At 33.0% G+C, this 142,165-nt stretch overlaps 14 protein-coding genes, 1 long non-coding RNA gene and 2 pseudogenes across 27 annotated transcripts; 10 read left to right on the forward strand and 7 right to left on the reverse strand.

Moving 5' to 3' along the window:
• Nucleotides 1–94: 94 nt before the first annotated feature.
• LOC107946623 (uncharacterized protein At4g14100) lies at nt 95–1,008 on the reverse strand. Its single transcript, XM_016881028.2, has 2 exons — nt 464–1,008; nt 95–358 (listed from the first exon to the last, which is right to left on the reverse strand). The coding sequence occupies exons 1-2, from the start codon at nt 927–929 to the stop codon at nt 165–167; spliced, it is 660 nt and encodes a 219-aa protein (XP_016736517.1). The 5' UTR covers nt 930–1,008; the 3' UTR covers nt 95–164.
• A 16,156-nt stretch (nt 1,009–17,164) lies between these two features.
• On the forward strand, nt 17,165–20,568 carry LOC107946626 (uncharacterized). The gene is made up of 5 exons (XM_016881035.2): nt 17,165–17,395; nt 18,129–18,969; nt 19,247–19,405; nt 19,731–19,985; nt 20,129–20,568. The coding sequence occupies exons 2-5, from the start codon at nt 18,133–18,135 to the stop codon at nt 20,264–20,266; spliced, it is 1,389 nt and encodes a 462-aa protein (XP_016736524.2). The 5' UTR covers nt 17,165–17,395; nt 18,129–18,132; the 3' UTR covers nt 20,267–20,568.
• A 6,369-nt stretch (nt 20,569–26,937) lies between these two features.
• On the forward strand, nt 26,938–28,167 carry LOC121224281 (uncharacterized). The gene is made up of 2 exons (XM_041107229.1): nt 26,938–27,620; nt 27,905–28,167. The coding sequence occupies exons 1-2, from the start codon at nt 27,363–27,365 to the stop codon at nt 28,118–28,120; spliced, it is 474 nt and encodes a 157-aa protein (XP_040963163.1). The 5' UTR covers nt 26,938–27,362; the 3' UTR covers nt 28,121–28,167.
• Nucleotides 28,168–29,240: 1,073 nt separating this feature from the next.
• LOC121203303 (tRNA 2'-phosphotransferase 1) lies at nt 29,241–30,702 on the reverse strand. The gene is made up of 4 exons (XM_041107230.1): nt 30,627–30,702; nt 30,430–30,484; nt 30,221–30,343; nt 29,241–29,904 (listed from the first exon to the last, which is right to left on the reverse strand). The coding sequence occupies exons 1-4, from the start codon at nt 30,627–30,629 to the stop codon at nt 29,813–29,815; spliced, it is 273 nt and encodes a 90-aa protein (XP_040963164.1). The 5' UTR covers nt 30,630–30,702; the 3' UTR covers nt 29,241–29,812.
• Nucleotides 30,703–30,716: 14 nt separating this feature from the next.
• LOC121224282 (uncharacterized) lies at nt 30,717–32,158 on the reverse strand. The gene is made up of 4 exons (XR_005921884.1): nt 31,928–32,158; nt 31,632–31,708; nt 31,074–31,150; nt 30,717–30,967 (listed from the first exon to the last, which is right to left on the reverse strand). It is a non-coding gene; the product is annotated as an uncharacterized lncRNA (long non-coding RNA).
• A 1,896-nt stretch (nt 32,159–34,054) lies between these two features.
• LOC107946625 (uncharacterized) lies at nt 34,055–36,882 on the forward strand. 7 transcript variants are annotated; one of them, XM_016881031.2, is made up of 5 exons: nt 34,055–34,283; nt 34,913–35,768; nt 35,865–36,023; nt 36,124–36,405; nt 36,533–36,882. In XM_016881031.2, the coding sequence occupies exons 2-5, from the start codon at nt 34,917–34,919 to the stop codon at nt 36,668–36,670; spliced, it is 1,431 nt and encodes a 476-aa protein (XP_016736520.1). In that variant the 5' UTR covers nt 34,055–34,283; nt 34,913–34,916; the 3' UTR covers nt 36,671–36,882. The 7 variants fall into 7 exon arrangements, with proteins under 7 accessions (XP_016736520.1, XP_016736522.1, XP_016736521.1 ...); XM_016881033.2 differs by having other exon boundaries at nt 34,055–34,264; XM_016881032.2 differs by having other exon boundaries at nt 34,055–34,254.
• An 8,629-nt stretch (nt 36,883–45,511) lies between these two features.
• LOC107946627 (calcium-dependent mitochondrial ATP-magnesium/phosphate carrier protein 2) lies at nt 45,512–49,425 on the forward strand. Of its 2 annotated transcripts, XM_016881037.2 has the most exons (5): nt 45,542–45,879; nt 46,010–46,581; nt 47,672–48,457; nt 48,611–48,701; nt 48,791–49,425. In XM_016881037.2, the coding sequence occupies exons 2-5, from the start codon at nt 46,134–46,136 to the stop codon at nt 48,981–48,983; spliced, it is 1,518 nt and encodes a 505-aa protein (XP_016736526.1). In that variant the 5' UTR covers nt 45,542–45,879; nt 46,010–46,133; the 3' UTR covers nt 48,984–49,425. The 2 variants fall into 2 exon arrangements, with proteins under 2 accessions (XP_016736525.1, XP_016736526.1); XM_016881036.2 differs by having other exon boundaries at nt 45,512–46,581.
• A 6,424-nt stretch (nt 49,426–55,849) lies between these two features.
• On the forward strand, nt 55,850–59,098 carry LOC107946628 (calnexin homolog). Its single transcript, XM_016881038.2, has 6 exons — nt 55,850–56,151; nt 56,238–56,307; nt 56,714–57,840; nt 57,935–58,006; nt 58,292–58,405; nt 58,616–59,098. The coding sequence occupies exons 1-6, from the start codon at nt 56,056–56,058 to the stop codon at nt 58,754–58,756; spliced, it is 1,620 nt and encodes a 539-aa protein (XP_016736527.1). The 5' UTR covers nt 55,850–56,055; the 3' UTR covers nt 58,757–59,098.
• Nucleotides 59,099–59,563: 465 nt separating this feature from the next.
• On the reverse strand, nt 59,564–66,316 carry LOC107946630 (ribonuclease TUDOR 1). Its single transcript, XM_016881039.2, has 17 exons — nt 65,892–66,316; nt 65,348–65,522; nt 65,011–65,085; nt 64,806–64,919; nt 64,604–64,708; nt 64,295–64,501; nt 63,988–64,203; nt 63,802–63,909; nt 62,865–63,035; nt 62,556–62,753; nt 62,109–62,474; nt 61,782–62,009; nt 61,516–61,704; nt 61,339–61,419; nt 61,056–61,250; nt 60,285–60,662; nt 59,564–60,076 (listed from the first exon to the last, which is right to left on the reverse strand). Exons 2-17 carry the CDS (start codon nt 65,504–65,506, stop codon nt 59,882–59,884), a joined length of 2,985 nt encoding a protein of 994 aa, XP_016736528.2. The 5' UTR covers nt 65,507–65,522; nt 65,892–66,316; the 3' UTR covers nt 59,564–59,881.
• Nucleotides 66,317–87,423: 21,107 nt separating this feature from the next.
• On the reverse strand, nt 87,424–91,985 carry LOC107946631 (glutamyl-tRNA(Gln) amidotransferase subunit A-like; annotated as a pseudogene).
• Nucleotides 91,986–94,445: 2,460 nt separating this feature from the next.
• LOC107946632 (inositol polyphosphate multikinase alpha) lies at nt 94,446–96,557 on the forward strand. Of its 3 annotated transcripts, none has more exons than XM_016881043.2 (2): nt 94,446–94,578; nt 95,445–96,557. In XM_016881043.2, exon 2 carries the CDS (start codon nt 95,473–95,475, stop codon nt 96,382–96,384), a length of 912 nt encoding a protein of 303 aa, XP_016736532.2. In that variant the 5' UTR covers nt 94,446–94,578; nt 95,445–95,472; the 3' UTR covers nt 96,385–96,557. The 3 variants fall into 3 exon arrangements, with proteins under 3 accessions (XP_016736532.2, XP_016736531.2, XP_016736529.2); XM_016881042.2 differs by lacking the exon at nt 94,446–94,578 and adding an exon at nt 94,579–95,236; XM_016881040.2 differs by lacking the exon at nt 94,446–94,578 and adding an exon at nt 94,586–94,895.
• A 1,152-nt stretch (nt 96,558–97,709) lies between these two features.
• LOC107946635 (germin-like protein subfamily 3 member 4) lies at nt 97,710–98,738 on the forward strand. The gene has a single exon (XM_016881046.2). The coding sequence runs from the start codon at nt 97,837–97,839 to the stop codon at nt 98,491–98,493; it is 657 nt and encodes a 218-aa protein (XP_016736535.1). The 5' UTR covers nt 97,710–97,836; the 3' UTR covers nt 98,494–98,738.
• An 88-nt stretch (nt 98,739–98,826) lies between these two features.
• LOC107946634 (uncharacterized) lies at nt 98,827–103,958 on the forward strand. 2 transcript variants are annotated; one of them, XM_016881045.2, is made up of 12 exons: nt 98,828–99,179; nt 99,262–99,384; nt 99,469–99,592; nt 99,834–99,967; nt 100,049–100,193; nt 100,669–100,847; nt 100,918–101,158; nt 101,365–101,463; nt 101,693–101,838; nt 102,014–102,121; nt 102,445–102,533; nt 103,448–103,958. In XM_016881045.2, exons 1-12 carry the CDS (start codon nt 99,111–99,113, stop codon nt 103,956–103,958), a joined length of 1,968 nt encoding a protein of 655 aa, XP_016736534.2. In that variant the 5' UTR covers nt 98,828–99,110. The 2 variants fall into 2 exon arrangements, with proteins under 2 accessions (XP_040963165.1, XP_016736534.2); XM_041107231.1 differs by lacking the exon at nt 102,445–102,533 and having other exon boundaries at nt 98,827–99,179; nt 102,024–102,121.
• Nucleotides 103,959–104,144: 186 nt separating this feature from the next.
• On the reverse strand, nt 104,145–110,120 carry LOC107946633 (respiratory burst oxidase homolog protein C). The gene is made up of 12 exons (XM_016881044.2): nt 109,347–110,120; nt 109,100–109,256; nt 108,964–109,012; nt 108,748–108,861; nt 108,242–108,667; nt 107,785–108,168; nt 107,597–107,692; nt 107,367–107,482; nt 107,158–107,260; nt 106,999–107,072; nt 105,266–105,822; nt 104,145–104,458 (listed from the first exon to the last, which is right to left on the reverse strand). Exons 1-12 carry the CDS (start codon nt 109,915–109,917, stop codon nt 104,349–104,351), a joined length of 2,757 nt encoding a protein of 918 aa, XP_016736533.2. The 5' UTR covers nt 109,918–110,120; the 3' UTR covers nt 104,145–104,348.
• A 12,049-nt stretch (nt 110,121–122,169) lies between these two features.
• On the forward strand, nt 122,170–124,951 carry LOC107946637 (cell division cycle 20.5, cofactor of APC complex). Of its 2 annotated transcripts, XM_016881049.2 has the most exons (8): nt 122,170–122,399; nt 122,542–122,643; nt 122,798–122,989; nt 123,320–123,589; nt 123,692–123,794; nt 123,874–124,190; nt 124,388–124,549; nt 124,654–124,951. In XM_016881049.2, the coding sequence occupies exons 1-8, from the start codon at nt 122,310–122,312 to the stop codon at nt 124,801–124,803; spliced, it is 1,386 nt and encodes a 461-aa protein (XP_016736538.2). In that variant the 5' UTR covers nt 122,170–122,309; the 3' UTR covers nt 124,804–124,951. The 2 variants fall into 2 exon arrangements, with proteins under 2 accessions (XP_016736538.2, XP_040963166.1); XM_041107232.1 differs by lacking the exon at nt 122,542–122,643 and having other exon boundaries at nt 122,171–122,399.
• A 198-nt stretch (nt 124,952–125,149) lies between these two features.
• Nucleotides 125,150–127,146, reverse strand: LOC107946636 (metacaspase-1). 2 transcript variants are annotated; one of them, XM_016881048.2, is made up of 5 exons: nt 126,734–127,146; nt 125,951–126,281; nt 125,739–125,859; nt 125,454–125,651; nt 125,150–125,342 (listed from the first exon to the last, which is right to left on the reverse strand). In XM_016881048.2, exons 1-5 carry the CDS (start codon nt 127,086–127,088, stop codon nt 125,283–125,285), a joined length of 1,065 nt encoding a protein of 354 aa, XP_016736537.1. In that variant the 5' UTR covers nt 127,089–127,146; the 3' UTR covers nt 125,150–125,282. The 2 variants fall into 2 exon arrangements, with proteins under 2 accessions (XP_016736537.1, XP_016736536.1); XM_016881047.2 differs by having other exon boundaries at nt 125,150–125,651.
• A 2,929-nt stretch (nt 127,147–130,075) lies between these two features.
• LOC107946641 (pectinesterase 1-like) overlaps nt 130,076–142,165 on the forward strand; it is a 63,824-nt pseudogene continuing 51,734 nt past the window's right edge.

The following is a 142,165-nucleotide window of genomic DNA, read 5'->3' on the forward strand; positions in this document are numbered from 1 at the left end:
GACCATGCCAGATATTATGATCCTGCAATCCATTTCTTCTTTGTATAATTAATAGTTTTTTTGAGCAAAAGTGTCAAAAACCCAGAAAAAAATGTAAAAAAGAAAAACCCCACAAACTTTATTCAAATCATCAAAGAAAAAACACACTGTTTTATTAACAATAATCATATAGTCATAGAGGCACCGGAAGAAATCTGTCTCATCAGCTTCCCATGGAGATGATCACTCGATCCCAAAGATTCAATCAAAGCTTGATTCCTCTTCCCATCAGCTTCCTTGAAACAATAAACAGGCGCCTGCCATTTAGAATCCTCAAGAACAGCTCCCACTTCAAATGTCATTACATGAGCAGTGTACCCTACAAACACACCCAAAAATCAACATCGAGAAATCAATGAACCCTTCCCTTCAAAATAACAATGCTGGGGAAAAAAGCAAAATAAAGAAAAATGGGAACTGATACCAGTGTAGAAAGCCCAGAAAACAGGTCTCTTAGTGACGACATCTTCATAGTACCAAATGAAGTCGACTTTCTCCCAAACATTGCAAAGGAACCCATCTTTTTGTTGTTGTCCCAAGTAATTAGCTCCATCAAGCCAATTAGGACGGAGAATACCGACATCAAAGTGCAAGATTCTGCATTCTTTGTTGGAATCCAGAGTGTAGATAAACGAAGTGCCATTGTCCCATTCAAGGTCGTAAAGGAGCTTACCGAGCTGGTTCTGAATAATGTTGAAATTGCGGCCATTAGGCCAGTCGTACCAGAGATCAACTTTCTGGAGAGTGCCACTGTTGTTCATGAAGAGAACGGAGTGGAATTGAAGAGGCCATGTTGATGGTGTTGGGTCATTGGGTTTCGATGCTAACGGTGAGAAATGGAATGAAATGAATACAAGGAGGATGAAAATGGGTTTAACTGTAGAAGCCATTCAAAAGCTAAACTGGTGAAGGAAAAAAGAACACAAACAGATAATCGAGGAAAAAAAAGAGGATTGGAAATTTGAGGTTGCCTTAACCTCAAAAATTGACGTGGCAATTGTAAAAAGTGATAGAATAACTTTTTCAACCCTCAATTTTTTCAGTTTTATCAATTTGACCCTTACAGTATAAAAATACATAAGAATTTAAAAAAAATATATTTTTTTGTAATTTCAATAAAAATCTTACCAATACATTAATACTATAAATTAAGCTTAATGTATTTCTTCGAAAGAATATATTTAGGGTTGGATTCAAGGTAATCAGTACCGTACCGGTAGAAGTATCATTTTTCTATTAGTATCAGTGAAATATATTTATCGCTATTTTTGCAAAACATTTCATATATGTATATAAAAAGTATTTATAAATATAAGATAATGAGATTTATTAAACCTCAAATATAAAATACTCATAAAAAATAAAACTTTAGTTAAAGCGGTAAAGAAAAGATTTTTAAAAAAATGTTAGTGGTGTGGACTCAAATATCACCTCATGTAAATTTTAAGATATCCAAAAAAAAAAAACAAACACCCTCATCAATTACATAAAATAGTCTTTAATAAGCTTCACAAATACAAATTCATCATTAAACAACCTCAAAATAAACAAGTAACAAAAATAAATAAGATTATCGCATTCTATACATATAACAATTCGTAATTTAACAAATCCAAAATAAATAATAAAATTTAAATTTAAATTTAAATTTAAAATACATTTTAAAATAATTGATGTTAGCTATTGAAATCATTGAAGGTGCTAATGATTTAGACTAATTAATAATATTATAATAATAGAGAGATCAAATTAGATTAAATAAAAATATACAAATTAAATAATAAACTTAAGCATAGCAGGATGATCGATATCATAATATTACCTATCTAACACCTCTAACCCACATTTGTCGCCGGAATAAGGTTTCAGAGCATTACTGAAGTTTACCAATCAAACAAACTTGAATTACAAACATTTCATATCATATAATATTCAAGTCATAAACCAATCAAACTTATATATATTGTCCATTATTCGAGCCCTTGAGGCCCAAAATACGTGTTAGAAATAAGTCAGGACCAATTCAGAAACTCAAAGAAATTTTTCGAAAAATATTAAAAATTTTCAAAGCTGCAGGGTTCACGTGGCCGTGTGGTCAGGCTGTGTGACACACACAGCCAGGAGACACGCCCGTGTTTTAGACCGTGTGGGCATTTGAAATAGGGACACTCGGCCGTGTCCCAGCCCGTGTCTGTACCAGTGTAACTCTTTGACTTGGGTCACACGGTCAAGCCACACACCCATGTGCCAAACCGTGTACCCTTTCGAAATGGCTTAGCACGCCCGTGTGCTAGTCATGTGTCTCACATGACCTAGTCACACTCCCGTGTGCTAGCTGTGTGTCTCACACGGCCTAGTCACACACCCATGTGTCTGGCCATGTGGACTCAGAATGTACCTTAAACAACAAGTTTACCATTTTTTGCAAGCTTGGACACAAAGTAATTCAAAAACCATTCGTTTAACCAGTTCAAAACACAATCAAACACATTCAAATCATGCCAAAACAATCATCCTAGGTGCCTAACCAATGTACCATCATTGGTACCACATTTATATTATCAAAACATATTATCAAAGCATTATTCAAGTTCAAATTATAAACATACCTAATTTAATCCATTTTGCCTAGTTTATGAATATTTAGACATCAAATTAACATGCTATAATATAACTTCAAACACAAACACATATTCATATGTATATACCAACCAATATTAAACTTATAACCTCATTTACAATCAAACCACAAAATAACTATCATTTAAACACCCTAGGTACATGCCGACATAAAAGAGTAATCATCACCACGTTTGAGTTCGGGAGTGTTGTTGGATGCAGAATTGGCGATCGAAATTGAAGTATCTAATCTGCGCACGGAAAACAAAAACTGTATGCTGAGTAAAACTCAGTGGTATTTCTATAATCCGAATATTTAAAGATACGAGATTACAAATGTATATTTGAAATATAAACACATATTAATATTATTTAAAAGTCACAACTACCATGTGCCAACTCTTTGAATTCTTACATAATAACATATCATATTTCATTTGTTTCACAAATATCCCAATTCTCATACTTGCTATATAAATAGTTTTTCACAATTTGTTTCACATTTCATTTAAACAATGGCATTATTCATTCCATATTCAATTCATGAGTATATAACTCATATATTCCATGTATTTACAACATATTTCACATTCTATTTTTAATTCACTATATCACTTCCATTTCTCATACCATACTATTTCAATATCAATTATAGAACTTTATTATTTATTTACCCCTATTAATACAACTCAGACTCGGACGGATATACAGATCCAACTAAATACACCAGTTTGACACCCAGTGCCTCATCAGATAATTCGAAGTAATAAATTGACACCCAGTGTCTCATCAGTTAAACCGAAGTAAATTGGCATCCAGTACCTCATCGAACAAATCCGAAGTGATAAATTGGCACCCAGTCATCAACTCAAAGTCAAAGAAGTCCCTGAACTCATCCAATCCTATGGCATGCCATCTATATCCGACTCAACCTGATACAGTTAATAGGGTTTAATTTCACTTTCCTAATACAACCAAAATTCAATTATCATATTTGCACACATAGATATATTCATTTCAATTCAATAACCAATATATTCATAATATATATATCAATTCAATCCATTCAATCAACTTTAATTCAATTCAATGTCAAAGTGCTAAATACTCACCTCAACACTTATCATATGTATTAATTAAAAATACAACAATTAATAACTAATTTCTGATTATAGAAATACAAACCAGAAATTCCGAGCTATTCGGCGTCAACTTTATCTTTCCCCTTTTTGGTCGAGAATTCCGGTACGACGTTAGCTACGGAATTAAAACAATTAAAATTCATCAATATAACACAATTCAATTTCATATTGAATATTTCAATTTTGACTCAATATTTGCCTAAATTTTAATTTAGCCCCTAAATCGACACTAATTTTATTTCTTCATAATTAATCCTATATTTTCATGCAAATTCCACTTTAAACTAAATTTAACTCCTTATTTTCACTTAAATCCTTAAATTTCAAAATTTTCACAATTTAATCCCTATTACTAAAAATTTACAATTTGTTCTACAATTTAATCTTTTTTTATTTCTAACTTTTAAATCTATCAATTTAATCTCTAATACTAAAATTATTCAACATTGACAACACTTGAAAACTCAATAATTGCTAAACTTTCGACATGAGTTGGGTAGTACTTAACACCGGGATTCTAAAAATATAAAAATTACAAGAAAAATGGACTAAATTGACTAACCAATTGAACTTGGAAACTTTAAAACCCTAAATCCCTTCGTCTCATTTTTTCTCCTTTTTCTTTTCTTTCTGTTTCGTTTAGCCTTCTTGGCTTTTTTTTATTTACTTATTATTATTGTTAGAATTAAGTGACTCGAATCCCTATTTAAATAAAATACAGTGGTAAAATAAAATAAAAAGTAAAATCCATATAGAACTACATTTATTTTATTTTATTTTATTTTAGAATAAGGTTTTTTAAACCTTATTAAACTCCATCTATTTGATATTGATTAAAATAAGGTATTTCAATCTTACTACACTCCTATTAGAATATGGTTTTACAAGCCTATAAGTAGACATAGTCTACTCCTCTTGTAATCATTCGAATTCGACATAATGAATTTTTCTTCTCCTCTACTCGTGATTTTTTTCGAAAGGGTTTCCACGTAAAAATCTGTGTGTTCTTTATTTTTATTTCTCTTTTCTTTGAGATATATTGTCATTACCGACATTTTATTATTTTACAAATTGGTATCAGAGCTTTCAGGTTGTTCATCTTAATTACGGTAATGGCATATTTGAAGTGTGAAATTCCGCTGTTGGATCGCAACACTAGATTTGCGTTGTGGCAGATAAAGATACAGACAGTTCTTGCACCCTGCTAGGGGTAGCTAAGATGTCTTCGACATTGACGGAGGAAGAGAAAAAATACAAAGATCGAAAGGCGTTAACACATTTACATCTATATTTTTCTAACAAAATTTTGTAGGATGTGATGAAGAAGAAGACCGCCGCTAGATTATGGAAGAGGCTAGAACAAATATGTATGTCAAAAACTCTAACTAGCAAGCTGCATATGAAACAATATCTTTATGCTCATCGTTTGGAGGAAGGTGCGCCTGTGCACAAACACTTAACAGTGTTTAAATAAATTCTCTCAAACTTGGAGGCCATGGAGGTTTAGTATGATAAGGAAGATCTAGGATTGATTCTACTTTGTTTGTTGCCTCCGTCTTATTCAACCTTTAGAGGCACGATTTTATATAGCCGTGAGTCTCTCATAGTTGGTGAGGTTTATGATTCTTTGACCTCGTATGATAAGATGAAACATCTTGTGGTTAAAATTGACTTTCAAGGAGAGGGTCTCATTATTCGTGGGAGACAAGATTGAAATGTTAATGATGATCGTGGAAGGACACAAGAACGAAATTCTCGCGGTAAATCTAAATAAGGGTAGATCGAAGTCTTCAAATGGAGATAAAACTTGTAACTTTTGCAAGAAGAATGACACATTAAATCTAAGTGCTATAAGCTACAGAATAAGATCAAAAGGGAGGTTGCAAATCAAAAGGGAAAACAACCAGAAAATTTCGGTGAAGCTGATGTTGTAGAAGACTATAGTGATAGTGAACTTTTAGTCGCTTCTATCAATAATTCTAAAGTGGTCGAGGAGTGGATCCTTAATTCGGGCTGCACCTTCCATATGAGTCTCAATCGAGATTAATTTACAACTTACGAAACAGTGTCTGAATGTGTTGTTTTGATGGGAAATAATGCTTCGTGTAAAATCGCAGGTGTTGGAATAATTAAAGTTAAGATGTTTGACGGAGTTGTCAAAACACTTAGTGACGTATGTCATGTTCAAGAATTGAAGAGAAATTTAATTTTGTTGAGTACTCTTGATTCAAAAGGGTACAAATACACAACTGAAAGTGGGGTTTTAAAGATTTCCAAAGGTTCCCTCGTTGTGATGAAAGAGCAGAGAAAGACTGCCAAGTTATATGTTCTACATGGTTTTATTGTTACTAGTGATGCAGTTGTCGCTTCCTCTTCCTTGTTAGATGATGATATTACTAAACTTTGGCATATGTGCCTAGGGCATATGAGTGAGAATGGCATGGCATAATTAAGCAAAAGAGGACTTCCTGATGGGCAAGGAATTTGCAAACTGAAGTTCTGTAAGCACTACGTTTTTGGGAAGCAAAAGAGAGTTTGATTCACCAAAGGAATCCATAACACGAAGGGAACGTTGGAATATATTCATTCTAACATGTGGGGGTCATCTAGAGTGCTTTCAAGTGGTGGGACTAATTATATGCTAACTTTTATTGATGATTTTTTTTTAAAAAGTTTGGGCGTTCTTCTTGAAGCAGAAAAAATATATGTTTTCCGCATTTAAATATTGGAAAACTATGATTGAAAAATAGACGGGAACAAAATAAAATACCTTCGTACAGATAATGGTTTAGAGTTCTATTCTGATGAATTTAATAAACTGTGCAAGTTAGAAGGGATCGTGAGACACTTGACAGTTTGTCATACTCCACAGCAAAACGGCGTTGCAGAATGAATGAACAGAACAATCATGAAGAAGGTTCGATGTATGTTGTCAAATGCAAACTTACCAAAGTCATTTTGGGCCGAAGTAACCTCTACTGTATGTATTTTGATCAATCGATCTCCATTCGTTGCCATTGAGAAAAATACTCCACAAGAGGTATGGTCTGGTAATCCTGCTGACTATTCTGATTTAAAGATATTTGGGTGTCCTACGTATGCTTATGTTAATAATGGAAAATTGTAACCGAGATCCATTAAATGTGTTTTTCTTGGTTATAAAGCTAGTGTAAAAAGGTATAAGTTATGGTGTCGTGAAAATATAAAAGCTATGATTAGCAGAGATGTTGTTTTTGATGAAACTGCTATGCTACTTAACTTATCTCTTAATGACTCTTCCAATAAAGAAAATCAAAAGCAGGTGAAGTATTAGATTAATCCAGAATCTACAACAGAGTCGACTCTTCAAGTTAGTACAAAAATTCAGAATAGAATTGCTTCTTCACCACAATACTCTATCGCCAAAAACAGAACTAGAAGATAAATTAAACCTTCAAAGAAGTATGCTGAGGCTGATCTAGTTGCTTGTGCTTTAAATGTGGCCGAAGATATATATGCAAACCAAGAATCATCTAATTATTCTGAGGCGGTTAGCTGTGAAGACTAAAAAAAGTGGATGTTTCCTATGCAAGAGGAGATGGAATCACTCCACAAAAATAGAACATGGGATCTTGTGAAACTTCCTAAAGGTAAAAAGGTTGTTCGTTGTAAATGGGTGTTTAAAAAGAAATAAGGGACTCCAGGAGTTGAAGAACCCAAATATAAAGTAAGGCTTGTTGCAAAAGGTTACAGTCAAATTCTAATAGTGGACTTCACAGATGTGTTCTCCCCAATTGTGAAGCATAGTTCGATTCAAGCTTTGCTTGGTATTGTGGTCATGCATGATTTGGAGCTTGAGCAGTTAGATGTAAAAACTGTATTTTTGCATGGAAAACTTGATGAGGATATTTACATGGAACAACTAGAGGGTTTTACAATCTCAGAAAAAAATGACTTGTTTGCTTGTTGAAAAGTCCCTTTATAGTTTGAAACAGTCACCAAGATAGTGGTACAAAAGGTTTGATTCCTTTATGACTTCTCATGATCTCAAAAGAAGTGGCTTTGACAGTTGTGTTTACTTTAAGAAAAACAATGATGGTTCTTTTATGTATCTACTCATTTATGTTGATGACATGTTGATAGCAGCGAAAGATAAATGAGAGATAAGAAAGGTTAAAGCCCAACTAAGTGATAAATTTGAGATGAAAGATTTAGGACCAGCAAAGAAGATACTTGGTATGGAGATTATCAGAGATAGAAAAGCAAGTAAATTGTACCTATGTCAGAAGGGGTACATTGGGAAAGTTTTTTACATGTTTAATATGCAGAGTGCTAAGCCTATTAGTACTCATTTAGCAGCCAATTTCAGACTTTCATCTGCTTTGTCTCTATAATTAGATGATGAGATTGAGTACATGTCACATGATCCATACTCTGGTGCAGTGGGATCTCTCATGTATGCTATAATTTGTTCACGTCCAGATTTATCATATACAGTCAGTGCAGTTAGCAGATACATGGCGAATCTCGGTAAAAAATATTGGAAAGCAGTTCAGTGGATTTTAAGATACTTACGAGGTACTACTGATGTTTGCTTATAGTTTGGAAGAACTAGAGATGGAGTTTTTGGGTATGTTGATGCTGATTTTGTTGGAGACCTTGATAGAAGAAGATCTCTTACAGGTTATGTCTTCACAATCGGAGGTTGTGCAATCAGTTGGAAAGCCACTTTGCAAACTACAGTCGCTTTGTCTACCACTGAAGCTGAGTACATGGCGATTACTGAGGCTTGTAAAGAAGCTATTTGGTTGAAGGGACTCTTTAGTGAACTCAATAAAGACCTTCAAATCAGTATAGTATTTTGTGACAGTCAGAGTGCCATCTTCTTTACAAAAGATCAAATGTTTCATGAGAGAACAAAACACATTAATGTTCGATATCATTTTGTTCGTGATATTATTGCTCGTGGTGATATTGTTGTGAGCAAAATTAGTACTCATGAAAATCCTGCAGATATGATGACTAAGTCACTTCCTATAACCAAGTTTGAGCATTGCTTAGACTTGATTGGTGTTCATTGTTGAAGTTAAACCCTTAAAGGGTTTTATGGAATAAGTGGAGAACTTGTTCGTTGAGAGTTCGCGATGAAGAACTTGTTCGTTGAGAATTCGTGTCAAGATGGAGATTGTTAGAATTAAGTGATCCGAATCCTTATTTAAATAAAATACAGTGGTAAAATAAAATAAAAATAAAATTCATATAGAACTACACTTCTTTTATTTTATTTTAGAATAAGGTTTTTTAAACCTTATTAAACTCCATCTATTTGATATTGATTAGAATAAGGTGTTTCAATCTTACTACACTATTAGAATATGGTTTTTCAAGCCTATAAATAGACATAGTCTACTCCTCTTGTAATCATTCGAATTCGACATAGTGAATTTTCTTCTCCTTTGCTCGTGGTTTTTTCCCGAAAAGTTTTCCACGTAAAAATCTGTGTGCTATTTATTTTTATTTCTCTTTTCTTTGCGATATATTGTCATTACTGACATTCTATTATTTTACAATTATTATAATAATGTAATATATATACTTAAATATTAAATAAACATATTTTATTAATATATACATATGTATATTAAATTTACACATGTAATCACTAATACCATCCACTTGTTAAAATAATGTTTAATTGCTTCTTTAGTCCTTTTAATATTTTTTTAATCTATAATTCAACTTTCACCTTATATGCAATTTAGTCCTTATACCTAACTACTCTTAATTCATGCAAATTCACTTAACCAAAACCTAATTAACTACACAACTAACTTCGTAAAAATATTTACGAGTCCGATTTACGGGAACGGAGTCTCAAGAATGCACTTTTCGACACCCCTGACTATCGGTTCGTTACAACCTAAGACAATCTTGTATAATAAAAATAATTAACTATTCAATTTATTTTGTACGGATTTATATATTACATATTTGAATATAAAATTTATTATACAATATTAATTTATAATGCATGGGAATATATACGAAGAGTACATAAATTTTTATCATATTGTAACTTTTAAAATTTTATTTTATATTCCAGCCAAAAAAGAATTAATCCAATGCGAGATGAGGGTTGAAAATCATATTAATACTAATTAAAAGAGAGTCGATCATAGTTGAAGTTTGATAAAGATAAATTTATATTAGGGTTAATTTGACTAAATATTTCTAAATTAGTTTTTAAATTTTAAAATGTTTTAATCATGTAACACTTCATACTCGGTTCAGTCATCGAACTTGAGTTACAGGATGCTACTACAATAAACTGGAACATTCACATGCAATTTAATCAAAAACATTCAATAACTTAATATATACAAGTTAATTTCATGTTAAACATGCATTACAAATAAAATCGAGTCTCAATCGGGCTTACAAAAACCCTTAAACTGACTTAGAACCAAATTAGGACCATTTTGAAACATTTACAAAAAGATAGGTAAAAAGGTAAAATATGGGTTACACGACCCTGTGACAGGGTTGAGGCCGTGTGGTGCCATCGCACAGTTGTGTCCCTAAACCGTGCAACAATCACATACCGTGTAGTCGAGTGTCATACGACCGTGTCATCCAACAGTATGTGACACACGGCCCTATGATAGCTCGTGTGCAACAAAAATGACCTATTTAAGCAAGTTTTCATACCATACCTTTAAGTGACCTATAACGCCATTTTATGTTACTCTTACTAACACCAAAACGTACATATTTCAAAGTCAAAACACCAATTCTTCTAACCATTTAAACATACAACAAATATGCCCGCAATGACACCAGCAGTTCAATAAGCTCAATTCAAACACAATACATATTAAAACCTTAAACCATTTAATGCCAATCTCAATTCACATGCTTAAGACATTTCAATTCTTTACCATTATCATAAACTTCCTAATTGTCAAATTGATACCGACCAAGTTGCTTATGAGCTTGAATACAAAACTAATATGTCAAAACATGATCACAATCTTGCAAAGATTAACCATCTTATATACATGCCATAAATAAACAAGTCGAAACATCAAAGTATACCGTGTCGAGAGACGATAGGTGTGTGCTTCTAGTTGATCCAATTGACACGTTTCAGACGTCTAAATCTACAAAAAAAAAGTGATAACACGGGTAAGTATTTAAAATACTTAGTAAGCTCGTACAATATAAATAGTTACATACCTCAATTACTTATCACACATTCAATTCATTATGCAATATAAGTGTCTCTATCAAAACACAACGAAACAACATCAAATACATAAGGCTTTGAGCTCAAACCATACATATAACCTTAACTATTTATACTTCCATTACAATCCGATTTGCATCAAATATCCAACAATCATTTTGCTAACATTAACTTCATATCATCATATTTCTATTTTACTATTCTACCTGATGAAACATCGTAAAAGAACTCAGTATACAGGTGAAAATATCAATAGTGTCTGGTTACCCTTTCAAGTTAACTTGCACAACAGAGAGCTTGATCAAGGCTTAATATACTTATATGCTCGAGTCCGGAACAAATGTTGGAACTCAGAACTTGGAAAATAACCCATAATCTCGTGTACAAGACTTTTACTAAGTTCATCATGATTTAATCTCAATTTATTTCTATTTCATATCAATCCATTTTATTTATAGTAAAACCTCAATTTATAATTCACAAATAAACATTAATTCATAATGTAATACAATACAACAGTAATATAAGTTTGGTTATACTGTATGAACTTACCTGACAAATCAATAGCGATTTAGATAACAGAGACTATTCAACAATTTTCTCTTTTCCACGTAAATCTTCTAGTTATTGTAATTATTGATCTATGATATAGATTTATTTTAATTTAATCATCCAAATATCATATAACAACTTATTACACATATATGTAAGCTCAATCTCATCTTCCAATTATTTTCTCAAGTTTTACATTTTATTCAATTTGTCCCTAAAATCAAACTTATCATAACTTCCAAATTTAGACTCCAAATTTTAAAATAAATTCAAATACATCCAATTAATGCCTCCTATTATAAAAAATTACAGAAATTACTTGTCAATTTCAATATATTAACAATTTAGTCATTATGTTCAAAATTATTAAAAATCGCTTTATAAAATAGTCATATTTTCCATCAAAACTTCAAGCTCTACAATAAACATTCAAAAACTTCAATTAACATCAATGACAACTTTAGAAATCTTTAACAGTTTAGATAACGGAGATATGAATTAACTGGATATAGTTGCAACGATCTCAAAAGTATAAAAATTAAAAAAATTAACTTAAATTACCAATTCGGAGGGCTGAATGTGTTAAAACTTAGAACCCTATTCTTTCTTTCTTTTTTCAGTGAAGAAGACGAGTGGAAGGAAGAAAATAACTTTGTTTCCTTTTAATTTTACTTTTATACTTAAATTAACTTAAGTAATTAACATTAACCTAATTAACTTTTAATTAATCATTATTTAATTAAACACAAACTTAATTAACAAAGTGGATAGCTTACAACTAGCCTCCACCACCGTTTGACATTTAAAAATTGGTCCAATTACTCAATTGGTCCTTCAATTAATTAATTAAGCTTTATTTCAATTAAACCTTAATTAATTAGGCCTAATAACAATTAACCCAAAAGTTAATGGGACTTATGACACCCACCACCGCTTGGACTTTTGAAAATGGTCTAATCACCATTTTGATCCCATATCTATTTAAAATCTATTGAGATTAACTTTTATCATTTTTACACATTAGTCTTTTTTCCACTTATATAATAGCTCCCTAAATATTCAACAATATTAATATTTATGAGCTCAGTTTATGAAAACGAGATCTCAATACATCACTTTTCAAAATCACTGACTTTGTGTACGTATCATTCGTACTTTGATTAACTGACCAATTAACAAAAATTATTAGATTAAAATTCAATAAAACACTATAATAAAATCGTAAATATTATTGAATAATATTTACAGATTCACTCGTCGGAATTGAGGCCCTGAAACCACTAAAAAACGGGTTGTTACAAATCAAGTCTTTTAAAGTATCATTATTGTATTAAGGTAGACATTTCATATTCTAGCCATTAGTTTTCCATGTAAATATCAATTCAGATTTGACATGGTACATCTTTAAAACAAATGGATGAAATTGTGAATACGTATAAACTTATTGTATGCATAGCATATATTTGACGTGCTAAAAAAGATAATAAGTGTCATTAATATTTAGAAGGGCTATTTTTTTTTTCATGTTAAATTTGGTAGATACACCTGAATTTGTAATCTGACCAACTTATTTTAAATTTTGTTTACGCCAATTTTGAATTGACATATTAAATTAAAATTACTTGACGGATTTCGAAATGATGAGGTTTTTTTTTTTAATAGTGGAGGTGAAGGGTGAGTTTTATTTTTAAATGATAGTATAGAATAATTCTAATATTTATTTGCCTCGTCCTACCTTGATATTTCAAAAATACCATTTTAAAATTTACCCTATATATTTATATTTTAAAATGATAAAAATGTAATAACACATTATGCAATACCTCTAAAATATTTACATTAAGATATTTATAGATTATTTTCCTACATTCATATGTCAAGAAATTACTACAAATAATTAAGAAGTATTAAATGGAGTTAGACAAGACAAGGCATTATACATGTAGAAGTAACAATGGTATTCAAAATTTAACGTCTATGGTGTTAGAATAATAAGGTAAATCAAGGTAAGATTTTGAGGTGTGAATAGTTTTCTTTTAAGATTTTGATTATATTTTTAGGGTATAGCAAATTCATAAACAATCCAAACTAAAGTAGTGGAAATGACAAATGGAACTGTTTTATAGGCAGAGAATAGCTACATATTAAAGTATTTGTCATTTGATACATGAGAAAGTATTTTATAAAATAGTGATGTCACATCATCTGTATATATTTTTTAATAGTTTAATGTCATATTAATATTTTTATCTTAAACTTTAATAGTTTCATCCTGCAAAAAAATTTAAATCCAAATAAAAATCTTGAAATTCTAGATAAAATTACTAATGTGACATTAAATTATTGAAAAAGGATAATATATCTGTTTCATATAATTTTTTTTCAAGATACATATCTTTTTGATGAAATTTGATGGCATGTAGAAAAGATGATCTAACTGTGGGAGGAGATAAAGTACAAGTTGCAATTCAAGTAAGTAGAGATATCATTTAAGGTGCAATTTTATTGCAGGACCCACTACTTTAATGGTTATCCATCTCCATTTAAATGGAACCTTCTTTGAAGAAGAGAACCGATGCCAATGAGCCGAAGACCCTTTTTGGTTCTTTTATTTTCCATAAAATACATGAAATGGGTTGAGAAAGAAAGAGAATGAAGAGAGAATATAAATGCCGATGACCCTTTTTGAATAACTAAAATTTTCTATGTCCATGCCCTAGAAAACTTTGGAGATTAGTTTTTTTTTTTTTTTAAAGCAACAACAACAAAGGGAAACACCAAACCCAAGTTGAAGCACCTACGCAGGAAGAGAAGGAGGCATGGTTTTGGTCCCTTCAACATCTCAATTCTAGTAAATATGTTAATGTATTCTTATAAAATTCCAAAATTAAGGGCGTGAATTGTAATTATCAAAGTATTAATTATACCTCATAATCATAAATTTTTTTAATTCTTTAGACCTGTTATATTGTAATTACCTTGGATATTCATGTCATGTAGGGGTTGGATATATATAAATTTAAATAGTATTTAATCATTTTTTATTTTTTATTTTTTATAATGATGTTTTAAATAGATATTAGTTAATTTTTTTAAATAATTAAAATGTTTGATTCTTTTTTATCTAATTTGGGCATAAATGGAGAACTGAGTAGTCAAACTCTCTAATTATAGTGTTTAATGAATAGAGGTTTGTAAGAGCTTGTTGAACTAAAACCTCCAAAGCAAAAAACGCTAGAATGGACGTCGTCTTTTTTCACAACCATTTGTGAACGAGATATGTAGAATGACATATCTGACTATACTTGCTCAAAAATTACCCCATTTGTCACATGTTCTCAAACCTAATTATCACTAATTTACATACTAAGAACATTACATATATAATTATCACTAAGAATATAGTTTACAATTATATTGATACACTATTAGTATTCCTCAATTTTCACAAGGTTAATATTTGCAAATAAGGAACTTAAGAAATTTAATTATTTAAATTTTCAAAAATATTTACTAATTAATTTTCATAATAAATGTTTTTTTACAGAATAATGGATGTTTTAATTCCTTCGTAATTGTTTTATTTCAATAATTTTACCAAATAAAACTAAATTATTATAAAAAATAAATATTTAACTATAAAATGTGTCATGCCCTTATTTGTCATTTTACACATATCAACTTTCAGCTATTAGTTAAGTTTTACCAAACACTTTTAAATAAACGGTTAATAGAATCAGTTTGTCAAACCATCCACTGCAATCAATAATTAGCTATCAGTTACCAACCAATTGCCAAACATGGTCTATATAAATAATATATAAATGGCTTAAATCTTATTCCAAATAAAATTATTTGTATAATATTTTAAATGCATTTTATATAGATTTTTAAAATTAAATTAGCCTTTTTGAAAAAAAAAACTAATTTATTGAAAGTAGATTTATAAATATAAATAGCTTTAAATAATTTTTTTACACAGTCATTGAAACATAATTACAAAATGATGTGTTTTTTTAAAAAAAAAAATTAAGGGTGGAGAGTGTGAGAGAGGCGACACTAGTATTTTCTGGGGTAGAAATACAGTTTAATTAGTGGAGGGTGAGAGAGAGGCAACACCAATATTTATTTTTGTATTTATTTATTTATTTTATAAATTATTGTGTTGATTTAGTTGAGTTTTTGATTTTGTAGAAAGGGTGTGTTTGAAAGAAAGACATATCTCTTTATGTTTTTATTTAATATTTATTTTTTTGTTTTTTAATTTAAATGCAAATAACAAAAAGGGTATTCGTTTAATTTTTGTTGAGTTTATTTTGTAGAGAGGGTGTTTTGAAGAAAGGAAACAAGTATATTTCTATTTTTTTTAACATTAATTTTTTGTTGTTTATGTACTTAATACATGGTTTTATTGTGTTTAAATTTTTGAGAGTTTTTTTTTGCTATTTACTTAACTACTATAAAGACGATTATTATGTCCAAAAATGTTATTTTTTTCAAAATTTTATTTGTAATTATTATGAATTTATTTGTTGGCTTTGCTACCCAAAAATACAAAAAAAAATTTAACAACTCAAATGGTAAAATAAATAAATACAAAAATAAATACTAGTGACACCTCTCTTTCTCCCTCCTTGCCTCTCTCACACACTCCACCCTTAAAAGATACTTAAAAAAAATCATGTTGTAATGATGTTTTAATAATTGTGTCACCTTCTCTATGCCCTCTGCCCCTTGATATACATACCATTTTGGTAAATAATGGTATTGGCATTCTAGTTGGACATTTATTTTTTATTTTTATATTATGTAGGTAAAAAAGTAAAAAAAATAAATAAATAGCACAATCTATGTGTGAAAAACATTATAAATAATAAGAAAAACAAATACTTTGAAGTGTTTACGAAAGATTCCATTTATTTTCATATATATATTTCTACTTTTATATTTCAAAATTGTTTAATATTAATTATAAATTAGACTAGTAAAATTGTTTAATAATTTGCGAAACTTTTAGCCACAATTTAAAAAATTTAAGAATTAAATAATATAAAATTTTATTATAACTTTATAAAATATACATAAAATAATCTTAGTCATAACTATCTAATAAGATCATAAGTAAAAGTGAAAAAAGCAATTAAAATGCTCAAATTATACCCAATTGAATATTAGAAAGAAGTAACTTTTCAAACGTAGCTAAGTGGAGGAGATGAAAAGTCAAATGTTTTGGATCATGGGAAAGGAAATCGTTTTCAAATAAAACTTCACTTAATATAGGTGTCGGTAAATGGAATAGACATTCCAAAACTATTCAGTGCATAGAAAACGAATTGCCTGTAACGACACTAAAGCAAATCTCCAACGAGTTGAATCCAATAGAGATAATGACACTTTTGTACACTTACAATTATTGGGGGAAGCCGACACATTTCTCCATAACTTTTTATTCATTTATGGACTTGTCCGTCCGTGGATTACTTTATTCCGTCTTTCTCCATGGGAACATTGAATCAAACCATTGACGTCATGGCTTATGTTTGCATCTTCTTTATTAGCGACGGAAATTCCTTTCCAATCCCATGCGATTCCGTATCCATATGCATTGTTCTCATCGATCCAAAACACGTGGCAACATCCTATGTGCTCTATGTCCTTGTCACCAATATAGATCATGTATTTCCAACTCCCCTTTCTTTTTATATAGGTGTGCAAGTTAGCTTTATGCCCATTCAGGAGGCAAGAGTTGAGCGTTTCAGGCGAGTGGCGCGAGCAATTGGACTTCAAGGCCGACAACAAATAATCTCAGAACCTTTAGGTACGTTTTCGATTTTTTTCTTGTTTTCTTTTCTGAAGATTAGAAAGCTTTAAACTTTGTTTTAATTTGGACAGTGCGTTTCGCACTTACTCTTTATTTGCTAAAATATCTCAGTTGAAAAATTCCAGTCTGGGTTTGTTTTCTCAAATCAAGATTGATTAGTTATTCATATCTGCACCAAGGAGTTTAGTTTTTAAGAACATTTTCTTTTTAGCCGAAAGAGTCTAAAACACAGAATCGAAACATTAATTAAAATTTTCAACTATTGAGCATATCGCATGGTTAAATATGTTTGGTATGAACACTGCCACTGGACAACGTCTCACTTGTCAATGATAATCTATGTCAATCTCATTGCTTCCATCGGTGCTTATCTAGAAGGTTATTATGCTCTTTTAAGAAACTAATCATGACATCACATGTTATATCAACATTTTCTTCTCCTCTCATTATTACAATTTACAAGGAAATCACGTTTTACTAGCGAAGTTTTGATGTTTTCAAAGTTGTGCTTCCCAGTTGCACCATAATAGAAGCTACTCATACTGGTTACTATATATTCAATCATCTTTGAATTGTCCATATATAATCTTATTATTTTGTTGATAATTTAGTCCCACCCCCATAAAACGAGCTGTTTTATTATTCTATATTCTTTGAAGTTCTCATCCATGAAATATACAGTTAGCTTTGAAGAGATTATATGGTTTGACTCCAGTTGTCGAAATGACAGGGAAATGAATCAAGGATGTTTAATCTTGGTTGGGATTTTGGTGACACTGAGTTTACCATATTCACATGCCTTTTGGAGAAATGAAAATAAGATACAAACTGCTGTTTTTCTATCACCTAAGTTCGTGCTCGGACCAGGATCTGTGGAAAATAGGTTCTATTACAACGTCGACTTTCCGAAAGGTCATATTGCGGTGAAAAGTTTTGATGCAGAAGTAATTGACGAGGCCGGGAATCCTATTCCACTGCACGAGACGTATTTGCATCATTGGGTTGTTGTTAGATACTATGTACGTAAAGGTGTGGAAATATCAGAGTTTGATGACCCTAGAAAGTTTAACGAGTCGGACTATATTTCTGCGAGAAACAGTGGGATATGTCAGAATCTTGGTCAGTTCTTTGGCCTTGGGTCTGAGACACGGAAAACTTCAACTCATGTTCCCAATCCATATGGAATAGAAGCCGGTAATCCTGCTGAGATTCCTTCAGGATTTGAGGAGCAATGGATGCTTAATGTTCATGCAATTGATACAAGGGGTGCTGAAGACAAGTTAGGATGTACGGAATGTCGTTGTGATCTGTATAATATTACAGTCGATGAATATGGAAGACCTTTGAGACCTGACTATAAAGGAGGCTTGTTATGTTGTTACGATCATACACAATGCAAGGTAAAACATGGGTTCGAGGCTGTTAGAAGAGCCCTTTACCTTAGATACACTGTGACGTGGGTTGATATGGATAGGTCCGTCTTGCCTGTTAAAATTTATATATTTGATATTACCGATAGTTGGAAGAGGAGCCGCAGTTCAACTGGGATTATAGCAGAGCACGAGTGCAAGGTATATGAACTATTTATGTGCTGTAAGAGGCAAAGTCAATAATTTTATTTTGGAAGAATGACATAAAATTATAAAAATTTGAAGGATTAAAAATGAAAAAATTTCATTTATTCAAAAGCTAAAAAGTTGAATGATTGTGTTTTGAAAGGGGGTAAAGGGAAAATTTTTCATTTAACTGCCTTCTCTTCTTCCGGCTTCGCCATTGTGCTGAAACACTATCGTTTTTTGTCAAATAGAATATTTTGTGAAATGTCATAATTTAATATCTTGGATGCAGGTTGAATATGATATTGAATCTTGCGATGCCACCGGAATGGGCGATGATGGATGCATCGACACCAGAAGGATAAGCCTTGGCATGCCATTTGGTGGTTATCTCATATATGGTGTTGCACACCAACATTCAGGTGGCACTGGTTCCGCTCTCTATAGAGAGGTATTGAAATGCCGTACGTCTACTTTACACTTTTATAGATCGTTTTAAGGGTATTTATGTTTTTTAAATATTTTGAGATTTAAACTCAAAATATTTTAATCTTTATTATCTCAATTTTATCATTTCAATCAATGACATATTTATTTTTTATGTCACTTTTTATGTTAATTTTTATAAATTTGTTATGTAAATTTTTTCATCCATATCTGGATGTATTATAATTTAGTATATATACACACGCATATTCATGCATGCTTTAGTATATATACACACGCATATTCATGCATGCTATCTGATGACGATTATGAGCTGTGTTAAACTTCAGGATGGCCAACTTATGTGTTCTTCATTACCGACTTATGGGGAAGGAGAAGAACCTGGAAACGAAGCTGGTTACATTGTAGGAATGACCACCTGCTATCCTAAACCCGGAACTGTGGAGATATCTAAAGGGGAGACTTTGATTTTGGAGTCCAATTACAGTAGAATCAGGCATCATACTGGTGTCATGGGGCTGTTCTACATTTTGGTTGCAGACGAGTTGCCCAAGCCAATGCACGCCTTGCACACTGTTGTTCAAGTAAGTTTCCGACTCTCAAATAGTAAAATTGATGAAGAAAATTCATTAACCCAACCAGATGGTAACTCATTATTCACAAATATATTCTTTTACTAATGTTAACTTCGATTAAACCAATGATGTTTTAATATCATCTGATGCAGACACAGGACAGTATTATGGTGGTAACAATCCTCTGGGCTGCGGTAGCTTTGATCGGTGTGGTAGCTGTTATCGCTGTTGCAGTTCATTATCGACTTAAACGCGAGGGTGAAGATGGCTATGAAGCAATTGGGATGTGAATGTGCTGTTATGAGCTCTACTCTGTATTGCATCTTAGAGTTCCAGCAATTTTGTTGTCAAAATAGTGATATGTATAACACATATATATTAGTAACTTTTGAACGTTACGTTCATATGGAAGACGCCATTTTTGTAGATACTTTTGAAAAGATATAGATCATGGTTAAGGTGTTTCAGTGGTCCAAAATACGATCTGGCAATGGCTCATCTCTTTCTTTGGTGTGGAATGAGCCCTTTGCTGCCTTATTATCAGCCATGGATTTCTCTTGGAATATTATATGAATAAGATGGTTGAAAGAAAGTCTAAATTAGTTATTTAAAATGATACTAATTTTAATTTCATTAAATAAATTTTCAGTCTTTGATTTAGTGTGTACAAAAAATGAAAGGGTTATTTCAAAGAAAGAATTGATTTATGTTCAAGGATTTATTTACATACAACTTAAAATTTTCATTTTAATGGTGATTGCGGTTTTGGTTCAGTGTTTTTAGTTTTCTTAAATTATTCCTTTGATTTTCGATTTTCACATGTTTTATTTTGATAAATTTTGTTTTACTTTATTGCTTAGGCTAAAGTTTTAAATTTTTTTTATAAATATTTTAAAAAATAAATTTTCAAGTGAATAAAATATAATGAATAACTCTTATATATTATAGAATTTTAAGTTTCCTTTATTATGTTAAATATTTATTTTTAAATCATAAAAAATTAAAATTAATTATAAATAAAAATAGAATTTATCCAAGTTGATAAATGTGGTTTTTTAACTTGTTTTGATTTTAACTTCTAAAATGGCGCGGGGGAAGGCTATGTTTTATAGTATCTTTTAGGGTAAACTACATTAACAGTCACTCAATTTTGGTGTAGCTGACAAAACAATCGCTCAGGTTTCAATTCAATCACTCAATTTTCGAAAAATAACAAATCAGTCATCACTAACCATTTTTCGTTACAGACGTAACAGAGTTACCATTTTCCGTTACGGACTTTCATTTTCCATCCTCCTCTCCCATCCCTCTCCCTCTTCCCCACCATCCCTGTAATGACCCAAAATTTACAAGCATCGGAAAAGTATATTATCGGGCCTCCGTTTTAATAAACTGAGTCATAAAAAAATTAAAATTATTTATTTATTTATTTGAAGTAATTATGAGTTTAGTTGAGTGCTTAATTAGGTATTAATTGGGTGAATTTAGTTTAATTAAGAGAAATTAGGAAAAAGGACTAAATTAAATTAGGGATAAAAGTTTAATTATAGATTAATAGAAAATAAAAAGGATTAGAATGGCAATTAAGTCATTAATAAGAAACGAGGCAACATAAGTGATAAAAATCTTAGATTTTTATGTTTTATAAATATTATTTTATTATATAATATATTTTATTATATTAATTATATTATTATATATTAAATAAACTAAATAGATGACAAATGTATGGTAAAAATTAAAGACAAGTGTAATAGTAATAATTATATAGGTACACTTGTAATAAAAATAAATATATGCTTAAATAATAAGTAAAAGATTTTTTTATAATAATATATTATTAATATTATTAGTTAAAATAAAAGAAATAAAGTAAGTAAGTAAAACAAAAGAAGAACAGAAAAGAAACAGAGAAAGAGACGAAAACAGGGAAGAAAAGAAAGGGGAAAATTTGAGATTTTAAAGCTTCAAGTTTAATTGGTAAGCTAAATTTAGCCCCTTTCTCTTAATTTTGATGTTTTAGAAGCTTTAAAATAAAGTTTTGTTGAAATTAAGGAGAGGTTATGGAAGTTCATAGGTTTTTGAACATTTTTCATTTTGAACAAGTTGTTAAATTAGGGGTTTAGTTGATAGAATTTCTAGTTAGAATAGATAAAAGGATTAAATTGTAAACTAAGTTATAAGTTTTACATAGTTGGGATTAAGTTATAAAAAGCCTTAAATTAGGGTTTAGTTATGAATATAGAATAGTTGAGTTAAATATGGCAAGAAATTAAGTAGAAAAGAAGTATGAATTAAGTTAGAAAATTAAGTAAGCTTAGTTAGAATTAAATTGGGAATAAGTAGGAATTGAATAAAATTTAATTATTATTTTTTTATGTTGTAATTAATAGTAAAAATAATTATTATTTTCGTAGCTAACAAGGAAAACGAGGCATCGGCATCCAAAGGAAAAGAAAAGATCGTTGAGGAGTAAACACGTATTCCGGGTTTGTATTACTATAACTTAAACTATTTACTAAATGCTATATTGAAATTGTAATCATGGGACATTTAAAGTAAGGTAAGTAATAACATTTGAAATTAAGCAAGAATATGTGTGAATATTGAATTATATGTGAATTGAAATAATAGATGTTTTGAATTGTTTGAATATTTGAAATTGTTGTGGAAATGAATTCGAAATTGGAAAAGTAAAATAATACCCTATTAACTTATAGGACTAGATTGGATACAAATGGCATGCCATAGGATTTGTGATGTGACAAGGAGATTTGTAGTTCGGCCGAGAAGATGATTCTGTTATTATATGCTTCGGTTTATCCGAAGAGGCATCTAATGCCTTATTGGTGTGTTTGGAGGTTATGATATACTGGTGTGTTATGGAGGATTTATATTATTCCGAGTGTGATTGGGTTGGATATTCTGGTGTGTTTGGGTGGAATCTGAGTATCTGTCAGAGTCCGAGCCTTGTTAATAGGGTAAATAATTGAAATGAAAATTTGAAAATAAGATTGGTTGATTTGACACTATTGAAAAATACGAGAAAGAATGTATGAGTTAAATTATGAATTGAATTAGTATGTAATATATATATATATATATATGAATTTAAGATTTGTGAAGTGATATATAAATATGTATATTTAGTTTAAGTGATTTATAAGCTTATGGTCGATGTTTGAAATTTTATTATTATTAAATAGTTTAATTTATAGTAATACCACTGAGTATGAAATACTCAGCGTACGGTTGTTTCCGTGCTCAGGTTGTAGAAGTCAAGTACTGAACCAGCATCCAAAACCAGACCCAACTTCAACAAATTTTGGTGATGTATATTTTCTTTTGGTAATGTGGCATGTACATAGGATGTGTATAAATGTTATTATGTTTTGAATATAAATAGTTAAAAATGTTAGTAGTATAAGTCTAAGAATTTTAATGAAAGAAGTTTATCCATTTCAATTTAATTAGTACATTGATAAATTTAAATTGATATTAAGTTGATTGAGTTTGATTAGAAGGTATTTAGAATAGAAAATGAGAATGTGAAATGAATTGGTTGAATTGGTTATATTTGGAAGTAATATGGTTTTATTTGCAGGGGGTTTTATGTAAAAATAAGCAGAAATGCTGTCGAAATTTAAAAAAATGGAATATTCGAACAAGTTCTGTTTTATATATATATATGTTTTGGGCTTTGAGAGTCTATTATATGGATTTTGTTATTAAATTATATTACCAATGTTAATTTATGTATGAATTATTCATAAGTTGTTTGATATGTTCGGTAATGCCTCGTAACCTTGTTCCGGTAACGGTTTGGGGTTAGAGGGTGTTACAATCCCTCCTCCTACTCTTATGCTTTCCCTCCCATCCCCCCCCACACCGTCTCTTTGCTAACCCTCTTCCCCTACTTGATGAAGGTATCGATACTTGAGGCCTAGGTATCGATACCTAGCCTTCAATATCGATACCAACATAAAAAACGTTACCAAAATTACATTTTGTTTTGGAAATTTTAAGTTTCAAAGCCTAGATATAGGTATGTTTTGATACATTAGGTAAATTTTGATAAAAATCAGCTGAAAATTTTGCTAAAAATCCTTGCAAAACTTTGGATTCTTTATAACACTTAAAACCATTTCAAAGTGCCTTCAAGCTATCTAAAACAACTCCGAATTAGCCAAATTATCACAGAATCAACCACATACGCAAGCATGCCTATGGCTATCAACAATTCATTTTATGTAGAATCAAAATACTTCAGTTTAAAATACCAAAATAGATAAAGTTTAAAGAGTTTACATTTTAGTCCCTAACACTTTGGAACACATTTGAACTACCTATGTACATGTCATTTTAACTCAAAATATAGTACCTACATTCGTTGCCTTTGAATATGTGATGAGATGAAATGACTTCTAACTCTAATCTAGCTCTACAAGTCTAACTGTATCTATCCGTTGAAATAAACGCGTTAAGCCAGTGAAGACTTAGTATGCACTACAGAATAAAAAGGTAAATGAATCATAACATAATGTTTAATCTTATTCGATTAATATACATACTTACACACATACAAATTTCTACAACTATACTTTACTTTAACAAAATTCAACCTACCTTTGAAATGTATTAAACTTACCTCAACACTCTGATGATTCACTTTTGTTCACATTTCATATCCTTAGCCCATAGTAGACTTTTATAGAACATACCAGATATACAGAACAAATAAAGAGGTGCATTATTATGCACTAATGAACAGAGAGCTATACAAATAGCATAAATGTGCTAAACGGAGAGCATTAATGTGCTAAACTGAGAGCACTAATGTGCTAATAATCGGAGAGCACGCTAAGGTCCCTTAATGGCATGCCATTAATATCCTAGTAGTTTTTCATTCTGTCTACTTGGGCATTAAAACCGGATTTAGTACAATTTCTCATAATAAATATATGTCTTGAAAAATATTCCATATTTTTCCTATTTCACAATTTAGTCTTTAATAAATAAGTCACATGTATAACATCTTTTTCATACATATATTTCTTTCACAACATTATTACTTAGTATTCAAAAAAATATACTGTTTCTTATTCTTCCTCTATAATTCTATTTATAAATCTCATGATTTCATAATTTAACCCTTTATTTAATATCTATTTATAAATATATATAATTAACATTTCTATCCTAAGAAATTTCATATTAGCATTTAAATAAAATAAATTAAAATTTTATAGTACTTACAAAAAAATGATTGAGATGATGTATTTTATTTTCTTCTCACTCATTGGCCTTCTCTTTCCCTTTTTCTTCAACTTGATCATTTCCTTCTTTTCTTTCTCTTCAATTTCATATAAAACATATATCATTTATAAGTTAAAACTAAAATCATATAACTTTTCTATGTTAGTTAATGAAAATAAACATGTATGACATGATAATTTCATCATCATCTCTTACCTTAATTAACTCTTTGAAAACCCAAAACCCTAATGTTGACACCATTTTTTTTGATAAAAACAGGGTCGACTTCGATTTTAAAAATGAAAACGAAAATGGGAGTCGCCACCAATCCTTTTTGATGAGGTGTGATCGGATCACCTTAAAAAGTGGTTATTTTTAATAAACGATTTGATTTTATTTAAAACAACGATTTTGGTCTACGAAATTCAGAAAAATAGGTTCGGGAGTCGGCTACGTACGAGGAAGGATTAGCACCCTCGTAACGCCCAAAAATTGGTACCTAGTTGATTAATTAGTGTCTTAGTGTCGAAGATTGAAAACTTTGAAGGATTTTAAAAATGCGATCCTTTATTGAAATGTTGAAAATTTTCGAGAAAATGGCATATTTCACGTTAATCGAGGAAAATAATTATAGCCAGTAAGTTAGGACACAATATCTTGAATTTTCGATGCGCGAATGGATGCCAAAAATTACTTATTCAAAAGATATTTAGCTATCTCAGATATAAAAAAGAGATCATACCCAGTAAATTAGGACACGATCTTTTCTTACTTCCCGAGATCTTTTAAAACTTGAGAAAAAGAGATCATGCCCAGTAAGTTAGGACACAATCTCTTCTTAATTCTCGAGATCGTTTAAAACTTGAGTTTGAAAAGATTAGTGTATTTAGATTTATTGTGAAAATCGAAACCCAGTAAGTTAGGGTATGACCTTCTCAAATCTAAATACAAGATTTTGCTTGTTTTAAAAAATTTCTTTTTATACATTGCGTAGAAAGGTCAAATATGTTTAAACATAGTGTATGATACAATGATAATGAAATAGTGTGAAATGGCTATGTGGGTAGAGTAATACATAAAGGAATATTATAATATTTACAATGTAACTATAATAATAATGCACCAAATAATAATAGCGATAATCATATTAATTACTATAGCATGAAAATACGAATAAATGAAATAATACACATAATGACAATACTTACACCACACACCAAATACAAATATTAATAACCAAAGAAGACGAAATATAATAGAACATAAAACAATTTAAAGAAAATAATAATTCGAAATAAATTATATATAAGGACAATTCAAAATAAATAAAAGAGGGTTCCAAATAAGCATAATATATATAAAAAAAACTAAAAAAAAGCAATAAAACACTTTAAAATAAATAATATATAAAAAATAACACATGAAACAGTTTTTTTAAAGAAAATATATATATACATAAAAATTTGAAAGATATATATACACAAATTTACAATAAATAATATATAAAAGAAATTTAAATAAATTATACATAAAACAGTTCAAGTAAATAATAAATATAACAACTTAAAACAAATGATGATAAAAGAGCACTTTTTAATAAATAGATAAATTAAATGGACTGATGATGAAATTGAAATGGAATTTAAAATTCGGGGTATAAATTAAAAATCATAAAAATAGTAAAAACAAAGATAAAGGGCTAAAATAAATGAGAAAATGAAGTAAGGGGACCAAAAAAGAAATTATCCCAAACCACCTAAACGCGTAGTTTCGCGCGGGATTAAAATGAAACAGAAATAAAATTATGTGGACAAATTAAAATAAAAGAAAAGAAAGCAAAAGGGACCAAATTGCAATAGTCTGAAAATTCAAAAAGACCGAATGCGCAAATAACCCATGTGCTAGAAAACAGGCGGATCCTAGCCTCGTGGGTCGGGTTATCGGGTCAGATTCTGGTTATTGTTGAAACGACGCCGTTTTGGTGACTGGAAATAAAACCCAAAACGACGCCGTTTTGGTATGCTATAAAGGCAGAATTTTTTTTAAAAGGCCATTTGCTTCTCTTTTAAAAAAATAAAAAATAAAAGCTTTCTATTCATTTTCTCTCTGGGCATTGCCCAAGATCCGGCCATGGGGCCACCATCCGTCCGTCATGGCCGTCGGCTGACGACGGCGGTGACCGCCGTATATGGCTATCGGAGTCCCAAAAAAAGAACCCATTTTGATCCAATCGACCTCCCCATGCCCGTTTTGAAGCCGCAATCTTCAAAAGACAAACGAAAGTACCCGAACGAGCCAGTGACCCCCCAAATTCCGGCCTCGCTGTTAACGGCCGATTTCGACGACAGAGGGAGGACCCCCCAACGACATGGCCGTGGCACGTTTCAGGTACGCTTCTCTCTTTTCGTTTTTTATTTTAGTACAAAAACAAAAATAAAAGAGATAAAAAATAAAAAGAGATAAAAACAATAAAATGAAAACAAAAACCGAAAAAAAGCTTTTCCTTTCAAAATTTTCTCTGCTTTTCTTTTTTTAGATGTTCGTAAACGGAAGAAGAACTACAATCGTCTGATTTTTGGCTTTTATAGCCGATTTACAGCCTTTTAGTTTCTTTTTTTTTTGTCACTTTGCTATTTGGCTTTTCTGCTGCTGCGTGTGGCTTCGTTTTGTAGGTGACAGAGCAGTGTCAGACGCGTGAAGGAGGTGGCGTGTGGCATGCGACGCTGGGCAGAAGCAGGAGCGGCGGCCAGCAGCAGCTAGGGTTCTCTACTGCTGAAATTTTAATTTCCTGGGCTAGGGTTTTTTTATTTTTGGGCCTGTTGGGTGTTCGTTTTGGATATTGGGTTTTTGTGTGTTGGGCCCGGGCAGATTTTGGGCTTTACACCTAACTTTTGTTTTTTTTCTTTTAACACATTTATGGAAGTTTTCTCATGAGACTAAGGGCTAGTTTGGATGGGCGGTGTGTTTACCTCCGGTAAGGTTAAAAACAACGGTGGCGGTGAGATTAGGTACTGTAGCGGTGAGATTGGATACTGTAGCAATGAGATTAGAAACAACGGTGGAGTGTGTGTTTGGATTCAAACGCAGCTGTAGCGGTGAGGTGAAAATAGAAAATGACTTTTAAGGACATTAGATTAAAAATGATATATAATAGAAGTTTTTAAAATTATTTAACAATTACAAAATTAACAAATGATTAAAAATTATTATTAAATATAATTTAATAAAAATATATAATTTAATAAAATATATGAATTTACTAAAATTATAATATATAATATTATAAAATATAATTTAAAATAATTATTATCAAATATAATTTAACAAAAATATATAATTTAATAAAATTCTTAGTATTAAATATTCTTATATGAATTTACTAAAATCATAATATATAATACTATAAAATATAATTTTAAATAATTATTATTAAATATAATTTAACAAAAATATATAATTTAATAAAATTCTTAGTATTAAATATTCTTATGATTGTATCAACAAACTTCATCAATTTCTTCTATCAAATATTAAAATATTTGAACTTGACTTTGAATATTGATTTTATGATTGTTACTTTACCATCAGCAACCCAAGTTCAATTTACTAACAACATAATGAATTAGGGTTTTTCTTCATATTCCCAATTATGTATTCCATTTCCGACCGTAAAGCACCTTTCAACTCATCTCATCAGTGATTTTCTGTCCATTGACAAATTAGGATTCTATTGTTTGTGCATCAACAATTTCGAATTCTAAAATTTAGAACGTAAATTTTATTTTCTCAATTTCAATTTTGTTTCTAGATTTGAATTGCAGCAATTTTGGTCTTCAATGTTGTTTTCTTCTTTCATTTTAACTTCTTCTTTTTTGTTATATTTTCTGATGCATTTTTTATGATTAAACTTTTAGACATGTTTATTTTCAATTTTTTCCATGAGCATTTAGATAAAAAAATATTAAAACTATTCAAAAGTTACTTGTTTGCTTCAAAACGAAGCATATAAGGACTAAATTGCTCATTTTTATATTAGAGGACCCAATTTGCTCTTGAATTTCTAATAGTTTAACCAACAAAAATCTTACATGACCTAACAAAAAACCTCTCCAACTAAATTGCACGCATAACTTGTTTAGCAAGGTTCATTTTGTCTAAAGATTGAACAGACTTGGATTAACAATTTATATAGATAAAATGTACTCTTATTGTAATCGACTTGGACAAATATGAATGGTGGTCATCTTTTATAAATACAAATTTGTCATCATACAGGTTTAAAAGAAAGTAAAAAAAAAAGCTGATCATTTCATCATTCAATTTTAAACATTTAAGAAAGGTATAGGTTTTCTGTCTGGCCATGATTCTATTTTCTCAAAGCACTTGACAGGTACCACCCCATCAAAACCTTAAGTCAATATCACTTTATTGTCTGATATGTAAAGTTTCATGCCTTCTGCAGTCATCAAGAAAACAAGCGAAGACAACTTAAGAACCGTAGTTTGGCAAGAACAAATCAATATATGTTCGGCCACGACTCTAAAGAAAAGTGAGAAAGATGACTTGCTTCTTTCATGATTCTATGAACCGAAGCAATAACTGCAAGCATGCTTACATTCCAAAGCTTTTCTAACATCAAGATAGATCAAAACGTTAACATCTCGTCTCATACCTGAAGAGGGTAAAAGATACAAATCATCATAAGCCCTCTACAGCATTTAGATTCACTAAAACTCAATTTATGTCGATTAGTGCTTCTCATTTCCCATTATCGCTTAAAATTCACGTTTTATATCGGCACCTTAGTAATCCCCTTTCATAATCTTTAGCATGAATCCTATGGTGAAATACAGATAACAAGCATAACAACACCCCTAAGCAGTTTGTCACGTATACAGTGCTGGCATATTAAAAATAGAGAGTAAAATGAAGGAGTTCGTATGTCAAAGTTCAGAGGAACAGTAAAGAGAAATTTCATGATATCTCACCACTTATCACTTCACCGTCAGTCGGCAAGCCACTTGAGAAGTGAACATGCAATCTTTTCATGCGCTTCAAACCCGACTCCAAAATTGATTCCAAATTCCTCTTATAGGTTCCATGTACGCAAACTATCATCTCAGGGAAAATCAAGAGGATTATGCAAAATAAAAGGCATAAAGAAAGTCCATAAATCTAAGAGACATGATGTTCTTACATTGCACTTCATCAGCTGAAAGTATTTGTTTTAATAATCTTTCGGACTCAACTGTCTGCCAACGTGACATACAATATCTTCCTTAGAAGTGCATAGACATAAATAAAGATGCTCAAAACAACAGCTAAAAATAATCTAAGGTGACAATTCAGATAAAGCATGAAGAAATTAATAAATTTTTAAGAAAGATTCATCACCATGACGGTATGGCCTTGGTTTGCACGTATCAGAAGCTCCCCATTTTCCTCAAGAAGGCTAAACCGTTGTTTATTATCTTTTTTGACAGCCTACAATCAATAAACATAAAAACCATGAAATTTCTTTTGGCTGCAAAACGAACATTTTCCTTCTCATGATTGTTTATACACCAACATTTTGGAGACTAAGAATCTAAATCACTTATAAGTAAACAACAAATAGTATTTAGCTCAAAGAAGGAAAATGTTTATACATCAATAGCTCAAAGAACATTTCTGAGGCAGTACATGAACTGTCCTCTTTCTCCTCCCGCGTTCAGCACAACTCATCTGCTTCTTCCCTGCATTAGTAAACTGATCACTTAATTTGCTTATATAAAATTCAACATGCAAATACATGGATTTAGCAGCACTAAAAGGAATAGAATTATGGAAGAAGAAAACAACAATTTTTTTGTCGGCATCATCCAGCTTTTGGTTTTGAGCACCGTCAGCTGCTGACTGCTCACTAGGCGATGGATACACTGGAAAATCATTACCGAACATAATATTAAGTTGCTACCAACTATGAATTCAGTCAATTGATACAACAGTAAGTCCACATCTTCATCAACAAAACAACTGCACAATATATTTGCTACTTGAAGAGATTTATGTGCTTCACCTCATTTCTTTCCCATTATTTACATTTTAGAAAAGATTTCCATTCATTTCCTCGGCAGGGGTTTCATTAACATTGTCTTTTACAAAAACTAGAAGTTTTTCATAAGAATTTCACGACACTACTTATTAATGTATTAGATGCTCAAAGAAAGAAATTGCATCAGTTGCTAGTTTCAACTGCCTAAAACCTCATTAGCACATTCATCATAAGAAGCCTTTTTTTCTGGAAAGATTACTGAATGCAAAACAATGATATGAATTTATCTGTAGGACTATTTTTGAAATTTAACCAAATAACAGAAGGGTCATTAAAATAAAATAAAAATCTTAGCAAAAACAGACCCTTTGGTTGCGTCCTCTAAGGTATACAGCAGTTTCATGGCATCGGTGTATCTCAATTCACCAGCAATAGTTGAAATCTGCAAAAGGAGAAATGCATGTTAACCTGTAAACAGTCACCACCATCACCTTGACCAAACTGATTTGCAAACCAAGGGGAAGGGGAAAGGGAAGGGGAAGGGGAAAGGGGAGAAGAAGGGTAACCAAATATCAGAAGAAACAAAAGGGGAAAAGAAACAAAAGAAATAATATGGGTAAAAGAGGAAAAGAAAAAGCAACTGGAGTTGCTAAATTTTTACCGGACCAACAATCTCCAGTTGATTTGGGGCTGACCAACGTGGTGGAGGCTGCTTCTCACCGCACTGGCATGCTGAACCAAAGGGCTGACCAGTGAGGTTGCTGCCATTTCCCCCCACCCCAACCGCACCTTACTGGTATGCAATGACAAACCAAAGGAGCCCTAAGATGCTCACTACCCTTCTTTACAGTGGTAGAGCCAAGGAGGGATTGGCAAGGGCCTTGGCCCCCTAAGATGGAAAATTGTTCATTTAAGCTATTTATAATTTATAAAATTTTAAATTAGTAATGGTAAAAACGCACATTGGCCCCCCCAAAATGATAAAATTTTGATTTAATTCTTTAAAAATTATAAAGATATAAACTATTAAAATAGTGAAATTACATTTTCACTATCATAAAAATATACAATTTAATTCCGAACCCTCCCCTAAATTTTCTAACCCCGCCGCTGCTTCTTTATAGTTTTTACTAAAGAAATTTCAAAAAAAAGAAAGAAAGGTTTTGAGCTTAATTGGTTCAAGAATGGAGGAAGGATACAAAGGGAAATAAAAGAAAAGTTTGATGGAAACTTAGGGGGTGAGTAACGGTGAGTTTGGCGAAAAGATGACAACTTTTCATTTTTTCTCGCACTTTTTACACCATTTCATAAAAATATCTCATTTTTTGTATTAAAAAAGGTCAAATTGCTAATAGGTCCTTAAGTCATCCATCTTTTCACTTTAGCCCTAATCATTGTCTAAAAATATCTACTTGGCTAATTATCATCTTATCATTTTTTACCTTTTATAATTCTTAGGATGACTCATATTTCACCCTGGTTAAATTTATTCTTAATCCTTCCTTCCTTTTCACCACTACTATGTATCTCCTAACTTTTTATTTTCCCTTATTTGGTCACAACAAATTCTCTATTCTTTCAATTAAATCAATACTTCTATTTAAAATTTTCCTATCTAAGGAGCATTTTCTAATCTCCTACCGGGTCTAAATACTTCCTAATTAGATACTCAAAATTCCTATTTGTTCTATTTCAAAAATTTTGCACTAATTCCTGATTCGATCCATCACTGTATCTAACTCTGAGTTAAAATGTGAATGTTCCGTAGGCCCTTTAAAATTTTTAAAAATTTAAATTAGTAAAAGTAGAATTGCACTTTGTCCTCCCTAAAAACATAAAAATTTGATTTAATCCTTTAAAAATTATAAAGATATAAACTATTAAAATAGTGAAATTATATTTTTACCATCATAAAAATTACAATTTAATTTCGGCCCCTAATTTTTTTTTGATTTCGCCCCTATCGGTCGGTAAATAAATATTTGTCTCATAACCACTATTCTATAATTTATGTATAATCTTGCTAGGGGTGTGCATAATTCGGGTAAAACCGAAAAAATTCGGTTAATCTGTCGATTAACCAAATTTTTTCGGTCAGGGGTCAGTTAATTTTTTTTATGATTTTTCGGTTAATGGTTAATTCAGTCCGAAACCGGTCGGTTAACCGAATTTTTTCGGTTAACCGAAAAAATTAATAAATAAAATTATTCAACCCAACCCAATTACCCAACCCAATAAAACTAAAACTAAAGTCTACCCAATTATCAACTCAATAAAAATAAAACTAAAGTTTAACTCTTAAGTATCTACCCAATTACACATGTTTTTTTTTTTTTAGGTTTAATGCAAATGAAGATTTTTTGGAGAGAAGAAATGTATATAAATGCAGAATATTAAAGACTTACATTTCAACTATGTGCTAATTTCAAGAATTATATAATGTTTTTAATTATGTAATGGTTCAAATACTTATGTAATATTTTTAATTATATAGTGATTCAATTCGGGTAATTCGGTTAATTCAGTTAATTTTTAACCAAAAATAAAAACTATATAATTTTTGGTTAATTCGGTTAACCGACCTAATTAACTGAAAAAATTTCAGTTCGATTAACGGTTAAAAATTTTAAAAGGTCGGTTAATTCGATTATAGCTATTTCAGATCGGTTAACCGAATGCACACCCTAAATCTTGCTACTACCGTTTGGAGTTGGTTAATAGGATTATAAACTAATTTAGGTATCTTGGTTATAAATGGAAACTAATGGTTTTGATAACAGTCCAATTATCTTGGAGATTTTATCCCAAATCGTCATGGCTAAATCATCCGAAAAACTTTAATTAAATCTTAAAAAAGAAAATCAAATTATTGGCGTCATCGCTTATGTTTGCATTTTGTTAGGTTCAATTTCCCATTCCCATCCCATATCGATGTGTAACTTAAATATGTGAAGAGAAACGAGTGGCTCGTGGAGTAGTGGCTGAAGGGTGAGTAGCGGTAAACTCAGAACGCTTTGGTACGCTTTGTTTTGTTTTGTTTTGTTTGTTTGTTTGATCGTCCCTATTTATTTCCTGGTTTTCTGAAGATTTGCAGCTTTAAATTTTGTTTTCCTTCTTTGGGTTTTCTTTTTCATTTGGATTGCTTTCATGTATGGATTTGGTAGTTGCCCTTATCTGTATTTCCTCCCCCAAATTGCACTTACTCGTAATTTGCTGAAATCCCCGGTGGAATTTTCCAGTTTGGGTGGTTGATTTCGTTTTCATTAGTAGTATACACACAGGCATACTGATTCAAAAATATTGCTTTCAAAATTGTTCCTCAGAACTATCAAAATAAACTGGGTGAAGATGAATAGTTATCAACTGACTATTTTAAAAATCTTTTATTGCAATGTACTGTTGCCAAAAACTATGTTGCTTCTGTACTTAGATATTAAGGTCGGATACATGTATATATCTGGTACGAATGATTACATCACGGGTACTGGTGACTACAGCATAATCTTATTAACTTGCTGATAATTCATCCCCTCTCCCATAGAACTAACTCTTGTCTTATTACATTTACTTTTTAGTTCAAATACGTGAAATATATAGTTAGCTTTGAAGAGATTGTATGGTTTGACTCTAGTTGTTGAAATGACAGGGAAATGGCAAGTAATAATCCGGGATGGTTAGTTTTGGTTGGGATTTTGGTGACGTTAAGTTTACCATATTCACATGCCTTTTGGGGAAATGAAAATAAGATACATACTGCTGTTTTCTTGTCACCCAAGTTCGTGCTCGGACCAGGATCCGTGGAAAATAAGTTCTATTTCAATGTCGACTTTCCGAAAGGTCATATTGCCTTGAAAAGTTTCGATGCAGAAGTAATTGATGAGGCCGGGAATCCTGTTCCACTGCACGAGACGTACCTGCATCATTGGGTTGTTGTTAGATACTATGTACGTAAAGGCGTGGAAATATCGAAGTTGGATGACCTTAAAAAGGTTAACAGGTCGGACTATATTTCTGGGGGAAACAGTGGGATTTGTCAGAATGGAATTCTTAGTCAGTTCTTTGGCCTCGGGTCTGAGACACGGAAAACTTCAACTCATATTCCCGATCCATATGGAATAGAAGTCGGTAATCCTGCTGAAGTTCCTTCAGGGTTTGAGGAGCAATGGATGCTTAATGTTCATGCAATTGATACAAGGGGTGCGGAAGACAAGTTGGGATGTACAGAATGTCGTTGTGATCTGTATAATGTTACGGTCGATGAATATGGAAGACCTTTGAGGCCATACTATAAAGGAGGATTGTTATGTTGTTACGATCGTACCCAATGCAAGGTGAAACATGGGTTTGAGGCTGTTAGAAGAACCCTTTACCTTAGATACACTGTGAAGTGGATTGATATGGATAGGTTCGTCTTGCCTGTTAAAATTTATATATTTGATATCACTGATAGTTGGAAAAGGATCCCTAGTTCAACTGAGATTAATGCAGAGCACAAGTGCAAGGTAGATGAACTATCTCGTTTATGTGCTGCAACACCATTTCTGTTTTGTCAAATAAAATTTCTTGTGAAATATCATCATTGAATACATTTGATGCAGATTGAATATAATATTGAATCTTGTGATGCCACTGGATTGGGCAATGATGGATGCATCGACACCAAAAGGATAAGCCTTGACATGCTGTTTGGTGGTTATCTCATATACGGTGTTGCACACCAACATTCAGGTGGCACTGGTTCTGCTCTCTATAGAGAGGTATTGAAATGTCTTATTTCTGCGCATCACTTTTATACCATTATATAATGTATATGTATATGTATGTATGCATACATGCGATCTGATGATGACGAAAAAGTGTCTGTTTGATTTTGGTGAATTTGAGGATGGCCAACTTATGTGTTCTTCATTACCGACTTATGGGAAAGGAGAAGAACCGGGAAATGAAGCTGGTTACATTGTAGGAATGACCACCTGCTATCCTAAACCCGGAACTGTGGAGATATCTGAAGGGGAGACTTTGATTTTGGAGTTCAATTACAGTAGAATCAGACATCATACTGGTGTCATGGGGCTGTTCTACGTTTTGGTTGCGGATGACTTGCCCAAGCCAATGCATACCTTGCGCACTGTTGTTCAAGTAAGTTTCCAACTCCCAAATGGTGAAACATTGACGAAGAAAATGCATTAGTCCAACTATTTCAAATATACAAATGTTAACTTCGATGAAACCTATAATGTTTTAATGAAACAATCATCTGATGCAGACACAGGACAGTATTATGGTGGTAACAGTCCTTTGGGCTGCGGTAGCTTTGATTGGTGTGGTAGCTGTTATCGCTCTTGCCGTTCATTATCAATTTAAACGCGAGGGAGAAGATGGCTATGAAGCAATTAGGATGTGATGAGCTCCGCTCTGTATTGCATCCAAGAGTTCCAGTAATTTTGTTGTCAAAATAGTGATATATATATGTATCATATATATTTTAGTTGTCAAAATGGTTAAGAGTACAGCTGCAAGTCAGTTAGGCAGTTCAACTTGTTAGTAGGTTGTTACTATTTGGCATGTAATCAACAATAATCAAATCATGAATAATACACTAAAAGATTCAAAATACAAGTATTCAGTTTTTACCAGTTTAGCTTTAATAGTTTCTTTCAAAACCAGTGATATGTATAATATGTATATATTAGCAACTTTTGAACGTTACGTTCAGATGAACTGTGCAAATCATGCAGGAAAAAATTTCTGGAAAATCATGCGCAAAATAAGGAGAGCAAAACAACGTTTTATAATTAATGAATTAAAATAGTAGTAAGTAGTGTAGTCAATCCCAATGGAGCTCCTGTATCAGGCTTTTAAGCTCAAGTTGACCTTTAAAATTATAATTTCTTTTTTTGAAACTTTTAGAACATTTTGTAATTTCATAAAAAAAAAAGCATTTAATGTATTTTTTAATAATCTTAGCATTATTGTAACTTCAGAAAAAAAATATTTTTTAACTTGCAAGAAATATTGATTTTTTATAATTTATGAATTCTTTTAAAAAATATTGTTGGATTACTGAGACATAAGCTTTTTAATAAAAAAAATTGATCGGAATAACATTACAGACAAAATGGAAGTTTATAGTGAGTGAAAAACATTAAATTAGTTCTCTTACTCGTTTTAATATAAACTAAAATATTTTTAAATAGTTAAATATTGTAACTTATAATTGTTAATTGATAAGTTTATTCCAATAAGTAACTTTTAAAATGATCCATTTTTTAAAATTTTATTTGGAAAGAGTAATCATGTTTAACTAATTAATAGTCACGCCATTATTGACCAATGAAAAAAAATTGCAAATATTTTAATAGATAAAAGTTATAATAAAATTATTTTATATTATGTAGAAATTATGATTTTAGTGGATAATAATAATTTAATATATAATTATAATTTTTTAACCTAAAATATTAAGGTAAATAAATGTGCATGAAGATTAAATAAACATACGCATGGGTTAAAAAAATGATTTAGTGTTAAAATTTGAACATAAATCTAATAACAATTGATTTTTATTGTTATTAAAATCTTTAATTATTTTAAGATTGATAAATGAAACAACAAATTATTTCTTTTCAAATATTTTAATTCAAATGTTAAAAATAAATAATAATAATTTTAGCCCAACACCGGCTTCAACGGTTACAAATCATTAATGGTAAACACCTCAGTTTGCTCTCTCTGTCTAGCTTGATGTTGAAATAGATGTTTAGGCAAGTGTTTAATTATTCAAACAAATGTTTGAACGCAAATAAGAAAATAAAGAAATAAACATGGGAGATTTATTCACCTGGATTGAAAACAATGAATGATTTAAGCCCATTTACTGCTCAACAGCCACTCAGCTCACCTCAACAACTTTATTTACATCAAATACTAAATAAAAAATCTAACGCAAAATTCTAAGTAAAAGATCACTTCAAGTAAATTGAAAATTATTTTACTAAATAAAATGGACATATTGTGGACCTTTTATGACTTTATGAGAATAAAATTTTAAGGGATTTGGAGCTACTTCGTTACAAGAATACGTTTACAAATTTTTTAAATTAGATTACTCAGTCATTCGTTTGTATTATTGAATTAAACAAATCATTAAAAGAAATTTAATCAATTTTCTAGCCTGAGGTTTAGGGTTCGTGGATTAACCGGTCAGATGTCTTTTTTCCGATTAATACCTCGGTCAATTTTGGGTTTGATTGACTTGTTTGGTTCAAAGAATCATGACTCTAAATTTCTACACTTTGTATATTTGAAACGCAGTCCTTTTACTTTTATTTTCAAGAATTTAATCTTCTAATTCTTTCATTTAAAAAATCACTTTCAAGTTATATATAATCACACAATATTTTAATTACAATACATGAAAAAATCAAGTAATATATTTCTAAAATATTTAAGCACTGAGCAGCTGGGGTGGTAGTCCAAGCCTCAACGAACTGAGGTTGTGTTCCTGGAAGGCAAAGCCCATATATTTTAATTTTGGGCAAAATACAAGAAAAAACCCTTTTTTTAAAAAAATTATTGAAATGGGCCCGGTATTTTATTATTTACCGGAATGACCCATTTTCCCCGAAAGCGTGTCCACATCAGCGCGATGTCAGGGGACGTGGCAGAAAAATGTGTCCCTAAGGGCGCGCTTTGCTTACGTGGACATAAATCGCTCCCTCAAGGGCGCATTTTGTTGCCACGTAAGCGCTCCTCTGGAGACGCGTTTTACCCGCGTGTGAACAGTAGCAACGGCTACTTTTTTGACAGTTGGTGACCCCCCAACGGTAAAAAAAAACTATAAAACCCCCCCAACCTTCATTCTTTTTCACAACTAAATCATTTCTCTCAATTTCTCTCTAATATTCTCTCAAATTCCTCTCAAATTCCTATTTAAAAGAGCTTCAAATTTTTAATTATTTTTAAAATAGTTTTAAATTTTATTTTTTTGAATTCTTTTTTTAAATCGTAAAATTTTTGACCAATTTAGCAATGGCCAGGGAATTGATTCGTCTTGATGACAAAATATATCCGTGGAACAAATGAAAATGGTAAGTGTTAAATTTAATTTTTAAATATTATTTAGGATTTTTTATTTATGTAATTTTAAATAATTATTATTTTATTATTTGTTATAAAAGTCTGTAGATCGGATATTGCAATGTTATATTCGCAATATGCATGGTCCTCCATCACCGTTGGTAGAGAATTACCTGCGGGAGGCGGGTTTTTGGCATGTGGCGACAGTAGGCCGGCGATGCAAGTTGGACCTGAAACTCATCAGTGCGTTGATTGAGAGGTGGAGACCCGAGACGCACACATTCCATCTTCCATGTGGAGAGTGCACTATCACTTTGGAAAATGTCAATATGCAATTGGGGTTACCAATGGAGGGGTACGCAGTCACCGGGTCTATTCAATCTGGTGATTGGGGAGCGGTATGCTACGAGCTATTGAGCGCTATTCCAAAGAATATTAACGGAGGTCGAATCAAGATGTGCTGGTTATGAGACACATTCCCGGATCCGAATGATGATTCAACCGAAATAGAAAGAATCATATATGCTCGGGCATACATTCTTCAGATAATTAGAGGTTATCTGATGCCGGACTTGTCACGGAACCTCGTGCATCTAAGATGGATGCTGAAACTCGTTGATTTTCGAGCAGCTGGTGAATTTAGCTGGGGGTCTGCCGTGTTGGCAATATTGTGCCGGGAGATGTGCGGGGCGCCCGGCACAACCGAATAAAGCGAAAATCAGAGGTTGCTTGTCACTACTGCAGTCATGGACACGGTTTCGCTTTCCATTTTTACGTCCTCAAGTGGACCACCCGTATACATTCTGACTTATAACGAGGTAAATTTTATATTATATTTTATAATTATTACATAGATTTAAAATATAATCGAATGCTAAAAATTTATTTAATTAGGTGGAACCATCCGGCAAGTTATGCTCGATTACCTACCTTTCTTGAAGATATACGGCTTCTATTGGACCAACGGTCGGAAGTACAAGTAAGTCGATTGGTATTTAGTATTTAGTACATAACTAATATTTCCATCATGGTCATATAGTTTGAAAGGACATCATACGAGAATCCGGCGATTCGGGCAGTAATTCCGAATGAGTACTTGCAAAATCCAAACGATTGGCATGTGAAAGTCCCATTGGTCAACTTTGTGACTGTGGAGATGCACCAGTCGGACAGGGTATTACGGCAATTTGGATTCCAAAAATTAATTCCCGCGTCAGCTTAGGTGTTGGATGATCATCACAAAATTGACCTACGGTAATTGCATACGGATTGGCCAAGATTCTGGTCACACTACATCCAGATGTGGGAAGATCGATATGACTATATACCTACTCGGGAACCGATCATCGTTCCAGAGTTAGCATGCATGCCGGAATACATGCCATGGTTTAGGATCCATGGCAAGCTGTATTTACTCTCGCCATAGGAGAGGCAGCAACAATTGTGTATCCAAAGGGAACAACGTGACCCTTTAAATCCAAGAAGAATAGATGACGGTGCAGACCCATCAATGAGGCCCAAAAATTCATCCGGTCCATCATCAGCGCCCATAACTTCATCAGGCACAGCTACAGCACTGACACAGTAACCTGACCCAACAGTTCAACCAACGATACCCACGGCACAGCCTTTTTAGATGATGCCAGGTGCGTATCCTAACCCTTTTATGTATCCTAACTCTTATATGTTTCCTTTTCCTAGTTTTATGGCAGGTTAGAGTCAATGGCCCGGTTCATCTCCATTTTCGAATACGCCGAGTGGACCGCCGATGTATAGGCCATCGTTGTATGAGAGATCACAAGAGGGGGCATCGAGGAGCTCTTCTTTTTACCAAACTCTATCACTGTATGAGTTTCAAACACCTTCGCCGTTGGTGATGCAAACACCTCCATATTCACTACTCTACCAAGGTGGCTCATCGTCCCAGCACCGACAACCAGATCCCCTACTGGATGAACCAGAATTCCCGCCGGAGTAACCACAACTCCCGCTGGAAGTTGGGCAAAGAAGGAATCCAGCGCGTAACCGTCGACGACCGCCATGTGGCATTGAATCCGATAGGCACGGAGATTGATTTTTATTTTTATTTATTTGTACAAAATAGTTTATATTAATGTAATAAAATACAAAATAGTTTATTTTGAATATTTTGATATTATTTGAAGTAATAAAATACAAAATAGTTTATTTTGAATATTTTAATATTATTTCATTTAATAAAATACAAAATAGTTAATATTCTTAATAATAAAAATTATTTTAAATAATTCAATATGTTGAACACTTGGCATTATTTCTTTTCACAAAATAGGAAAATATTCTTAATAATACAAAGTTGTTTACAAAGACGTTTAACTATTGCGATTTGGGCATGATCGACTTGTATGGCCTGGATTCCTACACCATCTGTACAACTTGCCTTGACTGACTGTTTCTCGGATATCCATATTGTTTTGTATTCTAGTTGAGGAAGGTCGGCCCTTCAATTTGCAACGCAATTCTCTATCTGGTAATAGCTTAAAAGGAGCAAGCGATACGGGCGGCCACTTACGTTCATCTGGGACTAGTAGGAAAACATGTCTCTAGACGTTGTACATGTTTTCTAATTTGTACACTTCATCGACATAGCTCATCAGATCCAGACTGAGATTCTGACAAGCTGCAATTACATGAGCGCATAGATAACGAAGTGCATCAAACATTCCATAGTCGCAAGTCCTATTTCGCAAGTGTACACGATATTGCCCGCCAATAATACCTTGGTGCAATCTGTCAAACTCTGTCACGCGAAACCATAAGTTGTCTCAATTGTGACACACTATGTGCATGGTGTTCACCCGAGCCTTGGCCTTGTTAATTTATTGCACTACCTTACTGCACCATACATAGCCTCCCTGCATCTGACCTGCATAACTCGCTGCTCGCTTTGGAAATAGCGCCGCCAAACGAAAATATGTCTCTAGCACAACCAATGTTATTGGTAGATGGCGCGTTTCTTTTATAATAGAATTTATGCATTCAGCTAGGGTTGAGGTCATATGACCATATCGTAGACCGTCGTCATATGCTTGTGCCCACTATTCGAAACATATTTTGCAAAGATAGTCCGTGCCTTCGCTGTTAATTGAATGCAGAACTGCCAACATCTCATGAAAACGGTCTTTATTTATTTCATACCCTGCCAATATAAGTTCATAGCGAATATTACATACCACTTTTTCATTTACAATAAATTCAAAATGACAAACGAAATAATATTAATAGAGACTAAATACCCATGTTGGTTACTTGTTATCATTCTCTCTTAGATGAATATTACCTGTAGTAGTTGGAAGCAACGTGCCTTAGGCAATATCGATGGTGTGTGCGCTGTCATAAGCTTCCCTGTCGATCAAATGCAGCTAGTATACCTGTACCTCAATCTGAAATAACACAGCTATTAGGTTGGGGGCACACATGCCTCCTTAACCTAGATAGAAAAAAATCTCAGTCATCAGATGACTCCCTCGGTGTTATTGCAAACGCGATTGGAAGAATTCTCCCACCGTCATCCTGTGCCACTACAAGCAATAGCCAATGTGTATACCTACCAAACATAAAGGTACCGTCAATTTGTACCAATGGCTTGCAGTATGGAAATGCGTCTCGGCATTACTTAAAGGTCCAAAATAGGCGTTTGAACACTTGGCATCCACGTAACAATCGGTCGTTGTAGTACCCATTTTCGATTTCAAGGTCTGTGATGCAACCTAAGACGTATCTCTCTAGCACTTGGCACCACTACCATATTTCATTATATGAATCTTCCCACCTACTATGCATATTCTCCAACGCCTTCTGCTTAGCTATCCAAGCCTTACAGTAAGAGGGCGTGTACTCATTTGGCTACGAATATTGGCAATTAAGACCGGCACTAAAGTCTTGGGATCTGCCTTCACCGTAGGTAGTATCAAGCTAGCTAACATAGCTGAATCCATCTTGGGATGATCTTATGAAACACCTATAAAATGGAGTACATTAAATAATACAACATTACATAATAACAGTATTATTCAAAAACCGTCAATACTGTACCTGTAGCACATGTATGTGGACCTTTGTACTTTTTTATCTCCCACAACATTGTCCTTTTCCTCAACGAGGCGTAGATTTTTCATGAACATGTGTCGTCTTGCACGGCACACTTTACCTTAAACTTATCAGATTTAGATTTAACCACGTAGTAGTTAACGCCGTTGGTGATGTTATGTTGTTTCAAAGCACCAATAAAACTATCATTGTTGGAAAATTGATTACCAACTTCAAATTCACCTGAATCTAGCCCCGAACTTGTACGATCACGCAACCGGTGTGGTAGCTCTAGAAACTCCAACGCATCATCTGCAGGCAGATCGACATTATGCATGTGGGCTGGAGGTGAGTATGCTCTGAATCGTGGATTTTCTTCTTCTTTTGAATTCCTTTCAGCATCTTCAGGTTCTGTTGGAATAGGCTCCGGTTCAGAAAATAAGCCAACTTCTGCACCATCGGGCCCGGGCTCTCGAGGTGGATCCACATCGGAGTCATGTTCTAACCCAGCATCATCTGCAATGTACGAGGTCCCCTCACCGGTGGACGTCGTAGGGGGTACATCATCCCTTCTTCTAGGCATTTCATAACGTCCCCAATTAAATGTAGATTGCCAACCACTAGAACTTGATGTCGTTCCCCAATACGTATTTCCAGCATCACACATCGAGCCACCGACGTACATGTCCCATTCACCGATAGAGTATCTTGCAGGGGATGTGCATTCCACACCGCTACCAAACATGGGCTGTTCCGTGTTTTGTAACCCACTAACCGAGTGTCGGCTAGGGGTCGTGTATACCTCTCAAACACCAATCACAAGTACATAATTTGGCGATGTAAATTGTACATATAACTCAATATAAGGTATTCCACTAGCAAGATAGGTTTGCACCATTGCCTCCAAGCTACGAGCACCTTTTATGTCGAACAAGTCATATGTCACCGGATCAACAGAAGAATAAAATCGATACGTAATAAACAAAACTTTCATTGGTGTCGTTCTGAAAATTTTACGCCTAATTCTTTTACGAAGTTCTGTCAAATCTATGTTCTGGTTAAAAATCAGTTGCACTGTATTCTCTGATAAAAAACAACACCGTTCTCGGTGTGGCAAACCTCACCATCATAGTAAATAACAACACTAATACGTTCACTCATATTTAATTTCTAACATTCTTAGCCTCTCTAAATTGTTTTTGCTGTAACTTATGCAATCTGAGAACATTTCTTGCCTCATTTATAGCCTCAACCCAAACATGCTACTGTAGCAAAAGCGCGTCCACGTGGGAGCAATTTCAAAAATTCTTCTGATAAAGCATCTTACTTGAGGCATTTTTTATACTATTTGCTCAGAAATGTCAACTCGAAATTATTTTTCAGGACCTACTGTAGCAAAAGCGCGTCCACGTGAGAGCGATTTTAGAAATTCTTCTGATAAAGCATCCTGCTTGAAGCGTTTTTTATACTATTTGCTCAGAAACGTCAAATCGAAATTATTTTTTCAGGACCTACTGTATCAAAAACGCGTCCACGTGGGAGCGATTTTCTTAATAAATTTTTAATTAAATTACTCATGTAACCCTAAACCCTAATTTAATTGATTTTTTCTTAAAAAACTATAAACACAAAACCTAATCCAATTTTGAAAAAATTATAATTAATTTAATTAAGAAACCTTAAACCCTAATCCCTTATTCGTTACTTTTTCTCCAAAACCCTAAAAATCCTAAAAACCCTAATCCTAACTCTAAAAACCCAAAACCTAACGTGGAAGAAACGGGCAAAACGCGTCCCTAGGGGAGCGCTTATGTGGCAGCAAAACGCGCCCTTGAGGGAGCGATTTATGTCCACATAGGCAAAGCGCGCCTTTAAGGACATGTTTTTCTATCATGTCCCCTGACATCGCGCTGACGTTGGCGCGCTCTCGAGAAAAATGGTCATTCTGATAAATAATAAAATACCGAACCTATTTCGATAAATTAAAAAAAAAAAAAAGGAGCTTTTAATGGTGTTTTAGCCTTTAATTTTATCCCGACTCAGTTAATGCTTAATTAATTTTGATTGTTTAAAGAGCTTTGGGGGGGGGGGAATACGTGTTATCTCATCATCTGGACCTTGGGTTTTCAAAGTTGGGAATTTGAACCATACTCTTTGTTCTACCTTCAATAATCTTGCACGTGTATTTTCCCAATTTCTCTTTCTCCCCCTTTCCTTAGAACCGCCCTCTTTTTCCTTCCTTCATTCAATCCCGCTCTATTATTGTTTTCTTTGATTGAATTTGATATTTGGAACAGAAAAACAAAACACAGCATTTAAACTACTTGGAATTCATCCCCATTCTTTTTTATTTTATAAGCCTGTTCCTTTGGAGTTTTGACTATTTTTCCTTCTTTTTTGACCTCCCCTACCCCAAAAAAAAGTCTACCTCTTTTATTTCTCTCACTAATTCCAGTCAATTTTTTTGTATCCTTTCCTTAATTGATTCTTGGGTATATTATTTGTACCCCTTTTTTTTAAAAAAAAGCAGGAATAAAGAAAAAAAAAGGCTACTTATTTATTTCTGTTGTTTGTTTCCGGTTTAATTAAAAAACAGATCTTCCCTTCGAAGCTCCATGATTGCAGAGAACAGTGCCGAGATACAACAACATTCACAGAAAAATAAGTGATTTTCGGATTAAAGGTAAATCGTAAACGTCATCGTTTTGGTGTTTGTTGTTATGCCTGGCGCAGCAGGGCAGGGCGTGGAACATGTAGGCTTGCCTAAAATGGAAGCGAAATCCGAAGCCGGATGTAGCAACCCCGTCAAAAAGAAGGGACCCGTCTCAATGGATCACGTTCTCTTGGCATTACGCGAGACGAAGGAGGAAAGGGATTTAAGGATTCGGAGTTTGTTCAACTTTTTCGATGCAGCCAATGTGGGATTCTTGGATTACGGTCAGATCGAAAAGGGTCTCTCGGCTTTGCAGATTCCGGCCGAGTATAAGTACGCCAACGATCTGTTGAAAGTCTGCGATGCAAACAGAGATGGGCGCGTGGATTATCAAGAGTTTAAAAGGTATATGGATGACAAAGAGCTTGAACTTTATAGGATTTTCCAAGCTATTGATGTGGAGCACAATGGGTGCATTTTGCCTGAGGAGCTTTGGGATGCGCTTGTTAAGGCTGGTATGCTATGCTCCTTTTTTATAGTATTTTTTATATTAATTTATTTTTCTTGGTTTTGTTTTCTTTATCTTGACATGTTTGATTGGTGTGGTGAGGTAGTTGCATTAATTGGGGTTGATAGTGAAATCATTATAAAGTTTGCTTATAAATTGAGAAATGTTGCTTTCAATCTTCCTATTGCCCCTTTTGCTCCAAAAACTTGCCATCATTGTGAGATTGGAGAAATTGCTTTTGCAGTGTTTTGTAAATCAAACCGCAGTTTGGTACCTTTAAGGAAAGTAGATAGCCTTATTCATCCAAATGCATTAATTCGGTTGGCAATTTGAATTCTTCCGGTATGTTTGTGTTGGGGATAGGTTACATTGCGAGTTGTGGGAATGCGTTGTCTTGCTCAAATTTCTAAACCGAATTTGGAGTAACTTACAGTTAGGTGTTAGGAAGCTGCCTCTGCTGGTTTGTTATGTAAAAGCCCATGTTTGCAATGGTGTATCTTGGGACTGTTCAAAACCCGTCTAATATTGTGAGAGGTTATAAAGCTTCACATGCCCGATGTGTTTGCCATGGTGTTGAATATTGAACTTTTCATATTTTAGTTCTTAAATCAACAGAAACAAAAAGAAGGTAACTGGGAATTTATTATTATTATTATTTTGATGTTCTCTTGTTCAAGTTTGTGTTCTTTTTCTTACAAATTATTCTGAGCCAAATTTTGCTTAGCTGAAATCTGAACGGTATGTCCATTCTATTTTAAAGGAGCTTCTAAAGGGTGTTTCTTTCCTCCAAAATCTGTCAGACCAGAATCTGTATCTTTTTTTTTTTTTGTTTATATTTCCTTTATGAATGCATCTGCATTTGTTGAGGTGCCTCGGCAAATCCTACAGTTTGGCCAGTAAGGATCTATGCAAGCTTTCAAGAGAGTTTGCCGCCATTTAAGGAAAGTGTTTGTCTGGCTTGATATCAAGAGACAGTTTCTTGTCAGTATAAAAGTTGTGTCAGTTTGTTTTTGCTGGATGCTGAGGGGCTGGTTGTTTCCATGGTTGTAATAACAGTTGTTTTCATCTTATAAGCCCTGGCAGTTTGTATTTTGCAGGGATTTGTATCGATGATGAGGAACTTGCACGATTTGTAGAGCATGTTGATAAGGACAACAATGGAATTATAACATTTGAAGAATGGAGAGATTTCCTTCTACTCTATCCTCATGAAGCTACTATGGAGAACATCTATCATCATTGGGAAAAGGTTTGCCTTGTAGATATCGGAGAAACAGCTGTTATTCCCCAGGGCATCAGTACACATGTTAAGAGAAGCAAGTATTTTATTGCAGGAGGAATAGCCGGAGCAGCTTCTCGCACTGCAACTGCTCCTCTCGATCGCCTGAAGGTTGTTTTACAAGTGCAAACTACAAATGCTGATATTCTGCCAGCTGTAAGAAAAATATTGAAGGAAGATGGTATTTTGGGGTTTTTCCGTGGTAATGGGTTAAATGTTGTGAAAGTAGCTCCTGAAAGTGCTATAAAGTTCTATGCCTATGAAATGTTAAAGACTGTAATAGGAGACAGTAGAGGGGATAAGAAGGGTGATATAGGTGCTAGTGGGAGACTTTTTGCTGGTGGAGTAGCCGGTGCTGTGGCACAATGTGCTATCTACCCAATGGATCTCGTAAAAACTCGATTACAGACTTGTGCTTCGGAAGGTGGAAAGCCTCCCAAGCTGGGGAAATTAACTAAGGATATATGGGTTCAAGAGGGTCCTCGAGCATTTTATAAAGGTCTTGTGCCTTCTCTTCTTGGGATTATCCCATATGCTGGCATCGACCTTACCGTCTATGAGACCTTGAAAGATTTTTCGAGGTCATATATTCTTCAAGATAGTGGTATTTATACTATCTGCCTCTCTTATTTTATGCTTGTTTTTTGCTCTTTTTCTTATATCTTCTTTTCTGGTTTTTCATTTTTCATTAATTTGTGTGTTTCTTCTGAATTTCTTACCCAATTTGCTTTCTGATGACTCTTTCTCCGTCTTATAGAACCCGGTCCTCTTGTGCAATTAGGCTGTGGAACAATTTCTGGAGCTTTAGGAGCAACCTGTGTTTATCCTTTGCAGGTTATTCGAACGAGGTATGATTATAATGTGTAGAAATTCTTTTTCTGGTCATTCAGATTCATCCGTACATCATCGTAACTAGTTTCTTTTTTTGTTCTCACAGAATGCAAGCTCAACGCACTACCTCAGGTGTTGCGTATAATGGAATGTCTGACGTATTTTGGAAAACCTTTCGGAATGAAGGTTATAGAGGTTTTTACAAAGGACTATTTCCTAATCTTCTCAAAGTTGTCCCAGCTGCAAGCATTACATATTTGGTTTATGAGGCTATGAAAAAGAGTCTAGAACTTGACTAGAGTCCACAGGAGTTCTGCAGTCGGGCCTAGCTCCCTTATATTTATCGCAGAACCGAAGTTAGAGTTGACGAATACAATGATAATAAGATGATTAAATGAGTAAGATGATTATTTTGAGTTAGGTGATAATTCCCCTTCAGAGAATGAGGTACATAGTTTTGTAGTAAAATTTTTTTAGACCAGGCTTATCAAAACGAAATGTTGAGAATCGGGTTTATATGACATAATTATGTCGGTCTTCGAAATCAATAGGTATGATACTGTTCAATTTTTTCTTCTTTTGCCCCTCTTGTTCATATCGTGTTCGAGTCGGATGCAGGAGATGAAGGGGATCTCTCATCTCATAGAAATTGATTTATTGAAGTTATAGGTTATGAAATGGATTGATCTGTCTTTGATATGCATTCTATTTGTTAAGAACATAGTCATAGCTTTTTCTTAATGATATTGTTGACTATATAACTGATTTTATGGCTGTTTTAGTCACAATTTTTTCCATTTAACATGAAATCAGATATTGTTAGCTTTCATGAAAAACACCCAACATGCCCGGATCAGTCTCTGTTTAATTTGTTTTGTTGAGGACGAGTAGTAGTTAAAGAGAAGCGAAGAGTTGGAGCAAGAATTCATGTCTTTTATAAACGAAATAGGGTGGAGATTTTGTCTTCCACATTAGAGCCGCCATGAGTATCTGCTAACTTATGTAAGACTGAACTGACAATTAATGAACCTGACGATGTTTTGTAAGATTACATGTTTTGATGAAGAACAATTTATTCATAATCTGAAACATTTCAAACCCACCCAATTTGTCAGCTGAAAGAAATCTAAGCAATGAAGCACTAATTATTCAGCTGAAATAGCAGACGTACAACCAACCATTTTTGTTCAACAAACTTTGAGGGGAAAAAACATAAAACAGCCTGGAACAACCAATTAATCTGCTACAAATTTCGACTTTTTTCATGTGTTTTATGCTCATTTTGATCTGAACTCTGACTGAAAACAAAGATGCAGAAATGAAGATAAGACAGAAAAAAGTAAAAATAGAAAGAAAGGCATGGCCTTCCCTTTGCCTCAAATGACTTGCCTTTTAAGCCCCCTTTCAAATCCTCTACGAGGAGTAGGCAGAAGAGGGATGGTTAATAATGGTTGCAGTGTTCTTCTTCTTCTTCTTCTTCTTCTTCTTCTTTCTCCACATGTTTTTGGTCTCAAAGTTTGAGCTCAAAACTCAGACAGAAGAAACAAAAACAACTTATTGCATTGCATTGCCTTTGTTTGTGCAACAACCTGTATCTTTATATACACCTTTGAGAAGTGTTTAAACCTGTGTCAGAAGTCCAACATTTCAGGTTTCTTTGGATTTTTTTTTAAAAGAAAAAGAATAAGAAGAAAAAAGACAAAGGAAAGCAGATCAAACCAAGGTGTCAAATTTGCAGTGGTCCCCTTTGGTATAATTCCTTCATTGGGTCATCTTATCTTCCACTAAGAATATTTACTTTTCTCTTGCTTTTGCATAAATCATGGTGAGTACTTCATGTTACATGCATAGCCTCCTTGGATTTACTCTTTTCTTATATCAGTTTTGTCGAGGGTTTCAACTCTAGTATTGTTGAAAATCTAAATGCATGAAGAGACAATAAATTTATAAAGTAAAAATATCTCGTCAAGTACTTATCACTTGTTGAAAGTACAAAACTTTGACAATGGTTTACATATATTATTCAGGTTTTTCTTTTTCTTTTTCTTTTATGCTTCTACATATACCAGCTTCTCATAGGAAAGATATAAAAGCAGCAATGTAATTAAGCAAATTTATCTTTATATTCATGTAGTGAGTTCAAATGGCTAAAAGTATATGGTAGTAACGTATGAGTTGTATAATAATATGTAAAAGATAGCTGAGAAAAGGTTCCCTCTCCAATGAAGGGGTCCAAAAAAAAGACTGAAACCATAAACAAATGGAAAAGTTAGTTAAAGCAAAGTCATGGCCAGAAATGAAAGAATATGTATTAAAAAAAATGTAAACAAGAATATTGAAGGAGATATGCCCTTTTACTTTGGACCGTCCACTTACTAGTTTTAGTCTTACCCCATCATGGAAAATGGTGAGATCTGAGAATCTTTGTGGATTGGCACTAATCCAAAATTAGTGGGAGATTTTAACAAATAATATTTGAAAATATAAAACAACTTTTTTTTCCCTTCATGATTGGTTCCTTGGATTAACAATTGAAGTTTGAAGAGCTATTCTCCTAAACTTAATAGAGGTGGTATAGATTTTACATCCCTAAATTGTGTGATGATAAGGACCAACATGTTTTAAGTTATTTTATTGTAAAATATTTAACAATTTAGTCGTATACAATAATCACTCACTATCACAACATTTCGTTATAATAGTAAAGTTTTTAATAGAGAATGTGTAAAGATTTGAAACCTATGAAAATTTAATAATAAGCTCTAAGAGACCATATGTAAGAGAATGAATCAAATGAAGAAATAAAATTGATACTCAAAAATTTCTTTTATGTATGGAAACATTCTTGATGAGTGTTTGTATCAAATGAAATCTAGCTATTTGGAGTTGATGGGGAGAAAATAGTCTATAGAGCTATTGCAAATGAAAAGTGGTCCTACAACATGGGTGTCATCCCTCCTTTAAAAAATAGATATTAGTTGCTGTTGTAACATTAAGGTATCCATATTTTGAGATATGTATCAATACCCTTGCCTTCTGTTTTGTTCTATGACTACAAATTTACTTGACCACCAAATTGTTTTAGAAACACTTAAACACTCCAAAATAACTTGATATTAACTCAAAAACATTTAAAACATGTTTCGAGTTTTGAAATTTTTAAAAGATATTTTCAATAATGTTTTCACTAAATGTCTTGATAATAAAATTTATATTAAATATTGTTATATAAAAAACTTAAAATTTCAAAGCTAACACTATATTTTTTTACTATGAATAAGTTAATACCGAAAACTCAAATGAAAGGAAGCCTAATTTTGGCTTGCTTTTTTTCTTTTCTTTTCTTTCTATTTACATGGAAATGTAACTATTCTACCAATTATTAAAAGAATAATTTTTTATTATTTGTAGGAAAGTAAATTTTAGGAGCGATTGGTTCATTGATAATAGAATTACCAAAATATAAGATTACTTAGTATATTAGAATGTAACGTAAATTTTTTTATTTGGTTGATAGAAGGTAAGATGATCTAAAAGTATATTTTATTAAATAAAAATGGAAAAAATTATTAAAAAATTAACCATGAAAATATAGAAAAAAAAAATAGATAATAATATACAAAATGTTAACTTTTCTCAACTAATAAATAATTAATAATGGAAACACACTTATAATAATTAATTAAAAATTAAGAAAATATAATCGATAAAATGTAATACAATAAGCAAATGTATAATTTTCTTAAATAATAATTATGGTTGTCGTTATCATATGTTATTAGGTTCTAAAGAAAATGAGTTTATATCTTAAATAAAAATAATTCCAACTTAATAAATTGCATATAACATGAATTTAAGAGCGAATCTAAAAAATTTTGGGACCAAAATTAAATCATATATTTTTACGACAGTAAAAATTTAATTTCACTATTTTAATAGCTTATATCTTTATAATTTTTAAAGGGTTAAATTAAATTTTTATCATTTTTGAGGGAGCCAAAGTGTAATTTTATCATTACTAATTTAAAATTTTATAAAGTATAAAGAATCTAAATGAAAAAAATTCCATTTTAAGGGTTGGTGCCCTTCCAACCCCTAAATTCGCCACGGCATGAATTGAAAAAATAAAAAAATAAAACAATAATTAAATTTTAATTTGGTAAAAAAATTTTAAAAAAAAAGAACAAGAAAAATATTAAAATAACTAAATGAATTGCATTTGAAAAAAATGAGGAGATGAATTTCAAATACTTGAATTTAAATTTAAATTTAAACTTAAAAATAATTATATTATATATTTATATTGAGTTTTTAATTGAGTTGGTATTACAAGTTAATCGGGCACCAATTTAATTGAGAAATTACAAAAAATTATATATCTATACATATATGAGCTTCTAATTGAGTTGGTATTACAAGTTAACCGGGCACTAATTTAATTGAGAAATTACAAAAAAAAATATCCTTTTTATATACAAAGTAACCGATGTTTTTATCTTTTTTTATATTTTTTCAATAAAATAATACAATGATAATATTTAAACTTAAGACACATTTTTTGTTGAGAGGTGAAGCAAATAAGTTTTAAAGTTTTAATTTAACAATTTGAAAGAGCTTAACTTAGTTGTAATAAAATTGTTATAAATATAATTTTTACATAAATTATTTTCATCCATATAATCCAATATTAATTAAGGAGATAAACCTTAAAAATAATTACATGGCATGTTAATTAAGGGGATAAATATATGGTTTAATGGTAAAATGATAAAAATTGAAAGATAAAATTGAAACAAAAATATCAATCATTTTAAAATCTTACATTAAAATATGGTAATAAGATTATTTCTATATTGGGGAATCCTGACAAACTCAAAATAATTTTTGAAATGCACACCAAAAAAAAGTGATATAAGATTTCTTAAGCCAAACATTTAATAAAAAAAATAAAAAAAATCACTTTTTACAAATCAAGCATTAAAATCACATCTTAACTCGTAAATTAAGATGCTGATTGAGTTTTAGCTCAGTTGGTATCAGCATTGTTGTCAGTAGACTTGTTCATAGGCCGGGCCGAGTCCGACCCAAAGGCCTCCTCAAAAAGTGGGAGGGTTTGGAAAATAATATAGACTCGAAAAATGGGCTTAGGTAAAAAAATAAGGCCCGTTTTAAAACAGGTCAAGCCTCGAGTAAGATTTTTTTGCCTGAGCCTGGCCCGAATTTACTAAATGACAAAAGAAAAATCTACTTTTTTTTTTGTTATTTTAATGATATTTTCTTGTTATTTTCTCTCTATTTTGCTACCATTTTACTATTTTGTTGTTATTGTTTGGACATTGTATAATACTTTTTTTATTGTTAATTTTGTTATTATTTTAGAGCCATTTTCTTATTAAGTTGCATCTATCTTAGTATTATTTAAGTATACATATTTTTTAAAATTTATTTTCAATTTGTTCGAAAATATTTATTTTAATGTTTTTAGTATTTTTGATGTATTATATATATTTAAAAATTATGTAAAAAAACAATATAATATAAAAAAATCTTAAAATGAACTGGCCGGGTTGGGCCCGAGTTTTAGTATTTTTATCCGGATTGGGCTTGGGGCAATATTTTAGGCCCATTTTTCAAGGTCAGACTGGCCCGAGCCTAGCAAACGGGCCCAAATTTTTGCTGGGACACGGCTTGGCCCAGTCCATGATCACCTCTAGTTTCCAATATAGGAGGATGGAGGTTCAAGTGCGCTAAAGCACATTATCCTCCTATTTAAGAGTAAGGGAGGGGCTATGGGTAAATCTAGGCATTGTATGAAAAAATAAAGATTAGGAATCGTGTTACATTTATATGAAATGAAGTAAATAAAAAAAAACAACTAATAAATTAAGAGTATATAACCTAACTAGCCACTAAACTTTTACCATGTTTCTGTTTTGGTCATCCAATTATGAAAAATTTCAATTTAATCACCAAACTATTTGGATTCGTTTTTTTGTTGTTGTGCCATTAAGTCTAAAATGATTGGATGACACGGCCATTTATTTCTTAGATAAACTACATGAATGATCACTCAACTATGAGTGTTTCTATTTTGGTCACCCAACTAATTCTTTTTTTGATCTAGTCACTAAAATTTATGAAATTAAATTTTTTAATCACCATGGCATTAAATTGATAATGGAAGTTTGATGTGGCATTTTTTATTGGCCTAATAACAATTTTTTCCTTTAATATTTATAGGTTTTATCAATTTAGTCTTAACTCTTAAAGAATTAAATAAATCAACCCTAAACATTCTTACTACTATTTGGTGCTAGAAAGTTTTATATAATTTTTTTATTTGATGCTAATAAGATTTGAGTTTTTCAGCACTAGAGAACCACTATTTAACATAAAAAAAATTATTATTTTTAAAAAAAATCCAACTATTTATGATCTTTCTAGTGCTGAAAACTAAATATCTATGAGTTTTTCAATGTTGGAGAAACACCATTTAATTCACAGGAAACTGGAAACATTTGAGTTTTTCTGTGCTAATAACATAGCTAAAAGCATAAAAGAATAGGTAGAGAGAGAAAAAAGGTCAATAATTAGGATTAAATTGATAAGTATTGTAAGTGTTGAGTAAATTTATTGGTTTTTTTTAAGAATTTGAACTAAATTAATATTGAAAGGTTAAATTTATTATTAAATTAATAAAAAAGGTTACATCAAACTTAATAACTTGATGATTAAAAATTTTAATTTATTCGAGAAATAAAGAGACATGTCATCTAGCAGATCCAAATTTAATGACACAATAACTAAAAATGGATTCAAATAGTTAATGATTAAATAGATAGTTTGATACCCTAAAGAGGAACCCAATAAAATCTAATAAAATCTTAGTGACTAATTAGGTTGTTTACCCTAAAATCAATTATCATGCCAAATGTTTTCCTAAACAACGTGACAAAATGTGGGAAAAGCAAAACAATAATAAGCGAAGAATCAGGAAATGTGTCGCTTTCGTGGTCCAATCAACTTTCGCCAAATGGGTCATGACCCGAACCTTTCCTCCTCTAGACTGGGTCAAGCTCCGAAAAACAATAATAATAAAAAGGTTTCCATTTCGAAGGTAAATTAAATAATAAAAAAAAAGTTAAACCACAGATTAAAATCGTACATAGCGATTAACGAAGTTGCATGATTTGCTTACGTGGCGACAAACGGTTGGTTGATTTCATGCAGCACGTAATATCATTGCATCACTGTCACGAAGATCTATAAAAAACGACACGCAATTGAAGTTTTGATTTTGATTTCCAAATTTTTTTTAATTAACAAAGGAGAATTTTCGATCGTCTTTAGAACAAGGGTTCTTGGATTGATATGATGATGGGGCTTTTAGCTCTTCTTCTTCTCTTAGCTTTTGCGTCACTGCAGCTCTTTTGCTTCGCCGATGATGATAATAATGACGATGATGTGGTATTTTTTTTTTTAAATCTCGAATTGGTGAAGAATATTTTGATATGTAAAATTTGAAAATAAGATTTCTTCTGTTCTGTTTTTAGGTTTTTTATGAATCATTTGAAGAGTCATTTGAGGGTCGATGGATCGTCTCTAATAAAGATGATTATAAAGGTGAGATTTTCTTATTTAATTTTATGGAACTCTTCATTGGGATGTTTACTTACGGATTGATTTTTATCATTTTATAGTCTGATTTCTTCATGTTGTTTGTCCTGAAAAACATATGCATAAAACCAAGATGAAAAAATTGATCTTTGGGAAACTAGAGGGTACTTAATGATTTTTATAATCTAACATTTATGGGATCCTTAATTTTGTTTTTAAATCATAAATTTGATGATCTCATTGACAATCAATATTTTGAGGCGTTACTGGGAATTGCTAATGGAAACTAGATAAAGTATATGCTTTGTGATATGGATATGGTTTTAAAAGATAGATAGTTGTATGATGTTCATAATATATGTAGGGCTGGTAGCGTTGGGTGTAGATATTGATGTTGTTTTTGGAGCTGCAGGTTTATGGAAGCATTCAAAGAGCGAGGGCCACGAAGACTATGGTCTTCTGGTGAGTGAGAAGGCAAGAAAGTATGCAATAGTGAAGGTGGTTGATGAACCGGTGAGTCTGAAAGATGGAACCACCGTGCTTCAGTTCGAGACTCGGCTCCAGAGTGGAATCGAATGTGGTGGTGCCTACATTAAATTTCTTCGTCCTCAAGAGGCGGGTTGGAAGCCTGAGGAATTCGACAATAAATCCCCTTACTCCATCATGTTTGGACCTGACAAATGTGGGACAACAAACAAGGTGCATTTCATATTTAAGCATAAGAATCCCAAGAATGGGGAATATGTTGAACACCATCTTAAATACCCACCTTCTGTCCCATCCGACAAGCTCACTCATGTCTACACTGCAACCTTGAAACTCGACAAAGAGGTTAAAATTATGATTGATGGAGAGGAGAAGAAGAAGGCAAACTTCTTAGCAGCCGAAGATTTTGATCCTCCACTTATCCCAGCCAAGACAATCCCTGATCCTGATGATAAGAAACCAGAGGATTGGGATGACAAAGAAAAGATTCCTGATCCAAATGCTGTGAAACCGGATGATTGGGACGAGGATGCACCGATGGAAATCGAGGACGAGGAGGCGGTGAAACCAGAAGGATGGTTAGACGATGAGCCTGAGGAGATAGATGACCCTGAGGCAACCAAGCCAGAAGATTGGGATGATGAAGAGGATGGGGTGTGGGAACCCCCAAAGATGTATAACCCAAAGTGTGCAATAGCTCCTGGTTGCGGTGAATGGAAGAGGCCAATGAAGAGTAATCCTGCTTACAAAGGGAAATGGTCTCCTCCACTAATTGATAACCCCAATTATAAGGGTGTTTGGAAGGCTAGGGAGATTCCAAACCCCAACTACTTTGAGCTTGACAAGCCTGACTTTGAGCCTATTGCTGCCATTGGTATTGAGATTTGGACAATGCAAGAAGGAATACTGTTTGATAATATATTGATAGCTAAAAACGAGAAGGTTGCCAAGTCATATCGAGAGACCAAGTGGAAACCCAAGTTTGAGGTTGAGAAAGAAAGACAGCAGGCTGAGGAAGAAGCTTCTGGTTTAGACTTCCTTGCAAGCATCAAGGTCATGCTTTTGCAAGTTTATTTATGGTATTATTTTTCGTTTACTCAATCTTGTAACATTTTAACTTAAAAGTTGGTGATTTCTTAATCTGCAGAGGAAGGTGTTTAATGCCCTATACCAGATTGCTGATATTCCTTTCTTAAGCAACTACAAGCCTCAAATTCTCGTAAGTTCACGTAATATGCTGTTTCTCATATGCAATATCAGTATTTCATTGGTCGAGAGCGGAAAAGCCAGAAAATTTTGTTAGGACAGAAATTAAATTATAATTTTTATGATAGTTACAATGTAATTTTTAAAGAATTAAATTAAAATTGTTTTATTTTTAGAGAAGTTTAAAATAAAATTTTACCTTTACTAATTTAAAATTTTAAAAAATTTAAATGGTGGAGCCTACCAGCTCCCTCTTAGATTCGCGGATGACATCTGAATTTTGAGTTTTTCACTTTAGGATCACATTAAGAAGGCTGAGAAACAACCAAACCTCACCATGGGAGTCCTAGTCTCTACTGTCGCCATTATCCTCACGATTTTCTTGAAGCTCATTTTTGGTGGCAAGAATCAGGTTGGTCTATGTTTCTCTATTCTGCCGCTGTTTGTATATATGTTATTCAAGTTCGGATTTGACATTTGTCCGGAAATGTGCCCGACATGGATGTGTTTAATACCCTTTTCAAGAATGCAAGGTCCTTTGAAAATCCTTGGAAGATTATATCCGTAATGGATACTTTAAGAACTAGGGTTGTTCTTATTCCCTTGGTTAATGCTTGTGCAGCAATGCCCAAGAATAGAAACGAAACCAGTACCCGTGGTCGCTGAAACATCAGATGATCAAGGAAGCGATGGAGAAAAGGTTGAAAAGGCAGAGAAAAATGAAGCTGCTGCTGCTGCACGACGAAGGAGGCGTGAAACATAATATAAAAAGGAAAAAAGTCTTTAAAACAGAGTGGTCGGTGATCATCAGTTCCAATTGTGGCTGATTTTTGGGCTTTTAGGTGGTTTTCCCTTTGTAGCTGAAACTTGGTTTTTAACTTTTTGGATATTAGAATTTCCCTTATATTCAACATGTAATATCTTTTTGCTGTTGAGTTCAATGACATGAGGAATCCCCAATTAGAAAAGGATCGTTGGTTGGTTATATGAAATGTTTTCTATGTGAAACGTTAACTTACAAAATGGCTGAGAATTAGAAGTAAATGTAGAGCCCTCCATACATTGTTACTTTTCAACTAGATTTTTTTAAATGTAAATTTTCTTTGTAACGACTTTTCACCAAATTGAACCTTCCGAAATAATATAACTTCACAAAATTTTTAGAATGTGCTCTCGTCAATTAATTGGTATAACTAATAATAGAACCATCAGATGTCAAGAACAAATTTTAAAAACTACAGAAACCTTTATTAGGAACAAGCACCCCCCCCCTCTCTCACAAAAGATAATTTATATTCCAAAAAAGTCTTCAACCTAAAACTATATGTTCGTAACTTTTAAAATTAATTTTGTGCTCTTGGTAATCACATGTCAGTACTATTTTCGTGTTTTTAAAATTAATAAATCTACTCAATTCACAATTATTTGATCAATGAGTTTCCCGCATTGACCTATTGTCACATGACAATTAAGTTACTCTCGTCGAACTGTTACATTGACTTAATGCATTCTGACATTCAAACCAATACTTACAAATAAATAAAAAGAAGAAATTTCCGTACCATAGAAATATCCAAAATAAACATAGATTAAAAACTCTATCCAACGGGAATTTGAAAAAAAAAATGTTCCTATCGGTCTCCCACATGGAAACATAACAGAAATGCTACTGTTCACCTTATTTAAACATGTATTAAAAAAATTGTCTCTCGTAATGTAAAAAAAAAAAAAAATTTTAAAAAAAGAGTCAAAATTTAAGCATGTTATGGTTGAGATTTTTCTTTCGGGGAGCTCTTGTAACTCTTCAAACGAGAATGATCCACACCTATAACTTAGAACTCTTTAGATGTTTAACCCCAAAAAGTGATTGATAAAAAAATTACAATACCTAACGCCGACCTCCGGTTTTCTTAGCCGCAACTGGCGGAAGTAAATCCTCATCATCCGACTCCACATCTCCATACTGCCACATTCCACGCCGACCAGTTTTCGCTTCCTCCTGACACTCTTCCAATTTATTAAGCATCACTTTTCTCTCCTTCGATTCCCATTTCTTCCTCTTCTCCAACCTAGCAAGACCGTCCTGCAAATAAAACAAACAAATAACACGCTCGTAAGATTTAAGAAATTCGATACAGAAATTAGTAAATGGTTGACACTGTTTTGTCACAGCAAGGATGACCTGGATATAACCCTCTAAATTCATGAAAATCAAACCTTTAAACATATCAGAATTTTTAAAAGAATCAGAGGTTGAGTAGAACAGAGAAGGGATAATTTATTGTTCAAACCTTCAGCATTGCTGCATTGATGCTATCCTCCGGGTCCTCGGTAAAGAGGGTTACAACGAGACAAGTACCAGTTCCCTGCCCCTTGACTTTTCCCCCAGAGGCATCCCTTTCCTCTATCACTGCCTTGAATTGCAGTGAACTTCCTAATGTCTGCTCACTCAAAAACTGGGCAGCCTCAGTACCCAATTCATCATCGAGGCTTGGAACTTTCAAAAATGCAAGACTGCATAACTGAGCAAGCCCAGGTGTTGCTGATAATGAAGCATCAATAGGCCGTAATTGATTGTAGGGAACCAACTCTTGGTTTCCATAATCGAGATAAAACACTTCAAACCTGTCATTTGAAGACTGAACTCCTCCTCGAGGTGCATTGACAATCTTCACCCGTCAAACAAGATGCTTTCAGTACCAAAAATGAAAAGAGAAGTGAAAGGTGAAAGCACAAACATGTCAAATGGCACACGAATATGCATAATATGCGGGACAACCATGATTCTTGATTTTAGAACATTGAGAACCAGTGTTTCACAATTTGTCCTGTTAGATTCAAAATATTTTAGAATGCCTTTAATATTTAAATCTTGTTATGGGTTCAAAATTAACTATGCCAGACGGACTTTTGGAAAATTTTGGCATTCCTCACCCCCACCATCCTTTAAACAATAACAGGAGGCACAATATGAAACCAATTGAAAATTCCGCAGCCAAAACCATTCAAATAAAGGATTACAAAAAAAAGAACATATTCAGGATCAAGTTTACCGAACTAACCAGTGCACGGTTCCATGAGTTATCCATGCTAAACTGAGCAAGGACAGCATCGCCCTTCTTAGGATTAAAAGCACCAATCACAGGAGCCTCTTGGATATTTAAAGATGCAAGCTGTTTCTGAATAGAAGATACTCTCTGATCTCCAACTGTTTGGACGTAAAATTTTCCACCGTTCAATACTTCAGTAATAACAACCTGAAAATAACAAGAAGAATAAGTTATTTCTAGTTAAGTTCATGATTCAGTCAGATAGGTATTATTTTTAGTTAAGTTCCTAGAGCACCTCCAGCAATTCCTTTTGTTTGTTCTCTACAGGGGCGGATCCATTGGAAACTTCCTCCCCTTCAACATAGTTCTCCCAAATCTGCAATTAGAAGTTCAAAGATAATAAAGCCAAAAAGTTTCATTAAGCATTACCAAAAGAATATGCGTGATAAAGATAAGTCCATCAGCTACTTACTTTCAGTTTCTGCCTCTTGGCGGATTGTTCAGCCTGTTCGAGAAGATGAGCATCAGGAATCCTGTCAGCACCAAATGAAGTTTGTAGCTTTGCCAGGCCAGCTTCAACTAGTGTCACAGCCATATTGGTTCTGGACTCCCACAAAGACCCCAAAAATGTTCCAGTTCTATCGACAGTTTCCACTTCAATCTATGTAGAAAAACATACATTTGTAAAAAGGGAAAAACAAGATCATGGCAGACAAGCAATTCAAACAGAATCCATACCTCCACATCTCTCTGCATGATCTTCCGTCTCATTACTGCTATGGCTTCATCTGAATATGGTTCATCACGACCAGGACATCTGACACCAGAAAATGAGAAGGCAATGCTACAAGTTTCCTTAGGGATCAACAACTTAAAACGATGACCGCTTAGGACATATTCCACAATAGCTGGTATCCTCTTGTGAAGCAGGAAATGCAAGAAATCTCTAGCTTTCTTGGCTGGTGCCTGAGAGTAGGGAAGACAGTATATGGATATTAGAATTTAGATTCGAAATACAATATACAAACAAGAAAATGAATAACATAAAGAGATACAATTGCCAACCATTGTGAGGTCTTGTATGTGCGTGACTGGAGGATCCTTGGCAGAATGGATTCCTTTCTTCCCAGAAATCGCACGTAATTCAGCTGCCAAAAGGGCATCATAATAGTTTGATCTTTCCTCAAAATCCCTATGTCTTATCACTGAGCCAAAGCCACGTCCAACCACCAACTCTGCAACATTCAAGCCAGGTGGCTGACTACCAGCTGTGGATGGGAGTGCGGCAGGAGCATCATCACCATCACCCTTAGCAGGAGACATTAGGAAGACTGAGCCGAAATCCATTACCCTTGAATCTGCAGGTGCAGCAGCAGCTATAGCACCATCTGCCATGGGAACCTTCCTTGAATATTCCATTTCTACAGTCACCTGAGAAAAGTATATTGACATATGATGAATAAAGGTTCCTAACAGTAACAAAATAAGATTTTAAAGAAAAATTACTCAAACCTGTTTTCCAATAAGGCGTGTTCTCAAAAACTCTCTTGCTTCCCGGGCATAAGCAGCCGGCTTTTCATCTCTACGAGGATTGCCAATTTTTGGACACCTAATGCTTGAAAGATTGACTCGGCGCTCTGCAAGAGGACTGCCATATGGGACAGAATCATCAGCCACAACAATGCAGTCCCCGCTAACAACCTCCACAACCTAAGTTGAAAAGTCATACTATTATAAATAGTTACAAAAAAGCCAAAAATCATATACTAGTTGTACAAGAAACTTGCATGAAAAAGTAATTAAAAAAACTGCTGCTATTACCTTTCCTGTGAAGTTTTGGTCACGGATTGCCTTTGAGCTTGTAGCTGGGGGTACATAATTTGTCCAGATTCTTAGCCGAGTCTTCTTGGCTTCAAGCTCTGCAGCCTTCAACCGCCGTTTGGCATCATCTTCCATCATATTAGCACTCCATTCAACATATTTTGCTAGACCCTTTATTGTAAGAAGAAATTGTTAGATTCAGAAAGGAGGGGTGGGAAGCAAGCTTAAAAGAATTCAATCATTCAGAATATGCAAACAAAAATTAAAGATAAAAAAGATGCATATAGTGTTTTATACAATTTCTAGTATGAAAGAAATCTGCTAACCAAAGAAACAGTTTAATTGATTATATGCCCAAGGCATCACATAAAGTAGTATCATAACTACACTAAGATATAGGTACAAATAGCTTCTAACTTTAAATTTGCATAGTGGATAGGAAAAACAAAGTAAGCTAGAGATTTAAAACAGCTCATTGGAGAAAACAGCTAAAGAAATATTTAAGAGAGGATTAAAGATATAGAAAAAATCAATCTCAGTAAAAGATCTGAAATCAAGAAAATATTCTTTTACCAATAAATCATGACCAACAAAATGAGAAAGAAGAGAAAAAAATCAAGTTCCTTGCACATAAACACTTAAGACACAGCCCCAACAACAATCTCAAACATAAGAAATATTTTCTTTAACAAATAAAGGTGAGCTTTTGAAGATAGTTCAAGCATACAAACTTCTCCTCGAATGGAGAACTACCAAATTATTATCAAGAAACTAATGTTTTGGAAATAAAAGTTTTTAAAAGCAAAAATAGAACAAAAGAAAATTAATTCAAGTCTAAAACATGAATAATAGAAACCCTATAATTCAGTACTCAATGCTAATGTAACAGATTAAACATATTTTAGGCATGCACAGCAAAAGAAATCCAGGAACTTACATTTTCCATAAGCTCCAATGCAAGGTCCTTCGCAGTTTCACCTTCAGGATAATAAACTGATCCAATCAAATTGCTAAATTTGTCAACACCTTCAAGAACAATGCGGACCTACAACATCAATCTTGACTTTAGGATATATGTACAAAATGTACTCACACAAGTCGACCTGAAGTCTTTTTCACTCACATCTCTATTCAAGCAGCGAACTTCTGTAAAATGTTTAGCTTCTGGCCCAAATGGATCTGGGGACACTTCAGTAGCAGCAACTGTAGACGCAGAAAGCTTCTGTGCAGATGTTAAGGGAGCCCGTGGCTCAGCTGAAGCATCTCCATTTTGATCATCAGAGGTCAAATCCGTTTCAACAACAGTTTCTGCAACAGCCCTTCTACCCATTGAAGGGGACTACATGAACAGGGAAAAGAAGGTAAATATTCACAAAGACAAATTAACATGCAATTGAAATAAAAAGGCAGAACTGCAGTTTATAGTGCACCTGGATACCAGCAATAAACACTTGCACAAACTGAAAATCTGGGAGCAGATAGACTCGAACAGTACTACCATCACGAACCTGCTCCACAATACCTTCAATTGGCTTACCCTTATTTGCAGCCAGAAGACCCATGGCATCCAAGTTACTAGGGTCACCAATAGCAGATGGAGGTAAATCTCGGATAGAAGCCTCAGCAGCACCAGGCACCTACAACCACGATAAACATTTTCATTTGATAGCTACTCATTGTTTTTAGGTCAGTTAGATGCCCAAATATAATTGGGCATATAAAAAGGGGAAAGAGATTACCTTGCTCCATCGACCCACACCTTGTTGTTTGGCCTGTTCCTCAAGACGTAGCAGTTCAGAAAGAATAGGGCTTGCTTCACCTTTCTGCTGTCCTTGCTCCCTGACCTGCACAAGCCAGGCTCAGATAACCTAAACACCAATTTTTTTAAAAATTGCTGAATCACTTTCCCCAGTATCACGAAAAAATTGACAAACGGATTACCTTTGCCCAGCCTTGAGAGACAACCAAAATTGCAACATTTTTGTCACCGAGGTAAACTGAGCCAAATTCTCGACCTATGCTTGGTACAGCATATTCAACTCTGAAAGTGACTTCCTGAGTAAAGAACAAATTTTTTAGGTCACCCTGATTTTAAGCAATATCATCAATAACTAAAATTACACGAATCATTCGAAGGGAACAGCACCTTCCCTACGCAGAGCTTCCTCAAAAATTCTCTGCTCTCCCAGGCAAATGGCTCATCAATACCGCCTCTACGTGCCTATCAATAAAATAAGACGGAAAACATGAACACAAAGAAAAGCATCGACTGGAAGTTTGACTCAAACAGCATGCAACAAAAAGTTTACAAGTTAGAACTTAACAATTATGAAATCAAGATACCAACCTACTCAAAAGTAACTCCCAGAATCATTATCCGAAACCAAAACTAAATTAATCAGCAAGAAAATGCCAAACAGACATTACAAATAAATTTAAAAGCGACCAAGGAAGACATAAAAGCATATTTAAATGAGTTTTACCAGTCTGGGAGCAATGAGAGATGCCAGGGTAATGGTCTTCTCGGGTGGAGGTCCAGGTCTGTTACTGGCCATCGCCGTTACCACCAAGGAATCCCCCGATGGAACTGCTTTGACTCTCCCTTTGTACCATCCCGTTCTCCCAGCTGCTAATGCCGCCATTCTCAACGGCTAAGATCTAAAACAAACACATTCAATATTTAATATTTCCGCAAACAAGCAAAAATATCGGTAACATTCTAAAGAAACATAATTCGAAATAAATTCTCCAGATCTGTAACATATGATCCACAGGAATTTCAAAACGATCTAAAATCCATCCTTTGAGTATTCTAAAACGCTACATGCATCAACGGAACACTAAAATATTAATAACAGTATCAATTCAAAAGGCCTTGATCTGTTAATTTCATCGAACGAGACCAACGAAAAAAATAACAAACAGTTTGAATAAGAAAGAACAAAATCAAAACAATTTCATCTAAAATCAGATTAAACAATGCCAAATATAATACCAAAAACGAAAATTATCGGTCTTGGCTTTTACCTGGATCAAACGAGGAAAACTCCTTATTGGATCTACCGAAGAACGGAGAATGAAAGATTTTATATAATGATGATAAGCTCCGTTATTTTGTATTATTTAAAAAAATTAAATTAAATAAATAAAAACTCAGAGTAGGAGAGAGAGGGCGGCGATCAGAGACAGAGAGAAGTGGAAGAATGTGCGCGTAAGAGCCAATATATACACGCAAAGGAAGGCGAGTTGGGTGATAAAAATAGTCTCCGTTCTGGAATAAAATTACATGAAATGCCACGAGAAATAGATACAATATGAAGTTGACAAAATTGATGCTGGTTTCTGATTGTAGAGATCTGTTAGATTCAGATTTTTAGTTATTTCTTCTGACAGATTTTGCCCCTGTTTCTTATCTATATCTAAAATTGAAAACTCCGCCACTTTGACATCTTATTTCGCTCTACTATTTCCTTTAAAATATATGTAACTAATTTTCGGGCCTAAGACCGAATTTTTTAATTCAACAAACTGCGAGCTGCTACAATTAAAATCAAATTAATATTGCCAATTTTGTTTAGGAACATAGCCTTAAATGACCCGTTCGAATAGTTGGTTTATATATTTTTTAAATTAAATAAAATATAATTTTAAACTCAAATGAACAAAAATATTTCATATTAAAAATTATTTTAATAAATAATTATGAGTGGAATAGTAAGATATTTTTATTTGAATTTATTCATTTTATATTTAATTCGTAAGTAATATTTTACAACTATTTTATTTTAAATATTTATCATATGGAATAACAATTGTAATATTTTTTTTAGCAAATAATAATAATACTAATAATCCTTTAAATTAAGGATGTTTTAATAATTTTATAACTGAGTTGATGTCGAGTAATGACATCAACTCAACTATTTTATATATAGTATGGATTATAATTTTTTTTTATTTTAATACTAATATAAAGATAATATTTTTATTTTTTAATTTATATTTAAAATAATTTAATTTAATAAAATTTAACAAAATTTATATTATGCTTTATATCATCGAAAATCTCTAAACAACAATTAAAGATTTCAAAAAAATAAAATGAATAAGCTAATTTAATTACTATTAAACTATACATATTGGCATAATTATTTATTATTTATATGCATATGCATATGCATATTAAATAAAATTAAAAGAAAAATAAACCATTTTCATGCATGTATAATATATACACAAATATATATCCTTGAGGTAATTATATATTGTTTTCTTAAATATTTTACTTACTAAAAATACAAAAAATTATTTTAAAAATCATATGAAATTTTGCTAAAAGTCTAATTTCATTTTATAAATTTTCAAAATAAAGTAAAAAAATCAAAGATGTACAACATATAGCAATTTATACAAATTTCAAAATTATATATAAATATATATATCTGTACTGTTATTAAAACTTTTGATATCACGAATCAACTGTGCACCAATTCAATTGGAAAATTACGAAAACGTCTTTTTGTAATTAAAATAAGTTATATTGTTCAATGGCACTTTAATCTTTTTATTGAAAAAAATCAATAAAAATAAAATGGAATTTGAACTCAACCAATTGCTTTAGTAAAACCTTGAATTCATCACTCAACCAAAGCTTTCTTTTATCATATTTAAAACATTTTTATTTTAATATGCGTAAGTTATTATCTCCGTCAATTGTATATCTATACTATTATTTAAACCTCTAACTGGGTTGGTGTCACAAGTCAACTAGGCACCAACTCGATTAGGAAAATTACAAAAATATCCATTCGTAATTAAAATAAATTATATTGCAAAAACCAATAAAAATATAGATTTTGAACCCACACCAATTTAACTGGTAAAACCTTAAATATACTACTCAACTAGAGCTTCATTTTAATGTGTTTTTATACATTTTTATTTTAATATGCATGATTTATTATCTCCATCAGTTGTATATATTAATAATGTTATTAATTGAGTTTAGGGGTGTGCAAAATTCGGGTAAAACCGAAAAAATTCGGTTAACCGACCGATTAACCGAATTCGGTCGGTTAATCGAATTTTTTTTGTCGGGGGTCGATTAATTATTCTTTGATTTTTTGGTTAACAGTTAATTCGGTTCGAAACCGGTCGGTTAACCGAATTTTTTCGGTTTAACCGAAAAAATTAATAAATAAAATTATAATATAAAAATAGGTCCACTATTCACCTAAACCCAATCTAAACCCAAGTATCCAACCCAACCCAATCATAAAAATTACAAATAATTTATGTGTTAATTTCAAGACTTATGTAATGTTTTTAATTATGTAGTGATTCAATTCGGTTAATTCGGTTAATTCTGGTAATTCAGTTAATTTTTAACAAAAAATAAAAAATATATAATTTTTGGTTAATTCGGTTAACTGACCGAATTAATCGAAAAAATTTAGGTTCGATTAACGGTTAAAAATTTTGAAAGGTCGGTTAATTCGGCTAACGTTATTTCGGGTCTGTTAACTGGTCGGTTAACAAACTGAACACCCCTAATTGAGTTGGTGTCACAAGTCAACTTGACATTAAGTCACAATTAAAGATAACACCACGATAAACAATTATAATACATTTAATATTGTTAATTTGATGTATTTATATGTTTAATTTTGTTTTACTTACAGATTAATTTATTTTTTTATTTTAATAATGTACATATTTTATAAACTTATATATTCTTATGATTAATTAGTTTCAAATCATATATTTCATTATTTATTTTATTTTTAAACGTACATCTTTTATCTAAATTCGTACAACATGATTGCCATACACATATGAAAGTCTAATATATATTAAAAACCAAACCTCTAATAATAAAAAGCTTATCCCAATAGGTAGTTTAAAACGTGCCATGTATATAATTATAAAATGTAACTTATCATATATTTAATTATTTTGACTCAATTTAATTAAAGAAAATTAAAATGTCATATAATAAATTATAATTACTTTTTTACATTTTTAATTGACTTGCCTTATACATGATTTTTTTCTCTCTCATAAATCATTTATTAATAGACATGAGTTAATTATACATAAAATTACAAACTAAAATCAGAACCATTTTTAAATACTTTGTTGAGAACATTGAATTTCTTTCGAACCCTTTAAGAAAGATATCAGCTCAACTATTCGCTTAAAATAATTCTTATATGGGTTAGAGTAATATTTTTCTCAACACGTGTTATAAAATAGGGTTATGTAATTTTTTTTTTTAAAATCGGTTTTTATGTTCGATTCAATTGGTTTAACCAGTCAATTTTTAGTTTTGATACTTTAAATCGAATAAGCCATAAGGCGAAGAGTTCATAATATTTACATACCTAAATCTAAATTTAAACCTTAAACCTAAATATCAATTAAAATTTAATACTCTTAAAAGCCTAAACCCATTAAAAATTAAAATCTAAATTGATAATTAATTTTTTTATGATATTTATTTTAATTTTTATTATTTAATATAAAAAAAAACCAAATTGATACATACCTAATTACCTATTAAGAATAGTAGAAGACATGAAAATTATATGTTGAGCATATCAGAAAAAAAGTATTTTTTGAGTTCATTAAAATTGTTTTATTTAATTAATATTTTTATAACGAAGTAGAAATAAAATTAAAAGTAATGCAATATACTAATTTGAAGAAAGAAGGTAAGTATATGAAAAAATTAAAGAAAATAAATTTATAAATACTTCAATTAAAATTTTCTTTTCCAACTAAAAGAAAATCTAAAAGTAAAAAAATCAAACTGAATAAAAAATTTCGGTTCAATTTATTCGATTTTGTTCCCTAGATTAAATCGATTAATTCGATATATTCGGTTTTGGGCATAAAAATCAAACCGACAAAGTTATCGATGTTAGGATGAAAAAAGAATTAATATGTTGAACCCTTGTTACATATAACTCCAAGAAATCCATCATACGATAATGAAAGAATCACTTGGCAAACCTTTAATAATATTTGTAATTTTTCTTAAAATATTGAATGATGATTTTAAGAACTATATAGCATAGAGCGACGTTGATTTTTGAGTCTGCGTAACATATCGTCTTCTTGTTAAAGAATGCCATATTGAATGACATTAATCAAAATGAGAGCAAGGATAAAATCTATGCAGACTTGAATTCTCCAAAAACCGCTGATAACTCTTCCGTTAAGTCCAATAAAAAGAGGAAGACCAAAGAAAGCAATAATCTTATTGGGATGGTAGGAAATATTGTACAGCCCAAATTTACCCGGCCCATACCAGCAGACCCAAAATTAAATAAATCCAAATACAACCCAAACCCCAATTACATGCCAAAGCCCAATGGCCCAAAAAATCTAAAACTATCAGAAAACCCTAATCCCCCTAACCCTAGGTGCGACGCACCTAGGGTCGCCCACTTGCCCTCTGCCAGTCGCCATCGTCGCTCGTTCGCCGCCGGACGTCCCATCCGTGTCCATCACCGCCCATCCACTTGCGACGCCAGCCACCTGCAAACACGCAGTAGCAAAATAAAAAGAAACAAATAGGAAAATAGGAACAAGGGGGATTTCGACTATATAAGCCGAATATGAACTGTAACGGGGGCTCTCTCTTTTTTTTTCTTTTTTTTTCGATTCTTGTAACAAAAATAGATATTAGCAGAAAGAAAAATAACAAAAACAGATTCAAGGTGATTTGTTTGCTCTTCCATTCGATTTTGTAAATTTGTTTCTTCTATTCTATTTTATTTTCATTCACGCATACATATATATAAATAAAGGCAGTAAATAAAAGAAAAAGAGGGTACCTTTCTTACAAAAGTCGCGCCGGATGAGGGGGAAGCCGAGTGGTTTAGCCCCCATTTTTACGTCCTTGGTCCGTTTTTCGTGAGTTTTGGCCCTAGATCCACGGCCTAGAAGCAACCGGCCTAAAAGAGAAACCAAAGAGGTTCGGTTTTGCACCTCCGGCCGCCGCCCACGGCGGTGCTACGGCGGATGTACACCGGCGATGTAGGCCAGACCATGGCCGGATTTAAGAAAGGGGGAAAGAGCTTTCTCAATTTTTTCTCAGAGGAAAAGAAAAAATGAAGATTTTAAAAAATTTTGGGTTTAAATAACCCCATAAAACGGTGTCGTTTTGATTTTGGGGGTACAGAGCCCAAAACGGCGTCGTTTTGGTCTTTGACCCGCGCGGTGACCCGACCCTGAGGGAGGATCCACGTGTTTTTGGCTCTTGGGTTATTTGTGCAATTGGTCCTTCCGATTTTGTGGCGCTTTCAAGGAAGTTTTTCGCATATTTTACAATTTTGGCCATGAATTTTCGCGTAAGATTCGATTTGGTCCCTCGACCATGTGCGTGCTTTCACTGGAACGGCGTCGTTTGGTCAGAGAGGGAATATTTCTCTTTTTAACCCTCCCTTTTTGCGCGTGTCACAATTTGATCCTTTTCGTCTTCTTACTTTCAAATCAGCCCTGTATTTTCGTTTTATTTCAATTTAGTCAGTGTTTTTTAGCATTTTTATTATTTAGCCTTATTATTATTGTTGTTGTTATTATTATTAATTTTATTTTCCTTTTATTTATTTGTTACTATTATATTTAATACATTAATTAGTAATATATATATATTAGCTTTATTTTTATATCTATATATATACGCGCATACATACATATTTATAATATATATACGTACATAACCTTTTTTTTATTTTATATAGATATAAATACTTATATGATATATATACTTTACACTTCATATATATGTACGCATATGCATATATTTTTCAATTTATATCTATATATATACATACTTATGTTTTTTATGCTTTATAATTTATATATATACATAGATATGCATATTTGTTTTTTTATATGTATATACATTCATATAATTTATAATTTAAATATATAGATGCACATACATAAATATTTCATTTTTATAATTCGTATTGTTATTGTTGTTTTATTTGATATTTATTTATTCATTTATTGAAGTGTTCATTATTTTTATGAAATGCTTTAGATTTTTTATTCATTTATTATTTCATGTATCTTTGATTTGTTTATTATGTATTTTATTTGTTGCTCATTTTAGTTGTGCTTGTATTATTTTACTTACATTATCATCATCATTCTATTACACCCATTTTTTATTTAGATTTAAAAAAAGAAATTTTAAAAATAAGTAATATTTGGTATTTTAGATCTTCGAGAGAAACGAGCCCTAACGTATTGGGTTTCGACTTTTTTCGTTGAACTTAAATAATCGAGATTACTCTTTTAAAAATGATAAGAAGCTCGTTATCGAGAATTCAATACGCTGTGTCCTAACGCACTGGATATGACACGTTGTTTTCTCGAGACGAGGATTTTTCGCAATAAATGCAATATTCAATGTTTAATATTTTGAGAAATTGTGCCCTAACGTATTGAGTTGCTATTTCTTCATTTGATTTAAACAATTGAATATTCTTTTAAAATTTATTACACGAATCTTTTCAAACTCAAGTTTTAAATGATATCGGGAATTAAAAAAGGATCATGTCCTAACTTACTGGTTGTGATCCCTTTTTTTAATCCAAGATAGTTAAATATCTTTTAAATAAGCATTTTTTATTCGCGTATCGGGAATTCGAGACATGGTGTCCTAACTTACTGGATATGATTTTCTTTCTCGAATAACGTGAAATATGCCCCTTTTCCTGAAAATTTTTAACGTTTTAATACAAGGATCGTATTTTTTAAAATTCTTCAAAGTTCTCAATTTTCGACATTAAGACATTAACTAATCAACTAGGTACCAATTTTGGGCGTTACGAGGGTGCTAATCCTTCCTCGTACGTAACCGACTCCCGAACCCGTTTTTCTGAATTTCGTGGACCAAATTCGTTGTTTTAATAAAATTTAATTGTTTATTAAAAACAACCACTTTTCAAGGTGATCTGATCACACCTCATCAAAAAAGATCGGTGGCGACTCCCGTTTTTTCGTTTTTATTTTCAAACCCAAGTCGACCCCGTTTTTATGCATTTCATTTTGGCATCTTTCTGCACATTGCATTGCATGACCTTTGGTCACACCCTTTTAAGTAGGAGTGAGAAGCTACTCCTTCGTAAGGTTTTCACCTCCGTGCAGGATAGTGGATCGCTTTCGGGATACATCCGTACCTATGTCTTCGTGAGATTTTCTTCTCCGTGCAGCCATAGGGAAATGTATTCCCCTGAACCCAACTCGGTCTATATGAGCCTATAATGGGTGAAGATCGAGGAATCTGCTAGTTCGGGTACCATTACTTTAGAGCCAAACCTCATGTAATGAACCTTAGGAGCCCACCCTAGGTAGAACCACTTCGAACCCCTAGTATTCACCCGAATAGGTGTTCTATTTATTCTTGCTTGCTTTTGCTTTGTACTAACCTGTTTTCTTTTTTGTTATGATTGCATTGGAATATAAAAAGAGATGTTGATTCACGTTCGGTTGTTAAATAGAGAGGTTGTCATAAGGAAATGGGTTTCTTGATAAAGTGGATAATAATATGGTTGTCCGAATATGGTCCAAGAAAACGTGATAAGAAAAAGATGATAGTTTAATAGAGGACTACACGACCATTGCTCCGTTGCCCGAGAATTCAAGATGACAAAGATTATTCGAGAGCCGCTGAACTTTCTTAAAGAGAAGCCAATGAGCGTCACGAGGATGAATGATTAACGAGTCGCGACCCGGATCAAGCAAAAGGGAGATAGAAGAGACGTCCTTTTGAAGAGTTCGTGAAATTTATCTTAACGCGCGAATGAAGAAAAGAATCGTTGTCTTGGAATATAAGGGCAAAGCCGTATATATATTCGCTTTATGTAAAGAGATTTGTTTTCTAGTAAAGTTCTTCTAATAGAATTGAACCAAAAATCAACGTCTCTTTTTTGCATTCATTTCATAAATTTGCATTACATGACATCATATGCATTAACGACCATTAAAAGACCTTAATTGAGTAAAATTATTTCAGCTAATCTGGAAAACCAACATTCTTGCGGTACCCGAATAGAAACTAAAGGAATGGACCAAAGGTTGGAGAGATTAGAGCGAATGCAGATACAGATGTAGGAGCAATTGACCGAATTTTAACAGGAGATGAGAGATTAGATGCTAGAATTACAGAGAACTATGATGAGCCAGTTCAACCGATTACTAGCTGGAGAGTTAGAAAAAAAAAGAAGAACCTGATAGACCACTCTGGGGTTGATAATGAGGATTTTGCTTATATCCTAGATTGACTCCGGCAAGTGTCCAGGTCCAGCCAGATGGGCACCCACAAGGGGCACTCTTTACCATAAGATCTCAACAATATCAGACTGGTACAATAGCACCAGTGAGTGGCTTGACGGGCCCAAGATCCAATTTGAGGAACAATTTTCTTGTTGCTCGTGATGATCCAGTAGAAATGAAGCAGGTGAGGGCAGAGTACCCAGATACTATAGAGGCCCCAAGGAAGAAAGGGAATAGGGGGGATAATGCAAACAGATATAACAAGGGCCACTTAAAACCAATCACTGTGGGTCGGCCAAAGACAGAAACCACCAGACATCGGAGTCCTTTAAAGTAAGAATCTGGAGTGAAACTAGGTACCAAGAAGCTCCAGTTCACACCAATTCCGACGTTATATAAGGAGCTGTATCAAAGCTTGTTCGATGCGCATGTTGTTGCTCCTCATTACTTAAAACCCATACAACCTCCGTATCCCAAATGGTATGACACGAACACACAATGCGACTACCATGCGGGAATTACAGGGCATTCAATAGAGAATTGCATTGCCTTCAAGAAACTAGTTGAAAGATTCATTAAAATAGGCATTGTCAAATTTGATGAGGCCTCCAGTGCAGAAAATTCGCTACCCAATCATATTGATGACGAGGCGAGTGTGATATACGAAGAAGTGTTAGAAAACGTTCACACCAAGGCCATACATGAAGACACAAATGAAAAAGGACCTTGTTAGACGTCCGCCCTTATAAATTTGGGAGCGTTCTAAGCAATTGAACTGCAGAAGAAATCCTTATAGTTTTTAGCTCTCATTTAGAGTAATGTTCAGAACATTTTTGTTGTTTTTAGCCTAAAAGTGATAGAAATTCCTTTGTGAAATAGGCTAATGTCTGAACGTCATTATTCTAATAAAATACATCTTCGCATTCCTTTTTAAGCCAATATTCTTTAATTCTTTTTGAATAATTATTTCTGATTATTTCATTCTTTTAGATTTTCTTCCACATCATTCATTCATTCATAATCATATTGTATAAATAATTATTCATAAATTTATACATTCTTTTGTATATTCTTTGGTACTTATTATCTCAAATATCAATGACATGAATAAAACTGCTACAAACTCAGATTTTCCACTTGAGCGAGGCATGTGTTTAGACGAATCTTATGACTTTGGAAATGACATAGATCATATCTTATCTCCAAACTTGTTGAAGATGGTAGAACAAGAGGATAAACAGATCCTACCTCTCAAGGAATCATTAGAAATTGTGAGCTTAGTGAATACTAGAATTGACCTGACCACAGAGACGAAGCAAGACCTTGTTGAGTTACCTCTAGAGTTCAAAGATTTCTTTGTATGATCATACCAGGGTGTGCCTCGATTCTTATAATGAAACCTGCACAACAGCACGATGTCAGAAATTTGCAGTGCGAACGATGCAATTCTTTGCCGGGGCAATGCCTCTCTTGTTAAGTTAGCATAGCTTTGCCAATTTGAAGTCGAATTTTCATCCTTTCAAGATGTTGTAGGATTTTATCCTGATTAAAGAGGAAGATCCAAAGTTTTCTGTCGTAGTTGCATTCCAAAAGGGCCCTATGAAAGAAATCTGGTACCAAAGAAGGTTTTTTCACATACAAGATGAAAGTGGAAGATCTTATGTGGAAGACTTTAGAATAACATTGATTCTAATTGAAAAGTATGACCAGGACTTGCCTAATCCCATGAGTTCATACTAAAAAAAATCAAAGTCAAAAAAGGAGAAAAAGAAAGAAGAAAAAAGAAAAAGGAGAGGTTAAGGCGAAAACCCGCAAAGGGCGCTTTGACCAAAGGTGGATCTCAGTTGAAAACTTGAAAAAGGGCGACTCAAATTTTGAGCAAAATGGGGCATGATCATCACCATTATCGAAGACTTCTAATGGGCATTGCTTCATTTTTTGATAGGCTACTTCATGGATCAAGGTCATCCTATCGATACAGAATTTCAGAGAGGATTGTATTGGAAAATGCATTAAACTTAAATAATAGCACGATAACTGAGGTCTGAAATCAATTCAGAAGTAGACACCACGTTTTGTCACCGAATTACCTAGAGGTGAACAAGGATTGGCATGAAAAATTACCATTTGCCCTCATTGTTTGTCGAACATCTGTATTGGGGCAACACTTCTCTTTTTGGTTTACAGGATTGAGGTAGTTTTACCTATTAAAGTCCCCTCATTGCTTGTTGGAGGGATCCAATCGCGATGTGATCAGTTGGCCTTAAGAAAAGGGTTAAAAGCTATTCATCAGGGTTAGATGTACCATAAATAAATGATATGAGCCCATAATAAACAGGCTCGTCTCAGAGAATTCCACGAGAGGGCTGGATGTTGAAAAATATTCTTCCTTAATGAAAGGATTCTAAAGGGAAATGAATGCCAAACCGGGAATGTCCCTATGTTGTAAAGAAGACCATTTTCAGAGGAGCACTAATCCTGAGTGAGATTGCTAATCCTATAAACTCGGATCCAGTTAAGAAACACTTCGTTTAAAGAAGAAGGAAGGACCAAGGTGAAAACCTACAAAGGGCACTTTGAGTCAAACAAAAAATGAAAAAAAATGAAAAAGTAAAAATGGAGAGGCTAAGGGAAAACCCGCAAATGGCACATTAGGCCAAAGGGGATTTGAGTTGAAAACCCAAAAAGGGCGGCTCAAATATTGATCAGAATGGGGCATAAAGTGATCAGATTGGGGCATGTGGTAGTCTTGTTATACCTGAATCAACAGGAAAAGGCAGGCGACATCTTGAGGCATCGACAAAGCACTGTAGATCTCCTAAACACATGTCATACTCAAAATTGGTCTTCAGAAAGTTTGTACAGAGAAGTTCAAGCTGCGATATTTGAGGCACCCAATTCTCATATTATTTATATTGAATTTGTTGTTCTTAGAATACTTTTTCTTTTCCAAGATATACATTCCCAATCAATTTCTTTATTATCCTTTTTTACTATTTTTGATAATTTATTCATTTTGAGCTATGCTCAGAACCATCTTTATTCTTATCCATTGTTATAACCCCTTTTACAAGCATGTTGCATTGGAATAATGATCAATGGACAAATGTTACTTTCACAATAGAAGTTTTACATATTACTCTAGAAGTTTCTAAATAATATAAGAACCTGAAGCAGGGTTATTGTTTAGAACACACCAAGTTTAAATGGTGAAATATCTAAGAAGGAAGAGTCTAAATAAAGACTATCCTTTCAGATTTTGTTGCCCAAATATTAATTGAACAAAATCACAAGATGCCAAGGCTTCAATGAACAAACAAGCAATAATCACCGAGTAATGAGAAGAGGTTTTCTTGGAGAAAAAAATTTGCAATGGTGCATAAACATTTGGTATGACACCTTGGGAATGGTGTAGGAGACCAAAGAGTTTCACATTCTGTATCATTGAATGATAATAACAGAGGATCGAGAAAAGGCCAGATCTTTCTATCATTGGGTTACAGAGGGAGAAAGATGATTCAAATTTTGCATCCAGTGGATTGAACTTTGAAGATTACAGTGGGGGCAATCCGACCAAGTAAGAGATGAGCATTACCAACTGGACAAGATAGCATTCTGACGTGATGGCAATAAAGCTTTATTGAACAATAGGCAATAACAACTCAAGCATTAAGGGATTATTTTTCATGACATTTTGCATTCATGCATGCACATTTAGCCATGATATTTTGATTTATTTTGATCATAATCTCTAGGCATAAATAGGGTTATAAAATAGATTATACAGGTCATGTTCCCCAAAGAACAGATCAATAAAAATGGCAGATCTTGTTTTTTTGAACTGACAGCGAAGTAGATTGAAGAAACCATAGTTTGCAATTAAAAAGATTGAAGCTACAACGGCGAATCTTACTTTTCAGGCAATGCAGCGGAACAGATTGAAGCTACGACGGTGAACCTCACTTCCCCGACATTGCAATTTAAAAGATTGAAGCCACAGCGGCAAATCTTACATTCCAGGCGGTGCAGCGGAACAAATTGAAGCTACAACGGTGAATCTTGCTTCCCCGACATTACAATTAAAAATATTGAAGCTACAACGGTGAATCATACTTCCCAGGCGATGCAGCGGAACAGATTGAAACTACGACGGTGAATCTCACTTCCTCAACAATGCAATTTAAAAGATTGAAGCCACAACAGTGAATCTTACTTCCCAGGCGGTGCAGCGAAATAGATTGAAGCTACAACGGTGAATCTTGCTTCCCCAACATTGCAATTAAAAAGATTGAAGCTACAATGGCGAATCTTACTTTCCAGGTGGTCCAGCGGAACAGATTGAAGCTACAACAGCGAATCTTGCTTCCCCGACATTGCAATTAAAAAGATTGAAGTTACAATGGCGAATCTTACATTCCAGGCGGTGCAGCAAAACAGATTAAAACTACAACGGTGAATCTTGCTTCCCCGACATTGCAATTAAAAAGATTGAAGCTACAACGGCGAATCTTACTTCCCAGGCGATGCAGCGAAATAGATTGAAGCTACGACGGCGTATCTTACTTCCCCGATATTGCAATTAAAAAGATTAAAGCTACAATGACGAATCTTACTTTTCAAGCGGTGCAGTGAAACAGATTGAAGCTACAACGGCGAATCTTGCTTCCCCGACATTGCAATTAAAAAGATTGAAGCTACAACGGCGAATCTTACTTTTCAGGCGGTGTAGTGGAACAGATTAAAGTTACAACGGCGAATTTTGTTTCCCCGACATTGCAATTAAAAAGATTGAAGCTACAATGGCTAATCTTACTTTCCAGGCGGTGCAGCGGAACAAATTGAAGCTACAACGGCGAATCTTGTTTCACTGACATTGCAATTAAAAAGATTGAAGCTACAATGGCGAATCTTACTTTCTAGGCGGTGCAGCGGAACAGATTGAAGCTACAACGGCGAATCTTGCTTCCCCGACATTGCAATTAAAAAGATTGAAGTTACAATGGCGAATCTTACATTCCAGGCGGTGCAGCAAAACAGATTAAAACTACAACGGCGAATCTTGCTTCCCCGACATTGCAATTAAAAAGATTGAAGCTACAACGGCGAATCTTACTTCCCAGGCGATGCAGCGAAATAGATTGAAGCTACGACGGCGAATCTCACTTCCTCGACATTGCAATTTAAAAGATTGAAGCCACAACGGCGAATCTTACTTCCCAGGCAGTGCAGCAGAACAGATTGAAGCTACAACGGTGAATCTTGCTTCCCTGACATTACAATTAAAAAGATTAATGCTACAAGTCAGAACTCTCTGAAGTACAGTAGAGTGGATCGAAGCAACAAGACACAGTGGACTAGAATAATGCTACTTGAAGAAGAGAAGGTCCAAAATAAGTCAAGGCTTGGCGAGACCGGGCAAATTTGGTCTTTCTTAGTCTTTGCTTCATTCCCGTTACACGACAATGAAGCAAATAGGGGCAGCTGTACAGCCCAAATTTACCCGGCCCATACCAGCAGACCCAAAATTAAACAAACCCAAATACAACCCAAACCCCAATTACATGCCAAAGCCCAATGGCCGAAAAAACCTAAAACTATCAGAAAACCCTAATCCCCTTAACCCTAGGTGCGCCACACCTAGGGTCGCCCACTTGCCCTCTGCCAGCCGCCATCGCTGCTCGTTCGCTACCGAACGTCCCATCCGCGTCCATTACTGCCCATCCACTTGCGCCGCCAGTCACCTGCAAACACGCAGTAGCAGAATAAAAAGAAAAAAAAATAGGAAAATAGGAACAAGGGGGAGTTTGACTATATAAGCCGAATATGAACTGTAACGGGGGCTCTCTCTCTTTTTTTTCTCTTTTTTTTTCGATTCTTGTAACAAAAATAGATATTAGCAGAAAGAAAAATAACAAAAATAGATTCGAGGTGATTTGTTTGCTCTTCCTTTCGATTTTGTAAATTTGTTTCTTCTATTCTATTTTATTTTCATTCATGCATACACATATATATAAATAAAGGCAGTAAATAAAAGAAAAAGAGGGTACCTTTCTTACAAAAGTCGCGCCGGAGGAGGGGGAAGCTGAGTGGTTTAGCCCCCATTTTTGCGTCTTTGGTCCATTTTTCGTGAGTTTTGGCCCTAGATCCACGGCCTAGAAGCAACCGGCCTAAAAGAGGAACCAAAAAGGTTCGGTTTTGCACCTCCGGCCGCCGCCCACGGCGGTGCTACGGCGGAGGCACACCGATGATCTAGGCCGGACCATGGCCGAATTTGAGAAAGGGGGGAGAGAGCTTTCTCAGTATTTTCTCAAAGGAAAAGAAAAAATGAAGATTTTAAAAAATTTTGGGTTTAAATAGCCCCATAAAACGGCGTCGTTTTGATTTTTGGGGTTCAGAGGCCAAAACGGCGTCGTTTTGGTCTCTAACCCTCGCGGTGACCCGACCCTGGGGGAGGATCCGCGTGTTTTTGGCTCTTGGGTTATTTGCGCAATTGGTCTTTCCGATTTTGTGGCGCTTTCAAGGAAGTTTTTCACATATTTTACAATTTTGGCCATGAATTTTCGCGTATGTTTCGATTTGGTCCCTCGCATGTACGTGCTTTTCACTGGAACGGCGTCGTTTGGTTAGCGAGGGAATATTTCTCTTTTTAATCCCTCCCTTTTTGTGCATGTCGCAATTTGATCCTTTTTGTCTTCTTACTTTCAAATCAGCCCTGTATTTTCGTTTTATTTCAATTTAGTCAGTGTTTTTTAGCATTTTTATTATTTAAACCTATTATTATTGTTGTTGTTATTATTATTAATTTTATTTTCCTTTTATTTATTTGTTACTATTATATTTAATACAGTAATTAGTAATATATATATTTTAGCTTTATTTTTATATCTATATATATATGCGCATACATACATATTTATAATATATATACGTACATAACCTTTTTTTTATTTTATATAGATATAAATACTTATATGATATATATACTTTACACTTCATATATATGTACGCATATGCATATATTTTTCAATTTATATCTATATATATACATACTTATGTTTTTTATGCTTTATAATTTATATATATATACATAGATATGCATATTTGTTTTTTATATGTATATACGTTCATATAATTTATAATTTATAATTTAAATATATAGATGCACATACATAAATATTTCAATTTTATAATTCGTATTGTTATCGTTGTTTTATTTGATATTTATTTATTTATTGAAGTGTTCATTATTTTTATAAAATGCTTTAGATTTTTTATTCATTTATTATTTCATGTATCTTTGATTTGTTTATTATGTATTTTATTTGTTGCTCATTTTAGTTGTGCTTGTATTATTTTACTTACATTATCATCATCATTCTATTACACCCATTTTTTATTTAGATTTCAAAAAAGAAATTTTAAAAATAAGTAATATTCGGTATTTTAGATCTTCGAGAGAATCGAGCCCTAACGTATTGGGTTCCGACTTTCTTCGTTGAACTTAAATAATCGAGATTACTCTTTTAAAAATGATAAGAAGCTCGTTATCGAGAATTCAATACGTTGTGTCCTAACACACTGGATATGACACGTTGTTTTCTCGAGACGAGGATTTTTCGCAATAAATGCAATATTCAATGTTTAATATTTTGAGAAATTGTGCCCCAACGTATTGAGTTGCTATTTCTTCATTTGATTTAAACAATTGAATATTCTTTTAAACTTTATTACACGAATCTTTTCAAACTCAAGTTTTAAACGATATCGGGAATTAAAAAAGGATCATGTCCTAACTTACTGGTTGTGATCCCTTTTTTTAATCCAAGACAGTTAAATATCTTTTAAATAAGCATTTTTCATTCGCGTATCGGGAATTCGAGACATGGTGTCCTAACTTACTGGATATGATTCTCTTTCTCGAATAACGTGAAATATGCCTCTTTTCCTGAAAATTTTCAATGTTTTAGTACAATGATCGTATTTTTTAAAATTCTTCAAAGTTCTCAATTTTCGACATTAAGAAATTAACTAATCAACTAGGTACACAATTTTGGGCGTTACGAGGGTGCTAATCCTTCCTCGTACGTAACCGACTCCCGAACCCGTTTTTCTGAATTTTGTGGACCAAATTCGTTGTTTTAATAAATTTTAATTGTTTATTAAAAACAACCACTTTTCATGGTGATTCGATCACACCTCATCAAAAAAGATCGGTGGCGACTCCCGTTTTTTCGTTTTTATTTTCAAACCCAAGTCAACCCGTTTTTATTTAAAAAATGGTGTCAACAAATATAATTGGTGATAAATTGGAGTCTTCATTGATCGAAATGTCCAAAAATCTAGGAACTCAAGCAATTTCAAGCTTGCCCAATATTGAAGGGCTAATTGAAGATGAAGTGATGATTGCTTCAAGGGAGATAATTGAAGATGTTGGAGCTATGCTTGTGCTGTTCAATGTTCCAGCTCATCAAAAATTGAAATGGGTCAGAGGATATATCTAGACTTTTTGTTTTTTTAAATTAATTTAAGACATCATGTTATTTTTAAAAACGATGTTTTATGCACATTTTCTTATATTTTTAAAATATTGATGTTAAAAAATCCGAGTCTAATTTTAATTTCATTTTTATTTGAACTGTATTTGTAAAAAAACAATGAAAAGAAGAATGATAATTTTAGTTTTACTTTTATGTGAATTGTTTTTAGTTGACTGAAGTGGAACTTTATAATTGTATTCATAAATCTATAATTATAGTCATTATCGAAACCATTTTTTTTAAAAGGTCGTCGACTTTTACTTTGAAAATGAAAATAAAAAGGGGAGTCGCCACCAATCTTTTTTTATGAGGTGTGATCGGGTCACATCGTAATTTGGTTGTTTTAATAAAATATTTCGATTTATCAAAACAACAATTTTAGTCTACGAAATTCAAGAAAATGAGTTTGAGAGTCGGTTACGTGCAAGGAAGGATTAGCACCCTTGTCACGCCCAAAATTTGTACCTAATTGATTAATTAATGTCTAAATGTCAAAAATTGAAAACTTCGAAAGGATTTAAAATACGATCCCTCCCTTTTATTAACGTTAATTTAAAAAATGCTGGAATCAAATTGAAACGAGCATCAAAGGCCCACTCGTCCCGCAATAACAATATGCCACATTCCGTAAGTTAAGATGCTGACACTTGAACCCTCAAAAATAAGATTGCCTTTAATTTTTATTCAAAACTTAGGTATTTTAAATTTAGAAGGATGTTCAGTTGTTTAGATTTAACGAGAAAATCAAAATCTCGTAAGTTAGGGTACGACTTCTCGAATTTTCAAAAACGAAACATTGCCTTATTTTTAAAAATTTCTTTTTTTGAATAATAGCGATTACAAAACCTAAACGATGCGTGCTATTTAGTTGAAATATAATAAAATAGCCCATTATGGATAAAGGAAAAAATTAAACGTGACCTTTGAAGTGTTTAATGAAATGTGATGGAATAATAATATACAACATGGAGTAATAATGTACGAATAAAATGTTACACTAATGAATCACAATAACATGAAAATCCGAATAAACGAATTATAATATACATAATGACAATAATCAGACAACACATGTCACTTTAATATCAATATTAACAACCAAAGAAAACAAAACAAAACAATATATAGAACAATTTGGAGTAAATAGTATAAAACAATTTAAAGTAAATAATATGTAAAACAAATTAAAATAAATAATATACAAAGCAATTTAAAATAAATAACATATAAGACAATTTAAAATAATATATAAAAATTTTAAAATAAATAATATGTAAAAAGAAGTTTAAAATAAATAATGTACAAAACAGTTTAAAAATAAATGATATATATAAAAAACAATTCAAAATAAATAATATATATGACAATTTAAAAATAAATAATATATAAAAAAATTTAAAATGGATAATAGTTTGAAATAGTTTAAAATACATGATATGTGGAAAACTTAAAATAAATAATAATAAAACAATTTAAAATAAATAATAAATGAGAAAAAGGTTTAAAATAAATAAATAACAAATTTGCGAAAACAAATTGAAATCAAACAGATTTGGGACTAAATCAGGACAAAAATGAAATTAAAGGTAAAAACTATAATAAAATAAACAAAAAAGGACCAAAATGAAAGGGCGCGAAAGGGTAGAGGGCCAAATGGGTAAAAAAAACCAATCCCTGGACACGTGTGCGCGTCAGTGGGTTGGGGACCCGGTTGAAAAATAAACAAAATTTTGTGGTCAAATTAAAATAAAAAACTAAAGGGACTAAATTAAAAAGAACAGAAATGCAGAAGGGCCAGGGGTGTAAATAACCCACTGGACGAAAACATGCGGATCCCCCCTTGGAGCGGGTTAGGTCACACGCGGATAGGACCTAAATGGAGTCGTTTGAGCCCAAAACGGCACCGTTTTATATCCTTATAAAAATAAAAATAAAATACTCATTTCTGCCACTATTTTTTTTAAATTCAAAGGGTTCCTCTTTTCTCTCAACCCCCTTTTTACATGCCCAAAGGCCGACCATGAGGCCACCGCGCCTCCAACGCGTCTCCGCCATAGACGGTGGCCGAGGCTACCAAAAGTTTAGTTTTTCAACCTTTTTCAAACTCCCTTTTTTTGTTTTTTTTTTAAAAACTTTTGAAAACTAGATCTATGTTTTAAAATAAAACACACACCAAAAAAAAAGAATAGATCACGAAGGATTACTGGAGCTCTCCTCGGTGGTGACGAAAAATGAATCGACAATGAGCTCTTTCTTTTTATTCTATGTTTCTTTTATTAAAATAGATTCGTAAAAAATAAAAAGGATAAACAGAAAACAAAAAAAAACGAGAAAAGAAAAAAGAGCAAACACCTTTTTAACTTCAATTCTATTTCTTTTTTTATTTTCTATTGTGTGTTCGTAAAAGAGAAGAAAATACAAAGAAATCGTCTTGGCTTTTATAGCCAATATTAAGACTATTTGCTTCTATTTTTTTTTTGTCTTTTTGCGTTTGTTTTTACTGCTTGTTGGCGTGCCTTTTTTGTTGTTGCATTCAATTTTTGCAAGTGTCAAACGAGCGTGGTGATGGCGTGCGGCGGTGGTGGCGCGCGTGAGGAGGCTGGCATGCATGGGAGGAGCGGCGGCTGAAGAGGGTTAGGGAGGCTAGGGTTTTGGTAAAAACTTGGACTATAATGGACTTGTAACTTTGGACTGTTTATTTATTGGTTTGGGTTTTTGTTTTATTTTGGTAATTTAGGCTCAGGCCAAAATTGGCCTATTACAGTCCTATTTACATTTTTTAATCGAATTTGATCCGTAATTTTAATTGTATTTGTATTGTGTTTGTGTTTACATTGTTGACATTATGTAATAAATACTAAATACCAATCGACTATCTCATTATGAAAATATATATTTTATTTAATACTTACTTGTGCTTCCGACCGTTGGTCCAATAGAAGCTGTATATCTTCAAGAGAGGTAGGTAATCGAGCATAACTTGTCGGATGGTTCCACCTAATTAAATAAAATTTTAGCATTCGATTAAATTTTAAATCTACGTAATAATTGTAAACTCTAATATAAAATTTACCTCGTTATAAGTGGGAATGTATACAGGTGGTCCACTTGAGGACGTAAAAATGGAAAGCAAAACTGTGCCCATGACTGCAGTAGTGACAAGCAACCTCCGATTTTCGCTTTATTCGGTCGCGTCGCCCCGCACATCTCCCGGTACAATGTTTCCAACACGACAAACCCACAGCTAAATTCACCAGCTACTCGAAAATCAACGAGTTTCAGCAACCATCTTAGATGCACTAGGTTTTGTGACAAGTCCGGCATCAGATAACCTCCAATTATCTGAAGAATGTATGCCCGAGCATATCTGATTCTTTCTATTTCAGTTAAATCATCATCCGGATCCGGAAATGTGTCTCGTAACCAGCCCATCTTGATTCAACTTTCATTAATATTCTCCGAAATAGCGCTCAACAGCTCGTAGCATACCGCTCCCCAATCACCAGATTGAACAAACCCGGTGACTGCGTACCCGTCCACTGGCAACTCCAATTGCAAATTGACATATTCCAAAGTGATAGTGCACTCTCCACATGGAAGATGGAATGTGTGCATCTCGGGTCTCCACCTCTCAATCAACGCACTGATGAGTTTCGGGTTCAACTTGCATCCCCGGCCTACCGTCGCCACGTGCCAAAAACCCACCTCCTGCAGGCAATTCTCTACCAACGGTGATGGAGGACCATGCATATTGCGGATATAACATTGCAATATCCGATCTACAGACATTTATAACAAATAATAAAATAATAATTATTTAAAATTGCATAAATAAAAAATCCTAAATAATATTTAAAAATTAAATTTAACACTTACCATTTTCATTTGTTCCACGGATATATGCTTGTCATCAAAACGAATCAATTCCCCGGCCATTGTTAAATTGGTAAAAATTTTTACGATTTAAAAAAAGAATTCAAAAAAATAAATTTTAAAACTATTTTAAAAATAATTAAAAATTTGAAGATCTTTTAAATAGGAATTTGAGAGGAATTTGAGAAAATATTAGAGATAAATTGAGAGAAATGATTTAGTTGTGAAAAAAATGAAGGTTGGAGGAATTTTTATAGTTTTTTTTTGACCGTTGGGGGTCACCAACAGTAAAAAAAGTAGCCATTGCTACTGTTCACGCGCGGGCAAAACTCGTCCCTAGAGGAGCGCTTACGTGGCAACAAAACGCGCCCTTAAAGGAACGATTTATGTCCACGTAAACAAAGCGTGCCCTTAGGGACGCGTTTTTTTACCACGTCTCCTGACATTGCGCTGATGTGGACTCGCTTTCGAGGAAAATGGGCCATTCGGTAAATAATAAAATACTTGGCCCATTTCGATAAATTAAAAAAAAGACTTTTTCTTGTATTTTGCCCTATTCTTTCATTAGTTTTTTTAGTAATAACTATTGGTTACTTACAATAACCCAACAAAAGCTAAGTATTTTGAAATCAACTCTAAAGCATAAATTAACATTAAAAAGTTTTAACACTTATATCCACACTAAACATTTGAACATAATACAAAATATGCTGCGTATTTATTCCCAATATTTTAGTTAAATCAGATGTGTATAAGGTAAACACGGTAAAATACTCAATTATCTATTGTTATTATTATACCAATTATTAGACCTAAAGAAGGGAATGAAGTTCTGGGGTAAGTAATAAGATGGATTAAACCTGCAAAACTTCCAGCTGAAAATTGAAGTTTCAAACTCTCAATACATCAACTTACGCTTGCCTACTGAATCAGATGTTAAACAGAATCGTGATATGGCGAAAGAAACAAGAAGGAAAAAAAAACCTAAACGGGGTATCCATCAAATCTTGCCATTTTGAATGATGATATTGTTCTTAGGTACAGGTTACAGTCTGGAGCAGGCTTTGACAATTGTGAGGCACTAAAAGGTTTCTTACAAACTCTGTTACATATGCAAGCGTCTAGGAGGGATGGGAACGGTAGGGGGATTGGGTATTGTGTCGTTTGGTCCCAGATCATCTATGGGGGGCCGCTGCTTATGATGATTTGTTGCAGACTGGTAAGCCATTGCTAAGGCTAATGCCTGCAGTGAGAAAATGGGAGGAATAAAATGAGACACAAAACAGCTGCATTCTGAGATTTCTGATGATTATAGTTACTTTCTATATCCACTGTATGTTACAATCCACATTAGAACTAAAAGTGGATCAAGTCCGTGGATCACGAATCCGGAAACTTACGATGTGATCATGGTTAGGAGGAGCATATATGCCCGTGTTGACTGTGGTTCGTCTCCGAGTACCAGTTGGAGGTGGATTAGGTATGTTTTTGAACCCAGTTGGAACAACAATTACTGGCAAACCTACGAGATTTCCCATGCATACTCGCTCCCAATCCGTTGCATTTCCAATGAATGCATCAATATTGAAGTTTTCTTTCACTTCTTGGATTAACTTTCCACGAGCTCTTTGTGCCTGTGGAACATCATAAAAATAGTGAAAATAGAGGGGAAAAAACATCACGAGAAAAAATGAAAAATGATTCTATCTTTTCTCTCTAGATTTCGGATTAAGCGCTATCCACTCCAGTGCTAAATGACCAGAGGGGTTACTTTTAGACCTAAATCCCCGATTTCCATGCATTCCTGCTGATGTTCCACATCCTAAATCTCCATATCTTTGAAGACTGTTTTCGGTTTTCCTACTCAAAAATTGAAAGTAAAAGAAGTGTCTTCTAATAGCTCATTAGAAAATGTTTTCAAAAGTTATATGATTTCATCCAAACTATAATATCAACCAATTAGATAGTATAAAACAGACCTGCAAATAATCTACAGCTGAAACTACACGTGCACGACGTAACTCAACAGGCCATTGATCTTGAGCTTCATAATCATCATCCTTCCCAGATCGTTGCCATTCATCAAAATGTGCTAACATGTCAACATCCATCGTGAAATTTAGGATGCCTTGAACAGAATCGACAGTGTAATTCAGTTTGAAAGGAACCACCTTAATACCTTTTGATTCAAGCACATGAACAACCTGGTTTTAGAAAAAAGTCAGACCTTAAGAGTTACTTCAATAGTTACTTTATATCAAAGTTATCTCTAAGAGAAAAAGATATAATATTTCAGTTCAATCAATTAATTCATACCAATTCTGACATATGTTGTTTTTATTTATTTATTATTGTGCATCTGTTGCGGTTGCATAACAAACTCAAGCTTTAGCCAGATGTTTATGAAATCTAACCTCCATGTCAGCATCGTCAAGATAACCAACCGTAAGCTTTGTGATATCAACAGAGAATGGGTCACCAAAGGGAATGTCTCTTGAAGAAAGATCATCTGGATCTTTCCCTCGGATGGCATCTAGATTCGACAGAATGGACCAAGCTTGTCCTGTTAAAAGGAGAGCATAGAAAGTTATTGGAACATCACACCCAGAGGCTGGAACAAAAATGGGGGCTGGATAATTAAATACTTTCAGTCAAAGAAGATTCCTCTCCCTAATGGTATTACCAATCTTTCTGATAGGCTCATCACACCAGTTCGTCCAACTGAACCAAAAGTTGGCCGCAATGTTGTCACACCACACCGAGATGCAGGATAAGTAATGGAACCGGCTGTTTCTGAACCAATTGCAAATGGAGTCATACCTGTAATGAAAATTTAATTTCTTAGACGAAGTAATGTGCATCTGGTTTAGGTTCAATACTAGATCAACATGTTTGATCATGAAAAAGATTGTTAGACCTAAAAATACTATGGCTTATTTCATGTTTAGGATAAATACTGGAGGACATGTATGATAAATTGAACTTAAAATAAAAAATACCAGCTGAGGTGCAGGCAGCAGGCCCAGCTGATGAGCCCGTAGAGAATTACTCAATGTTCCAAGGGTTCCTAGTCCACCACCGAACCAGATGTCATCATATGTCAGTGATCCAGTAACAAGCTTTGCAACAAGAACTGCCCCTGCAGATTTTAACCTGCATTGACAATTCATAAGAGTGAATAATGTCATCTAACTATAAAAACTTTCCATGAGATCACAATGATTTCAGTTTCAGTGATGCATAATACCTCTTATACACCCATGCTTCAATATTAAGCACTTGATTTTTGAAAGTTGTTGAACCCCAAGTTGTCTTGTAGAGAGGTACTGAGATTATATCCTTCAATCCATAAGGGATGCCATGTAGAGGTCCTAAAATACCAAGTAATATATAACTCTCAAACCAATAAAAAAATTGACAATAAACTAATACAAAAAGAGCTATTTTTTTTAACTTCGTTAAGCAGGCAAGCATTTGTCACCATTCTAAAAAGTTGGATAAAATAATGTAACCTGAACAAGAACAAATTGTGAGCGAAAGAAGTAGAAAATTGCAGCAAATTTATTCTGACAAAAAGTTTTTAACATTATGGCCGAAGGTGATAATCTATAGTGCAGCAAGTTGTTTAAAAGGTACCTAAATGCACTCCTTGAGAGAGCAACTTGTCAGCTTCTTTCGCTTGCTGGTAAGCTAAATCTTCAGTATAAGTAACTACAGATTCAAGTACAGGATTGTATCTGGTATTTTAGCAATAAAGAATCAATGTGTTTGAGGGACAAAAAGGGTATTAGACATTATAAATGCATAAACATAACCGGATTTTTTATTTCTACCTTCTCAATCTCTTAAGAAAAATTCCTGTAAGCTCCTCAGAAGTAATCTGCTTTTTCTTTATGAGTTCTCCTAGTTCGAGAACCTGATAATAAAGACTGGGAAAGTCGCATACAATAATCAGGTCAAAGCCATTTGTTTTATTTTATAAAGGCTATATCAATTGACTCACACTCATAAAGGCTATATCTTCTTCATTAATTGGCCTTTGAATGCCGAAAGCTGAAGGATGATTAAACCTGCTGGCCTTGCCTTGTGATTGCTCCTTGCTCCACTCGGGGTTAAAAACCAGAGGAGAAGGGTTATGCAGCCCTCCATTAATAGAAGCAACTAACTTCCTGTTGGTTCTTATTATAGGAATATTGAACTCTTTTGCACCCTTTGCAATCTCAAGAACCTGAAAGAATTGATCAAATTAAAGATGATAATATTAGATAAAGCATACCCACTTCAAGCAGGATTATCTGAAATGAAGTCATAATGCTAAAATTCATCACCTTTATATCGTTAAAGAAATCAGCATCCAATAAAGTCAACCCATGTCTAATTTGTGAAGCTTCAGTAATGTTTTTCGGACATTCATTGCCATTTTTACTGTCCTGACAAAAGCACGAGTGAAATGTCCATAAAAATAAGGTTAGGAAATAAAGCAGACCCACAATGCCTTGCATTTGCTTGTGATGTTTCAATACCTGGGTGCAAGGCTACGAGAATGAATCATAAGGTCCATAACTTTCTGACAAAACATATCCCAGATTTTTTTTTATAGTTTTTCACCTGTTTTACAGATGTTAGGTAAAAGGGGAAAATATCTCCTATAAAAGAATGTGACTGAAGAGGAAAAAAAGCATAGCACATATGATCATGATCTATGTTTCTCGGGCTAAGGTCCAAGTGTTCGACATGAATACGTTTCTAACATTGGTATGCTCAGTTTTTCATGACTTCCCCTATATTTCGTTAGTTCATTTTTTGGGTTAAAGTATCTAGGATGGACATATATTCAAAAAGGCTTGATTCTCGAAATGCTTAATAGATCATGGAACCCAGATAAAATAGTAAATTCAGACGTGCCTAAAAGAAGATTCTGACAGTAACTATAGCTCCTTCAACTATAAGGATTATGTTCAAATATTAATCATATGCTTTAAAATTGTAAGGCAGAATTTATGTTCATAATGGGAATAAATTTGAAGTATCAAATTCAAAGCATGCATTCATCAAGCGGCCTCCCCTCTACAAGTAGATAGACATTGACTAGCTTATGACAACAGATATAGGAGGAGACGGCGAGGGTTTGTACCATTTCTAGGAGAGTGGCAGCTCGACGGCAAGGACAAGTTGGTAAAATAGCTGACTTGTTGATGTCGGTCAACTCTTGTTGGGCTTGAAACTGTGACGGCAGATCTGCAAAAGAATCGGCCAAGGAATAGAAGAGTAGTAAAAAGAGGGAGGCCATGAAACGTGTCGAAGGCCGAGATGACATGTTCCGACACTTGTCGAGAAACCAAGTCGCTGTGTTCCCGGCGGGTGTAGGGCTTTGCTTCTTCAATGACCGACTGACCGTCATGCCACTGAATTGGAATCTACATTACTCCATATAAAAGGGACCTTCCATTTTGTCCACACGTGGCAGATATTTATTTAATTTTTACATTTTAGGTCTCTTAGGTCTAATTTTATATTTAACATTTATATATTAATTTATAATATAATTTAGTCTTTATATTTTTATAATATTATTAATTAATCTAGATAATTAATATTGTTAAACTTTTTATTAAAATCTTATAAAATTATATCTAATTTGAAAATAAAATTTTAAATTAAAAATTCTTAAAAATAAAAACAAAAAAATATATTTTAAAAATATAAAATATAAAATAAATTTTAATCTCTAAATATTTATTCTATAATTAAATATATTTAAATAATCGACCTAACCCGAATTATAAGTGGAACATGGTAATTAGAAGTTATTGAAAAATTTGGTGTCTGTGAAGAGCATTTATTTACTTATTTGGCTTTCAACCGAAAAAAGTACTTAATTGGGTTGATTATGGGTTCAATTAAGCTTAATTATGGTAGGTGGAGTGGCGTTTAACAGTGGATTAAAGCAATTCATTTGCCTCTGCTTGGCATGTTCCTTGACCTACATTGCGCTTGAAATTCACGCCACTGTGGATTATTTAATTTGCACGAAAAACTTATTTAGGGCCCTTTGGATTCCCAGTAAGCTTCAATGAGATGTGTTTAGCACTTTTAATTGGACTGAAATGGTGTTTGGGTTATGCCTACTCCCACTTGTCCTTTTTTTAACCATTTATTTCCCATTTCTAACTTTATAAAATTTCTAGATTTACGTCTTTATCAAATTATTTTAAAATTGATAAAAAAATTATTTTTTTTTAATTTTATCGACGTAACATGTGAATTATTTCATAAATGGCACGTCAGTATTTAATTAACTTTTAAGATTTTTAAAAATAAAAAAATTTATAAATTTATTTTTTAAAATTAAAAAGTATAAAATTTATTTTCTAAAAAATAATATTTTTAAATTTAAAAAATCAATTAAATACTGACATGTCATTCACGTGACAATTCATATGTATGCTACGTCGTGAAATTAACAAACATGAACTTTTTTTATTCATTTTGGATTGATTTGAAAAAAAAATTACATGTTCAAAAATTTAAAAAAGTGAAAAATTAAATGAAATACTAAAATAACTTATATAGTAAAATCGGAGTGCCAAAAAAAGTACATTATATTTGGTTCGCTGTAATAGAATAAAAATATAATGTAATAGAGTTATAATCATTAATTTAATTGTTTGATTAAATAAAATAGAATAAAACTGTTATTTTACCATCTTTCTATTATACTTCAGCTTTTTCACATAATGTCTTTCTTTCTAATTTTTATAATTGGTAATTTTTTAACTTAAAAATAAGATTTATTTTTATCAAATAAATTAATAAAATATTTATTATATAAGTAATATAGCTTAACTATAAATAAAGAACAAAAATATTATTTAAATAAGATTATCATTATCAATAATTTTTTATTTATTAAAAATAAAATTTTATATACAAATAATTTGATATTTTATAATTATTAATTTTAAAACGTTAAACACTTTTTTTATTCAAAACGTTAACCAATTTTGAAAAATCTATTATATATAAAAATTTTCCTCCTCGCTATTACAATTTTGACTTAATTCAAACTACTATTTTTAATTTCACCTTATAGTAATCATTTCAATTTTGTATCAAAAAAATTCTAAATAATTTATTTAAAGTTTTCTTCCTATTTACAACCAATGAATTTGTTTGCACTCTCACTACAAAATCTATACAAGCTCCTTTAAATATATATAAATTTGAGACATATTAACATACTAGTATAATAAATTCCTCCAATTAAAATGTAGCTAAGATAGCACAAGATAAAATAGGATCACTTGAGATATGTTTTCAATGCAATCTCAATCCAATCTTACATAATTTAAGAAAGCTTATTACTTAATTAAATCCTCAAAATATATTGCTTCAAATGGATAAACTATCATCCAAAAAATTTGTTTAAAAAATTATTAATTTTTAGACACGATAGGTTATAATATCTGTCGTAGTGCTAATTACAATAGCCACTTCCATTGATGCTGCACAACATACTTAAAATAAGCTTGCCTCAACAATATTAATATTCATATTATATAAAATTTTAAATCATGTGAAGTTAATTGTTATATCAAAGATGAAAATATTTTGGAACTTAATATTTTATTTTAACTAATGTGGATGGAGATGGAGATGCTTGAGTTAGCTTCTATAGTTTTGTCAATTGGTGGTCTGTCTTATTATTAAATTATTTTATTTATTTAGTTCCCCCCTCACCAAAAACAAATCAACCTTTCTGGACTATTTCAGCTGAAAAAGGAAGGGAACTTGGGAATCAAAATAAAAGATTTAACTGTTTAACTTTTAAAGTTTTTTTTTTTTAACTGCCTTACCTGCACGTTCATACACTGGATTACTTCAAAACAACGGCCTCGCTCGGACCCTCTCTCCTATTTTCAACCTGGATTTAAATGCAACTCACTTAAAATTAATATACACTTGTCCTTATCATATTTCAACCTCCCAAGGCCTCCATCTCTCCACCCGTGAGTTCTTTTTTTGGTGATCTCTTTCAATTGTGCAGATTTTCATTTCTTTCTGTTTTTTTCCTTTTTGTTGGTACAAACGATTCTTGGTAGTTGACATTAGATAAGGTCTCCAGGTTTTCGATTAGTCGGTTAGATTCTAGGATTGGGATTTCTTGAACAACGATGTGATTCTGGAGAGATTAGCTTTAGATCTTAAAATATGTAGCCCATATTTTATTGATTTCTTTCCTTCGAATTTTGGGCTGTTAAATACATTGAATGGGTATAAGCATCACAAAAGAAACAAAACGCCTAAAAACAATGCTATTGCATTGGTACTGCTTTGATGAAATCTGCCTTCATTACTAGCTTAATTGAACTTGAATTTTGGCCAAATATCCCTTAGTTAATCTGATTTCTTTTTGCACTTTTTTTTTGGGTTAAGTGGGGCTGATGCTGAAGAGTGTTTGTATAACATGCGAATAAAGTTTCTCTTTTAATGGTTCTTATTGTAGTTTAAAAGTTTAAGACTTTGTATATGCATAAAATAAGTAGTGAGCTTTAAACAGTTTGTATAACTTGAAGGAGACGGTGTTCTCTTAGGAGTTGGGATAGGTTGTTTGCTGCTCATTCCATTTTAGCTGTCTTCTACTTGCATGATCTACAATCTGTAAATGTAAGAAAATGTCTTTTATCTATGCCTTTTATGACAATAACTCCTTATCTCTTGAGTTGGTTTCTAAAAGTTCTATCCTTGAAGCACCTTTGGGGACTGGGTTCCTAATTGTTTAAGAACTAAATCCGTTGACATTCTGATGGTCGTTTTTCAATTTATTGAGTAAATGGAATACTAAGTGAAGAATAAATTTCATCTGTGTTATCAGGTCGATTGCACATTCTAGTTTCTACAACATGCTTAAGGTCCCAGAGCATCAGGTTGCAGGTCACCTAGCCATTGATGGAAAACTTGGCCCCCTCGTAGATGATTCAGGACGTTTCTACAAGCCTCTCCAGGGTGATGGACGTGGTAACAAGGAGTTGGCTTTCTATGAATCTTTTTCTTCTGATACACGGGTTCCAGACCACATCCGCAAATATTTTCCTGTTTGCTATGGCAGTCAACTTTTGGAAGCATCAAACGGATCTGGCTTGCTCCATCACCTTGTTTTGCAAGATATAGTTTCAAGTCATCGCAATCCATCCATCATGGATGTTAAGATTGGTTCCAGAACATGGTACCCTGAAGCATCTGACAACTACATCCAGAAGTGCCTTGAGAAGGATAGAAGAACCACCACTGTGTCCCTAGGCTTTAGAATAGCTGGTTTGCAGCTATATGGGGGAAAGGAATCAGGATACTGGAGACCAGGAAGGAAGGAAGTCCAGAGTTTTACAGTTTATAATGTCAGATCCATTCTGAGAAGATTTGTTTCATCAAATTCTTCCATTGGTAATGAGAACTCTGATTGTTCGTTTGCTCCTAGCATATATGGTGGATCAGCGGGGATTTTGGAACAATTATTGGAGCTGAAAGCATGGTTTGAGGATCAAACGATTTACCATTTTCATTCATGTTCACTTCTCATCTTGTTTGATAAGGAATCTGTTTCAAAGGGAAGTGCTTCAGTTCCTGAAATTAAACTCATAGATTTCGCTCATGTTGTGGAAGGTAAAGGTGTTATTGATCATAATTTCTTGGGTGGACTCTGCTCTTTGATAAAGTTTGTTTCCGATGTTCTCTCTGATTCAAAGGAATCCTCAATCAAAGATTGTGTGGAATCTGAGAAGCCAGGCATTTGTACCGATAATGGAAATTGCCAATAGAGTTAAAATGGAAGGACACCGTTTCCAGAGTTCTTAGTTTGTTTTTTGCTCTGTTTTGAGTGTTGGTTCTTTTCCCCGGGAAAATTGTGATTTCTTTCTTTTTGGTTTAGAGATTGATATTTATGTTTCAATAAAAATTTTCAGAAATGAAGATCCCTTTCTCTTTAACTGTATCACTTTTTGGCATGGTATTAGACATTCAATTTATTGTTCCTGGAGATTGATAGTGGTGGAAAGGCAAAAAGCTAATAGATGCTTCACTGTGATGGAATGCTGTCAAAAAGGTGTTAACAAGCCATGACGGTGGAGACCTCTAAGTATGATCCACGTATACCATAACTTAGTCGCTTTTTTTTCCCTTTCCTGTAAATCAACGCCACTTTCGTTTCAACATCATTGCTACGGTCCATTATCTGTTAACACTATCAAGCTTGCTGGAATGCCTGGTTAACAGGTACTAGCAATGTTTGATTTGAAAGTCTGCAATATGTGTAAAGATTTCCACCATTACAATGCGATGTTCCAGTAGCTGTTTTGCGATATATGGTCTTTTTATCATCGATGTTTCACTGCAATTGTCCATGTTAACACATAAGAGCATGTGGATGGTTTTTATTTAGTAGTACAATCGCAAGTCATAAATAATACCTACTCAACATAAAACCGAAATATATTCGAATTCAAATCAGAATAAATTTAAACAAGACCTCCAAATGACATTGGGCGATCAAGGCATCATGACGGTTCTATAATTAGTTTCCATTTCATGGGGCCAGGTTTGACTTGAATGGCTTAAACCCTGACAGCATGGCCTCTAAGTTACCATGATTAAGAAACTGTCAAAAACAGAAGGAATAAAGGACATAGAAGAGTAAGCATTAAGGTTTAGCTTAAAGTTTAGGACACCAAGACTTAGTAACGCCATAAGTGTTTAGATATAGTGCTCCCAGAATTGACTGCACACCTTATTAAAATTGTTTCACTACCAGTGCCCGCAAATTATAATTAGACTCATGTCATGTTGCTTCTGCAAGTTGCACTAAGAAGGCAAAGGTTAAGACCTTCGGCCTAAGGCTAACCTGTAGACTCTTTTTCCTTTCCCGTTATGGCAAAGAAAAGTTGCAGAGTCAATTAACATCTGAATCATGTTTAGACAAGTTGAAAATATTGGGTCCATGCCAGAGTTTGCTGTTGTTTTCATGAAAGATTGAAGGGAATTATCAGCAAAAGAAGACCCATCCTAGTATTTGAAGCATAGATAATCTTTTCTTTAAAGCAACGGACTTCTTGAAATGAAATCCACATGAAACCCAGTAGTGAACTCCAAGCCTAAATGAATACCTTTCAGTTCTTCCAACCTCTAAATATTATTATATATACAAACACTGCCAATAAAACAAGCTGACATCCATAGTTTCATAAAAGAGAGAAAAACAGAATAGAAAACCAAGTATGAATCCAACTCTTGTTTTCTTCATCATCATCTTATGCAGTACTTCCATCAGCATTTGCCTGGCAGATAATGATAATCTTCAGGATGCTTGTCCGACCAACACGACAGTTACACGAATGGTGTTCATAAACGGTTTCCCTTGCAAGAACCCTTCAAGCATCAGTTCTGCAGATTTCACGACATCAAATCTAAAAGATGCTGGAGATACAGACAACTTTCTTCATTCCTCAGTAAATATAGTCACTGCTGCAGATTTCCCAGGCCTGAACACCCTCGGCCTATCCATTGCTCGAACCGACCTCGATCTGGATGGCATGGTAATGCCTCATTCTCACCCCAGAGCCTCTGAGTTATTCTTTGTTCGCAAAGGCATCGTTCTTGCAGGTTTCATTGACACCAACAATACTCTCTTTGAGTCCTTAATCAATGAAGGAGATGTGTTCTTGTTTCCCAGGGGCCTGCTCCATTTTTGCATGAACGCTGGTTATGAGCCGGCCATTGCGTTCTCTGTGATGAATAGCCAGAACCCTGGTGTGGTGAGCATTGGTGGCGCCGTCTTTGAGACTGACAAACTACTGATAGATAAGATTGTAAGAAGATTGATCTCCGTTCGGGGAACAAATATGGCTAACTTTTCAAAAATTCATATCCAGTAAAAGCCTTGGAAACATGGTGTTTTAAGTACATGGTTTTTCTACTGCATGAGGTGAAAAATTGCAACCTGTGATTTAAAAAGTGCTTAATTATTTGAGTGATTTCATGTTTCACTTTGTAGAAAAGAAAGTTATTTCTTGGGAATCTGCCTTTTAGTCTATGTATAGTATTAATTTTCTCTTGTATTTAGAGTCATAATTAATGTCTCTAAATCTTGATTTGTTTGAAATGGTATTGTGTTGAATAATGACTTTTTTTTAAGAAAAAAATTATATATTCGAAAAGAAAAATAATTATGTAAAAAAAATATAAAGTTTATGTAAAATGAAAAAGAGTTTTGATAAAAATATCATCTCATATTTGGTAAATAAGTTATATTATTAGAGTGTTTTTTAAACAACTGAAAAAAGAGGGGAAATGCGTACAAAAAGAAAAAAAGAAAAAAAGAAAAAAGAGAGAGCCATATTTTTAAAACCAATAAAATTCAGGCGGTGAAATAGAAATATTTTATCCTCTATATAAAATAAAATTTCAAAATCGACATTTTGTCAAGCTATTCCGCGCCAAACCATAGCTCCGAAAATCAACTGAAAGAAGAACCGAAGCATAAGAAAAGTTAATGGTTCTCGTTTGTTTTTTGCTGGATCTACGAAGCCTCTCGCCTCCATTGCTTAGAGACATAAAGCAGGTAACCGATCGCACAACCTGAAAATCGGAATTTGCTTTAAATTGAATCGATCAATTAAGAAATTTAGTTGCGATTTTTGCAGTCACTGTTACAGATGGCTAATTTCTACACTATTTCATCGAATTGGAGGAATAAATTAGATTCTCTCAGAGATAGAATCGGTTTGTGCTACGTCATCAAAAACCGCATTTCTTCTTCCGATGAGGTAACTCGTTTTGATTTAATCGGAGATTCCAATGGATGAGAAGTGTTTTTCAATTTCGACTTAAATCTGATGCATTGTCAACAGCTAAAGGTGGCGTATGGTCCGAGAGGAGACTATAGTCTTCGTGATTTTCACCATGCTGTTAATAGTTTGCCCACCGATTCGTTTTCTCCTGTGATCAATGAGTCTGGATCTATCTCTTGCTACGGTCTCGCTCTCTCTCTCTCAAGATGCTTTGGTTAGAAAACTGGAAGTGAAATGAAAAATTTATTAGGTTTTGATATAAATGTAACAACAATTTTCAAGATTTAAAAACGATAAGTTTCGAAATTTCACTTTTATGAAAGCAATATATCGAAATCAATGTTACATGTTATTTATTTATTCGTTTTAAATCAAGTATAATTTTGTTTGTGTTTGCTGATTTTTCCTTAGATTATATTTAGCAGATATGAAACTTGCAAGTGTTTTGAGTGATCAAGTTCTATATTCGTGGGGAGGAAGAGATATCGTGCGAAAAGTTATTGTGTTGAGTTCATGTTTACCTGAAACTATAGACTCTGCCTTGAAAGAAACTCTTACGGTGAGCAATATATTACCACAGTTGGGATTTGTATCCCTTTGGTTTTGTTGAAATCACTTTCAACCTCGGTTTTCTGGCCAGGATGCTGCAGATAAGTGTGTTTCTGTCGAGTTCATTTTGCTTGAGCAAAGATCAAACCATCTTAGTGATATAAGGGCGAATATCAGCACCTTTTCCAGATGTATATCCGATCTTGATAACTGCTCCTTTCGGTGCTGCCTTCCAGGTTACACTCTTCCCCTGCATGTCATTTAGAAAATCGGCTCTAAGTTTCAAGGTGTTTTAAGTTTTAACATTTATGAGCAGCTTTAGAGTTCAACAAGTCTTTAGCATTTATGATAACAGATTCAAATTAAAACAAAATATGGGACTTCTATCTTCGTAAGTGTCATGAATCACCATTATGCTTGCTGTGATGAGATTGAAGCTTGAGTTGGAGGCAAATGCGTCTTTCAAAGTCTTGACCAGGTTTCACAGAAATATTGAAATCCTTAAAACTGATTGAGGATTTCGTTCCAGGCACTATCATTGTTGTTGAGCTATTTTGCATTCTGTGCTTGAACCCTGATTACAAAACAATTGTGTACTATTGTTAACAATTTCAAGCTACATCAGATGTTTAGTAGGTTAAGCCAACTGAGACACTAGATTATCGTATAAATACGTAAACCTTTGATTTAATATTTTATCAACTTTGACAGAGATCAAAGTATTTCATGGCTTGGTGAAACGATGGCTACAAGATCTAAGGGACGACATGGAAGAGCCATTGCAAGCTCATTTTATCTTTAATAGTAACCTTGCAGGTTCAGTGAAGCAGATATCCTGCAATTTATCTGCTTCTGTCAATCATATAATTGATGGATTCAACCCTTGTAAGGTACTCAACATGTATCTTAATTCAACCCTTTAGCAAGCAGAATAACAATCCTTCGATCCACTACCTATAGACATGCAGGTGCCATGGTGTTCCATTGGGCAATTCAGAAAAAACTAGGATTGAAAGGCCTTCTTGTCAAGTCTCTGATCATGAACTTGGGGCTTTTGATGTGATTCAAAATTCTGTGAAGGTTGGAGAAAACGCTATCCTATTTATGCCCTCTTTTCAGAGCTCTGTGAAACTCCAACAGGCTTCTTCACCTGTCAACTTCAATATAATAGACAGAACCAACTTAGGGTCTTTGAGTGAGGGTAAATCTCAGTATGAAGTTCTTTTTGTCATCTTTGTGGATATCTTGCAGTTATTGCATCTTTTAAAAGGATTCTTGGTTATTAGATAATTTAAACTGCTGGTCCAGGCAATTTCCCTGAAATATAGGAGCTTGAAGAAAATGCTGCTAGTATTTTATTTATACGATGCCTTGGTTCATATTCTCCTTTATTGGAATTCTACACAGGACTTATATTTGGAAATCCCTATTTTGTAACTCCATCAGCTTCTCCAGAGATAGAAGCTGCTTCAGATGAAATGGATCAGCTAGAATTGAATGCTCAAGGTGCGTGGAAGTCCTTTTGTTTGCTATCATTCTGCAATGTAAATGTTTAGTGAGTTGGTTTTTCTGTGATTTCTGACTTTGCCTTAATTGCAAACTTACCTCGAGTTTTAATACCATTAGAAGTTCTTGTTATATACAATTGTGAGAAAGAATTTTAATGTAAACTGTTCTTCCTTTCTTTTCAACCTTTTTATTATTTCATTTTCCTGATCCAAATACAATTTTTCAGTTTTCAAAGGGCTTTGCAGTGCTCTACATTTAATGGATCAAGGCTTGATATGCTCTTCAAATTGCAATTTAGAAACTATGAGGGAGGCGACATTCAATTGCTATTATATTCTTCAACCTTCAGATAATGGACCAATGCTTCTCAGGGTGCACATTAATCTACTTCATTATTAGTTGATGTTCTATCTGTTCATTTCTAAATAATATTTGTAGTCCAGTATCTTCATTGTAATCCAGTAATCCTCCTAATAACTTTTTGCTTCTTGCGAACAGAGTTAAGCTCAGCTGGTAACTATTTTGTTTGATTTTTTAAAAATTTCAGCGCCTTGCAGGATCAGAGGAAGTCTTGCCTTTTTCTGATGTCAATCGATTTGTTGCTCACTCAGTGCCTAAGGAGATTGAGATTTCCATTCAGTCCTCCTTATCCAAGGTAAAAAGTTTTCCTTTGACGTTTTTCTTCTGTCCCCGTTCTTTTATTTGTTTAATTTCACGTTTGTTCAGAGCCAATGTTCTTTGTTGTTCAAGCTCCATAATACTCACTCCCGAATCTCAGCAACTATAGTTAAAATATTATGTATGAATATCGAGTCGTGCCACTTGGATTTGGTATGGAAGCTGTAAATACTTTCGATGTATCATGGGATACAACTGCACTCACACACTCTATGTTGTTCTTACTTTTGCCAAGTTAGTATTTGATTACTGGCATGTTCATATTTTGCTCCAATTTTGTGATTTTTCACTCTTTGGCAGTTGGAATCTAGAGACTACAATCCAGTCCTGTATGATAGAGGTTTCCATCAAAAACTTAACTTGCTTGTAAAGGAAAGCTTACAATTTGGGTAATCTCACTCGCATCTGCTTCGAACTGCCCATATATGTGGTCATTAAAAATCTAGGTTGTTCCGACTGTTTAATTTTTTGAAGTACTCGTATTCACCTGGTGCATATTTGGATAGTGGTATGACCCTCCAAAGAATCTTAATATAAGAAAATACTTAGAAAAAATTTGAATATATTCGTATCCAACACTCTCTGTCTTAACATGCTTAGAAACAGTCCAATATGCATGCATTTGTTTTCCCCATTTTATGACTCAAGATCTTTTCTCTTTCTCTTTTCTTTTTCTCCCCCACTTTATTCCTTGAAGATTTCTAACAACTTCAGAGTAGATGGCGAGTAATTATCAAGGCCTAATAGTGGTTAAAGATCTTTTCTGTGAACATTCAGATCATAAATTTTAGAAAGAATAATGCCTTATGTTAGTATAATTTTGTTTGCAAGGAAAACGAGGTGGGTTTTACATTACATGGATACTAGAAGATTTCATAATATTGCCTCATTTTCAGCAAAGATCTTGTTTTAGATCAGCTTTCTGCCTAGAGTGTTGCTTGAAATACAAAATTTGTTAATTTTTTAGTATGTTTGTGTTGCAAATTGCTGTTATTATTGCATTATTCGGATAATTGATTTTTTTATTAACACCATAACATGAACTAATTCCTTTATTTTCGTAACTATATATCTAAGCTTTCTCAACTCATCACTTATGTTATCCGGACCTGGTTGAGTACCGGATAAAAGTATGAGGAGTATTCATTTGTATTTTTGTTTCAAAATGTGTATGGCATTTATTTAAAAGAAAAACAAAAAAGTTTAGGTATTACAATTCAGCATTGAGTGAGATTGAAGGGTGAATGACTGAATGTTGAATGATTTCTGATATTTTGTTTCATTGATGACGTGAATATTCTAGGTGTGTAGCTCCTAAACGGAATGATGCAACATGTGAACCAAACCCAACCAACCCTGACTCAACCGAAGTGAATGCACGACCAATTTCATCAGTCGGTGTCATGGTAGTATTCGACGAGATGTCACAGCTAGATCAAACAGCTGAAGAACGCAAAAAACCAACTTCAATTGCTGAAGAATGGGAGCGGCTAGTTGCCAATGAAATTCCGGTCAAGTATTCTCCTACCAAACCCAAGTCAGATCAATCGGTTATACTTTTATCCTCACCGGACAACAGCAAGCAGCTCGATATAAACACGACAAGGATACTAGAGAGGCTGGAGTTGCCAAGACAGTTAAAATCAAAGCAAGGCTCTCCCGGCAACAACAGCAACAGAATCTTAGATGTTGCCAACATGTCAATGAAGAAACCTCTAATCCCTTTCCAGCCCAATCAGGCTGCTGATCAAGGCGTGACATCAAGCCAACTAATCAGGCCCAGTTTCCACAGGCTAAAACGAAAACACAAATAAAAGGTGTCTTGATGTGCAAAGCATGACTATGGGTTACGCACTCACGCTTACGTGCTTTCCTCTCATCAAACTCCAGAATCTCTTTTTAAATCTCAATCAACCAACGCACTATCGTTTGTTTGCCCTCAATTGTTTTCAACAGAAAAGAAAAAACTATTTTTATATTGAAAAAGAATAGTATGAAAATGCGAAAATTTTGAATTTATTGGATTAGAAAACTTGGATGCAAGATTACAAAGAAGAAAAGCAATTTGTAAATGGAGGGGTCCAAGATCTTTGTACAATTGAGAGACACAGTGGGATGAAGGTGCTTGTAACTGTCTCTAGAGTCTGGTTAGCTCCAAAGCATTTCTTTTTTAGGTTCTCCTTATCCGGGACCCTGGCATGGGATTAAAAGTTCTCTTTATGGAAATCAAACTTGGTGGACGTCTTGTGGGAGAAATCTGAAGCTAGCTGGCGAAGCTCTTTTGTCAGCGCCGGTGCCCCACAATAAAAAACCCCTGCCAATAACATTCCGCAACATTATTGTCCGATACTTGGTTGTGTTGTTTATCTTTATCATGAAAAGCACTAAAATCCCATGCGAATGTAAGAAGCAATGTATTTTTTAATATATCAACAAATCACGTGATATTCATTTGTTAAAAACAATGTTAACTTTACCTTCAAAAAAAACTATGTTAACTTTATATATTTTCACAAAATTTTGTTGAGATTGCATCATATGGTTATATACACTAATAAAGCATTAATTTACATATTAATAATATAAAATATATATAAATCAAGCTTTTTTTAAATAAAATATAAATTAAGTTATTAATTATTATAAATGTGAAAATATTTATTTGTTAAATAAATATTTATATTTATGAAAAATCATAGTAGATATTAATATCATAGTTGTAACAAGCAATGGCAACACAGTTGCTAATAGTAACCTTTTTGCAAAGTATATCTTTTGTTCATTTTCAAAAGGTATATATCTTTTTATTGCTTTTTAGACAAGGGACAAAAGAGGTAGCAAAACATTGCTTTAATGAATAAAGCAGCTAAATAAAAATATAGAAGATAATGGAGTATCTAAAGTTAACAGTTAGAGGAGATCCTTTTAAAAGCATGGTGATTTCTTCCCTACCTCTTTTAACTTTATCAATTATTACATGTAAAAGCATGTTAATTAATTCCATGTTAAGTTATAGGCTTATAGCCATTGATGTAAGCATTTTTAATTAGGTCTAATGTAGGATTACATCTAAGTGTATGAAAAAGAAAACAAAGGAAAGGGTAGTGGTGGGTGAACGTACCCACTCGAGAGTTGTTGTGATTGACAGCAATATGCTTGTAGACACTGCGCCAATTAGGCTTGGCGAAGTGGGATTTTACTCTCGTACCAGAGACGATGTCGACCCCATTTTTAGCATGATTGAGTGATTGAAGCATAGTAATGAGAGCTGAGCGAGCATCGCCTTCTTCATACACACTTGTGCAGTAATTATGAAGCTCGATTACATGGTTATGGTCCATTTCAGCCACTTCATTCATTATCCCTTTGAACCAATCGAAGGAACCTTGTTCCCTCGTCACCCAATAAAAGTATGCCCTCCTTGTCTTGAAGTTTTCTTTCCTTTTTGAATTTGGTGATGTGGAATTCGTTTTATTAACCCCGTTTCCTTTCTCTATACCACAACTTTTCTCTTCTTCTTCCTCTTCTTCCATGGCCCTGATGTTATTCACTATGTCCTTCACAATGCTAATCATGGGGGTTGCTCCAATCCCCAAACCCACCAACAAAACCACTTCGTATTTCTTGTAGTCTTGTGCCGGTGCTCCATATGGTCCATCGATTAACACTCTTGGGAAACTGTTCAAAATCATCAATCACATTGAAGTGTATTACATTCTCTTTCTTAGCATATTACTTGTCACGTGAAATTCACAACCACCAAGCGCAGAAAATGACATTTTGATTCCACTTTCCAGTTTCCATTGCTTTAAAGCAGACAGACACCATGTTACCAATTTTTTTCTTCATTACCAAACAAATGATTATTAGTTCATTAGTCAGAGTTTTGAAATTGTTGTCTTTAACTTTCTTAGGAAAATCCAAGTTTCAATGGCCTAGCTAGAAGCCTATAGCTGAAATTTATATTCTCTTTTATGATCTTGATGCTGAGTTTCTTGTCTTCTTGCTTATAGCCAACAGATATTTAATAAAAAAAGAGAGAGAGAGAGAGAACTAATGAAATATAGAAGTCATTTCTGATTTCATATGGCATATGGCATCACATGTCAAGGAGAAATGACAGAAAAAAAGAGAGAGAGAGATTTCTAAAGCAGCCAATGTCAGTGAGCATGAGCATTAAACACCATTCCATAGTAAAAAAAGATAAACTAATTAAGATTATAAAATTAAAGTTTGGGTTTTAAATAAAAATCTTGAATTGATCATCGACTTCCTTATTAAACTATCCTTTGTGCTAATCAGAAAAGATAATAAGGGTCCATATATGCTGTCAAATAAGTGCAATTATGAAATGGAGTGGGGCCAGATTAGTTGTGATGGGGGTAAGGTGAATTATTATCATACACTACTTTCATCAATTATCTTTTATTCTATCAAACAAGAGATTGTCAAATCTCATTTCTGATTAATTGCTAGGATTTGCTTGCTTTTCTTCAGCCATTGACAAGCATTAATATGTGCCGTAAAAAAACAGAGTAAAATTATTTGAAAACAATCACAAGTTAGGTGTCATGATTCTCTAAACGAAGCAAAAAAAGGAGCTGTATAGAACAACTCCTATTCAATCTGATTAAATTAACAAGGTTTGTTTGACCTAAATAATGCTTTTCACGTTTGCAGCATTAACCCCAAATTGTTTAAGTCTAAAGATCCATATTAACGTTGACTCTTTCAGACATGCCTTACATCACGTTCTTCCGTTTATTCTATTTTATTCTTTATTTTTTGGGGTTACTGTTGTGTTGGCCATGTTTTTGTTGATATAAAATCAAATTGCCAAGTTGAATGACTTACTCTGGGATGTTAGTTCCATGCACGCAGTCGGCTCTAAGGAGGCCACTTTTTCCATTAGTAGGTTGTTGACACACCTGGAAGCACAATGCTAGTTGAACATAAATCCCTGACAGGCGACAGCCATTGGCAATATGTTCCAAGATGGTTGTTGAAACATACCTCCGAAAACACTGTCCTGAGTTGTCGAGTCCAGTCACCAAGTGTCCTAATATGCACACTCAGATAGTCATCCCCGGGAGCTGAAGTAATAGAAAAGGGGTGCCTGTTTCTCATATGACAAATCAATGTCACGTTAATGAAGATCAGACAAATAATGGTCATTAGTTACTGGATATGTTCTGTTTTGAAGGCCAAGGCAAATTACGTACCATTCAAATGGAGACACTGCAGCACAGTTGACAAACATGTATTGTCCACTTTTGTATCTAAATCCATGGGGCCTTGACATTTGAAGTGCCAATACATTTCCAGGATAAACAGCAACCTGTAAATTTTCTACGACATATTAGGAATCCCCAATTCGAACCCGCAAAGTTGTTGAATGCCACCTTGGGTTAAACCTGAGTTTGATCATATGTAATCATGATAGATTGCTTACCTTTTGTATTGTAACAGCCTTGATGCTTGACCTAAGCAGCCTTGTCAATCTTTCACATGAATAAAGGATAATTGGAACTGCCAAGTACATCCAAGTCTGTCCATTTCCAATAAAAATGAAATTAGTTTTGGATAAATTAATATCAATTACCTTAACAGGGATGTTTGGGGATTTTGATCATTGCTTACCGTTTTCTTGTACCATTTCTTGGTCAAGAAGAGCTTAATTCCATGTACAATAAGGAGAGTGTAAACAATGACAAACAGATGGTGGGAGTACCAGAAGGCATTGAAGCCACTTAGTTTCTTTAGATGCTTTGGGAGGTTGATCCGACCCCGCCTGAAACACGGTGCCGCTAGTGTGAATGCAATGGCCATTAAAATCACCATTAGTACCCCAGTTATTCCTTCAACGTGCTCCACAAAATGCCAGTAACTTTTGGCTTGTTGACCAAAATATTGTTCCATTGGTACATATTCATCTGGAGTGGCATGAAGCAAGCGAGGGAAATCACATGCTAAATGGGCAATCCCATGTATGGCAACCCCAAATGCAACCCCCACTGCTATAACCTGCAATATGTTGAGAGCAATCAAAACAAACTTCATAGCTCAACTTAGCTTATAAAGACATGTTCTTTGTTACCTTGTGGAAGTTGAGGTTGTCATCGAAGGGAACGACAACTCCTAGTTTCGTCTTGTTTCTTAACCAGGTGAGGGTGTTACGACATACCGGTAGCAGTATCAGTGCCATGTTCAGTTTAATTGTCTCAGCTGCACCTTTGGCAAAGCAAACACAATTCCCCAGTACTTTAAATACATCTTCCCTCCTTTGATATTCGATGTATTTGTATGCAAACAACCCACACATAACTGCAATCCATAAAACCGTCACCCAAGCTCTCTGCCAGTTATCTTGCAAGAAATACTTGGTGTTCCTGCAGAATCTCCTAACTGGATTACCGTCATATGTAGGCTTAAGCTTCTGGCTTAGCATTTGGCTCAATTTCCGGCTTTCGCCTCGTACTGACTGGTTTGGTGCTTGTAGCAGAAGCATTTCTAAGTTGTTTATCTGTTTAGAACATAAGATTTCTGGTTATGTAATTGAAGCTAAAAACCAAACAAAAATTGTAAGAAGCTCTTGAAATTTACCATGATGTACCCCAGGCGGTCTGGGTCTAATTCTTCCATAATCAAAGCTGCATATTCCTCAGCTTGTTTCTGGATATTTGAGAGTCTGTTTGCAGATGCACTGAGACTAATAATCTGTAAAAAGTAAATCAACATTTCAGAAATATATCAGGTTCTTGGTAAATCTATCAACATATTACTTTTAATAGCCGCAAGCAATTGATTCATATGCCATACTTCTTTGACTTCTTGTTCTGTTATTCTTCCATCTGCATCTTTATCCACCCTGCATTCTTTCTTGTGTGAATCATTTGATTTAAGACCAAACTCTAAATAAAGAACTTATGTAAGAAACCATAATTAACAACTTTACATGTCGAAGAAAGTTTGAAGGCGAGCATCGAAGCTTTGATTCGAGATCTGATCCCAAAACTCTTTCAGATGAGCCTTATCGATGGAATCACCATGAATGTTTCGTTTTCGAGCAAGTGCATCGAACAACTGCAGTGCAAACTCCTTAGACTCCATTCCTGCCATTGATTTTCACTCAAAAATTCTCACTGAACTGAAACACTTGCATATCATCAATACTCGAAAAAAGTTGATAGCAATATGCATACCTATGCATTCACCGAACCGGTAACGAGGCAAAACTCCATTGTTGGAAGCAGTGATATCATCAAACCGCTTCTCAACAGCCTCCCATCCATGTCCACATTCATTCTTGCTAATGAACTTGAGGCCCATGAGAGCATGAGCCGCTGCGGATTTAGTCCGATCGAACCGAGCAGGCTTCTTGGAGAAAGATGTCAAGCGCTTGAGTTCGTGCCCCACCTGCCTAATCTTGGCCGAAGCATTCCTCACCACCTTAGATTTCTTCTCCAGACCTTTAGCCAGCAAACTCAGCTCAGGATCTTCCTGCAAATCGCCACCATTCGCAGCCTTTACGCTCTGAACCGCTACCGAATCGGCAGTAACATGGAGGGTGATCTCAACGTAACGGTCGTCCTTGGAAGAGCTGGAGTCTGGAATGTTAAAGTGGGCAGTTTTCTTCCCTGCTGCAACCTTTTTGTTTAATGGTCCGCTCAATGGACCACTATGGGGCACTTTCTCGGACCCTAAAACATCTGTATCAGAGTAATGATGTCGATGGTGGTAACGAACTCCATCCTCAGAACTCATTTTCTCCATGTTCCTCGATTCCCAATTAGCCAGTACAATATTTTCGCCAGCTAGATATGATATAGCTATAAACAATCTGAAAACTGGAAGAAAACAAACACAATATACACAACAATTCTAATTTGCTTGGCCTGTTCTGAATATATATATATATGTTATTTCTGGGTTCTGCAGGTTGTATCAGTATATGTATATATAGGGCTTGAGCTAGAGAAATGAAGGTTTGACCAGGGAATGATGAATGTATTCCTTTGTGACGGTTAGATGGGTGCGCCATTATCATCAGACAATGACTTGCATGGGCTTGATAGTAATCTCCATTTGAGCTTGAAAAGTAACTCGTTCGATAAAAGATGAAAATACGGATAAATTATATTTTTGTTATTTTTATATATTTCACAAAAACAATAGTATTTGAACTAAAGTTTCTATAACTTTCAACAATCTAGTATTTATTGTAAGAATTAAATGATAAATTATTTCAGTTTTCTCATCATAATATCTATTGTTTTAGTGTTCTTTAAACTATAAAAATTTACTAAAAAGTAGTCCATTACAAGCTGCCATGTGGCATAGAAAAACAATATAAATATCAATATGAATTCAAAGAATTTAAATGTATAAACGTATAAAAATGCATTTATCTTGAACTGTGGCTAAACTTTTGCAAGTATGGTATAAGAAAAGGTGAATCTAATTTTGTTCTACATACTTGCGGGAACTGATTTGGAAGTTTGCATTCAACATTCAATTTTACTTTCTTTTTCTTTTCTTTTTTCCACAACTTTAATGCCTACTTTCTTTAAAAGGGTAATGGAAATTCGATGGGTTCTTTTTTGTTTTTTGAGTTATACTTGTAATTAATGTATATGTTATTTATATTTCCAACTTCTTAACGAGTCAATGAAATTATCATTTATTATTTTAAATAAAAAAATTAGGATATTATCATTTACTATTAAAATTAATATTTTTTTCTCTCAAAATTCAAAAGAAAAACCAACAACCCTTTTAGAAATTTAATGTTAAAATATTTAATAACGTGATTGTTATGATAAATAGTATTTTAATTTTGATATAGTGTTGATATTTGTTATTAGATATTTTCTTTTCTTTTATTAATATACCCTCTTAATCACTCATTCACCAAATCTTTGTTCTGATTTTAGTTATGTTGTGTTTGATATTTTAAAAAGAATGGTAATTAATTTAATCAATACATTAATTATACTCAAAATTACTTTTGTAATAAATTTCTAATTATTTTATTGTCACTTTCAGTTTTTTTTTATAAATACCTCTCCATCTAAATTTATTATCATAACAAAATTTTTAAAAAATATATTATTTAGGTTTATGTGTAGCATATGTTTAATTAAGTTAGTTATTACGTTATATTTTTCATGTTTTAGGAGTAAATAGATGATAATGGTTTTTCTTCTTTTATATTTTTTTAGGTTTTATTATTAATAATTATTTTTTTAATTTTTCATTTAACTTAAATATATGATATATTTATTTTTAACTGCTATGAGAATCTTAGAAGTAAAAAGGGTCATTATTATATATTATAAAACCATATTGACATATATATATAAAATTAAAGCTTAACAATCTAAAAAGCCCTCAATTTAAAAAAAAAAAAAAGCAATTAAGTCCCTCTTTTTTTGTATTCAATTAAGTACTTGAACTTTCAAAATATATCAAAAAAGCCCTCAAACTTCTTTAAAAAAAGCAATTAAGCCCTATTTTTTTCACTCAATTGGGTACTTAAACTTTTAAAATGTATAAAAAAACCCTCAAAATTTTTCAAATAAGAAATTAAGCCCCTGCTCTTATTAAAAATTAGAAAAAAAATTATAAAATTTTATAAAGTTGTAAGAAAATTATACAAAATGTAAAGAAATATAAATTTCATAAAATTTTTTATAAAAATTTCCGTACCAAAAGAAGCATTTTATAATTTTCTATAACTTTTATTGATTTTTATATTGTTTATCTTTTTTCCTCACATGTCATGCTGTGTTGCAACACGTGATGACTTTAATTGAAAAAACTAGAAGTCATTAATTTTTTAATGATTTTTATAAAATTTTATAATTTTTATAAAAAATTCTAATTCTTAATAAATTTTAAATTTAATAATTTTTATCAAATTTATTGTTTTTTGTAATTTTTTTGTAATTTTTAATAAGAGCAGGGGCTTAATTGCTTTTTTGAAAATTTTTGAGGGTATTTTGATGTATTTTAAAAGTTTAAGTACTCAATTGAGTGAATAAAAAAGTAGGGACTTAATTACTTTTTTTTGAAGAAGTTTGAGGGCCTTTTTGATGTACTTTGAATGCTCAAGTGCTCAATTAAGTGCCAAATAAAAAAGGGAGGAGCTTAATTACTCTTTTTTTTTAAAAGATTGAGGACTTTTTACACAGTTAAGTCATTTAATATTTTATACATAAAATTAAAATTAATTATAAAAGTTGAATTAAAATAAACTTGAAAAGAAAAAGCACAGAGTCTACCCCACACAAATTAAAACACCTCTCTTTGTTTAGAATACCAAGTTTATATTCCTTATCTTTAAGTTTCAAGTCCTTTATTATTATTATTATTAAATGCGAATTGAATTATGTGGCATGGGTAAAAATAAAAAAGACTTACATTTTATGTTTTAATTTTTAACAATTGAAGAAAATAAATATAGTTTTTTTAGATGTGGATGGTTTTAGAATTGAAGAGAAACACTTTAGTAATCATAAAGATGTTCTTTCTTATTATTCAACAAATAATTATTTTTAATTGCGGAGTTATTTAAAATAAAATAATGTCTTAAGAAAAATTAACATGTACGAGTTAATTATATTTTTCTTTTAAATATTTCAGATTAATTTTTTGGGTTTGCTACCGAATAATAAAACAAATATTAACGTAGCTTAGATAAAGGTTTTTATTTGTCCCAGCTCAAATTCAATTTAAATAATAAAGAATAATTTAAATTTAATTATAAAATGTAACATATATATTATTTTTTAACATATATGAAACAAGCTTTTTGGGTGAAAACAAGCCTAAGCTTAAACTTTTTGGAATCGACCGACCTAATCTATGGACAAGTTTAGCCATGGTCCCTTTTAAAACAGAAAATTTTTACTTTAAACCCCCCAAATATAAAATTATAAGTCAATACATATGGTAAAATTATAGATTGCCCCGATGCTAATATTTCAATTAAGTTCTTTTGAAAATCATAGAGATAGAAACTAATATAATGGTGAAATTACATTTTAGCTTTCATAAAAATATATAACTTAATTTTGCCTCCTCACAAAAAAAAAAAAAATTCTTCCTCATAACTAACGCTATAAATGAACTAAGCTTGAAAGAACAAACCTTTGTTCGTATTCCTTTGATTATTTTTGAGATTGTTGATGTTTTGTTCATTATAATTAAGAATTTCAAATTTTATTTATGTTCATTTATTTAAAATTATATGTGTTCATATTCGCGTTCTTTCATTTAAATTAAATAAATATATTTGCAACATGTTCACAAACAAACAATTAATAATCATATATGATACATCTTATTTTTAGATATAAAAAATTAAATATTAATATTATATTATAAAATAAAACAAACACACAAACAATAATAATATTATTAATTATATAGTAATTGAGTAATGAAAGAAATTTAAGTAAACATAAAAAAACTTGTTCCTTCATATAAATGAACTAAATAAATTTGATCCATATCTAATTTATATTGTTGTTCAATTTTTTTTCCCAGTTGGGTGTAATTTTCGACCTAACAAAAGCGGAATCACACTTTATAGGATTTGAACCCACGACATTGAGTTTTGGAGACCCACGTTCTATCAAACTGAACTAAGAGCGCTTTCTTATCATAATAAATAATACTATATAAAAAAAAGTATTCTTTTATTTTATAACATAGTTTATGAGAGTTATTTCGAAAACAAAAAAAAGTAAAGTCGATTTTTTTTGTTATTCTCTCAATTCGAAAAAAATGCAACTGGATCTAGTATGTATAAGGCGATCAAAATCTATATGGGTAGAATTTATAGTGAGATCTAAAAAAAAAGCAATTTTTGTTGGCCTTTATCCCTTTTTTTGGTTTATTAGGGTTTTTAGTAGTTAGAACTTTTAGTTATCTTGGTAGGAATTTGATATATTTATTTCTATCTAAACAAATAGTTGTTCTCCACAAGGAATCGTGATATCTATCTATGGGATTACAGGTATCTTCATTAGTCCCTATTTGTGGTTCATGATTTTTTAGAATGTGGGCAGTGATTTTGATCGATTCGATAGAAAAGAGGGAATAGTATGTATTTTTCGTTGGGGTTTTCCTGGAAAAAATCGTCGCATCTTTCTATGATTACTTATAAAAGATATTCGGTCTATCAAAATAGAAGTTAAAGAGGGTATTTATGTTTGTCGTGTCCTTTATAAGGATTCAGAGGTTAGGAGGTCATTCCCTTACCTCGTACTGATGAAAATTTGACTCCGCGTGAAATTGAACAAAAAATTGTTGAATTGGCCTATTTTTGCTTGTACTGGTTGAAGTTTTCTGAAATAAATTGCAGAATAAAAACTTTATTGCCGGGAGGAAAAAACACAATTCAAAAATCCTTATTTATTTTAATAGTAGAACTAAAGTAAAATTTATTTAGAATGCTCATCCAAACCAAAACAAACGTATATGAAAGAGTCATAATATAAAAAAAATATTTTTTCACAAAAGTTAATTTTTAGACATATATAAATATAAAATCACTCAACTTAATTCAGTAAGGGAAAAAAATCGAAATGGTGGATTCATGTATTTTGAAATAAATAAACAAATCTTAAAAAGATGTTTTTCATTTGAACAAACACCGTTGGTTTACAGTATTGTTTAAAATGAAAATTTGGAGAAAGGTCCAACATGAAAGTTGGTGTCAAGAACATGGGTAAAACAAGTCTCAAAAATAAAATAAAAAGGAAGTCATAATTTATAGTATTTAAGGGGTTGCATGAGCCAAAGTAAACATTTGGATGTTATTATATAATTTAACACAATAATAATCTACAATTCATTCCCTTCAAAATAAATCAATAAACACAACCTGTGTCCCGCTCTCGCCTATTTTATTTATTTTATTATCTAATAAAATATTTAATTTAAACTTGTCCGACATTCAGAATCATTGTTGTATGAATAAATAATAACAGCATATAAATTAAAAAAAATTGAAAACATAAGTATTATTAAGCTGATAACTTTTAACTTTTTTTTAAGTATTTTTTAAAATAAAAAAGACTGATTTTTTTTGAGTAAAAAAAATAATTACGTCAAAGTACTATTTCAACATTCAAAACAACTATTACCTTATGTCATGGACTTAGAGTTTTCCCATGCGATCCGTGCGGCCTTAGGCAGTTTCTCTGCTTAAAACGCCTAAGTCAGCCTAACTTGAAACAAAAAAAGGATTCAACAGCAAAAAACGCCCAAGTCAGCTTAACTCGCAACAATAAAGGATTCAATAGAATTCTCTTAAGATTTTCACGAAGAACAGCAGAAGAACGAAGCAAGAACGAGCCTTGAAAGATGAACAAAAACAAGAACACTTGAGAGAAAAGTTTGAGTAAATACTTCTCAAAATTCTTATTAACAACTGAATGAATTACAATGAGTAAAGAGGTCTCTATTTATAGTTGAGCCTCAAAGTACATCAAATGCTACAATTAAAAGCTGTATACAATTAGAACTCTAAGACATAATTAGAAGCTGTATACAATTAGAACTCTAAGATTAAATAATCATATCTTCTTGGGTCCCTTCCCTTATTTATCAGGCTCTTGGGATGGGCTTTTAATCTCTTCAAGCAACGGGCCAGTTTGGTTGGGCCAAATGACCTCCTTCAAATATGATGGATCGCACAAGTTTGTCATGGTTGCGTGTTCCCATGCGCAACCCATGACATTCTCCCCCACTTGTTCTAGTGACACCCTCGTCGCATCTTCATTATGGAACTGGTTAATCTTCCCTTGGAACTGCCACAATGCCTCGGCAGGTTCCCAACTTGCTTCACTATCAGGAAGTCCCTTCCATCGAACTAAGTACTCATGCCGTGGTCGGTGGTACTTTTGTCTAATTACCCGATCTGCCTCAATGTTTTCAACTTCACGATCGTACGACACCTTTACCCCCATGGGTGCTCGTTCGGACTTGCCTCGATTTGGATCCTCTTGATCCCCATGAAAGGGCTTAAGCATGCTTACATGGAAGACTGGGTGGACTTTAAGTTTTGTTGGCAGCTCAAGCTTGTAGGCCACCTTGCCTACTCTCTTCACAACTTTGAACGGCCCCTCATACCTTCGCACAAGACCCTTGTGCAAGCCAGTATATCGCAGAATCAAGTATAGTTTAGCGAGGACTGAGTCACCCACTTGAAACTGCACATCCCTTCGTTTTTGATCAGCCCACTTCTTGTTACGCTTACTTGCCTTGTGTAAACAAGCTCTAGCCAAGTCATTCTTCTCTTCCTTGTCACTTTCACCATGCATTGATGTTTCGTGTCTGAAATCACCATGTAATTGCTCGAAGGGGCAATAAGAGCATTAACATGATCAAGGAAGCTTAGTCCAACCACAAAGTCATAGTCATCCAGTGGTATTACTTTAATAGAAACCTCCATTTGCCGAGTTGAAGATCCACTCCCTTTGCAACCCCCTTGATTGGAACACTTTCTGAGTTTACTATTTTGATCCGACCCACTTCATTTTCTATCTTTAGGCCCAGTTTACAAGCAGCCTCCTCGGATATGAACAAATCAGAAGCGCCTGTGTCAACGAGCGCATTCAATTTTCTGCCGGCCACAATGATGTCTACAAACATCAAACCAGGGCTCATTCTATCTTTGACACCCCCTAGTATCGAACCAAGATTGTTATCCTCCACATCGGACTCCCCCTTTGCTTCCATGGCCGTAAGAGCGGCCTTCTTTGGGCAGTCCTTGATCATATGAGGACCATCACAATGAAAGCAACTTATAAGCCCACTCTTTCTCTTGTCCCAAGGCTTCTTACCATTCCCGTTCCTAGTGGGCCTTTCTTTATCTCCCCACTATTACCCTTTTGATTAAATCTGGGCTTAGAAGAATTGAAATTATCTTTCTTCCCACCAAATTCAGCAAGCGATTCTGCTACTGACATAGCCTTGGTGAGTTCTTGAACTCCTCGGCGTTGCAACTCTTGCTTCACCCACGGTTTTAATCCATCCATGAAGGAAAAGAATGCCTCTTTCTCCCCCATATCTGAGATTTGGAGCATAAGCTCGCTAAACTCCTGCACATACTCCATCACAGTGCCTTGTTGCGCAAGCCGACGCAACTTTGCCCAAGCCTCATCCTCGGCATACTCTAGGTAAAACTGTCCTTTGAACTCACATCGAAACTCCTCCCATGTTTCGATTTCGGTCCCACCACGTCTCACATCAGTGGACCTACGACGCCACCACAACAAAGCAACGTCAGATAAATACATTGCAGCAGTAGTTACCTTAGTGACATCCTCCGTGATGCCTTTGGCACAGAAGTATTGCTAGATTCCCCACAAAAAGTTGTCCACATCTCTTGCGGACCTTGTTCCCTTGAACTCCTTGGGCTTGGGAACATCAATATTGGGCTTGGGTGCGACAGCCGCTAACCCACCATTGCCCAAAGCAACCTTGTAGATTGTGAGTTCACCCTTGAGCTCCGCAATCTCTCCTTTCAAGGCCGCCACCATAGCCTCAATGGCATCATCTCTACTAGTCAACTGTTCCACATTATCGGTCACATACACTTTGAGTTGCTCTTGCATGGACTGCAATCCATCATGGAGCCTATCGTCGACATCATCAATCCTCTCCTTTATATCCCCCGCGAAATTTTCGAGAGTGACGACACGATCCTCTAAAGCTGACAATATGTCCCTCGAGCGACTAGCTTTCCTTGCCCTCCCACGGGTCTCCATTCCCTCAACTTCTTTCGACATCTTTCAACGGTAGCTACGAACCTTAGCTCGGATACCAACTGTCACGGACTTAGAGTTTTCCCACGCGATCCGTGCGGCCTTAGGCAGTTTCTCTGCTTAAAACGCCTAAGTTAGCCTAACTTGAAACAAAAAAAGGATTCAACAGCAAAAAGCGCCCAAGTCAGCTTAACTCGCAACAATAAAGGATTCAATAGAATTCCCTTAAGATTTTCACGAAGAACAGCAGAAGAACGAAGTAAGAACGAGCCTTGAAAGATGAACAAAAACAAGAACACTTGAGAGAAAAGTTTGAGTGAATACTTCTCAAAATTCTTATTAACAACTGAATGAATTACAATGAGTAAAGAGGTCTCTATTTATAGTTGAGCCTCAAAGTACATCAAAGGCTACAATTAAAAGCTGTATACAATTAGAACTCTAAGACATAATTAGAAGCTGTATACAATTAGAACTCTAAGATTAAATAATCATATCTTCTTGGGTCCCTTCCCTTATTTATCAGGCTCTTGGGATGAGCTTTTAATCTCTTCAAGCAACGGGCCAGTTTGGTTGGGCCAAATGACTTCCTTCAAATACGATGGATCGCACAAGTTTGTCATGGTTGCGTGTTCCCATGCGCAACCCATGACACTTACACCTGGATACTTTTGGGCAAAACATATTTTAGCTAAAAAAATCTATAATTTTATTATGTTCCTTAAGACATGCCATAAACGTCATTTCTCAAAACCAAGTAAAAGTTATTCTTACCAAGATTGAATTTGAACCAATCAAATTCTGATCTTAAATAGTTGTAATACAATCAACAACAACAACAACAACAACAACAACAACAAAAACCAATTTAAGTCAAGATTAAAAAGCCTTATGAATTAAGTTCTTTGTTAAGTCAAATTGTGCACTTCTAAAAGTTTCTTTAGAATGTTGTACATTAATTGATCCTTATGTGCTTATCTATTTATGAATTATTATAATAATTATTGGGGATTGATCTATATAAGTAACGAATAAGTAAAATAAAGAAGATTAAACATATAAATATTTATGTGAAAAATTTCTTTGAAGAGGATAAAAACAACGGGTAAATGAGACTTTACTTAATGAGAAAATAAACGAAGAGTACAAGATGGAGAAAATAACCTAAATGAGCAAATCTCTCAAAAACTCTTAATCAATTGTTATATAAGAGATATTCTGTCAACTTTCTAAACAGGATTACAAAGATCCTTTAAATAGACTAATATTAAAGCCTTAATATGACCAGGAAAAGATAACAAAGTTTAACTAGGAGAAGAAGCCCGATTTAAGTTGAATACATGTCGCTATGTTGTGACGTGAGATATCACCTTGTCAAGGCATCGTTCATTGCATTGTCACGACGTCGTACTCCTCCTTATCGTAACGTCGATTCTATTTCTTCTCTAATTTGTCTGAAAATACTAATACTAAATAATTGTGATTAGAAAACTTAACTGTGGATTATAATACTTTCACATTTGTCTTAATTAACAACCAACAAATTCTTTTAGCATTAAGAAAAAACCTCCCTTTTTATTTCCCCTACTTTGCACACAAAATTCAATCATGACTTAAATCTTTTTTAAAGTTTGATACTTAAAAATGAAAGCTATTCAATTACTTCTTTCATCATCTTTTCGCTCGAAAGATTTAAATATAAAATATAAGAAAAATAAAATGAATTAAATAAACTTTTGAATATATTGATATTATTAAATTATTTTATAAAAATAAAATTTTAGAAATTGAATATTCGAAATCTTTATTATCCTGAGTAGCAAATTCTAATATCCAAAATATTTATATTAAAATCAAAGTAAATTTAAATAATAAATATTCTTACCTCATATTCCTATGAATTAATACAAAATAACAAATCTTATAATTCAAATATGTTATATATATAAATTTTTAAAAAAATTTAAACAAATTTGAACATTAAAATTTTTATTATACATTTAATGCCTATATATATATAAAGAATGATTGTGTTAAGTTCATATTGTCTTGAGTCATATTATAGTATACTAATCACTCTATTATGCTTAAATTTATGATTTAATTTGTACATTCTTATTTTATCTAATTTTCTCCTTTTATTATTATAACCTTATTAGTTAGTCCAAATCATTAACGCCATTAATAATTTCAGTAATTGACGTGAATTTTTTTCAAACATTTATTTCAACTCATAATATTAAAAATATAAATTTTTTTGTTATAATAGTATCTTTTATAAAAAAATCACTTTAATATTTTAATCTAAATAATTAATATTTGGACTAACTAATAACATTATAAAAATATAAGAACTAAATTATATTAAAAATCAAAATACAAAATTAAATCTCAAATGTAAGAGACCAAAACTGAATAAAATTATTTTGCTATAATATGGAAAAAAGAAAAGACATTCTTTTTATCCATAGTTAATTTATAGATTTACAATTTTTATTTATCCTAAAATCCAATAACCTGGGCTATCATTTCAAATTTAAGTTCTTTGTTAATTATGCTTTATCATTAAACTTTCATTATTTTAATACTACTTTATTGGCCAAACAGGTTTGGCATATCGCCATATCCTAAAGAAACCCATTAGAGCTGATTGTTACAATCCTCAAGGCTCACTATTTTCCCTCAGAATCTCTTCTTACTTACGGTAGAAAAGAGATGGTACGAAACTATGATTCCACGTCATTCCTATCTCTTTTTAATAGAAGAATGACAAATCAGATTTTTCCTATGATATTTAACTTTTTCCTTCTGAAAAAATTCAAATCCAACTAAAAATGATAAAAATCAGGAGAAAAAATTAATTTGTCATTCTCCTAGGAAATGGATAGGAATGATGTGAAATCACAGTTTCATACAATCCTTTCTCACTTATAGTATTCGCCATAACACCTTATATATATATAATATGTCAATTTACTACACTCATGATATAGATTGAAAGATAAATATCACATATATAAAAATTATATTTACTAAAAATAATGATATTTGCAATAATTATTTAATTTTATAAATAAAAAAGATGAATTAAAAAATATTTATTAATTATAAACATTAATTAAAAATAAAAATAAAAAACTTGAAATAAAAAATACATATTAAAATGTTGATAAGAGGAATCAAACTAACACTCAATGATGAAATCACAATTATCTAACCATCTAACCAAAATAACTAATGTGTCAAAAGTATTAATTAAAAATATAAAAAATATAAAAAACTTAAAACAACATAAAATAAAAATAATGGAGAATAATTGAACCCAAGACTCAAGGACAAAAACACTAATATTTAACCATATAACCAAAAAAAATTAATTTGTTAATTTTTAGTGAAAATGAGTCTTATAGGATGCCTTTTCAGCTGACGTGACTGAAAGCACACCCTATAGGACGTGTTTTCCTTTCTCGCGTAAAAAACAACATAGATTGGTAAATTTAAAAAACAACAACATAATTTCTCAATTTTTATTATTTTTCAGCATATACTTATAAATTAACGGTTTGTAAAGGTTATATTTTAATATCTAAAATATAATTTATATATTTAAATTAAATAATACAAATTTATATAAATTACTTAAAAATATTTCAAATTTATATTTTATATACGAAATATTAATAATAAGTTAAAAAATTATTTTTTCAATTTTTATTAAAATATTATAATAATAACGAATCTGAATATTACATATTTTCTTTATTTTATAACATCATATTTAAAATAAGAACTAAACATTTAAATTCTAATCCAAAATTAAAAAATATATATTTTAAACACATTTTTCTCTTCTATTTATCGTCCATCTATGTAAGATATGTTAGGATGTTCATAGTTTAGTTAAAATCGAATTAACCGACCGAATTGATCTAATTCGGTTAATCGGTTAGTGATTAAATTTAGTTTGACCGAAAATCAATTAATAATTTTTGAAATTTTGGTTATCAATTAATTCAATTCGAAATCAGGTAATTAACCAAAATAAGTAATATATATTATATATAATATATTTTTTATATTAGCAATGTATTTTTCAAACTATTTTTTTTATATTAATCAAAATTAGGTAATTTTTACATTTCGAATAATTTAATTAATAATAATTCAGTTAGGATAATTTAAACTACCTAAGGGATGCGATTAGTTTTAAAAGGAATTGACGAAGAATACGGGTGATTATATGTCGACCCGACCCGACTCTTTGAACGAAAACAACGGTTGGCCATTTTGGCGCGCGATAAAGAGAAATGAAAGCCTCACTACCCTACCCTTTAGTTTGTTAGTTTTATGCACAAAGAAAGTAATTTGGAACCTTGACTTCCAATAATGGATGAAAGCGCAACGTGGAGACTCCCTGAATCGGATTGGTACTCTCCAAGACGACTCCACGACTGTCCCACCCATTACAGTTTTCCGGTACCATTCATCTTTTTCTTCTTCAATCAAGAAACACCCTGTTTCTGCATTCTTCTTCATTCCATCTGTTGTAAGTATTAGTTATTTGCTTCTTTCTTGATTTCATTTGTTTTTCCTTACTGGGTTTATGAAATGCAAAAAGGGGGATCGCTTCTTACCCAACAGATGTTTGATGGATCTTGATAAAGCCCACACTTTGTTGACCAGCAAGACCCCGCAGTTCAACACTAGTTCAAATTTCAATGTTCCTCTGTCTTCTTCTCCATTATTTGTCTTGAATTTCTGAAATTTTATGGATATAATCTATCAATCAGTTTCAATATATCTTGAATTTTGTTTTCTTCAGATGGAAACTGACAGTTGATTTCTAATTTTGTTTATCTTGATTGCTCGGGCAGCAAGCATATCGTCAAAAACTGATAGAGAATCTATCTTTAGATTCTCAAGGGAGACCATTTAAGATAATGGTTTTCAGGGGAAGCCCAAAATCCAGTCGAAAATCCATTCGTTTTGTTGATGAGTTGAGACAAGAAGTTGCAGCCATATTTGAAAAAGATTGCAAACAAACTCCATACCGATGCATCCCCAAGGTGTTTAATTCAATGCCACATACTTCCCATTTTTCCTCCCTCTTGTTGTATTATCCATTCTTGTCTCAATGGGATTTTGGTTGTGAGCTTACAATTTACACACCATCAAAGATATTCTTCTTTGGCAAAAAGTATCCACTGAGCTACTTAGTTCTTCACAAATCCTTGAGAGGTTTATGGTACGAGTACCCAAAATGAACAATACCGCCCATGCACTCGGTCCTTAAGAGCAATTATAACTGACAGATAGTAGTTTTGAACAATTAGCTTCATGTTTTCTTAAATGAAATCTATGGCCTCCTATATGTTAATTGTGGGACGTGGGTGCAGGGAGAAAAGAGGGTTTTGGATGCACCAAGGCTCAGAAATGACTACTATTCGAACATCATGAGTTGGGGTATAAACAACATTCTTGCTGTTGCTTTGGGTCCCGAACTCTACTTATGGAACTCAGAGGACCAGGCAGTACACAAGTTGTTGCAGGTTCGTGGTGGGAACGATTGGCCTACGAGTGTAACCTGGTCCGAGGATGCCAGTACTTTAGCTGTTGGATATATGTGCTCCAATCTTCAGCTCTGGGATGTTGAGTCTTCCAAACTTGTATGTCTTTTGTTCTCCCTCTGTTGACGAGATTGATTCATTGTTTCCAGGCTCTTTGAAGGTTGCTTAGAAGTATGAAGTAATGATATGCTAACATTACAGATCAGAAGCCTTCAAGGTCATAGTGGAAGGATAGCATCCACAGCATGGAATGGTCACATTTTAACATCAGGAAGCCGTGACAAATCCATTATCAATCATGATGGTATTCGAATACCATATTCTTTCACTGAACTATCTTAACATTTCCGGGAAATCTCTCTCATACACGTTCTGATTTGCAGTTAGAGCAGCAAACAGCTTGGCTTCCTGCATAAAAAGACATGCTGATGAAGTGTGTGGCTTGAAATGGTCAACTGAAGGCAATAGATTGGCAAGTGGAGGCAATGAAAATCTGTTATATATATGGGAAGCTTCAAAAATGAGTTCATCCAAATTTCTACATCGACTCAGTGATCATTGTGCTGCAGTCAAGGCCCTTGCTTGGTGCCCTTACCAGAACAATGTTCTTGCCTCTGGGGGAGGCTTGAGTGATGGTTGTATTAAGATATGGAATACAGAAAAAGGAATTTGCATTAACAACATAGAAACCAAAGCACAGGTAAATTACAACTCATTGTTACTCTTTTAACATACTCGTGCCAAACGCACTTCTGTATCCAACGCTCACACCGGACCCTAAGTAACATAGCTACCAACTTTTCATCATTAAAAAGAATTGATATGCTTGGTTTTAGGATTGAAACTGCAGCAATGCTTTTCTGGGAAAGCATTAACCATTTGCTTCAAATGGGGCAGATTTGTGGCCTGGAGTGGAACAGACATCACAAGGAGATATTGAGTGGCCATGGTTACAGCATAAGGGAGAATCAGAACAAACTGTGCCTATGGAGGTACCCTTCAATGACCAAAGTGGGGGAGTTAGGGAATCACAAATCCAGAATTATCAACCTATGCCAGGTTTTAACTATTCAGACTTTTATAAGTTGAGAAGCTAGTAGGAAAAAAAAATCATTTGCAAAACAACATGAAAGTTTTATGTTTTCCATGTTTGTTTGTTGTAGAGCCCTGATGGAATAACTGTGATATCTGCTGGGGCAGATGAGACCCTTCGATTTTGGGACGTTTTTGGACCCCCTACTGCTGGTGCTGGGAACTCAATGGTTTCAGATCTTCAAGGTCTTTTGTCTTTTAGAACATCCCTATTAAGGTAATAGCATGGGGTGCAATAATTCGAAACATGCTACCATCCTTTTAATTTATTTTGGTTGTTCTTAGATATTCAGAGCTAGTTTCTTTTTCTTTTTTCCTCTCACTGTATACCTTTACTACTGATATTATTAAGGAAATTAGTTCATGCAAGTAGCATAAGCAAAAATTAATGAAAAGAATACATAATTTGCCCATTTTATCCATTGTGCACAAAAGTTCCGAGTTAATAAACCTAAATAATAAAATTATTTAAAATTAACCGTGCTCTTTATTTTCTTTAAAAGATTTATGTCCAATAACCGTGTCCAACACATTCATGTCAGTGTCAGTCGCATCAACATTCGCCTAAATAATAAAATTATTTATGATAAATAGAAGATGAATTTATTTCCTTTTTCTTTTTGTCCCTCAAAAACTGTACAAAGCTCGGGCTTAGGCTTCGTCAAAAGAATGAAAAGCATGCCGCGCACATGTTTACCAATTACAAGGAAAAAGGTTTATTATACACATCAAATGGCTCGGTGGCTGTTAACTGTGGCTCCTGCAACAAAGTACATTAGTACAGCATGAGAGATCTGATACTAATCTTGCCTTGGCTTACAAGCATATACGAAGTAAATAAAATGTATGCATTCAACATGTTTGATGATACCTGTCTTGATCTGCCACCGAGGCTGCCGCCTGTTAAGAGCATTGTGAGAAGAGAGGTAACAAATCCGCCCTCATCCACATGACGAATGTTGGAACGCATTGCGTTTAGCATGTTACCGTAAGTGGTCGCATGCCCATATTCAATAGCTTGGATGAAGGAGTAAGTCATTGCACCGGTGGAAGTAATCTTAGATAAGGCCTGTTTTCACATAGCATAAACTGAACATTTTAGAACTCTGGACTGGATGATCAAGCTTGAAGTACCGGAGTATGATTATGACATTACTGAAGTGTCTGCGGAGGTTTGATCATCGGCACAGCCACTGAAGGAAATGACTTCCCCACCATTTGTTCCTTTCCACATTCCGCTCCGAGGACGGTGATCCTCCCAGACGTATCTCCCCTTCCTATATTATATCCCAATGGAACAATATACAGTTATGCGTTACGAAATTAGTATCGCCAGGAAAATGTGACATACGGAAACATTTGACTAACCTGTCCATTTTACAGAGGTATGGTAAATCTAATACGGTGCCACTATGGCAAGCGTCAATGATTGCGTGAAGCTTAACACCGCAAGGTAGAGGCCTGACGATGGTTGCATTGATTTCATCATCTATGATCGTTCCCTGAGACTCGAAGTCCAATGGACAAAGGGTCTCGTCGTATCCGTCCACCTCATCTCCATTGTCGTCCTTTTGCTGCGAGCCATGACCAGAGTAGTGGAACACTAAGGAATCTCCAGGCTGACAACCTTGGACAAGCCAACGCAATGCCATTCTTATGTTGCGTTTCGTTGGACGCTTGTAAGGATCAGTTTCTTCTTCTGCAAATGATATTCAGATCACAAGAAGTCTCGATTATTACCAATATTTAAACAAAAATTGAAACCATTCTTTTTGCTTCTTTAAAAAAAAATTGTCAAATATTCTGCAGAAGTGTTATCTATGAAGTTGATATCCAACATGAATGCGAGACATGATTTTTTTTCCTTTTATCCAAATTGACCCACAGAATGATTCGAGAAGTTTATCAGAAACTATATACTAATGTCAACTAGTACCATTTTCAAGTCCAATACTTGAGAACAAAAATTATACAAATGGGATATAATGATATACACAAGTTGAAACGCCTTCCTTTCTTGACATTCTAAATTAATCAAGAATTTTAAGTTATGGCACAGTCATTAAATTTTGTGTGTGTGTATATTCCAATTGAATTAAGCAATTGGAATGAATAAATAACTAAAAGAAGGAGAAGAAAAACAAAGGTTACCCGTAAGCATAATAATGGAGGACTCGGGAAACATGAAGCGATTCACCAACAAGAACTTCATGCAGTTGGCATCGTTAATACAACCATTAAGTTCATACTGGGTGTTTTTGTAAGACACGCCGCAAATAACAGCGCGCTTGCGGCCATGAGCCTGCGGTGGGGGACCGGGCGGCGCGTGGTTGTAAGGAGATGGAAGAGGTTGTTGTTGGTGGGAGGAAGAGGGAAGAGGTAGGGGTAGGGAGCGAGGGTCAGCTATGAGGGTGATAGCTTGGCAGAGGACGCAGCATATGGAGTTTGCAGCCGGCGGGAGGTGCAGTGGCGCGTGGCAATTAGAACAGTTGACCTGCATTAACATGGGTGTTGATGATGTTGAAAGGGAGAGGCTTGGAATATGGTGTTGTTTAGTAATAAGTAAATTGATGATTGAAAGAATATAAAGTGAAAAAATTGAGTGGAAAGGAAGGTGGGGCGGAAGCTCAACTATCACACGACTTTGACTTGGGGTCTACACCTTATGTTCCTTGAAACCGAAATGAAAATAATAAAATATGAAATATATTAAACAAATAATATAATACCGATTAAAATCTTTCCAAATTTAATTTATCTCAATTTAGTTTCTCTTTTGTTTTCCGTCTGCTTTTTTCTTGTAATGGCCTCACCCCAATTTTTTTTATGTTTTCCATTTTCTTATGAAATAATTCCAGTCAGATTATTCAAAAAAAAATATATTTTTTGAGATAAAAAGAATTTACTTGATAATCATTTAACAGACAAATGATACAGTATTGAACTTGAATTTAACAATTTTAAATTCAAAAAGTAAAGGAATTGAATTCCTTGAAATAAAAGTAGGGATCAAATTCTAAATATATTTTAACCTATGATACTAGATTTATGGCACACAGTGTCTTTTTGTTTAAATATCTTTATTATATAGAAAAAAAAGACAAAAACACACTTATAAAATATAACTTAATTTGTATATAAGGGGTTATTTTAATAATTTCACAACTGATTGGTGTCTTATTGACAGGGGTGTAGTTAGGGGGCTAGTAGGGCCCCGGCCCTCCTAAAATGAGAAAAATTTTCATTTAGATCCTCTAAATTTTTTAAAATTTTAAATTAATAAAGGTAAAATTATACTTTGGCCCCCCTTAAAATGATAAAAAATTGATTTACCTATTTAAATATTATAAAGATATAGGCTATTAAAATAGTGAAATTACATTTTTACTATCGTAAAAAATTACAATTTAATTTTGGCCCCCCTAAAAAAATTTCCTAACTTTACCCCTGCTGATTGACCCGTAACACCAACGCAGTAAAACATTTAATATAAACTAAAATTTCTATCACGTGCATATGCGTGTAAGAATTACATATTTAGAACACATGGATTTGTTTAAAATCAACATACAATAAATAATGAAACATATGGTTTGAAATTAATTAATAATAACACATGTAATATGTACAATATTAAAATAGAAATTTTTAATATATAGAATTGACAAAAGTAATACAGTATGTATAATAAAATTAGAATGTGAATATTATATTTAAGTAAAGCTTTGGTTTAGTGGTAAAATTAATGTTTTATTTATGTGATTTGCATGTGTTCAAATCTAATTACATACAAATTTTATTGGGTTTTTAAATAAAAAATAAAATGATTAAATACTCTCGAATAATATATCTACCTTATTTTAATTACGAAAGGACATTTTTATAATTTTCTAAACTTGAGTTGGTTCTCGATTGACTCATGGCACCAACTCAATTAAGGATTTAAATAATAATATAAAATAAAATTAAAATATAAATATTATATTAAAATAAAGTTTTGGTTTAGTGATAAAATTAATATTTTATTGATGTTAATAACAAGAGTTTAAATCCAATTACAAGAAAATTTTTATTGGTTTTTTAAAATAAAAAAAATTAAACTACTATATCTTATTTTAATTATAAAAATATATTTTCATAATTTTAAAATCAAGTTGGTATTCAATTGATCTATCACAAAAATTTAATCAAAAATTTAAATAATAATATATATAGATAGATGATATGTTCAATAGAGGATTTTTTTTATATAATCAATGCTTTCTAGTACTATTTTACTCTCAATTTAAAAAATCTAGCCACTCAACTTTCTTTCAATCAGAACTTAGGGTTAATTTAGAAATACTTTTAAAAATTTTTTTAGGTTAATTTTTAATTTGGGAGAAGCACTTTTTCTTAAAAAAAAAACAGTTTATTTATTTGTCCTAAAAATATTTTTTATCTCAAAAGTATTTCTTAAAAGTAATACCAAACTACCTCTTAGTCTTTTCCGACCACGACCTTTTCAACAAATTTCTTTAGATTTTTCTTTTAGATATTAGTTTTTTTAGTTATAGTGTACTCTATTTTTTCTAAAAACTATGGTGGTTATAGTTTCATTCTATTTTGCTTTCTTTGAACGTTGTATTGGTTCTTGTCTACCATGTTTTCTATGAAAGTAATGGTGGATTTAGTTTTTGTTTTAGCTTTTATCTTTTAGTTTTGTCTCTAGTTGTGTTTTAGCGTATATATGAGTTGGAACCAAATAGATAAGTACTATCAACCCATTTAAACTCTTACATAATAATATAAATTATATGTGGTGCATTTTTGTTTTTAATACTAAGAGTTGTGTATGGTTCAATTTTTTAACATCAATAATTTCATAAAAAAAATTCTGCAATACAATAATTAATTGATGATCAAAAGGTGTCATTTTGTGTGCATGATATTATCAATATTATATTTTATCACATTCACAATGTGGATGAATGAAAGTATTTTTGTATTAATAAAATTATTTCAATAAATGATTAGTGTTGGAGTAGTAAGAAATTTCTATTTAAATTAGTTGACCTTGTGTTTGATTCTTAAATAATGTTTTTTAGTTGTTTTATTTGAAATCTTATATATAAATATTAAAGGATAAAAATATTTTTATAATAATATTAATTATCCTTTAAGATAAAAATATTTTGATAATTTCATAATTGAATTGATGTTAAATTAACTCGTGACACTAACTTAATTAACTGTATAATAAAACATAATTAAAATACTGAGAGTAAGAGACCTAAACTCGTGCGTGGACCAGATTTTTCCCACATCTCATGAATTGAAAGAAAAAATCATTTGAAACTTGAATTCCAAATTCCATCTAGTGATAAACTTTTTCTTTATTTATATAAACCTAACAAATAATTTATTAATGAGTGGCAATGCGAGGAATCCTCCAAAAGCTTACGTTCCCAGACATTTTCGTCACCAATTTATCTTATAAATTGGAGTCACTCAAAAAGCAAACACACCATAAAATAAAAATAAAAAATAAAAAATATTACCCAAAAAAACATATTACCCAAAAAAAGAGGGGGAAGAAAAAGAATGGAAAACAGTGAAGTTTATGCAGTAATCTGCATAAGTATTCTCTTGATTGCTCCGGTAATTGTATCCCAACAAATACCGGCAGATAAACGGCAAGTAAATGCTTGGTTTGAAGGCATTATCAAGCCTGTGAAAGAAAGGGGTAACAGCTTAGACCCAGAGTTGATTCAGGCTGAGAGTAATCCTAAAGTCATAAAGGTGAGGCAAGGTGGTGGTGGAGAATTCAATAGCGTAAAGAAAGCCATCGAGAGTGTTGCATTAGGGAATACCAAGCGTGTGATTATATCCATCGGACCTGGGGTTTACAAAGAGAAAATCAAAATTGAACGAGGGAAGCCATTCATTACATTGTTGGGAAATCCAAAAAACATGCCCAATTTGACATTCGGCGGCACCGCCAAGGAGTATGGAACCGTTAACAGCGCCACTCTAATTGCTGAGTCTAATTACTTTGTGGCAGCTAATCTCAATATAGTGGTATGTTAATGTAGACATAATTGGTTGAACTGAATGCATTGCATGGGTAAGTTTGAATCGTAATGAATTGGGATTGTTTTTATAGAACTTAGCTTCAAAGCCAGAAGGCGGGAAGACGATAGGAGGACAAGTGGTTGCCTTGAGAGTGTCTGGCGATAGGTCGCCTATCTATAACTACAATATCTACGGTTTCCAGGAAACGTGAGATGACAAGGGTAACCATTTCTTCAAGGACTACTATGTTTTAGGCACGGTTGATTTTATTTTCGGAAGTGGGAAATCTTTGTATCTGGTACTATTCTTCTTGAACAAAATAAATTTAACAACAACACATGTTATATTAAATGTATATATTGATTGGAAAAGTTGGATATAGAACACGAACATATTTGTGGAGAAGCGAGAAGGTGAAGGATTTACAGTGACAACAACACAAGCGAGAGAAAGTTCATCGGAGGACAAGGGTTATTCGTTCGTGCATGGCAGCATTATCAGAACAACCAACAATTCATTTTTGGGGAGGGCTTCAAGGAGCAATCCAAGAGTTGTTTATGCATTTACATGAGCAACGTTGTCAATACTGCTGGATGGTCTCATAATAGGGTTCCTGAAAGAGCCGAGTAAGATAAATTACTTTTTCTATATATATTAATCCTTGTAAGAAACGAAATCTTATTAAGGTGAGAATGATGTAGAGGTGCTCATGGGCCGGGCCGGGCCGGGTTCGGGTCGGGCCCATAAAAAATTTCATCCCGGGTTTGGCCTGGCCCAAAATATGGGCCTAAAATTTTGCCCAGGCCCGGCCCGGGAAAAAATCATAAGCCCGGGCCCTGCCTGGATCGGCCCATTTTTTAATAAAATACCAAAAATTTATTCTAAAAATTTTAAAATTTTTAAAAATTATTTTAAAAATATTTTAAAATTAAAAAAATTTAAAAAAGTATTTTTAAAATTAAAAAAATTTAAAAATAAATATATTTATTATATCAGGCCGTGCCGGGCCGGGCCCGGACAAAAAAAGTTGTACCCGAGGCCCGGCCCTTTTTTTAAACAGGCCTCATTTTTTTGTTCAAGCCTATATTTCGGGCCTATATTTTTACTCAAACCGTCTATATTTCAGGTCCCATGAGCACCTCTAGAATGATGCATAACTGTTTACTATGGAGAATCCAAGTGCAAGGGGCCACGTGCAAATCCCAATAACCGAGAGCCATTCGTGAAGCAGCTATCAGGTGCGGAAGTCCTACCATTCCTGGTTCTTGACTTCATTGAAGCTACCAAATGGCTGCTTCCTCCTCCTAACTATTAATTTAATCACTGTATGTTAGTCCTTCAGTTTTCTTAGAAGCACTTTCAACAAAAATTGTAAAGAAATCTAAACTAATTTTTAAAATTAAAAATATTTATAAAAATTCAAAACTTATATTTTTAACAAATTATAAAAATTTTAAAAAATTCTAAAGTATATATAAAGCAAGTTAAAAATTTAATTTTTTTCTAAAATAATAATTTTGGGACGTTCTTATCATATTAAAGTATTTTATTTTTTAAATTATTTTGTTTTGAACTTTTTTTCAAATATATATGGCTTCAAATTTATGTGCTTTAATATGAAATTAGTTATACTATAACAATATTTTAATTTAGTATGTTTAAAATTTCAATTTAACATAAAATTCTTTCACTAGATTCGACTTGACCCAAATTTTATTTCACTTCACTTGAATCAAAAATTTTTAAATCGAGTTAAGATGATAAAATATGATTCATCAACTCGATTAGCTCGAAAATTTTCACTTGATTCGACTCAATTCGATCAAACGCTCATCTCTATTCAAATATATGATTTCAAATTTAAGTGCTCTAACATGAAATTAGTTATACCGTAACAGGATTTTAATTTGACATTTTAAATTTTAAATTTTAAATTTTAAATTTAACTTAAACAATTTCACTCGATTCGATTTGACCCGACTTAAATTTCATTTCACTCAACTTGATTCGAAAAAAATCAAATCAAGTTAATTAGGATGATAAAATAGGGCTCATCAACTCGATTAGCTCAAAAATTTTCACTCAGTTCGACTTGATTCGATCGAATGCTCACCCTTATTGAGAAGGGTAGACATTAACCTCAAACATAGACCGTAAAACATATATGAATGATAAAAAAATACAATGCATAATCAGAATTATGATTACAATCAATACATTTATATAACAACAATTAGAATTAAACTATAACATGCATAAATGAACAGAATGATAATCGAAATATATTTGCATCTAAACTTGAAAAAGTTTGGACAATGCTCATTGTTGATGAACTTAAACCAAAATAAAATTTGTACTAAGAACCCACACATGCGTAAATGTGCAAAGTAAGGCTCGAAGTTAGGCACTCAAGGTTCGAATGCCTCAACCTTTAAAGGATAAAACCCTATTTTTTTTTTGGGTATCTTTCATATTTATTTTATGGTCCATATGTTTGAAGTTCATGCTACCCATCTCAACAATATTGTTTCCAAGATTTGAAATTACATTTTCTTTTTGATATTGTACTATATCTTACCATTGCACTTAACACTTGTTGGTAATAATACAATTTTAATAATTGGCGGTTAACATATTTATAATTAAAATTATAATATTTATAATTTTCTTTTATTTTAGACTATTATCAGTATTTAATACAATAATTTTCTTTTATATGTTGTTAGTTAACCACAACTGAACACTTCATTAATGAGGTAACTAATAACTTTTTTAGGATAAAACTTAAAAGTAAAAATAAATAATTTTATTTAGTGATAGTCTTCATTATTGAAGGATAACATTATAATTAATTGATTATAATATATTAGATTATTTCATATCATTGTCAATTTTGAAAGTGAGTAGACAAGTACAGTTAATCACGATATTTATCTCTTTCGTCAACTGTATATAATTTTTATTGGTATAATAACAACTTTAACCCTCAATATTTACACATTCTATCAATTTGATATTGGTTTAACAAATTTAGCTTGTAATATTTGTATAAATTGTAAATGATGAGGCTACATTTGTTGAATTTTTTAGAATTAAGATCAAATTGCTAAATATGTACATATTGAGGGCTAAATTTGTTTTTATACTAATCAAAATTATGAATAATTGATAAAAATCATTAATATCATTATTAATTATCTTTTGTTACTTATTTTCAAAATCAATAAAAATTAAATTACTTTAAATTTTTATAAGGGTATCAAAATTGAAATAAACCAAAAATGCTTCTACCAAAGAGAAAACGTTATATAATAAAAATATAAAAGTCTTATTCAACAATTGAATCACGGTGAAATGATTAGGTAGTTAGAAATCGTGTTTGATCCCTAGAGTCTTGTGTTTTAGTTGTTTTCTTTAAATATTTCTTATAAAAATAATAAAAGACAAAACACCATTATAATAATATTTATAAATTGATTTTTAAGTTATTTCTTGAATTGAGTTGGTGTTAATATTAAGTTATGATACACTTACAGTTTGGGAGAAAAAGATAAATTTTATGTAAAATAACAATAAAATTTGATTGGAATTGTAAAGTGAAAACCTTGATGCCTTAGATTCAAATATTACTATTTATGTATTTTTTATATTTATTCTTTTTTATAGATTTATATAAAAGTATAAAAAAAAGTAACTGATAACAATATTTATTAATTATTTTAAAATTTAGCTTCTAATTTTTTTTGTGAAAGTTTTTAATATTTTCTTTGAGAATTGATTGATGATATTAATTTAATAAAAAAAATTTAAATATGGTGAAGAGGAAATATTAGCATATTTAAGTAAATGGTATTTGACTAATGTAAATTTCTTTGAAGTTCCTTTGAGTAAGTCAGCACGTTTTGCATATGATTCTTTTTTTTTCTTTTAAGTAATGAAAAATTTTAGGCAATGTGAAGAGAGTCCATTTTCTTCCTTTATTTGCCAAAGAAAGAGGGTCAAATTTTGTGCGCCGGAAACAATGGAATGAGTTGGACCATGACAAACGCAATGAGAATAAATAATAATAATAAGTAAAAAATTTAAAAATTTATGAAAATGACCTTAATATTAAAAATTTATGAAAATGACCTTAATACTAGATTATTTAAAAAAATAACTTAGTTTCTACCGTAAAAGTGGGTTTCCCACCTTAAATGGCGGCACCACCCCAAAATTATTTTTTCTTGGTGCCGCCAAGTTATTCCGAGGCACTAAAATGAAATAAAAAATTATTTTTTGGTGCCGCAACATTATTTGAAAGCACCCAAATTGAATAATTTTTTTTTGTAATTTATTGGTGCCGCTACTTCATATGTTGTATCCAAAATAATTTAAAATTATTTTCTCATGCTGCCTACTATAAATGTGGCGGCACCACCAACCATATATACTCCAGCCTCAACTTAGCACATGTAGACGTCTTAATTTTTTTTTTGTTATGTTGAAAGAAAAAAAATGTGTTATATTGAAAAAAAATGAGAGATATTGTTATTATGATGTTCTTTAATGGAAAAATTATTTCGTCATGACCGTTATATATAAAAACACGAAAAATAAGTCGTTTTTAGGGTAGTAGTTATGCAGTTAAGAGCTTTTGTTGATAGTGGTTACACGGTTAATAGTTCATCCCCTATTGAAATACCCCATTTAACACTAAGGGAGATGAGCTTTTAGTTGGTAGTAGTTACGTGGTCAAGAGTTTTTGTCGGCAGTGGTTACACAGTCACGACCGCAAATTGGTTGTGCTGTGAAGAGAGAAGCGTCGACGTGAAAAGTGCTCTCAGGCGGGAGAAATGTCGGCGAAATGCCGTACCCCAAGAGCAACCAAAGACGAATCGTGGGGTTCCTGATCGACCTGATTCAAATAGAAGTTGATAGAATTGAGCAAAATATTTATTTTACTAGATTATCAACTCTATAATGTGATGATTTCAATCGAAAATTTATTATTATTGTAATATTTGAAATGTTATTGTGTTAAGAAATATTTAATCTGTTAATTATGTATATAAAATACAATTAGTGGAAGGAAAAAGTATTTTAATGATGAGAAAAATAAATTTATTGTCCCATAATTTGATATATAAATAAAAATATGTTTGTCTTTTAGAATTATTTTTTTACTTTAAAAAATGTAAAAAAATATTGGAATATAATAAAATAAAATCGAGTTAAATAAAAAATTTAAAAATAATAATAGAAATAAAAAAATTGAAAATGAATAAAATATGAAAATTTAATTGAAAAAATTAATGTATTAAAAAAATGAATTAATGAGAAGATATTAATAAGTGATTAAAATAATATGGCGGCATCAAAAGATAAATTTTATTCAATTTAGGTGCCTCCAAATAATGTGGCGGCACCAAAAAATAAATTTTTATTTTATTTTGGCACCTCCAAATAACATGGCGGCACCACAAATATTAAAAAATATATTTTACTTTTTTTTCGTTTAACTCTGAAAATAAATTAAAAATACCACATTTTATATTTGTGTCGCCTTGGAAAGTGGCAGCACTAAGAAAAAAATATTTTTTTTTGTTCCTATCATTTTTTGTAATGATGATACAATGATTTTGGGGTCGTGCCGCCGTTTAAGGTGGGGGAATCCACTTTTACTGTAGAAACTAGGTTATTTTTCTAAATAATCTAAGATTAGAGTCATTTTCATAAATTTTTAACTTTTTTAGGTCATTTATCTGAAATACCCACGCGGAGATTACTTCAATTAGTTTAGATTAAACTTTTGTATATATTTTTTACACTGATGAGTCCGTCCCAAATTATTTTTGAGATGATATCAATACATCATAATTTGATTCATTAAACTTTATATTTTTACTTATCTAATAAAATTAGTTTAATGTCTTATTTATACCTTAATTAAAATTTTAAAAATTTATTTTTATGAGTTACTCAAATATTATTCTTATTCATCACTTGAGATTAATCTTAATTATTGAAACATATTTTCACGATCCATCACCATCTGATTTATCTTAGATTGCGTTGTGCACGCATCATGAGCATAACATCATTTGATCTATTAAATGGTACCACAATAGAAAAAAGGATTCCTATGTGGAAGGTTTTGGATAAATGTTTTTCCTTGCAATTTGAGAAAATATTTCTCGGCATTTGGGTTTTGAAGTTTTTAAGGGATTTGAAACCATTATGTTTTTTTTTGATGAAAAGAATAGCCAATACAATACTTAGATTAAAATACTAAAACTTAGTGGATTCACTGCAAACAACTACATGCCATCATTCTTGTTAAAAGCTAATTTAACAATGCGATCAACCTTTGTATTCTCTTCTCGAGGAATATGTGGCATTTCCCATTGATCCATTTTTGATAATAACTGTTGAATTCGTCTGATAAGTGCAGAATTAGAAGTCCTTGAGAAGGCTACCTGGATGGCCTGAATAACCTCCATGCTATCTATCCGAATCAACACTTTGTCCCAACATTTGTTATGGAGAATTGTCAAGCCATCTAGGATACCCCATAACTCAGCATTGAAAATAGAACCTTGTCCCAATATTCTATTAAATCCAATGATCCAATGGCCATGATGATCCCTCAACACTCCCTCAACAGTTGCTTCCCCTGAGTCCACCTTGACAGGGCTATCGAAATATAACCGAATCCAATTACTAGTAGAAGAGGATGATGCTTGTGTAAATGCCCTCGTCGTAGTATTCGCTTTATTAGTGGAAACACAATGTAAAGCCCAATTGTAAGAACATATAATTATTTCATCAATACTGTTGGGATCGACCCGATTAAGTAACAAATAAAAAAATAGCAAAATAAATTGAGAAATTGAACACATAAATTTAACGTGGAAAACCCCCTCCAAAGAGGATAAAAAACCATGGGCAAAGATACTTTACTATAATGGCAAAAGAACGAAGAATACAAAAGATGGAGATAAAAACTAAACCCTGAAAACTCAAAAATAAAGAACCCTCAAAACGTAAACACAAAATTCTCTAAATGTGTTATGAGTTCTGATCTTCAATGAGTGTATTTTCTAAGGTTGTAAAAGAGCCTATTTATAGGCTAAATTCATAGGTCAAATAATAATAAAATAATCTAGACTAATTAGAGTTTAATTGAAACAAATAAACAAGTTTAACTGAAAGATTATTTCTCAAATTTGACTGAAATATGAGTCATACTCAATAAATCTCCACCTTGACTCATGTTTCCACTATGCCATCTTTGTCAAAGCCACCCACGAGCCTATCTTGAACTATTCAAGAAATTAATTGAGTCGAATCTGTGCTTAGAAATTGGAATACTTCTAGCCTTCGACTTGGACACTGCCAAATTAAAACTAACCTAGGTTTGATTTTCACAAACGCAGTGCCCTAACTTTTCAAAACCTGCATCCAAAAGAGAACCTCTCTTCAACGAAACAATCATACCTTTTTCCCTCCTATGACCAAGTTGCCTTCGCTCTAAATGAGTTGACTTCGACTCTGTAACGGACAAGGGACATCTTATTTCACTGGTCACTGTAGAACCTTTCAGAATATAAAGACTACTGGTTTTTTTACCTTTTAACAAAACGAGAGCTCTACGAAATACTTTAATTTTGCTCGACTCGATGTTGATTTTGCATCCTTTCAAGTCTAAAATACTCAAAGAGATGAGATTCTTTCGGAAATCAAGTACATACCTGACATCTGAGAGTGTCCTAATCGTCCCATCGTGTATACTAATTTTAACAGTACCAATACCAATTACCTTACTGGATGAATCGTTTCCCATGTGAACAACTCCACATTCAACCGAACTGTATGTGGAGAACCATTCTCTATTGGGACATATGTGGAAAGAACATCCCGAATCAAGGATCCACTCGGACGTGAGCTTGGAGTTATCGCTCGTTGACACTAACAAGAAATCGTCACCATTTTCATTGGCCAAATTAGCACCAGCTACATCTTCCTCGTTATTCTCAGCAGCTCTTTTATTTTACAGTTTATAACAATCTGCTTTGACGTGACCTAACTTTTTACGATAGCGACACCTTTTGTCTTGTTTCTTTGATGCTACCAAAATAGAAGCTTGCCTATCTGTCTTGCTATCCAAACCAAACTCATTGTTAAGTTTGTCTCTACTCAACAAATAACCCTTCACATCTTCGAACAAGAGTTTGTCTCTACCATAAATTAGGGTCTCTCTAAAAGACTTGTATGAAGGGGGTAAAGAGTACAATAATAGCATAGCCTGATCTTCATCGTCAATATGAACCTTAACGTTCTTTAAATTATTTAAAAGAGTAATGGATTGACGGATGTGATCTCTAAGAAGCTCACATTCGTTCATGCGAAACGTAAATAGACGTTGTTTCAACACTAAACGGTTAGCCAGAGACTTAGTCGCATAAAGAGTTTCTAACCTTTTCCACAAGGCGGATGAGGTCTTCTCCATCAATACCTCCTGTAATATCGTATTCGTAAGGCACAACTAGATTGCAGACAAAGCCTTTTCATCAAGCTCTTCCCATTCTATTTTATTTAGATTCTCAGGCTTTTTCCCAGTAACAACCTTTTTCAAGCCGGATTGAACTAAAATTGCCATCATCCAAACTTGTCACAGATTAAAATTTGTCCCACCATCGAACTTCTCAATTTCAAATCTTGTTGCTGCCATCTTTAAACGGGTTGATCTATGAAAATTGAACTATCTCTGATACCACTTGTTGGGATCGACCTAATTAAGCAACAAGTAAAAAAATAGTGGAATAAATTGGGAAATTGAACACATAAATTTAACGTGAAAAAAACCCTCTAAAGAGGATAAAAAAGCCACAGACAGAGATACTTTTACTATAATGGCAAAAGAATGAAGAGTACAAAAGGTGGAGATAAAAACTAAACCCCGAAAACTGAAAAACAAAGAACCCTCAAAACGTAAACACAAAATTCTCTAAATGTGTTATGAGTTCTAATCTTTAATGGGTGTATTTGCTAAGGTTGTAAAAGAGCCTATTTATAAGATAAATCTATAGGTCAAATAATAAAATAATCTAAACTAATCAGAGTTTGATTGAAACAAATAATTAGAGTTTAACAGAAAGATTATTTCTCAAATTTGACTGAAATAAGAGTCATACTCAACAAATACTCTAAACCTTGAAAGATGACAAACATTGAAAGATGAAAATATTTTTGTTTTTCCAAATGCGTCTAGCAATTATCCCAAAGAAACACGAACAATCGATGTCTCTAAAAGTAAAATTATGTTGATTACCCAAATTGCAAAAGAGCCATTCTTGCACACCTCCGAAGAAGAAATAGACTTGCTTATCAACTGGAATAATTTGTGACTAGACTTATTTAGCTGTTGAATAATCTCTAATGACATGAAGAACATCCTTCATGGTATGTTCGCATATTAAACAACGCTCATCCTCTCCAATTTTAGGCTTCACCTACTCCACATGTGTGAGTAATTTCTACTTTAGAACAAGCCAAATAAATATTCAAATCCTCTGCGGACTCGGTATTTCCACGCCAATTTCCAGTATTCCTCTTTCTAATTCCATGAACCCTCCTTAAGCATTGCTTAGGCACTCCTAATAGAGAACGACCCATATCGAGACCTAGCCTAAGCAATTTTATCTCGACCAATAGAAGGATGTGAGGAGGAATACTTACAATACGGTTAATAATATCCTCTGAAAGCCAAACTCGAAAAAGATCCAAGTTCCACCCCCTTCTTTTGTAGCCATGTCTCTGAGATGATTGTCCATATCAAGTAGCAGAGATTTGATTAACCAGAGGACCATATTTTGGGATCTAGTTTTCTTTCAAACTGTGAATATTATTTCCATCGCCCACCAACCAGAAAATATTATCTTGTAACAAGGGCCAAAGTTTTGAGAGCAATCTTTAAAGGAAGGAACACTTTGTGTTAGAAATGGCTTCGGGGATTCCTTCCTTAAGCCTATACTTAGACTTGAGAACTTGGACCCCCCAAAAAGAGCTAGGATTGGGCACAATGTTGAATCTCAATTTCAACATAGAGGAATTGTTTTGGTCTCTCCATGATCGGAAACCAAGACCACCACAGTCCTTTGGTTGACAAACCACCTTCTAATTAATTAAAAAAATCATCTAACTCCCCATTGATAAGCCCCAAATAAATTGTTGCACCAACCTTTCAATCTTATCACAAAGCTTTTGTGGAACAAGTAAAGATTGCATAAAAAAATTGAGAATATAAAGAAGAACAATTGGGAAAGGGTAACTCTACCAGCTAAGGACAATTGTCTTGCATCCCAACTCTGAAGCTTGTTTCGAACCTTATCAACCATAAACCATAATGAGCTATTCATGACCCTCTTATGAAATAAAAGAATTTCCAAATACTTTTCGAGGTAATAGACTTTACGAAAATCTAACACAGTACATAGATTATCTCTGACCTCTTCATCAAACCCTTTTAAAGAAAAACATTAGTTTTGTGTGCATTGATTTGATGCCCCGAAAAAGTGCAGAAATTATCATGAATTGTCTTTATCAACTTGGCCTATTTCATATCAGTATGACTAAAAATAACAAGCCATTTGCAAATAATAAATGCAAAAGCGCTGGGACAGATCTCAACAAATGAATTGGCTTCCAATTACTAACATTAATACTGGAACAAATGTTATGCACAAGACATGCCATACAAAAAAAAAAGATATGGCGATAGAGGATAGCCTTGTCGAACCCCTCTTGCTGGCCAAATTTTTTTTAATGGTACTCTATCCCATGAAATCTACATATGAGAATTAGTAATGATAGACAAAATGACTTTACTGAGGAATAAATGAATACCTTTCGCTTGAAGCGAGGCGTCGATAAACTCCTAACTAACTAAATCGTAGGTTTTTTCCAGATCTATCTTAATCTCCATCCACCTCCTATTTTCTGTTTGCTCTTATTGGAGTGAATCACTTCCTAGGTAATAATGATATTATCAGTTATGTTCCTCCCTGCAATAAACTCTGCTTGCTCTAGAGCGATAATTTTGGGGAAAACCACCATAAAGCGATTGGCTATGATTTTTATTACCAATTTATAAAGAACAGTGCACAAGCTTATCGGTCTAAACTAGACAAAACTCTCTTAGTTAGACACCTTCGATAACAAGACAATCAATGTGTTTTTCAATTCCTGAGCAGTTGCATGTCCAACAAATACTTTTTGTATCTACTCATATATAGCTCTACCAATAATGTCCCAAAGATTTTGAAAGAATAATGCATGAAACCCATCACAACCTGATGCTTTTAAGGGTGCTATATGAAACAAAGTTGATTTAATCTCTTCTCTCAAAATTTTTTTGCCCAGAAACTTAACATCACTATGATCAAGAATCAGGAGCTTACTGGCCGGTAAATCAATCCTTTGGCTTGGGCTTTCACCATAAAGCTTCGAGAAGAACTTAACTGCCTCTGACTGAAGTTTTTCTATATC

Source organism: Gossypium hirsutum, chromosome D12 (genome assembly GCF_007990345.1).
Source record: "Gossypium hirsutum isolate 1008001.06 chromosome D12, Gossypium_hirsutum_v2.1, whole genome shotgun sequence".
In the NCBI taxonomy this organism is placed as follows: domain Eukaryota; kingdom Viridiplantae; phylum Streptophyta; class Magnoliopsida; order Malvales; family Malvaceae; genus Gossypium; species Gossypium hirsutum.

Bases quoted from the DNA above. Each gene is read 5' to 3' on its own strand.
- LOC107946627 (XM_016881036.2), top strand. From the start codon at position 46,134: ATGCCTGGCGCAGCAGGGCAGGGCGTGGAACATGTAGGCTTGCCTAAA. The intron at 46,582-47,671 runs GTATGCTATGCT...TGTATTTTGCAG, and splicing joins GGATGCGCTTGTTAAGGCTG to GGATTTGTATCGATGATGAG. The intron at 48,458-48,610 runs GTATTTATACTA...TCCGTCTTATAG, and splicing joins ATATATTCTTCAAGATAGTG to AACCCGGTCCTCTTGTGCAA.
- LOC107946634 (XM_016881045.2), top strand. From the start codon at position 99,111: ATGGTTCTCGTTTGTTTTTTGCTGGATCTACGAAGCCTCTCGCCTCCA. The intron at 99,385-99,468 runs GTAACTCGTTTT...CATTGTCAACAG, and splicing joins GCATTTCTTCTTCCGATGAG to CTAAAGGTGGCGTATGGTCC. The intron at 99,593-99,833 runs GTCTCGCTCTCT...TATATTTAGCAG, and splicing joins TGGATCTATCTCTTGCTACG to ATATGAAACTTGCAAGTGTT.
- LOC107946626 (XM_016881035.2), top strand. From the start codon at position 18,133: ATGAATCAAGGATGTTTAATCTTGGTTGGGATTTTGGTGACACTGAGT. The intron at 18,970-19,246 runs GTATATGAACTA...TCTTGGATGCAG, and splicing joins TAGCAGAGCACGAGTGCAAG to GTTGAATATGATATTGAATC. The intron at 19,986-20,128 runs GTAAGTTTCCGA...CATCTGATGCAG, and splicing joins CCTTGCACACTGTTGTTCAA to ACACAGGACAGTATTATGGT.
- LOC107946625 (XM_016881031.2), top strand. From the start codon at position 34,917: ATGGCAAGTAATAATCCGGGATGGTTAGTTTTGGTTGGGATTTTGGTG. The intron at 35,769-35,864 runs GTAGATGAACTA...CATTTGATGCAG, and splicing joins ATGCAGAGCACAAGTGCAAG to ATTGAATATAATATTGAATC. The intron at 36,406-36,532 runs GTAAGTTTCCAA...CATCTGATGCAG, and splicing joins CCTTGCGCACTGTTGTTCAA to ACACAGGACAGTATTATGGT.
- LOC107946637 (XM_016881049.2), top strand. From the start codon at position 122,310: ATGGATGAAAGCGCAACGTGGAGACTCCCTGAATCGGATTGGTACTCT. The intron at 123,590-123,691 runs GTATGTCTTTTG...CTAACATTACAG, and splicing joins ATGTTGAGTCTTCCAAACTT to ATCAGAAGCCTTCAAGGTCA. The intron at 123,795-123,873 runs GTATTCGAATAC...TCTGATTTGCAG, and splicing joins ATCCATTATCAATCATGATG to TTAGAGCAGCAAACAGCTTG.
- LOC107946630 (XM_016881039.2), bottom strand. From the start codon at position 65,506: ATGGCGGCATTAGCAGCTGGGAGAACGGGATGGTACAAAGGGAGAGTC. The intron at 64,204-64,294 runs GTGCACTATAAA...CTGTTCATGTAG, and splicing joins TGTTTATTGCTGGTATCCAG to TCCCCTTCAATGGGTAGAAG. The intron at 61,420-61,515 runs GTAAGTAGCTGA...TTCTAATTGCAG, and splicing joins CCAAGAGGCAGAAACTGAAA to ATTTGGGAGAACTATGTTGA.
- LOC121203303 (XM_041107230.1), bottom strand. The intron at 30,344-30,429 runs GTAAGAACATCA...CTGAGATGATAG, and splicing joins TTCAGCTGATGAAGTGCAAT to TTTGCGTACATGGAACCTAT. The intron at 29,905-30,220 runs GTGAGATATCAT...TACCCTCTTCAG, and splicing joins TGACGGTGAAGTGATAAGTG to GTATGAGACGAGATGTTAAC.
- LOC107946632 (XM_016881040.2), top strand. From the start codon at position 94,840: ATGGGTATAAGCATCACAAAAGAAACAAAACGCCTAAAAACAATGCTA. The intron at 94,896-95,444 runs GTACTGCTTTGA...CTGTGTTATCAG, and splicing joins AAAACAATGCTATTGCATTG to GTCGATTGCACATTCTAGTT.
- LOC107946633 (XM_016881044.2), bottom strand. From the start codon at position 109,917: ATGGAGAAAATGAGTTCTGAGGATGGAGTTCGTTACCACCATCGACAT. The intron at 108,862-108,963 runs GTATGGCATATG...TACTTTTTACAG, and splicing joins CAGAACAAGAAGTCAAAGAA to ATTATTAGTCTCAGTGCATC. The intron at 107,073-107,157 runs GTATGTTTCAAC...TTGTGCTTCCAG, and splicing joins TCAGGACAGTGTTTTCGGAG to GTGTGTCAACAACCTACTAA.
- LOC107946628 (XM_016881038.2), top strand. From the start codon at position 56,056: ATGATGATGGGGCTTTTAGCTCTTCTTCTTCTCTTAGCTTTTGCGTCA. The intron at 56,152-56,237 runs GTATTTTTTTTT...TTCTGTTTTTAG, and splicing joins ATAATAATGACGATGATGTG to GTTTTTTATGAATCATTTGA. The intron at 56,308-56,713 runs GTGAGATTTTCT...TTGGAGCTGCAG, and splicing joins TAATAAAGATGATTATAAAG to GTTTATGGAAGCATTCAAAG.
- LOC107946636 (XM_016881047.2), bottom strand. From the start codon at position 127,088: ATGTTAATGCAGGTCAACTGTTCTAATTGCCACGCGCCACTGCACCTC. The intron at 126,282-126,733 runs GTAACCTTTGTT...TATCATTTGCAG, and splicing joins CTCCATTATTATGCTTACGG to AAGAAGAAACTGATCCTTAC. The intron at 125,652-125,738 runs GTAATGTCATAA...ATGTGAAAACAG, and splicing joins AAACCTCCGCAGACACTTCA to GCCTTATCTAAGATTACTTC.
- LOC107946635 (XM_016881046.2), top strand. From the start codon at position 97,837: ATGAATCCAACTCTTGTTTTCTTCATCATCATCTTATGCAGTACTTCC.
- LOC107946623 (XM_016881028.2), bottom strand. From the start codon at position 929: ATGGCTTCTACAGTTAAACCCATTTTCATCCTCCTTGTATTCATTTCA. The intron at 359-463 runs GTATCAGTTCCC...GTGTGTTTGTAG, and splicing joins TTTCTGGGCTTTCTACACTG to GGTACACTGCTCATGTAATG.
- LOC121224281 (XM_041107229.1), top strand. From the start codon at position 27,363: ATGGGGCCACCATCCGTCCGTCATGGCCGTCGGCTGACGACGGCGGTG. The intron at 27,621-27,904 runs GTACGCTTCTCT...TTCGTTTTGTAG, and splicing joins ATGGCCGTGGCACGTTTCAG to GTGACAGAGCAGTGTCAGAC.